Below are 144,179 nucleotides of genomic sequence, written 5' to 3'. Positions count from 1 at the left end.
GACTCCCAAAACTTATGTTTCCAGCTCAATCCTTTGTTTCTCTCTCTGTGTGTGTGTGTGTGTGTGTGTGATTTATCACAAAGAATTAGCTTATTTGATTAGGAGGGCTGTCTAAGCAAATCCAAAATCTGTAAGACAGAGAGTATCAGGAAGGGAAGATCTGGCAGGCTCAAACTTTGAACTTCACAGGTGCAGGCTGAAGCCATCATTTTTCTCTCTTTCTTTCTCTCTCTCTCTCCCTCAGGCCATCTGACAATAGGCCACTAATTGAATTATTCAGTGGACATTCCATGCTGGCATTTGGTATCTCTGGCATTTGGTATTGTCAAGCACTACAATAGCCTTCTCAAAAATTCTACTCAGACATTTCTCTCTTTTTTTTTAAGATTTATTTATTAATTTGAGAGAGCGTGCACACAGAGCAGAGGGGAGGGGCAGAGGCAAAGGGAAAGAGAGTCTTAAGCGGACTTGCCACTGATCACAGGGCCCATGGAAGGGATCAGTCTCACTACCCTGAGACCACAGCCCTAAGCCAAAATCAAGAGTCAGTTGCTTAACCAACTGCGCCACTCAGGCACCCCTCAAAGAAATTTGTAAGTCTATCTCCTTCACTTCCTTCCGATACACACATTTTAGTAAGGTAGCTTGCTCAATGAATGTGGCTATCCCCAGATAGAGATCATTTCCATTTTTTTTTCCACATATCATTTGAGTTGCATGGATACAGAGAACCAAAATTTGGATATAGAGCAAAATTTATCCTATTACAATTAATTTGCCTTTCTGGATCATTCGCATGGTAATTAAGTTTACTTGGCTCCAATTGCATAAGATATTGTTTTAAAGACAAATCCTTCTTGGGACACCTGGATGACTCAGTCAGTTAAGCACTGGACTCATGATTTCGACTCAGGTCGTGATCTCAAGGTCCTGCCTCGGCCTCTGGGCTAAGCAGGGAGTCTCCTTGGAATTCTCTCTCTCCTTCTCTCTCTGCCCCTTCCTGCTGTATCTCTCTCTCTCTCTCTCTCCCCCTAAAATAAATAAATAAATCTTTAAAAAAAATAAAATAAAGACAAATCCTTTTTTCTTTATAATCTGTGAGTTGTGGGATTTTTTTCCTTGTAAGTTTCTTCGAAGTCTTATCCTAAAATACTTTCTTGAGTTAAAAGAAGGAAAGAAAATCTCTTGAAATTTTTCTCTCTTGGACCACAATTAATTTATGATACAGGATGCTTAACAGACATCTCTAAGTAAAGATTTTTTTTTCTTTTAAGAAATAACTGACATGTATTATATCAGTTTCAGGTGCACCACATAATGATTTGACATTTGTATAAATTGCAAAATGATTACCTCATGAATTTAGTTAACATCCATCACCACACAAAGTCACAATTTTTTCCTGTGTTAAGAACTTTTAAGATCTACTCTCTTAGCAGTTTTCAAATATACAATACAATATGATTAACTATAGTCACCATGCTGTAGATTACATCCCCAGGACTTATTTCATATAAGGAAGTTTATACCTTTTTACCACATTTATCCACTTCACCCAGCCCTCAGCCTTCTCATATGTAAAGAGAGAGTCATAATATACACCCCATAGGGTCCTTAAGAGGTTTAAATGAGTATAATGCCTAGCATCTCATAGGTGCATAATAATGATACTGTCACTAATAAATGATTTCTACAAAATTTACAGATTTCTAAAACTTAATTTGGTTTTAAGTTCCAAATTAGGCTTCAGAAATCTTTGATGCACATGGAATTCTCTGGGAAAATTTTTAAAAATTGATTCCTGGGTTTCACCCTGGAGATCCTGATTTAGTCGGCAGCCTGGGCTTTTTTTTTTTTAACACACTTTTTGTACATGATTGTTCACAGTAGATCCCTTTGTAATTGTCCCAAAATGGAAACCAGCAAAATGTCCTGTAATGCATGAATGGTTAAACAAACTGTGATACCTCCATACCATGGAATACTGCTCTGCAATAAAAAGGAACAATCTATTGATACTGGCAACAACTTAGATGGATCTTAAGGGCATTATGCTGAGTGGGGCGGGGGGGGAAGTCAATCTGAAAAGGTTATAGGTACATGATTCTATTTGTATGACATTCTTAAAATGACAAAATTATAGAGATGGAGAACAGATGAATAGTTGCCAGGGGTTAGAGATGGGGTGGAAGAGGGAAGAGGGATGGGTATGGCTGTAAGGGGGTAACACAGGGATCTGTGTGGTGATGGAGCAGTTCTTCATCTTGATTGTGGTGTTGGTCACATGAATCTACATATGTTAAAACTGCATAGAACGGGGATGCCTGGGTGGCTCAGTCGGTTAAGCATCCAACTCTTGATTCACCTCAACTCATGATTTCAGGGTCATGAGATTGAGCCCCCAGCGGGTTCCTCTCTCAGCACAGAGTCTGCTTAAGATTCTCTCCCTCTCCCTCTGCCCCTCCCACCCGCCATGCACTAAAAAAAAAAAAAAAAAAATTACATAGAACCATATAGACTTGGGGCGCCTGGGTGGCTCAGTTGGTTAAGTGTCTGCCTTCGGCTTAGGTCATGATCCCAGAGTCCTGGGATCCAGCCCCACATCAGGGAGCCTGCTTCTCCCTCTCCCTCTGCCTGCCACTCCCCCTGCTTGTGCTCTCTCTCTCTCTGTCAAATAAATAAATAAATAAATAAATAAATAAATAAATAAAATCTTTAAAAAAGAACTATATAGACTCACACACACACACACACACACATAAATGAGTGCACAGAAAACTGGTAAAATCTGAATAAGGTCTGTGGATTGTACCAATGTCAGTTTCCTGGTTTTCATATTGTACCTAGTTATCTAAGATGGTACCATTGAGGGAAACAGGGGTTCTCTGTACTGTTTTTGCAATATCCTGTGAATCTATAACTATTTCAAGATAAAAAGGAATAAGAAAAACTATTGCTTCATGCAACAGTTTGGATAGGTCTCAAGGGTATTACAGAGTGAGAAAAGCCAATCTCAAAAGGCCACATACTGTATGATTCCATTTATACAACATTCTCAACCTGACCAAAATATAGAGCTGGAACACAGATTAGTTGCCAGAGGTAGCATGGTAAGTGGAGGAAAAGGGGGACATGTGATTAGTAAGGGATAGCATAAGGGAGATCTTTGTGGTTCTGGAATAGTTCCATATTTGTACTGCAGCGATGGTTACAAGAATCTCCACAGGTAACAAAATGGCATGGGACAACATAACACATTGTACCAATATGGATTTCCTGGCTTGGCTACTGTATACTAGCGTTACACAAAATGTAACCATTGGGGGAACCTAAGTGAGGGGTACAGGCCCTCTGTATTGTCTTTGCAGCTTCCTGTGAATCTATAGCTATTTCAAAATAAAAAGTTAAAAAAATAAGACCCCCAGGTGACCTATATGAACACAAATGTGTGAAAAACACTGACTCTGTTAACCCAGTCACAAATATTAAATGAGCAGGAATAGAATCATGATTTGTTCAGACCATTAGTTAACAACCTAGTTACCTAGGGAGTTAAAAACAAAACAAAACAAAACAAAAATAGCCCAGGCTAACTAAATCGGATTCTGACACAATTCTCAGATTCTAGTGCCTGAGATTCTGCATTTCTAACAAGATCTCGGCAATAGCAAGGAATAAGTTCTGTCAAGAAAGGAGCACCACTAGCCTAAGAAGATGTGGTACCACTTAAGCAGGTGCTTTGGTTATTATGTCCAAGAAAACTTGTCACTAATTTGTTCGTTTTCTTTTTTATCTCCTCACCAAAGTGGTAATAGCAACAGCTATTACTGGAAAGCATTATGAGACTTTAAGCTATTATGAAAATGAAATATATTTGCAAATACAAGAAATAAAATTTTTATTTACAAATATTTCCATAATCACCAACACTAAAATAGCCTTCACAGATGCAGAAGACAGCTGTAGAGAGAAAAGCATAAGTCATTCTTTAACAAGAGTTGGAAGAATCCTTTGTTCTCAATCAGCAAAACTATGAGAATAATGAGTCCAGAACTGCTAGAAGACATCCCTAGCTAGGATGTGTCTGCTAGTAGCCACACCTCTGTAGTCCCTCTAGTCCCCACTGAGCACCAATAACTCTGATCCACAGTGAGAGAAAATGAATGAGATGCACAGACTGCATCAGACCAGAGAGAGAGAGAGACAGGGACAGAGAGATTACTCTGTGGTTCCAGTTGTTTTCATCTATCTACCTTCCTTTCTCAGTTATTATGATTTTTTTACGTAAGTCCTCAATTATTTTCAATACTTATTTTTGTTTTAATTCTTGCGATTATTGGACTTGATTTTAATTTTGATTATTATCCAAGTGATAGATGTATATGTTCCTAAAAGATCAAATAGTACTTTAGATTTTAAAACAGAAAAATAGCAATCCCTGCTCCACCATGCCCCACTTCTAAGTCCCATTTCTTACTGCCTTTTCACTACTTGATCTATTTTTAACTCCCTATTTCTATATATTTATACTACCATCTTTGAATCAGTTTCAGAGGTTATTTATTAACTTTCTGTAATGGATGAGGACTCAGCACTCAAAAACTCATTTCACTATGCATAACTTTTACCTCTTTTTATCTTCTTGGAAGAATTACATCATTGTTAAAAAATTTCACTCTCCAGTGTTTACATTATTATGATTAAATAACATTCTCAGTTATTATATAACATACTGTGATAATATGCTGAGAAAAAAGTACCACGATTATATATGCATTCTTTGGGTTTAATTTAGAATAACAACCATTGATATTTGTTTAGGAATTTCTTATTTACCTATCATCAAATCTCAGAACTATGAAAACTCCTTCAATGTGTTCAAACATAAGAAATAATCTGCCAGTCCAATTTCATTTTTTTTATAATTCTGCATTTGTTTGTTTTTCTGATTTTACTTTTTTTTCTAATTTTAATTCCAGTATAATTAACATACAGTGTTATATTAGTTTCATGTGTATAAGTTATGGTGACTTTATTAAAATAATGTTTTACTTATCAAAGTAATATATGTATATATTTTTAAAAGTTAAATCATTTTATTAGGCTTCTAATATACAACTGCAGTCCCTTCCTCCACCCCTCTCCATACCCTTTTGTTTTTGTTTTTTAAAGATCTTAATTATTTGTCAGAGAGAGAAGAGAGAGCACAAGCTGGGGGAGTGGCAGGCAGAGGGAGAAGCAGGCTCCCGGCTGAGCAGGGATGCAGGGATGCTGGGCTCAATCCCTCTTCCTCTGCCTCTCCTCCCCTCCCCCCCACCGCCCCCGCTCTCTCTCGAATAAATAAATCTTAAAAAATAACAATTACTCTATTAGTTTATCTACTTACTTATTTTTAAATGTACTTTTGTCTCAAGCTCTGCACCTTCCTGCTCTAATCTGAGTTGTTTGTATTCTAGGCCTGCTATGCTATAGTGCTCTGGGAATTCTCTCTTCCATCACCCATCCCATCATCCCTCTCCTTTCTCTGATGTTGTGTTCCTGATTTATTGGAGCCCCCATATTCCACTTTTGATTCACTCCCTTGTTTTCATGGAGTACATCTCCAGAGCTTCCTGAAGAAGAGCACATTGGAGTAAAGATTCTGAAGTCTTGCTGGTCTTTTCTTGCTGGTCTTGCTGGTCTATTCTACCCTCACATTTGACTGGTAGCAATAGAATTCGAGATTGGATTTCATTTTTCCTTGGAATTTTGAAGGCACTCCCTTATCGTGGTGCTGCTTTCCTCTCCTTGGTTTCTGATCTCTTCCCCTGGCATCCCTAGAGTTTTAGAATCTTCTTTTTAGCCCTAATATTTTAAAATCTCACAATGCTTTGTCTTCATGTGGGATTTGTGTTGTTTTTGTTCATTCAGTTTGCTGGGCCGTCAGTGGACTCTTTCAATCTGGAGACTCGTGTACTTCTGAGAAATTTTCTGGTATTTTTTTCCTTGATTATTTCCTCTTCTCTTTTCTATGTTCTATCTTTTGGGAACTCCCTTGTTTGAAGATGGATTCTGTTAAAATGGGCCTATTTCCTTATATTTTCTCTCCTTATTTAGCTCTTTTTTCCCTACTTTGAGGAAGTCTATCTTCCAAAGCTTTTAATTGATTTTTAGCTTAGCTAATGTGTTTTTAATTTCCAAAAACCTTTCTTGAACACCAAATATTCATTTTTAGAGCACTCTTTTCTTATTGCATAGATTCAATAACATTTTCACCTTGGATTGTCTCTTTTCCTCTAGATTTTTTAAATGTTTGTTTCATTTTCTCTTTCATATTAAATACTTTTCTCAAACTTCTCATAGTCCTCAGGTTCTTTCCATGTTTAAGAGTAAGGCACCAAAAAAGCTAGTTAGAAGCTAAATGTGGGTTTCACTAAAGGGTGATCAGGCCGGGACCCAGCTATTGCCCTTGGGGCCCACTTTCCCTACAGCCAATATCTGTAAGCTTTTTCTTTGGATTAACTGGGTCCCCAAAAGAGGAATCCTCCCATTTGTAAGCCTAAAAATTAGTCTTATGACAGCTGAGTTGGGGCAGGAGACTAGAGTCTAGCTCTTAATTATGCAAACTTTCCCTCACTTCCCAGTAGAATCTCCCTTCCTTTTGCTATTTCTCATATTCCCAAATCCAGTCTAATTCAACCTCTCTACAGAGTAAAATCTCAGTCTTCTATTGGGGTAGTGAATTGGAGCCTGGTATGTAGGGACAAAGTTCTAGAGGCTTTTTTAATTTGTTCAGGCTGCTATAACAAACATAGCATAGACTGTTTTTTTTTAAGATTTTTATTTATTTATTTATTTGAGAGAAAGAGAGAGAGGGCACAAGCGGGGAGGAGGGGCAGAAGGAGAGGGAGAAGCAGACTCCCTGCTGAGCAGGGAGCCCCATGCAGGACTCGATCCCAGGACCTTGGGATCATGACCTGAGCTGAAGGCAGAAGCTCAACTGAGCCACCCAGGCGCCCAGACTGAGTGTTTTAAACAACAAATATTTACTTCTCATAGTTCTGGAACCTGGGAAGTCTAATACCAAGACATGGGCAGTTTTGGTGTCTGGTGAGGGCCTGCTTCCTGGTTCAGAGAAAGCTGTTTTCTCACTGTGTCCTCAAATGATGGAAGGGACAAAGGAGTTCTCTGTGGTCTCTTCTGTAAGGGCACTAATCCCAAACATGAGGGCTCCACCCTCATGACCTAATCACCTCCCAAAGGCCCCACCTACTAATAACATCATATTAGGGGTTAGGATATCAACATATGAATTTGGGGGCAGGGACAGTGGTAGACACAAATATTCAGTCCATAATAAAGCCTAACTTTTTTTTTGAGAGCGAGAGAGTGGGGGAAGGGGCAGATGGAGAAGGAGAGAGAATCTCAAGTGGGTTCCACGCCCAGTGTGGAGCCCAATGTGGGGCTCAATCTCACAACCCTGAGATCATGACCTGAGCTGAAGTCAAGAGTCAGACACTCTACTAACTGAGCCACCCAGGAGCATCCCCCCAACTGCTTCCTTATGTAGACTTTCATTTTCATATAGACTTTCTCAAGTGTTCAATCTCATTCATTCCTATGCCTGCTGTATCTAATTCAAGCCTTTCCAGGATACTGCTGTGAAAATTGGCTTGCTTCTTGGAGTTACACTTTTGTAGGCAGTTGGATTTGAGAAAAATGAAAATCAGCCCTGGTGGTATTCAGACTGTGATATTCCTAACAGAATATAAACAACATTTCCAATGGGCTGGACAAGAGCACATAAACAGTATTTCTATACAAAGCTATGCCACAGCTGCAAAAATGACTAACAATCTTTCTTGTGACTGCTGTTTTGCTACCAGTGCCCTGTCTGGTTTTATTCCTTCAGTTTCCTGAACAAAGATATCTAAGATATCCAATTGCTGAAATTCCCCTATTTCTCAACTATATCCCATCCTCTTTCCTAATCCCCCTTTAGAATCATGCAGCACAAACCAGCCCTCTAAGAATTCCTTCCCAGTTCTCCTGTACTGAGATGCTTCCAAGATTCCTCTGGTGTGTGTTCTCCCTTGTTGCAGAAAACTAAATAAACATAACTTTGTTTAACTCCAGGTATGTTGCTGGTGATTTCTGGTGAATGTTGACAGAACTCAGCTTTTTGTGGTCTGCCAAGTTAGCTAACCCTCAGGTATCTACTTTCCAGATTCTAAAATGTTGACCTCTCTCTGAGGTTGCCACAAGTTGTATTATTGCTTGCCCACTTATTGCCAACCAACACTATTGCTGAAGATGTTTCGAATTGGATTTCTATCACTTGTAACAGGTTCTTGACAGTATTAAAGGAGGAAAATATACTGAAACAGGAATCAGTGAATGAACAAATTTGACCTAGCATCTCCCACGCTGGGCATGTAAACCATGGCGTTGAGTCCTGACCATATGTGCATATCTTCAGACCCAGTCCTTCCACAAAGTGTTAGACCTGCCGACCAAACTCCAACTATATGTCTCATTGAGCCAGACCAAAACTTAATTCATTCTCTTTTGCCACCAGGCTTGCTCGCCTCCCCCTTGCTTATGCCATTTAATCTACCATTCCATCAGTTACACAAGGCAGTTACACTGGGAATTCTGTCTACACTGTTCCCTCTTCCTCACTTCTAAACATCCTATTGTCACCAAGTCCTGACAATTTTACCTCCTATACACATCTTGAATTTGTTCTGTTCCTCTGTCCCCAGTGCTCCTGCCCCGTTTCAAAGTCTTTATCATCTGTCACTTAGAACGATGCAATAGCTTCTAACTTTTCTCTCTATCTCTAGGGAAGCACCCCCTCTTCCATGCTGTTCTTGCTAAAATACAAACCTGATATATATGCTACCATTTATCAATATGTTCCTATTGGCTACAGCATAAAAACTTCTTGGTAAGACAAACAAAACCCTCCCATATCTGGTCCGTGTCCATCCAGTCTAAAAACACATCCACCTTCAAATTTAACCTTTTCTTCCAGAAATGCCAAAACATGTTTCTCATTTCCTTTGTATATGCATTCCCTCTGGCCAACAAATTCTCCCCTCTTTACCACAAGGCTGATTCCTGCTAATCTTCCAAGAAGCCCTTTCTACCCTATACTCCCCAGCCCAGAAAACATTTGTCTAGCCCCAAAGACTACCAGGTTTTCATGGGTAGGGGCTTGCTTTTATTCAACTTTGTATTCCCCAGTGAGTAGCATAAACACAGGCACTTAATATTCATTCTATAAATAATTGCTACCAGGTTAAAAGAGGATGTTATAACTGTATGATAGTTTATGTAAGCCTCATGGTAACCACAAAGGAAAAATTTGTCATAGATACACAAAAGACTGTGACAAGGAAGTAAAAGCATATTGCCACCAAAACTCATCAAATCACAAAGACAGACAGAAGAAAGGAAGCAATGAACAAAGGATCTACAAAACAACCAGAAAACAATTAACAAAATGGAAATAGCAAGTCCTTATCTTTCAGTAATTATTTTAGCATAAACAGATTAAATTCTCTAAAAAGACATAAAATGGATGAGTGGATTAAAAAAATTAGATCCAGAGGTGCCTGGGTGGCTTAGTCGGTTAAGTGTCTGCCTTTGGCTCAGGTCATGTTCTCAGGGTCCTGGGATCAAACCCTATATTTGGCTCCCTGCTCAGTGGGGAGTTTTCTTCTCCCTCCGCCTCTGCCCCTCCCTGCAGCCCCCGCTCATGCTCTGTCTCTCTCAAATAAATAAACTTTTAGAAAATAAAAAAAATTAGATCCAATGATATGCTGCCTACAAGAGATTCATTTTAGCTTTAAGGACATATGTAGGCTGAGAGTAAAGGGATGGAAAAAGATATTCCAAGCAAATATTAACCAAAGAAAGAAGGAACAGACTTCAGCTAAAATAGACCTTAAGTTAAAAATGGTCAAAAGAGACAAGATGGTCATTATAAATGATAAAGGGGTCAATTCCTGAAGAAGGTATAACAATTGTAAATATTCTTGCACCCAACATCAAAGCCCCTAAATATATAAAGCAAATACTAACTGAAAAAAAAATGAGAAATAAACAGCAATGCAGTAATAGATGGAACTTTAGCACCCCACTCTCAACAAAGGATAGATCATCATCCACAGAATCAAAAAGGAAACTGCAGATTTGAACAGCATCATATACCAAATGGACCTAGCAGACATATACAGAACATTCTTTCCAACAGCAGCAGGATACACATTCTTCCCAAGTACAGGACATTTTCTAGGATAGATCATATGTTAGGTCACAAAACAAGTCTCAACAAATACAAGAAGATAAAAATTATATGAAGTCTCTTTCCTTTTTCTTTTTTTTAAAGATTTTTTTTATTTATTTGACAGAGAGAGACACAGAGAGAGAGGGAGTGGGAGAGGGAGAAGCAGGAAACCTGATGCGTGGCTCGATCCCAGGACCCCGGGACCATGACCAGAGCTGAAGGCAGATGCTTAACGACTGAGCCACCCAGGTGCCCCTGAAGTCTCTTTTCTGACCACAATAGTATGAAACTAGAAATCAGTAAAGAGAAAAGTTGGGAAATTAACAAATATGTTGATATTAAACAACACATTCCTGAATAATCAATGGATCAAAGAAGAAACCAAAAGAGATCAAAAAATATCTTGAGACAAAAATGGAAACACAACATACCAAAAATTACAGGATGCCACAAAAGCAGGTCTAAGAGGAAAGTTTATAGCTATAAATGCCTACATTAAGGAAAAGAAAGATCTCAAACAACCTGACATTACACCTCAAGAAACTACAAAAAGAACAAACTAAGCCCAAAATTAGCAGAAGGAATGAAATAATAAATATTGGAGCAGAAATAAATGAAATAGAGAATAAGAAAATAATAGAAAAGATTAACAAGACTTAAGAGTTGGTTCTTTGAGGGCGCCTGGGTGGCTCAGATGGTTAAGCGTCTGCCTTCGGCTCAGGTCGTGATCCCAGGGTCCTGGGATCGAGTCCCACATCGGGCTCCCTGCTCCTTGGGAGCCTGCTTCTCCCTCTGCTTCTCTCTCTCTCACTCTGTCTCTCATGAATAAATAAATAAAATCTTAAAAAAAAAAAGAGTTGGTTCTTTGAAAAGATAAAATTGACATTTAGGGAGTGCCTGGGTGGCTCAGATGGTTAAGCATCTGCCTTCGGCTCAGGTCATGATCCCAGGGTCCTGGGATCAAGGCCCACGTCTGGTTCCTGGCTTGGCGGGGAGCCTGCTTCTCCCTCTCCCTCTGCCTCTCCCCCTGCTCATGCTCTTTCTCTCTCTGTATCTCTGTGTCTTGAATGAATAAATAAAATCTTTTTAAAAAATTGGCATTTAGCCAGACTATACACTAACAGTGAACAACCTGAAAAATAAAATAATCCCATCCACAATAGCATCAAAAATAATAAAATACTTAGTAATAAACTTAACCAAGGAGGTGAAAAATCTAAACACTGAAAACTATAAGGCATTGATGAAAAGAATCAAAGAAGATACAAATAAATGGAAAAATATCCCATGGTCATGAACTAGAAGAATGTTGTTAAAATGTCTATACTGCCAAAATCATCTATTGTGTCTATAGAGTCAATGCAATCCTTATGAAAATTCCAATGACTTTTTTTTTTTTTACAGAAGTAGAAAAAACAATCTTAAATTTGTATGGAACCATAGAAGACCTTGAATAGTCAAAGCAATCTTCAGAGAAAAGAACAAAGCTGGAGGCATTATGCTGATTTTAAACTATATTACAAAGCTATAGTAATCAAAACAGTTACTGGCATATAAAGAACTCATAAAACTCACCACCCAAAAAACAAATAATCCAATTAAAAAATGGGCAGAAGACATGAACAGACATTTCTCCAAAGAAAACAACCAGATGGCCAACAGACACATGAAAAGATGCTCAGCATCACTTATCATCAGGGAAATGCAAATCAAAACTACAATGAGATATCACCTCACACCTGTCAGAATGCCCAACACCAACAACCCAGGAAACAACAGGTATCAACAAGGATATGGAGAAAAAGGAACCTTCATGCACTATTGGTGGGAATGCAAACTGCTACAGCTACTGTGGAAAACAGTATGGAGATTCCTCAAAAAGTTAATAGTAGAACTACCTTGTGATCTAGCAGTTGCATACTAGATGTTTACCCAAAGAATATAAGAACAGTAATTCAAAGACTACATGCACCCCTATTTTTACAGCAACATTATTTACAATAACCAAGATATGGAAGCAGCCCAAATATCCATTGATTGATGAATGGATAAAGAAGATGTGGTATATTGGGCGCCTGGGTGGCTCAGTTGTTAAGCGTCTGCCTTCGGCTCAGGTCATGATCCCAGGGTCCTGGGATCGAGTCCCACATGGGGCTCCCTGCTCGGCAGGAAGCCTGCTTCTCCCTTTCTCACTCCCCCTGCTTGTGTTCCCTCTCTTGCTGTGTCTCTGTCAAATAAACAAATAAAATCTTTAAAAAAAAATGTGGTATATATATAGATGTGTGTTTATATATATGTGTGTGTGTGTATACACACACACACACACACACACACACACACACACACATATAATGGAGTATTATTCAGCCATGAAAAAGAATGAAACTTGCCTTAACAAGCTCTTTGATATTGTCTTAGCAATGATTTTTTTTATATGACACCAAAAGCTAAGCAATGAAAGCAAAAATAAACAACTGGGAATACATCAAACTAAAACATTTCTGCAGAGCAAAAGAAACAATGAAATGAAAAGGAAACGTAAGAAATATGAGAAAATCTTTGCAAACCCTTCTATCTTAAGGGTTAATATCCAAAATATATACAGAATTCATCTCAATAACAAAAAAAACAAATAATCTGATTTAAAAATGGGCAAAAGATGTGAATAGGCATTTTTCCAAAAAAAAAAAAGTTATACAATGGCCAACAGGTACATTAAAGGTGCTCGATATCACTAATCACCAGGGACATGTAAATCAAAACCACAAAGAGCTATAACCTTGCACATGTTAGAATAACTATTATCCAAAAAACATAACAAGGGCTACATGTATGTAGAAAAATGGGAACACTTGTACACTGCTCATGGGAATGTAAATTGGTGCAGCCACTACAGAAAACACTATGGAGGTTCCTCAAAAAGTTTAAAATAGAACTATCATTTCATCCAACAATTCCACTTCTGTGTATATATATCTGAAGGAAGTGAAATCACTATCTTGAAGAGATATTTGCACTACCATGTGCACTGCAGCATTATTTACAATAGCTAAGACATGGAAACAACTGAAGAGTCCATCCATGGATGATGAATAAAGAATTATTCAGCCATAAAAAAGAAGGAAATCCTGCTATTTGCAACAACAGGGATGAACTTTGAGTGTGTTATATGAAGTAAATTAAGTCAGACAGAGAAAGACAAATACTATATGATCTCACTTATATATGGAATCTAAAAAAACCAAACTCATAGACACAGAGAATAAACTGATGCTTTCAGGGACCAGTGGGGAAGTAGTGAGGGAAGTAGTGAAGTTGGTCAAAGGGTACAAACTTTCACTTATAAGATAAATAAGTTCCGGGGACCTAATGTTCAGCATGGTGACTACAGTTAACAATACTATATTGTAGGGCGCCTGGATGGCTCAGTTGGTTAAGCGATTGCCTTCGGCTCAGGTCATGATCCTGGAGTCCCGGGATCAAGTCCCACATTGGGCTCCCTGCTCAGCGGGGAGTCTACTTCTCCCTCTGACCCTCTTCCCTCTCGTCCTCTCTATCTCTCATTCTCTCTCTCTCAAATAAATAAATAAAATCTTAAAAAAAAACAATACTATATTGTATACTTGAAAGTCGCTAAAAGAGTAGATCTTAAAAATTCTCACTACACATGCAAAAAAAAAAGGTAACTATGTGAAGTGATAGATGTGTTAGCTGACTTTATTGTGGTGACCATTTTGTGATATATACATACAGCAAATCATCATCTTGTACACATTCAAGTTACACAATATTATATGTCAATTGTATCTCAATAAAGCTGGAAAAAAAAGATTTAAGAATGGATCAAGGTCTTTGGCAGAAAATAAAAATAATTTTGAATTTGCTCTCCCCACACAAATTTGGAAAGAAATGTCACTAAATAATGTTAGCAAAAGCTTATAAAAAAATCAAATAAATATTTTTGGCCATTTTACTTTCTCTTTCGTTTTCAACCTATACTTATGCCATTGAATTTGAAGTAAGTTTCTTATAAGCAGCATATCGTTGGATCAAATTTTATTTTATTTTAGTGTAGTTAACACACAATGTTACGTTAGTTTCAGGTGTACAACATAGTGATTCAACTTCTCTTTGCAGTGTGCTATGTTCACCATAAGTATAGCTCCCATCTGTCACCATGCAACACTATCACAGTACCACTCACTGTACTTCCTATGCTGTGCCTTTTAGTCCTGTGCCTTATTCACTCCATAACCAGAAGCCTGTATCTCCCACTCCCCTTCACCCATTTTGCCCATCGTCCCACTCCCCATGATCAAAAACAATTTGAAGCCATACTACCAGTCTTTTAATGATATTTCTATTTTTTTTAAACCACCCACATTTATTTTTTTCGGGAGTTTACATTTTGTTTTTATTTATTTTTTATTATTAACAGATAATGTATTATTTGTTTCAGAGGTACAGGTCTGTGATTCATCAGTCTTACACAATTCACAGTGCTCACCATAGCACATACACTCCCCAGTGTCCATCACCCAGCCACCCCATCCCTCCCACCCCCCCTCCACTCCAGCAACCCTCAGTTTGTTTCCTGAGATTAAGAGTCTCTTATGGTTTGTCTCCCTCTCTGGTTTCGTCTTGTTTCATTTTTCCCTCCCTTCCCCTATGATCCTCTGTCTTGTTTCTCAAATTCCACATATCAGTGAGATCATATGATAATTGTCTTTCTCTGATTGACTTAGTTTGGCATAACCCTCTAGTTCCAACCATTTTGTTGCAAATGGCAAGGTTGCATTTTTGATGGCTGCATAATATTCCTCTGTGTGTGTGTGTGTGTGTGTGTGTGTGTGTGTGTGTGTGTGTGTGTGTGTACCACATCTTCTTTATCCATTCATCTGTTGACGGACATCTAGGGTCTGTTTCCTCTGTTTCTCATTCCTGTGTTTCTCTTTTCCTACCTTCCTATGGATTATTTGGACACATAGAATTTCATCTTGATTTATTTGAAAATTTTTTTAGTATATTGCATTGTATGGTTTTCTTCGTGTTTGTGTATTAGAATATACATATGCAAATTACCATAGACTACTGGTATGAATGTTTTACCACTTTGAGGGAAACGTAGAAACCATATTTCATTCGGGTCCCTTTACCCTCTCCACTTTTTAAATATAGTAATCTTATGTATTTCCTTTACATACAATGCGTACCACATTAGATAATGTTATGATTTTTGCTTCAATAATCAAATATGACTTAAGAAACTCAGGAAAAAGCTAACACACACACACACACACACACACACAAATTTCGTGCATATGTGACTTCATAGTTGTGCTGGTATGTTTTAAGGGTAAATTTCTAGAAGTGGAACTCATCAATTGAATGGCAAATTTTTGTAATTTTGCTAATATTGTCCAGGTCTTCCCCCAGGTGTTGTATCATTTTGTATTCATGAAATTGCCTGTTTCCTTACAAACCTCTACAAAAGAGTTTACTTGCAAATGTTTGGATTTATGCCAATCTCACAGTGAGAAATGATAGCTCAAGGTAGTTTTAATTTGTATTTATATTGTTATGAATTAACTTGAGCATTTTTTTCATATGTTTAAAGGCCATTTCTATTTCTTTCTCTGTGAACCATTTTGTCTCCATTTTTTAAAAGCTTTCCTTGTTTCTCCTCACAACCACCTCTACCCACTTCTCATAGGCCAGATGTATTTTAATACTACCTCTGTCTTCAAGGAAGTCTGAAAAACACAGTTCAGCCTTACGTCAAGTCAGGATTTCATTCATAAGGGAGAAGGCAAGATAGGGAACTGAAAATCTCAGTCTCAATTTATCTTGATTTCCATTTAACCTTTCATTTTCAAAGGTCCTTACAGAGATAAAAATGAAGCAGCCAAAGAAGCAAGAAGTGTTAGTAGTGATAAGCTGGGAAAATGGGACTGAATTATGTATGTTGCACCCAATAATGTTTAGTTTCTCCTTGGAAAATGAGATTTCTGAATCTGCTTAATATCATGAAGCCAAATAAATTAATAAAAACAGAGTAATTTCCCTCTCTCCCAACACCTCCCTCACCACAAGGCTGGTTATTTTGTTTTGAAACTCTGCCTGCTTTTTGTAAACTGGTAAAGACTAAGAGCAGAAAAGATTCCTTAAAGTGCAAATTTTTGGAATTTTTTTGTAACAAATTTTGAATATATGAAAGTAAAAAACATAAATTCATCTTTCATAAATTAATGATATGAAACATGTGGGAAGGAAATTCTCTAGCTTAACTGAGACTAAAGAGACATGACAACTAGTTTTCATTAAGGACTTTGTCTGGATCTTGTTTTTGAACAAACCAACTGAAAAATGATATACAGTAGACAGAAATGTGTGTTTTTGATGATAGTGAGGAATTAATGTTCTTTCTTGTTAGGTGTGAAAATGACATCATGTTCGTGTAAGAAAATGTCCATATTCTATAGAGAATTATGTGGAAGTGAAATGACCTGTGATCTTCTTGAAATGCTCGAGACAAGAGAGAAAAGGATAAAAGGAATTAAGGGAGGGTGGGAGGGCAAAAGGAAAAAGAGAAAAGAGAAAGCAAGTAAAGTATGGCTTGATAATTATTGAAAATGGGATGCTGCGTATATGAGGGTTCATTTATTATTCTCTCTATGGTATGTTTAAAAAAGTTTATAAAAGCTATGAAAAATACCCAAAGAGCATGCAGAGTAAAAATGGAAAAATAAATTTAAGTGATATTCTCCTCCAAATAAACTACCCTTTAAATATACCAAACCTTATAATTTTTATGAGCAAATCAATGATATACATCCCTTTAAAAATTATGTTTTTAAGGTTTCAAGTTTTTAGTTAAATTCTAGTTATTTAACATACAGTGTAATATTAGCTTCAGGAGTAGAATTTAGTGAATCATCACTTACACATAACACCCAGTGCTCAACACAGCAAGTGCCTCCTTAATACCCATCACCCATTTTAACTCATCCCCCACCCACCCCCCTCCATCAACCCTCAGTTTGTTCTCTATAGATAAAAGTCTCTTATGGGGGCACCTGGGTGGCTCAGTCAGTTAAGTGTCTGCCTCTGGCTCAGGTCATGATCCCAGGGTCCTGGGATCGAGCCCCATGTCGGGCTCCTTGCTCAGCGGGGGGGCTTCCTTCTCTCTCTCCCTCTGCTGCTCCCCCGGCTTGTTCTCTCTCTCTGTCAAACAAATAAATAAAATCTTTTAAAAAAATTTAAAAAAGAGTCTCTTATGATTTGCCTCCCTCTCTTTCTTTCCTTTCCTCTATATTCATCTGTTTGTTTCTTGAATTCCATGTATGAGTGAAATCATATGGTATCTGTCTTTCTCTGACTTATTTCACTTAGCATAATACACTCTAGCTCCATCCATGTCATTGCAAATGGCCAGATTTCACTCTTTTATGGCCGAGTGTGTACATATACCATCTTTTCTTTATCCATTCATCAGTCAATGGACATTTGGGCTCTTTCCATAATTTGGCTATTGTAAATAATGCTGCTATAAACATCAGGGTGCATATATCCCTTTGAATCAGTATTTTTGTATCCTTTGGGTAAATACCTAGTAGTGCAATTGCTGGGTTGTAGGTCAGTTCTATTTTTAACTTTTTGAGGAATCTCCATACTGTTTTCCATAGTGGCTGCACCAGTTTGCATCCCCACTAAGAGTGTAAAAGGGTCCCCTTTCTCCACATTCTCCCAAGCATCTGTTGTTTCCTGTGTTGTAAATTTTATCCATTCTGACAGGTGTAAGGTGGTATCTCACTGTAGTTTTGATTTGTATTTCCCTGATGATGAGTGATGTTGGGCATTTTTTCATGTGTCTGTTAGCCATCTGTATGTCTTCTTTGGAAAAATGTCTATTCACGTCTTCTGCCCATTTCTTAACTGGATTACTTCTTTTTGGGGTGTTGAATGTGATAAGTTCTTTATGTGTTTTGGATACTAACCCTTAATCACACATGTCATTTGCAAATATCTTCTCCCATTCTGAAGGTTGCCTTTTGTTTTGTGGATTGTTTCCTTCACTGTGCAAAACTTTTTATTTTGATGATGTCCCAAGTTCATTTTTGCTTTTGTTTCCCTTGCCTCCAGAGACATGTCTAGTAAAAAGTTGCTACGGCTAAGGTCAAAGATGTTGCTGCCTGTGTTCTCCTCTAGGATTTTGATGGTTTCCTGTCTCACATTTAGGCCTTTCATCCATTTTGAATTTATTTTTGTGTATGGTATAAGAAAGTGGTCCAGTTTCATTCTTCTGCACGTGACTGTCCAGGTTTCCCAACACCATTTGTTAAAGAGACTTTTTCCCACTGGATATTCTTTCCTACCTTGTTAAAGATTAGTAAACTACACAGTTGTGGGTCCATTTCTGGGTTTTCTATGTTTTCCTTTCTGTTCCATTGATCTGTGCGTCTATTTTTGTGCACGTACCATACTGTCTTGATCACTACAGCTTTGTAACATAGCCTGAAGCCGGGAATCATGATGCCTCCAGCTTTGCTTTTCTTTTGCAAGATTGCTATTCAGAGTCTTTTGTGATTCCATACAAATTTTAGGATTGTTTGTTCTAGCTCTGTAAAAAATGCTGGTGGTATTTTGATAAGGATTGCATTAAATGTGTAGATTGCTTTGGGTAGTATAGACATTTTAACAATATTTGTTCTTCCAATCCATCAGCATGGAATGTTTTTCCATTTCTTTGTGTCATTTTCAATTTCTTTCCTAAGTGTTCTATAGTTTTCAGCATACAGATCTTTTATCTTTTTGGTTAGGTTTATTCCTAGGTATCTTATGGGTTTGGGTGCAATTGCAAATGGGATCATTCCTCGATTTCTCTTTCTGCTGCTTCATTATTGGTGTATAGAAATGCAACAGATGTCTGTACATTAATTTTGTATCCTGTGACTTTGGTGAATTCATGTATTAGTTCTAGCAATTTTTTGGTGGAGTCTTTCAGGTTTTCTACATAGAGTATCATGTTTGTGGATAGTGAAAGTTTGACTTCTTCCTTGCCAATTTGGATGCCTTTTATTTATTTCTGTTGTCTGATTGTTGAAGCTAGGACTTCCAGTACTATGTTAAATAATAGCGGTGAAGAGTGGACATCCCTTTTTTCTGACCATAGAGGAAAAGCTCTGTTTTTCCCCATTGAGGATGATATTAGCTTGGGTCTTTCGTATTTGGGTTACTAAGGTATGTTCCCTTTATCCCTACTTTGCTGAGGGTTTTTATCAAGAACAGATGCTGTACTTTGTCAAATGCTTTTTCTGCATCTATTGAGAGGATCATGTGGTTCTTACCCTTTATTTTATTAATGTGGTATATCACATTGCTTGATTTGTGAATATTGAGCCACACTTGCAGCCCAGGAATAAATCTCACTTAATTGTGGTGAATGATTCTTTTAATGTACTGTTGGATTTGATTTGCTAGTATTTTGTTGAGAATTTTTGCATCATGTTCATCAGGGATATTGGCCAATAATTCTTTTTAGTGAGGTCTTTATCTGGTTTTGGAATCGAGGTAATGCTGGCCTCGTAGAATGAGTTTGGAAGTTTTCCTTTCAGTTCTATTTTTTGGAACAGCTTGAAAAGAATGGGTATTTTCTCTTCTTTAAATGTTTGGTAGAATTCCCCTGGGAAGCCGTCGGCCTGGACTTTTGTTTGTTGGGAGATTTTTGATTACTGATTCAGTTTCTTTGCTGGTTTTCGGTCTGTTCAAATTTTCCTCCTGTTTCAGTTTTGGTAGTTTATATATTTCTAGGAATTTATTCATTTCTTCCAGATTGCCCAATCTATTGGCATATAATTTTTCATAATATTCTCTTATAATTGTTCATATTTCTGTGGTGGTGTGATTTCTCCTCTATTATTCATGATTTTATTTATTTGGATCCCTTCTCTTCACTTTTTGATAAGTCTGGCTAGGGGTTTATAAATTTTATTAATTCAAAGAACCAGCTCCTGGTTTCATTCATTTGTTCTACTGGGGGGTGGTGTATCTATATCATTTATTTCTGCTCTAGTCTTTATTATTTCCCTTCTCCAGCTGACTTCAGGCTTCATTTGTTGTTTTTCCAGCTCCTTCAGGTGTAAGATTAGGTTGTGCATTTGAGACTTTTCTTTCCTTTTAAGAAGGCCTGTACTGCTATATACTTCCCTCTTATGCCCACTTTTGCTGCATCCCAAAGGTTTTGAACTGTCATGTTTTCATTTTCATTTGCTTCTATGTATTTGTTTTATTTATTCTTTAATTTCCTGGTTAACCCATTCATTCTTTAGTAGGATGTTCTTTACCCTCCATGTATTTGTGGTCTTTCCAAATCTTTTCTTGTTGTTGACTTCAAGTTTCATAGTGTTGTGGTCAGAAAATATGAATGGTGTGATCTCAATCTTTTTGTATTTGTTGAGGCCTGATTTGTGACTCAGTATGTGATCTATTCTAGAGAATGTCCCATGTGTACTCAAAAAGAATGTGTACTCTGCTGCTTTAGGATGAAATATTCTGAATGTATCTGTTAAGTCCATCTGGTCCAGTGTGTCATTCAAAGCCATTGTTTCCTTGTCAATTTCCTGCTTAGATGATCTATTGATGTAAGTGGATTGTTAATGTCCCCTACTATCATTGTATTATTATCAATGAGTTTATGTTCATTATTAATTGTTTTATATATTTGGCTGCTCCCAAGTTGGGGGCATAAATATTTATAATTCTTAGATCTTCTTGTTGGATAGACCTCTTTACTATGATACAGTGCCCTTCTTCAACCCTTGTTACAATCCTTGGTTTAAAATCTAGTTTCGGGATGCCTGGGTGGCTCAGTTGGTTAAGCGTCTGCCTTTGGCTCAGGTCATGATCCCAGGGTCCTGGGATCGAGTCCCACATCCGGATCCCTTGCTCAGCGGGGAGCCTGCTTCTCCCTCTGCCTGCTGCTCCCCCTGCTTGTGCTCTCTCTCTCTCTCTCTCTGACAAATAAATAAAATCTTTAAAAAAAATAAAATCTAGTTTGTCTGATAGAAGTATGGCTACTCCAGCTTTCCTTTGATGTCCATTAGCATGACAAATCTTTCTCTATCCTCTCACTTTCAATCTGCAGGTGTCTTTAGGTCTGAAATGAGTCTCTTGTAGGCAGCATATAGATAGGTCTTTTTTTTTTTTTTTAATCCATTTGGATACCCTGTGTCTTTTGATTGGAGCATTATTCCATTTACATTCAGAGTGATAATTGATAGATATGAATTTAGTGTTAAAGTGTTACTTAAGTCACTGTTTCTGGAGATTTTCTCTGTTCCAGTCTAGTCTTTGCTGCTTTTGGTCTTTCTTTCCCACTCAAAGAGTCCCTTTAATATTTCTTGTAGGGTTGGTTTAGTGGTCACAAACTCCTTTAGTTTTTGTTTATTTGGGAAACTCTTTATTTCTCCTTCTATGCTGAATGACAGACAGCCTTGCAGGATAGAGTATTCTTGGTTGCAGATTTTTCCCACTCAGCATGTTGACTATATCATGCCACTATCTTCTGGCCTGCCAAGTTTCTGTGGGAAAATCTGCTGCTAACCTTAGTTGTCTTCCTTTGTTACTTAGGGATTTCTTCTCCCCTGCCAATTTTAGTATTTTTTCCTTAATTCTATATTTTGCAAATTTTACTACAATATATCTTGGTGTTGGCTTGCTTTTGTTCATTTTGATGGGAGTTCTCTGTGCCTCCTGGACTTGGAAGTCTGTTTCCTTCCCTAGATTAAGGACGTTTTTGACTATAATTTGCTCAAATAAACCTTCCGCCCCTCTCCCCTCTGCTCTTCTTCTGGGACCCCTATGATACAAATGTTATTATGCTTTATGGTGTCACTGAGTTCCCTAAGTCTACATTCATGATCCAGTATTTTTCTTTCCGTCTTCTTTTCAGCTCCATTATTTTCCATAATTTTATCTTCTATATCCCTTATTCATTCCTCCACTCCTTCCATCCTTGTGGTCATTACATTCAGTCAGTTTTGCATCTTGGTTATAGCATTTTTTATTTTGGCCTGATTACTTTTTAGGTCTTTTATCTCTGCAGTAAGGGACTCCCTGGTGTCTTCTATGCTTTTCTCAAGCTCAGCTAATATAGTTATGATTGTTAGTTTTAAGTTCTGGATTACACATATTACTTATATCTGTTTTTTGTTAGATCCTTGGCCATGACCTTTTCTTGTTCTTTTTTTTTTTAAGATTTTATTGAGTTATTTGAGAGAGAGAGATAAACAGCATGAGAGGGGAAAGGGTCAGAGGGAGAAGCAGGCTCCCTGCTGAGCCAGAAGCCCAATGTGGGACTCGATCCCAGGACAACGGGATCATGACCTGAGGCAAAGGCAATCACTTAACCAACTAAGCCACCCAGGTGCCCCTCTTGTTCTTTCTTTTAGGATGAATTCCTCCACCTTAGCATTTTGTCTAGGTCTCTGTCTTCTGTGTATTAGGAAAGCCTGTTATGTTTCTTGCTCCTGAGAGTAATGGCTTTATTAAGAAGAAGTCATATACTGTCCAGGGCCTCCCCTTCAGGAAGTGTCTCTGGTATATGCTGTGTGCACTCTGCCTCTGTGTTTTGGCTGCTCTATCCCTCAGGTCAGTCTGCTGTGAGTTTCTCCTTGCCTGCAGTGGGGAGTGTTTGGACCTTGTCCACTGTGTGGTGAGTTTTAACTAGGTGTGCCCTGACCTGCTTGTCAAAAGAGGCCTGATCCTATTTCCACTAGTTGAAGCTTTGCAGCGCTCTATGATCAGTAGACTTGGAGCATGAGGGGAGCTTGTGCTGGTCTTCTGGGGGAAGGGGCCCACTGCTGCTCTGGCTCTCAGGCACACTTGTGCTACTAAAAAAGAACCTGCAGAGCACAGAAGGGTGGAGCTCAGTGTAAGCAGCTCAGGCCCCTACTGTGAACACTGTACTCTAGCTGAAGTCTGTCTGTGCTGATGGGTGGGGGAGAAAAATGGCACCAGTCTTCTCCCTCCTCCCTAGAGAGGGGAATTCATGCCCACTCTCTGGGAAGCGCTCACAGAAGAGCAAACAATCACTCCTGATTTGTCCCAGGCATCCCTCACATCCCTGCCTTCACCCTGTGTCCAGGCCATCTGCCCACCTGGCAGTGCAGTGCCCCTGTGTTTTATCTCAGGCATGCCAGCTGAGTTTCAAAACTCCAAACATCAGGGGTGTGCTGTGGACCTGTCCTGGTCCTCTGGTGGAGGGTCTCCCCACACTCTGGCTGGTGCTGGTTTGTCCCAGAAGAGCAGTTGCACCAACATGCAGGAGCTTATAGTCTAGAGTAAAGTGCCTAAGTCCAGGTTAGCTGTCCTCAGCAGGAGTCTCTGCCCCTGTGCCTAAGGGGCAGGGGAGCACAATGGTGCCTGCCAGCTCTTTTGTCTCTGAGAAGCAATGCCACCTCTCCTCGATGCACTCCAAGGGGTAACCATCTCTCTCAGTGTGCCCCCGGGGATCCTCAGATTATGGCTGTCTGCTCCCAGGCCCCTGCCCTCCTTCTCCACAGGAGCACTGCACTGCCCGACAAGCTCAACACCAGCCATGGCATGGACTTCTAAAACTCCAGTCTTTGAGCTCCACTAGTTGTTAAAATTCACGATAATCAGCCCTTCTCGTTTTCCCAGTCCATGGCTTTGGGAAAGCACTTTCCTTGTGCGATCCCCTGTATACTCTCCCCCCACCCCGGCTTTCTCTCCTCTCTCCATGATCAGGGCTCCCTCCCTTCTGTAGCACCCTCAAACCTTTTCTACCCCAAATCATGTCTCCACACCTCCTACCTTCCACAATGTGGTCTCTTCTCTCCCTCTAGTTGTGCAATTTGTTCTGTTTAGTTCTCAGATTGATTTCTTGGATATTCAGAATGATCTGATATTTATCTAGGTGTGTTTGAGGGAGGAGGCAAGCACAGGGTCCTCCTACTATACTCTGCCATCTTAACTCGTCTCCTAAAAATTCTTAAACAAAGGGATTTTACATCTGCAAAAGGCAGAAAAATCAAGACCTGCACTCGTTATGATGTTCCTCCTTAAATCTTTTTTCTTTTCTTAATGGCTTTAGTATGTTTCTTGTTCATGTCAGGTTGCTATGGATGCTGACAGTTCTCCACACAGAGAAGGGAGGGCTAGAGAAGCAAGAGCTGGAAATGAAATGCCTCCACCTAGAAGTCACACATGACACTTGTACAGGCATTTTCATGGCCCACACAAGTCATGTGACTCTACCTGACTTCAAACAGGACAGGGAGTATAATCCTCTGTATGCCTGAAAGCAGAGCACCAGAAATTGGATATTGTGCAACAGCAGTAATGCCTTCCACAAACCTAAACAACCAATTCGTTTTCTTCCTAGGAATAACAAATATACCTATTTACTGGGGAAATGCTTCCTTTTCATCATCTATTAATCTCAATCTCCCTTGACACGGCTCAGCCTTCAGATCTTTGCAGGTATATATGTCTAAGTCTAAATCTATCAAACAGATACAACACTTGACCTTCATTCAAAATAAAACCAGTACTCTAGAAAATAAAAAGTGTCATATATGTAGAAATTACTATTAATATTCTAATAAGGAAGTCGTTAGATTTTATTCATTCATTCGTTTATTCAGTTAAAGAAAAAATAAATAGCGATTGAAAATTCAGCACTGAGTGAAGAAGTTTGATAGCCAAGCAGGGAACTTGATCCAGAATAGAGTCTAGGTAGACTCTAAGTGATAAGGGTCAAGGAAGGGAAAATGGAGTAAGTCTTTAAAAGCCAAAAGACTCTGTTCCATTTTAAGGAATCATTGTCTGAGTGGGCTGACTAGCTGGCGAGATCTAGATTTGCTGGCTTTGAAAGCACAGGGCTGGCTGCTTGGAGGACCTCTGCTGTCTGAGTGGTTCATAATTATGGAGTGCAGGTGTCTCTGTTGGGGATGTGAGGTCTCTGACTCAAGGCTATGGCATGCGGCTGCCTCATGTCTGACTCAGTAGTATTTCACTCAGTCGGGTCTGCACTAGTGTTAGCAAGTTAGTGGCCAGGACAGAGTTTACCAATTCATTCAACAAGTTAAATACCTAGACTCTTTACCTGCCCCATCCTCCTTAGACCAAGCTAGGCCACCTGTCATGTGCTCCCATAACACTCTGTATTTACTTTATAAAAGTTTGGTCATTACATTCTAATGCTGTTTAATTGGCTATTTTTCCCACTCTATTATAAGGAGCAGCAAGGCAGGGCTATATCTATCTTGATCACACTGTATCCCCAGTACCCAGTATAGTACTGGACCCAAGGTACATATGCAGTGAATATTTTATTTTTTTGTTCCCCCTCCCCATACACAGTGATTTTTTTTTTTTTGAGAGAGAGAGAGAGAGAGAGCAGGGGAGAGGGTCAGAGAGAGAGGGAGAAAGAATCTCAAGCAGACTCCGGGCTGAGCCCCGAGCCCCATGCGGGGCTTGATCTCATGACCCTGAGATCTACAACCCGCACCGAAACCAAGAGTCCGCGCTGAAACCAAGAGTCAGTTGCTTAACCGGCTGCACCATCTAGGCACCCCCGCAGTGAATATTTTATTTAAAAAATTAATGAGAGTCTATACAAGACACTGCTGAGCAGGGACAAGACACTGCTAAGCAGGGAGATGGAGCAGACTGGAATATAATAAAACCACAATTCAAAGTCTGTAAAGAAACAATATAATAAACAGGGGTGAAGACAATTTTTGTGAGGAGGTGAAGCTTATGCAAACTGGGGGAATTAAATTGTTAAGAAAAAGAATATAGAATATAAATACAAAATTTTATTTAAATACAAAATTATACAAAAATATCAAATTATAAATACCTCATCTTGGAAGAGGTTCATAAAATTGAGGGGACTTGAAACTTAAGCTTTGTTTCCTTCACAGTAAATGTATCTCTGGTGATAGGTGGACCAATGTCCTAAATACTGTGGAGTCTCTGAAGAGTGATCAGAGATCTCTGCTGGGGATAATCAAAGATTTCACAGAAGAGAGAAATTGTGAGCTTGATCTTACAGACAGAAGCAAGGTAAAGACATTGCAGGTGGAAAAAACACGCTGAAACACACAGGTGAGAAAGACCTAGAGCCTATCTGTGGAATAGTGAGAAGCACTACTGGCCAGTGTAGGTTTGGGTGGGGAAAGCCTTAGGATAGTGACTTTCAAAGTGTGATCCTGGGCCAACAACATCAGCATCACTCAGCTCCAGCTCAGATTTACCCATTTAGAAACTGGAGCTAGTGCACAGAAATCTATAGTTTGACAAGACCTGTTGGTGATTCTGATGCAGTTAAAGTTTGAAAACCAATGCCTTAAGAAGTTAATTGAGCATCAGATGAAGCTATCCTTACAAATTTAATTTCAGGCTATTATACAAGATGGAGAGAAATGAGAAAAAAAGGATTACAACCGAAAGAGAATGAGTTCTATTCATCTCACACCCCAAAATAAATTACAGATAAGCTAAAAAGTTAAAGTGAAAAATGCAACCAGATATTGGGTAGAAGAAAAGATTAATTTCACAATTTAAAACATTTGTACCATTAATAAAATTGAAAAATAAACAACAAACTAGAAAGAAATATATGCGACATATATCTCAGGTAAAAAGCTAAAAATTTTAACTTTCCTTTAAAAAGATAAAGAGCCCATAGAAAAGTGGACAAAAGACATAAACTGAAAATTCTCAAGAGAAATACAAGTGGCCAGTAAACACATGAGAAAATATTCAAGTTCACAAAAAACAAATACAAATGAAGATGGAATACTATGTTTTATTTACCAAATTAACAGAGCATTTTTTTAAAGATAGAAACAACTTATTCATCCACTATTTAACTGTATGGTTGGTCATTTATAGTGGAATTCCAAGGTGCCATTAACATTAATAGCATAAGGTATATTCATGCTATATTAAATGCGGGGGGGGGGGGAAGCTGCTACAGAATAACATAACACTAGCCAAACTTTTAAAACCAATTCTAAATGGATATAGATTTTTAAAAAATAATGTACAGCCCTTGAGCAAAATGTTACCATTGGTTAGCTCTAGGTTGTAGGATTATGATAACTTTTTCTTTTGCAATTCATACATTGTGTGATAAAGATGTATCCCTTTTCTAATCAGGAAAAAATTGAGCTATACTACAAGTGTGATAAAAAGTTGGAGAAAATGATGAAGATTTAATACCCCTTCGGTCAAAATTATATTAGAAGACAGCAAACTCTACAACGCGGTACTCTTTTGAGATTTCAGGGTTTCATCCCCGGAGCCACTATCCTCCGTTAAGAGAAAGGAAAGGAAAAGGGGGACGCAAAAATGAAACTGGAAAACTTACTCCAGCTAATCAAAGAACGTCAAGTAGCCTCTGATTTGTGATTATGCTAAAGGACATGTCAACATTGTGATGCTCTTCGTATTTACTTCTCTGGGTAAGGGAAAATAGTGTGGGTTTGTTTAAGTAATGTGCTGGGCTGGCGCGGGGGGGGGGTTGTTTGCTCTCACTACATAATGTTTTGAAATAAAACTTCAGCCTAGAATGTAAAGATTTTGTTTGGCACAAGGCTACGCATGAGCAAAACAGTAACTTAAAATGGTCCCATACCACCCCCTTGTGGCTTCCACTGAGTCACATTGGGAAACAGCCCAACCAGCCGAGAGGACGGAATCATGCCTACCGTTTTCATCAATGGACACGTGTTTGTTGAAAACACGTGTCCATTCTCTATTCGGTAGCAGGTGCTAACTATACTAGGATTAAAATATACCACTAAATCTCTTCGTACTTTATTCAGGCCATGCCAGCATTCGTAAACATTCACTTATTTGGGCTGAGTACACACATAGAAGTTGAGGTCATTAAAAACAGCATCGCAAACGGGTGTCTCTTTAAGCTTTATCTTCTGGCATAAAGGTGAAGGAATGGGAGTAAGGTCTGCGATTATTACTCTTCAGCGTTTGGTTGGTTGGGTAGCATGTGGTAATCAGAAAAAGCACAGTGGATGTGGATGAAAACACATGGACTGCAGCCCTAACTATCCAAGTGACCTTGAGCACGTGATAATCCACATGGGCCCCATTCATCTATTTAACAATTACTTGAACCCGGGTGCTGAGGTTACAAAAATTAGTATGACCTAGTCTTTTAGACCCTCGCTTTTCTAATTTGTAAATTGGGACTGACAACTTCAATTTACTATCAAAAATTAAACATATACTACCCTTGTACAGAGATGTACATTTTTGAAACGTGTTCACAGATTTATTTATGCTTGTTCAATTTAATCCTCTCCACATCTGCTCATAGGAGCTCTAAATCCTTACAGGAATTAAATAATCTAATCCAATACCCTGTAATTTTACATTCAGTCCACCGGGATTTCTTGAATCAAGGAATCCGGCTGAAGCTTAATACCGACTCGCGATCTTCAAGATTCTCACCCTCCTGTCCTGTGAACAGCATCGCAGACCTGCGCAGTTCTTTGGTGGGGCCTCGGTAAAACCCTGACACGGCCGTCGCCCTTTACGTCCCCAGCAAGCAGCGGCCACTCTGGGGGTTGAAATGCCATTTGCCATGCCTAACTCGTGCAAGACGACTCTTGCACGCCCCCTGGAGGAGCCGGGTGGGAAAGGGGCCGGCTAGCAGCTGGCTGCGCTTCTCCCACTTCTCCGGAGGCGGGAGGAAGGGCCGGGAGCCCGCAGGGGCGGGGGAGGGGAGAAGTTCCCTCGGCGGCCATGCGGGGAGCAATTCTAAGGAGTAGAATCACCCGCTCGGCTCTGGAGAAGCCTTACCCAGCCCGGAAGAAGCCTGCGGCGGCACAGAGGTGCCGGCAGGAGGCGCGGGCCGCCGGGCCACCCCCGGGGCCAAAGGCCGGTGGTCCCTCCCAGGTCCGGTGTGCGGCGTGGTCGCGCCGCCGGATCCCCTGTCGCCCCTCACTCCCCCCGCCCCCGGCACTCTCACCTCGTCACCTCCCCGCCCAGTCGGCGGGTCCCTGAGGTGCGCGACGCAGGCGCGGAGCGAGGCGGTGAGTGCGGCTGCCGAGCCTGGGCCTGCGGCCTGGCAGGCAGGGCGTGAGGCGCGCGGGAGGGAGAAGGGCCGGCCCCGGGGGAGCGCCCGGAGCGCGAGGGCCACAGCGGCGCCGCCCGCCGGCAGGGCCGCGCGGCCGCTCCGCCAGCACTCGGGCGCCTCGGCTGTCCCCGCCTCGGAGCTGTGCCTGGGCTGGCCGGGCGGGCCCCGGGGTCCGGGTGAGTGTGAGGGAGGAGCGGGCCGGTGGCGTGCGGACGCAGCCTCCCACGGGAGAGGGCAGGGAAGACCCGACGGCCTCCTTTAAAATGAAACCCTGCCTCTGTTTTATGGCGGGATAGCGGCCCCTCCCCCATCCCGGAGGCAGTTCCACCCCTTGCGGAGGACGTCTCGGGCCCCTGCTGCTGTTTTCCTTATGGCGCCTTTGGGGTCGGAGTTTGGGCGTCCCCGCAGGTCCCCTGGCCCTGTTGGGCCCGGCGCCTGGCGCGGGCGTGGAGGCTGCTGGGTCCAGGGGTCTCCTGCGCGGCCCCTCTGACCGGCGTGTCCGGTGGCGGCTGGGCTCTCGACGCCCGTCGGTGCCAGGCCGGCCCCCGGCGGTGCGGAGCGGCTTTGGAACCCCCTGGCAGCGCATCCCTTGTTCGCCCGCGAGCCACCGCCGCAGAAAGCAGGCGTCCGTCCTGGCGCTCTCGTCTCCGGCCAGTGGCCTGGGCCCCTCCTTAGGGTGCTCATATGCCCCTTTTGGTTTTTCTTTTTCAGTACAACCTAGGGACGCGAGTAATATGAAGCAGTTTATCTCTTTGCAAAGAGGTAAAAATTTGTACTTGAGCAAAGACTGACACTCAAGTTGGACGTACCGTGGGTTCTAGTTCAAAAACTCTCCTGAAACGTTTTTTTTGTGTTTCAATTCTTTTAAATAAGTCTGGAGAGTATTATACTTATTTGAAATGAGTGAAAAAGAACTTGCTTTTAAAACCTTATTGTAAAAATGGAGCTTTTGATTATACTTGCCTTATTTTTATACCAGTTAGACAATATTTATATTACATGAAAGGCCTTAGATGTTGATCTATTTGATATAGGTACTGATTGCCTGTTATATGGCATTTTGTACAGACATTCTTGTTGAAAAAAATGACAGGTGGAAAGATGCTGATATGTATTTTGTAAGTTGCTTTTTAAAAAAATTTTAATGTTTCATGTGGCATGATGTCATTTTTGTAAATGTAAAATATATATGTATACCTTAGCATAGGAGAATGTCTAGATGTCTATATACCAAAATGTTAACAGCGGTTTTTCTGGGTGAATAGATTCAAGGTGATTTAATTAATTTTTAAATTAATTTCTAACCTTTTTTCTAATTTTCCTGCAGTGATATGTATTACGTTGGTAGTTTGTTAAGTGGGGAAGAGGGAGTGAATGATAAGGTGCATGTGATTCAGAATCGTCCCCATGAGAGGAAAACTAGTTAGCAATGTTCATATGACATCTTTGAGTAAAAAGCCAGACTTCATCAGGGCAGTTATGTATACAAAAAGCACATAAGAATATTTGCTGAAATGAAGGATGGTTGGCATTTCTGGTCTTGAGTAGTAAGCATTTTAGCATCATGCTGAAAGGGTGTCTGATAAATGTTTGGATATTGTTCATCTCTAAGTAGGAGTCAGACCTTTCCTGATCAAGGTGATCTATTCCTTTCACCTGACAGTCTGAATCCAGGCCAGCTTGCAATGTTAATTTTAATGCCATGTACGGTTTCCTTTCCTTACTTTTTGATTCTTCAAGTTGGAAAGAATTTAAAGTATATTCTGAAATAGCAAGAGGCTACTTTAATGTTTGGCTGATAGTTTCCATTGTTCTCCCTGATAGTTTTAGAACGTTTAAAACATGAAGTGTAGTGCTCTGGGCTGTATAAGTTCTGGAAGTGTACAGAAGAGGTATTAGGAATAAGTCTTGAGATTTTAGCTTATTACATAATAAGAAATTTTTTATTTTTGAGTGCACTTGCTTGGGAAGGGTTCAAGGAATGCTATTTGTGTTAGGTAAGGCATTATATAGATACTATTTCTATAAATCTCATTGCTGTTGGTTTCTTTGGATGATTCCCTTCCGTTCCTCCCATTTGGTGACTAAGAACTGGAAGATGTAACTTGCTGGTAATAGTGAATAGCAATGAAAATTACACAGAGTTAGTTAGTTGTTCAAAACTCAAGAGTCAGAAGACACGATTTTTCAGCTCTGGTTCTGCCACTTAGTTGAGTTGACTTTCACTGAATGCTTCCTCATCAGTAAAATTGGAGTGAGTTTGGTGGTATCCCCTCTATGTACCTCACAGGACTGTTGTGAAATAAAATAAGAGGAAAATGCTCAATAAACTAAAAAGCACTATCTTACTACTGGATAATCACATCACCTGTAGTGCTAATTTATATGTCCAGAACTTAGTGAAGCAGCAAAGACAGTGTGTGCACCTCAGGTGCCTTACCATTAGAAACAAGATGATCTCAGTAATGATACCAAGTTCTACCTGCTATGTATATCACTTTGACAAAAAAGAAAAGTAGCATAGAAAGCTCGTGGAGAAAATGTCCGTTTCTTTTTCTGACTTGCCCACTTCTGCAATGAAAGAACACTAACCTGGGACGCCTGGGTGGCTCAGTTGGTTAAGCAACTGCCTTCAGCCCGGGTCATGATCCCAGGGTCCTGGGATCGATTCCCAGATCGGTCTCCTTGCTCAGCAGGGAGCTTGCTTCTCCCTCTCTCTCCCTCTGCTTGTGCTCTCTCTGTCAAATAAATAAAAAATCTTTATTAAAAAAAAAAAGAACACTAACCTGAAATGAAAGAGGTGATTCTGATTCTGACACTAATCTGTTACTTCAATTGGGGTGATCACTTTATCTCCCTATTTGTTTCCAAAGCATGTGCTTTAAAATCAGATCTTTATTCAAATTCCAACTCTACCACTTATTAAGAATTGCCTTGACTTAATTTTACTATGCCTCAGTTTCCTCATCAATAACAAGGGGTAAATAATCATTTTGAGAGAGTGTTGTATATTTTTCATCTTACAGGATTAAATAAGATAAAGCATGTGTACAGCCTGGCACATGATTGGTGTTCAGTAAATGGTCATTGTCCTTTATATTGTTAAATAATCTATAAGGACTTAAACAGTTTGAAGTCTGATTTGGTTTGCTTTCATTGTATTTGTTTTCATTATGGCTGAATAAGATTTATATTCCTGTTTCGGTGTTAAAATATACCCGTAGCTTTAGAAGGTAAATTCATTTCAAAGAAATGACACATGCATATACGTATTTATATGTGTATGTATACGTGTATATTATATGTATATTATGTATATATACATATATAAATGTGTATACATATAAATATACATATATACATAAAATGTAAATTATATACATATAACATACACATAAATGTGTTATACATATATAAAGAAATGACATATATATGTATTTTTGTATGTATATATATATCAGTTTTTAGTATTTAATACAGTGTATTCAAAGGATTATTTATACTTGAATTAATTCCATATAACTTTGCAGTTAATTAAAGATCTGGTGCCATTGTATTCTTGAGTCTCAGAAGTGAACTACATTTTTGCTTATATGACTTCTGTTGTGTTTTTTCCTACAGGCATTTTTTTACCATCTGTGAAAACTTCCCTGTAATTCATTTCTCCTCACTACAGTATTAAGAATTATACCAAGTAAGTGGAATGTGGTAAAACCAATTAGTCAATTTTATAAGTTGATGGGAATTTAATCATTTAATGATTAAACAAAAGTTGCTACCTGTTTTGTTCTAAATAGAATGTTGAATGTGATCTTGTAAGTAAGAAAAGGATTTTTTCTTGAAAATTATATTCTGAGCTTCTATGTGATGAGTATATTTTTTGGAAGTCAGGATCAATATAGAGTTGTGTAAATATTTTTTTAAGGGAATATATCCACCTTTAGCTTGAAAACTGTACCAAAATATTCCCAGTTGTAAGAAATGTACCTGTCTTAGGGCACCTGGGTGGCTCAGTCAGTTAAGCGGCTGCCTTCCACTCAGGTCATGATCCCAGGGTCCTGGGATCAAGTCCTGCATCGGGCTCCATGCTCAGCAGGGAGCCTGCTTCTCCCTCTCCCTCTACTTGCCTGTCTGCCTACTTGTGCTCTCTCTCTGTCAAATAAATAAATACAGTCTTTAAAAAAAAAAGAAAAAGAAATGTACCTGTCTTATTATTAATATGGTACCATAACAATTTTTTTAATAAAAAGTAATTTAAGAGTATGGTTTATTGTAATTATACCGTTCTCAAAATTACATCAACATGTGAAATGGACTTCTCAACATCACCAAGAAAAAAAAAACAGTTATTGGTGTCCTGCCTTTAAATTTGATCAGAAAAATAAATCCAAATATAAATGGAAGCATTGTTTTTTGGGTTTTTTTGTTGTTTTTTTAAAAGATTTTTTTTATTTATTCATTTGAGAGAGAGAGAGAGAGAGCATGAGCAGGGGGAGGTGCGGAGGGAGAGGAAGCAGGCTCTCAGCTGAGCAGGGAGCCGGATGCGGGACTCGATCCCACGACCCTGGGATCATGACCTGAGCTAAAGGCAACCGCTTAACTGACTGAGCCACCCAGGCGCCCCAAATGGAAGCATTGTTTAACACTTCTCTTACAAAGTAGATTTTCAAGTGGCGCACACATTTCTTATTACCAGTAAGTTCTTTGGTTAGAAGGAATTTTTATAAAATATTGACAATCTTTATTTGTGATATTTTTGTTAAATTTTTCCATTTTTAGATTGAAAAGATATGAATGAATATCCTAAAAAAAGAAAAAGGAAGACATTACACCCTTCTCGTTACTCAGGTCAGTGGATTATTTTAAAGTTGGGCCCTGGATTAAGTCCCATGCAATTGTATTCTTATCCATTTTCTCATAAATGATCAGATAACAGTTAAATATCTGGGTCAATTTTTAGGTAAGAGAAAACTTTAAGTTCTCTGAATATATATTCCTCATTGTCTACCATGTGCTAGGCACACATCAGAAGTTTACGGACATTATTTAATACTTACAACTTAAAGGTTGAAAGATATTTAAAATTAGATATCCAAGGTTGCATGCTTATACAGCATAATTGAGATTTGCTTGTCTGATTCTCAAGCTTGTCCTTAAGGCACAACATTAACCTTGGTGGAAGATATTTGGATCATTGGGAAAAAATTTTTTATCCTATACATTATTTTCAGAAATGTAAACTTTATTTTGATTGTGTTATTTTAGGTCCTTTGGTTGAGGTTGGCTCTGCTATCCTGGCAATAAGAGAGGTCTTAAGAGGACTCATGTGGAATTTAAGAAACAAAACAGAGGAGCATAGGGGACAGGAGGGAAAAATAAAACAAGATGAAATCAGAGAAAGACAAACCATAAGAGACTCTTAATCATAGGAAACAAACAGGGTTGCTGGAGGGGAGGGAGGGTGGGAGACGGGTGACTGGGTGATGGACATTAAGGAGGGCACATGATATAATGAGCACTGGGTGTTATATAAGACTGAAGAATCCCTGAACTCTACCTCTGAAACTAATAATATATTATTTGTTAATTAATTGAATTTAAGTTAAAACAATAATAAAGTATATATTGGTGCAAAAAAAAGGTCTGTGTGGCCACCTGTAACTAATCTCACATATCTATATTTGAGACAGTCTCTGGCATAGCTGCTAGCCCACCCAAGCTACACATTCTTCATATCTGAGGAAATTAAGCCTGATTTACTGCCCCTTATCCCCTCCCAGACAAGACTTGAAATGACTATTCAGAAGCCCTAATTGGTTCTCAGACCATTTCCCCTATGCCTTGTGCTTTCTCTTCACTACATGGCAGATCTTCTTGGTAGTTAATGCCTTGTGCTTTCTCTTCACTACATGGCAGATCTTCTTGGTAGTTAATTCATTGTTTTTTGTATTAATAGATTTATCACATATTTATAATTTGTGGAATTCTGACAGTAAGGCAGATCTATCTTTGTGCACTTCAAGTGTTGTAAATCATGTAATTTGTGGTTCTTTCAAAGCTCAGTGTATTAGATATGAAATATAGAAGTTTTCAGAATTGAAGGAAATATTAATACTTTTTTACAAATATGATTATATATGTTGGATAAAGGGATGACTGTTATTAAATGTATGTATGCTTGAAATTTTTAAAATTTTGCTCTTATGTTCAGATTCCTCTGGAATAAGCAGAATTGCAGATGGATTCAATGGAATTTTTTCTGATCATTGTTATAGTGTTTGTTCTATGAGACAACCAGACTTAAAATATTTTGACAACAAAGGTATATATCGTATTTTCCAAAATATCCTTTAAGTTGTTTTTGATGTATTTTTATTTCTTACTTGAAAATGTGAGTGAAAGTTATGACTTCTAAATGGGCAAGTATTCGATTTGTTTAAATGTAAGGAAATAAGGTTTTTTGTAAGAAAGCAAGTATGAATTTTTAATTTTTAACATTATTTCAGACCTATAAATAAAAAGCACACTCTCCTAAGTCCATTTTAGGTGGCAAGGAATTGGTAGAAAATCAGGACTGACCCAGAGTTGGGAGCATTTATGATGAAAGGTTAAGATAGTGTTGAACACAGTTCTTCCACTCAGCTGTAGTCTAGAGGGCTAACGGAAGGAAGAAACAGAGGGTGAAGGATTTGGTGTTTTTCAGTCTTGCATCTTTTATTGAGTCTTTTCGAGAGCATTGGGTAAATGATAAAAATTTGCATTTGCTCTCTTTCTTTGCAACCATCAAAACTGCCAATTTCCTTGAGCTCCTATCAGAGGCACAGAAACATAATTTTTTTTAAAAAGCATAAGGAGTTGGAGACATTTTTATGAACTCATGTTTTGCTTAATAGAGACACAGATGGTTACATACAGAGATATTTATAGATATGTGTGTGTATATGTAGCAGTGTACAAACGTTTTTACTCTGTTAGCTGAGAGGGCCTAAAAGAAATGACGCCCCAGTAGAAGTCAGCCCAGATTTTGGTTTCTAAAACCATTCTCCAACAAAAAGAACTAGCACTTGGAGAAATGGCTCATTCTAGTTCTGAGGCGGGAAATACGTAAGATGAGCCTGGAGCATTTTGTAGTGCCAGAAAATAAGGAAATACTCAACACACGCACACAATACAGGTACTTCAAAGGAACACAGGAGCCGACTAAAAAAGCTCCCAGTAGCCAAAGCTGAAACAATTTGAGGAAAAAAAAAGAATTATAACCCAAAATAGAAAATATTCCTGAGTCCATACTGATGTGATTGAATGAATAAATAAATTAGAAAGAAACTGTATAGAAGAATTCCATATTATTTATGTGGAGGCTCCTCCCTCAAGGAGGTGGAACATAACTTTCCACTCCTTAAATGAGGACTACATACAGGGACTTTGTTCCAAAGCATAAAGTATGGAAAGTAAAAGCGTGACTTTACAACAGAGAAACCTGATTAATACTACTTCAACCAGGTGATCACAGTCAACATCTACAGTAATAAATCATGTTCATACTATGTACCCTTGATGTGATGTGCCTCTCTAGTCTACCTCTAATAACCCATAATCCCAGTCTAATCATGGGGTATCCTACAAAATACCTGACCTCTACTCCTCAAAACTGTCATGGTCATCAAAAACGAAGTCTGAGAAACTGCCACAGCTAACAGTATCCTAGAGAGAGATGACAGCTAAATGTGATGTGGAATCTTAGGATCTTGAAACAGAAAAAGGACATTAGGTAAAAACTAAGGAAATCTGCTTAAGTATGGACTTTAGTTAATACCATCTTACCGGTATTGGTGATTAATTGGAACAAATGTATCATATTAAGAGCATGGGGATACTGACATGTAATGTAATGTAAGAGAATGGAGAAACTGAGAAACTGAATGCAGGATATAGGAATTCTTTGTACTGTCTTCTCAGATTTTTTCTGAGAACTTCTAAAAAATAAAGTCTAAAACAACAGTGACATGATGTTGAAGCCCAGTTTTTTCTGCTGACCTGTATTTTAGTTTCCCCATGCTAACTTTAAAACATTGGGTCTGGGCTGAGGGAATAAAGTTTATTCAAACTTCATTAAACTGAAAATTCCTAAGTAACTTTAAAAAGTATATTCTGTCTAGTCCAAATGGGGCACAGATGCAAAAGCAGTTGCTTGTTTGGACAGGTTTTTTTTGGTGTCTGTTGGATAACATCTCTTTTCCTGGCTAAATCTAAGTCCTTTAGCTCCTGTTGGAATTCAAAATTATATTTAAAATGTTTAGTGCTTTGTTTAATAATAATTAATATTTAATGCTTTGATATAAATAATAAGTATTTTTCCAAATCTCTTTTTACAGATGATGATTCTGATACAGAGACATCAAATGACTTGCCAAAATTTACAGATGGAATCAAGGCCAGAAATAGAAATCAGAACTACCTGGTTCCCAGTCCTGTACTTAGAATTCTAGACCATACTGCCTTTTCTACAGGTTAGGGAAACCAGATGATAGCATTTGCTTAGTTTATATAGATTAATGAAAAAATTAGGGATAAAATAAATTTTTTGCCAATTACTTATTCAGTAAGTCTTATTTAATGATAATAGACATATTATATTTTTCAGAAAAATCTGCTGATATTGAAATTTGTGATGAAGAATGTGACTCACCTGAGTCAGTCAACCAACAAACTCAAGAGGAGAGTCCTATAGAAGTTCACACTGCTGAAGATGTTCCAATTGCTGCAGAAGTGCATGCAATTTCTGAAGATTATGATATAGAGACAGAAAACAATTCCTCAGAAAGTCTCCAAGACCAAACTGATGAGGAGCCACCAGCTAAACTGTGCAAAATTCTTGACAAGAGCCAAGCTTTGAATGTGACTGCCCAACAGAAGTGGCCTTTACTGAGAGCCAATAGCAGTGGCCTCTATAAGTGTGAACTTTGTGAGTTCAACAGCAAATATTTTTCTGATTTAAAGCAGCATATGATCCTGAAGCATAAGCGTACTGATTCAAATGTGTGTCGAGTATGCAAGGAAAGTTTCTCTACCAACATGCTTTTGATCGAACATGCCAAACTGCATGAAGAGGATCCCTACATTTGTAAATATTGTGATTATAAAACAGTGATTTTTGAGAACCTCAGTCAGCACATTGCAGACACCCATTTTAGTGACCACCTCTATTGGTGTGAGCAGTGCGATGTACAGTTCTCCTCAAGCAGTGAACTCTACCTACATTTCCAGGAGCACAGCTGTGATGAACAGTACTTGTGTCAGTTTTGTGAACATGAAACAAATGATCCAGAAGACTTGCATAGCCATGTGGTAAATGAACATGCATGTAAATTAATTGAGTTAAGTGATAAGTATAACAATGGAGAACATGGACAGTACAGCCTCTTAAGCAAAATTACCTTTGACAAATGTAAAAACTTCTTTGTATGTCAAGTATGTGGTTTTCGGAGTAGACTTCATACAAATGTTAACAGGCATGTTGCTATTGAACATACTAAAATTTTTCCTCACGTTTGTGATGACTGTGGGAAAGGCTTTTCAAGTATGCTAGAATATTGCAAACATTTAAATTCACATTTATCTGAAGGGATCTATTTATGTCAATACTGTGAATATTCAACAGGACAAATTGAAGATCTTAAAATTCATCTAGATTTCAAGCATTCAGCTGACTTACCTCATAAATGTAGTGACTGCTTGATGAGGTTTGGAAATGAGAGAGAATTAATAAGTCATCTTCCAGTCCATGAGACAACTTGATTATTTTCTTTAACTGCCGTAATGTTAATGTAAAATAATAAATTTGACTTTTTTGGAGATGTGAAAATGGATGATTTTAAACATAACTTATGAGAATTGCTTTTAACAAGTAAGATTTTTTTAATTGTCCAATTTTCTTGGCATTGCTACATTTTTCAGTAAATAATGGTATCCTAAATGTGGTATTTTCAGTGCATGGTTGTTTTAACCACTCTTAGTATCTGTCGTCTTGTTTCTTACATAAGCTCTGATTTCATGAATTGATGAGAAACAGATGTACTAAAGAAACTAGACCACAGTTTTCCTTCCGTAACCATGGGTGCTATTAAATTTTTTAAACTCAAGACGAACTCAGTTTTTCAGGTATGAAGTCATTAAAGTACTGCATTATCAGAACTTAAATGCAATGTACCATACAATTAAGTCCACTGATAGTCCCATTAATAAGACCCCAGACCCTCCCAGATAATCCCCATCAGGAATTATCCCCAAGACTCAGTGGACTCTTCATCTGTGTAATTCTTTTAACAACACTAGGAGGCAAGTGTTACAGTAGGAAGGGAAGATCCAGTTTTGTTGGCAGTCTTTTTTTTTTTAATTCTCATTCAATTTTAGCCCCTATCTCTGAGTTAAATGATTTAAGATGGGAGTGAGGAGGAACTGGTAAGGGATTAGACAATAAAACCAGTTGTAACATTTCATAGCTCAACCCTTTCACAATTCATTTTCAGTTATGCGACAGCAAAGTAAGCCCAAGATGCTGATGTCAAATCATTTATTGACTGCGAAAACCCACTGAGGTATTAATCTAGAATTAGGAAGATGTGGAAGATAAGGGGTTCTGGCTTTCTTGTTGGCTTATAGATGGCCGTTTTCATTCACATGGTGTTCTGTTTGTATGCAAGTCTATTTCTCAAACTTCCCTTTTTTATAAGGTCACCAGTCATACCAGATTAGGGTTAACCCTGATGACCTTATTTTAACCTAGTAAAGATCCTGTCCCCAGACACGGTCATATTTTGAGGTACTGGGGCTCAGGACTTGAACATTTGAATTGGGAGATGGGAGACAGGGACATAACTACAATTCAATAGCAGCTTCTTGAATAGCAGTGTCACAAAGATATGATTTGGTCTATCAATGAACTCCAATAAACACTGTTGCTAACAAACGGCAGTGTTCAGGAATATTGCTATAGTTGAAGAGATCAATTTATGATCTATGGTTTTCCCACTACAAGAACCATGGAAATTTAATCTATCTTGAGAATGGTGGCAGCAACAAGTTTTTTCAAAGCCAATCATTTTTAACTCTACTATTGTCAGATATGCATAATTGTATTCCTAGAAATTCATCAGGGCTACCTGATAGAAATGTTTCTGAGAAAACTTAATATCAGAGTGGTTTAAACTGGACTAGAATCTTAGAAACCATCTGGTCTAAACCCTCTAGTTCTCTTAAGTTTCTTATAGAAATAGGCCAAGGTCACAAAACCAGTTGTAGCAGACAGGAGTGGGATCCAAGTTATTTGGCTTCCAGTCTAATAATGTTTCCGTTACACCATGTTGCATTAAAATATAAGCTTTGTCCTTGGGGTGTTTTTCGTGACTACTTAACCTAGCTGTTCTGCTACCTTCTTGGTAATTCTGTTTTTATGCCTTTTTTATATACATACACCTTCAAGAATTTTATTTTTAGGAAACAAACTAATGCCTTGGTAGGTTTTTTTCAATTTTGTATTTTATTGCTTTACATTTGATCACATTAGTAATCAAATTAATTTTAAGGAAACCTCAAGAGATATTAATCCAAGTTTTAGAACCAAATTCTAATTCTAATTCTAATTTTGTGCTTTTTGATGAATCTGCATCTTGAGGCCGCATCCCACTGACAGTTTGTCCAGTAAAACCTTTTTGCTTTGACTCAGCTTTCAAATAAGTCAATGACACCATAATTGGCTTGGGTAGCTGGTTTATATTTTTAGCTTATTAAAGAACTTCTTCAGAAAAACAACCCTAACTAAAAAGATTTTTCTAACTACTTCTGGGTTTTTCCCCCTCAAAAACATTTCCCCCACAAACATTTCCACTGAACTCTTGTGATTTGAAGCACAGTTCAAGTCTGAGAATACATAACTGATAGTGATGTTTATTAGCACCACCGTAGAATTCTTGGCAGTAGTATTCGGTCATTTTTTTTTCTTGCTTTTTTAATCTTCACCTTGCAATGAGTTATTACTTATGAAATTCCAAATTCCCCTGTACTCCAATATTTGAAAACGACTGTGCACTACTCAAAAGCCTCTCTTCCTGCTTGTAAATTTGCCAGTTTTACCATTTTAAATCACCTCTCTTAGATTTCCTGAATGTGTGTCATCACACACTAACCAGTTTCTCCATTTCACATGGTCCACAGCCTGTTAGGTAATTGCTGAGTTGTTAGCAGGTGTAGTATATGTAGGGCTTTTGTTTTGTTTTTTTTTTTTCAATAGACTAACACTATTCCTAATTTTTAAATCTGACTTGGAAAGCATTGTATTACTTAATTTCTGACACTTTACCATTAACCTTACTTTTGTTTGTTTTGTCAGTATTACTACCTTTTGCAAGACGTTTAATATGTTTCCCAAAGGACTATGATTCATTTTTAATGGAATTTTAATGCCTAAAAAGCACTATGACTTACACAAATTTGAAATAGCTAATAAAAATCAAATGGCCACAATCCTCTTGGGAAGCAGATTAGTTTGCCAAAAAATCAATACTCGTTAAGAATTTAAGTGAAAACAAATAGTTAGACCAAACATCCCAATGGAGAAGCCAATTTGGTTGGTCAGGTTTACCCTATAATTAACACAGTCTCATTCCTATAAATTAAGATGAAATTTGGGGATATATATATTAGTTTGCCTGTAACTTTCAGTTCTGATGACTGAAGATAGAGTACAAGCATTTTTGTTCAAGGCATTTAGGTTATGGAATTACATATACTCCTAATATTGGTTTAGCTTTCCATAAATTAATCTTTTAAGACAACATTCAAATCTAAGAGAAAGAAATGGGTACATTTATGTTGTAAAATACAAATTCACAAAGCTAAAAGTTGTCATGTAATTTACATATTTATATGAAGTTATATGTTCAATTTGTAAGTTTAAAAACTAAAAATTTTAAGACTGCATTGTTTGAAGCCTACTTCATACTAGCCATTGAAAGTAATTTTCTGGATAAAGACTTCCTGTATTAAAGCATCAGTCATCACAACTTCCTTAAGTTCATTCTCCTTAGTAATCTTGGTGTTAAACTGGTAACTACCCAAACCCAAAATCTCATTTGTGAAAAGTAATTTTTTCATTCTAAAAAGAAACAATTTTGGAGGGCAGCTGCCTCAGTCAGTAGAGCATGAGACTCTTGATCTCAGGGTTGTGAGTTCAAGCCTCATGTTGGGTGTAGGGATTACTTAAAATCCTTTAAAAAAATGAAAATAAAAAAATTTTCTCACATTGCTACATAGGAATATTATCTACTAGTAGTATTCCCACATTTAAGAAGGATGATTATTTAGACAATTTTTTTTTCAAGATTTTATTTATTTATTTGAGAGGGAGAGAGAATGAGAGATAGAAAGCACGAGAGGGAAGAGGGTCAGAGGGAGAAGCAGACTCCCTGCTGAGCAGGAAGCCCGATGCGGGACTCGATCCCGGGACTCCAGGATCATGACCCGAGCCGAAGGCCGTCGCTTAACCAACTGAGCCACCCAGGCGCCCTAGAGAGTTTTTTAAAGGAATTTTTATCAAAACCTTTAAAAGTGTGTTATTTTTGGTCTTAAAAAGGCAAGTGAATATAACCTGAATAGTCTTTTTCTTGCTAAAAATATTGAGCTAAATGACTTATGCCCTGAGAAATTTAATGAAAAGTATGTTTTGAATAAAAACTCAAAGTTTTCTAGTTTTTAACCCTACCCGGGTAGTGTCCACTACCAAAAAACATTATAGTTGCCTTTCTTTTTAGAATAACCTGAGGGGGTGCCTGGGCGGTTCAGTTGGTTAAGTGACTGCCTTCGGCTCAGGTCATGATCCTGGCCAGAGTCCTGGAATCGAGTCCCGCATCAGGCTCCCTGCTGAGCAAGGAGTCTGCTTCTCCCTCTGACCCTCCCCCCCCATGTACTCTCTCTATCTCATTCTCTCTCTCAAATAAATAAATAAAATATTTTAAAAAATAGAATAACCTGAGAGCAGGAATTGGAATCATACCCATCAAATGTAATTTCTGGTGGGTAATTTTTTTTCTTTATTTAATCCTCTATGTAAAGGCCATTCACCATTCTGTTCTGAATTTGAATTGACTGAAGTTTGAGAATATTAGATTCTCTTTTCCTGCCTACCCTGTTCATTTTATTTAGGGTTACCTCTTCTTTTAATGGCATTATTCATATTTCTAAAACATATTCCTCAAACAAGATCTGTGGTTGATTACCTACATCTTCGCAACTCTTCCGTAACCTCTTTTGAGTCCCCAGAAAGTTTCATAAGATTAGTTTTCCCAATTAGCAGGGTGAGAGTAAATTTGTTTTCTTTAATTCTTCTATACTCCAAACTGTTAAAATAACTTACTTCGCTCACACCATATACCACATCACTGGTTTCTGTACCCTGTAAATATTTTACATATTCCTATCTAACAGCAGTTGGCCGTGCTGAATTTATAAATTACACTGTATCTATCTTGGATTTTAAGAAGGAGAATATCATGGCACAGATCTTAATAAATACTACTTTATGGCCACAAGATTATGGTTATGTTCCTTATGGCACTGATTCAGTGTTCTTTACTGAATAATTAAAATACTGAGGTATAGGAACTAACCTAGAATGACGAAATGTTTGTCTGGGAGGGACCTCAGAGGTCATCTAATCCAGACTCATAAAGTGTACAACATATAAAAATAATTGTATGTGGTACAAGTTTTATTTTCGTGGTTATAAATTATATGTTAATCACATCAAATCTGATTCATGAGTATTTTTACTTAGGACAAAACTCATTTTTTTAAGAAAAAATTGATTTTTTTTTTTAAGATTTTATTTCTTTATTTGAGAGGGAGAGAATGAGAGATGGAGGGCACGAGAGGGAAGAGGGTCGGAGGGAGAAGCAGACTCCCCGCCGAGCAGGGAGCCTGATGCGGGCCTCGATCCCGGGGCTCCAGGATCACGACCTGAGCAGAAGGCAGTCGCTCAACCAACTGAGCCACCCAGGCGCCAAGAAAAAATTGATTTGAAGAAAAATATGAAGTAAATAATGATACATAGACATGGAAGAAGTTGGGTAGGTGATACATGAAAGATTAAAATTGGAGAATACAAAATTCTGACCTAAGCTTGTTTATAGCTTAGAAAAATGGTTGATATCATTAGTCAAATGCTTTTTTTTTTAAGATTTTATTTATTTTAGAGACGGAGAGTGTGAGGCAGGAGGAGGACCAGAGGCAGAGAAGAGGGAGATAATCTCCAGAAGACTCCATGTTGAGTGCAGAGCCTGAGGCAGGGCTCAAACCCATGACCCTGAGACCGTGACCTGAGCTAAAACCAAGAGTCAGACGCTTAACTGACCGAGCCACCCAGATGCCCCAGTCAAATGCTTTTTAAGCTAGAATAAATGGAACTTCTAATTTCCCCATCACTCTTCAAAAAATTTTCTTTAGATTTCTTTAGATTCTAAAGTTAAGATGTGCCCTATTTTTTTTTCACAGAATGTTATACTAGACACCTGAAGAGAGAAAATGACAGATTAGAGAGTACTGGACCAAAACATGAGTGATTTTTAATCCATTTGCTAACTCTAAATCATATGACTATAACCATGAACAGTGGACATAATGTTACTAAATTTTTCTCAAATAGTCCATGGAGTCTCTTCAATTCCTTAAAAACTTCTATTTCACTACTCTTCAATTTAACAAATAACTATGGAATATCTATTATCAAGCCATGTGCTCAGTGATATGAGGATAAAATACTATGGTTCTTTTCCTCAAAGAGATTTACCATATAATGCAGGAAACTCATTTCTCACATTTCTGAAGTCAATTCAGTTACATATCAAACTGAGTGACTTTTGCATTTCTAAGTATTTGTTTTATGTACAAGGCTACCAGAACATTCTTGTATGTGTTGAGGTGTTTTGGGTTTGTTTTGGTTTTCTTTGGGGGTGTGTGGGTGGGTTGAGTTACATATACACATAGTATACTCGTGATTAAATACTTCCAAAATATTATCCAGAATGGCTAAAGTTTATATTCCCACTAGCAAATCGTATTTCCCTACATCCTCACCAAAAATTAGTATCATACCACTTTGTAATTTTCTGTAAATCTGGGGGTCATAAAGTAGTACATTATTATTGTTTCAATTTGCATTATCAGATTACTAACAAGATTGAAAATATATTAATATACTTATGGGATATTTTGGTTTCTTATTTTGTGAACTGCCTCTCCTGGTTGACTTCGAAAGTTCTTAATTTTAAATATCAGGGACGCCTGGGTAGCTCAGTGGGTTAAGCGTCTGCCTTCGGCTCAGGTCATGATCCCAGGGTCCTGGGATCGAGTCTCACATAGGGCTCCTTGCTGAGCAAAGAGCCTGTTTCTCCCCCTGCCTGCCTCTGTCTCTCTCTCTCTCCGATAAATAAATAAAAATCTTAAAATAAAATAAAAATAAAACTGTGAATATATGTTATACGTAGTGTTTAAAAAAATAAAAAAATAAATTTTAAATATCAGTCCTTTGTTTCCTATATACGCTGCAAAAAAAAAATCCCAGATTGTTATCTGTTACTAATGTCTTTTGTTGAACAGAAATCTTTGTTTTTTTTAAGATTTTATTTATTTATTTATTTGACAGAGAGAGGGAGACACAGAGGGAGAGGGAACACAAGCAGGGGGAGTGGGAGAGGGAGAAGCAGGCTTCCCGCCGAGCAGAGAGCCCAATGCGGGGCTTGATCCCAGGACCCTGGGATCATGACCTGAGGGGAAGGCAGACACTTAACGACTGAACCACCCAGGCGCCCCGAACAGAAATCTTTAACGTAGATAGATCCATTACATTTTCCCTTTACAAGTTGCTTTCTACATCTTGTTTACAGAATCCTCTTTAACCCCAATGTCATAAAGTTATTTTCCTACATTTTCTCCTAATAGTTTTCTGGTTATACCTTGCATGTCCAGGTCTGAGTTTCTTTGTGTGTTGATATGATCAAGTTGTTTTGTTGTTGTTGTTGTTGTTTTATTCAAATGAGCCAATTTCCCTAATATTATTTGTTAATTAATGCATCTTCCCTCAGTGTCCATACCAGTTTTATCATAGATCAACTGCCCATGGGCATAACTGGCGTATAGGTCTGTGTCTGTACTCATTATATTCCTCTGTTCTAGCAACAGCACTCCAGGCTTCAATAGTTACAGTATGCTTAAAATATTAGGGCTTTGCCATGTGTATTAATAGAGGGTAGTGTGAATTTATTCCCTCTACTCTTTGGGAGAACTGTACAAGTTGTTGGTGGACTTTTTCTTCTTCCATGTAAATTTAGGATTAGTTCCAATTCCATCTGTAATTGCATTAAAATTTTAAATCATTTTAGAGGGAATTAACATCTTTACAACATTAAAATCTTTCCTTTTGTAAATATCATATATTTCTCCATTTACTCAAGTCTCTTTTCAATGTTCTTTTACATTTTTTCATGAAGGTCATATGTAGTTTTTGTTAAGTCAATGCCTAGATTCTTTACAGTTTAGATTTCTTTAACATGCTTATTTTCTAATGGGTTATTACAGGTACATAAGAAGGCTTCTGGTTTTATTTTTTTAAAGATTTTATTTATTTATTTGAGAGAGAGAGAATGAGAGATAGCACGAGAGGGAAGAGGGTCAGAGGGAGAAGCAGACTCCCTGCTGAGCAGGGAGCCCGATGTGGGACTCGATTCCGGGACTCCAGGATCATGACCTGAGCCGAAGGCAGTCGCTTAACCAACTGAGCCACCCAGGGGCCCAAGGCTTCTGGTTTTAAACACTGATTTTGGGGGCGCCTAGGTGGCTCAGTCGTTAGGCGTCTGCTTTTGGCTCAGGTCATGATCCTGGGGTCCTGGAATTGAGCCCCGCATCAGGCTCCCTGCTCAGGAGGAAGCCTGCTTCTCCCTCACCCGCTCCCCCTGCTTGTGTTCCCCTCTCTCGCTGTGTCTCTCTCTGTCAAATAAATAAATAAAATTTTTAAAATATATATATATAAACATTGATTTTGTATATAGACACCTTTTCAGGTTCTAGTCTTCTTAGTTCTAATAGCCATCTTTGCTCAATTTTTAATGTAAATAATCATATAATCTGCTCTGAATGACATAAACTTAAGGAATTAAATGTCCTTAATAGTTTTTTTTTCTTATCACAGAATTTGGTTGTAATTTCCACTCTTATTACTAATAAGCACCATTATTAATGAGCAGAACTAACAATAGCAGGCATTCCTTTTTTTGCTTCTGGTCTTAGATATAAGACTCCTAAAGTTTCCCTAGTAAGTTTACTTACTGTAGGTTTTGGTAGGTAGTCTTTATTAGGTTTCTTAGTTTTCTAAGAACTTTTATTTTAAATAGGTATTAAACTTAAGCAATGACTTTTTCTGCACCTATTAAGATAAATATATGGGATTTCTCTTTAGTCTACTAATATAATAAATTACACTGGTTGATTTTCAGATGTTGAATTATCTTTGTATTTCCAGGAAGACCCTGTTTGGACAAAAACTTTTTTCGAATACAATGTTGGATTCAGTCAGCTAATATTTCATAGAGAATGTTTAGCTCTACATTCATAAATGTAATTTTTCTTACTTGTACCTCCTATCCAGTGTGGTATCAAGGTTATTCTACTCTAGTGAGTTGGGTGTTTCCTCTCTTGTTCCGTTCTCAGCAAAAACCTGTATGAGATAAGATTAATCGCTTTTTAAAGGATTTGGTAAAAAGTCACCTCTAAAATCATCTAGGCCCCGCTTTTAAATTGGCAATTGCCATTTCAGTTTTTTGAGTGATTATTAACTTATTCAATTTTTCTTAAGATAATTTTGGTATTTGATGGCTTCCCAGAAATTTTACACTTAAGTTTTCAAATTTATTGGCTTTACGGTATATATCTAGAGTTATTTTCCCCTTGATTTGTATCTTCCTTGTTTTTGACATTCTTGAACAGATTTGGCAGTGGTATGTCAAATTTATAAGTTTTTTGAATAATTACATTTCAGTTTTTGTTAATCTGGATTTGTTTTAGTCTTTATATTTTAATTATTTTCTTCTTTACGTTTACTCTGCTGGTTTTTGCCTATGAAGTCTGTTCCATTAAAAGAAAAAAATGGAGGGCGCCTGGGTGGCTCAGTCGTTAAGCATCTGCCTTAGGCTCAGGTCATGATCCCAGGGTCCTGGGATCGAGTCTCACGTCGAGTCCCACGTCGAGTCCCACGTCGAGTCCCACGTCGAGTCCCACGTCGGGCTCCCTGCTCGGTGGGAAGCCTGCTTCTCCCTCTCCCACTCCCCCTGCTCGTGTTCCTGCTCTCGCTGTCTCTCTCTGTCAAATAAATAAATAAAATCTTTAAAAATAAATAAATAAATAAAAGAAAAAATGGATTAAATTATGTATTACTTATTATATTAAAACGTGTTATGTGATTTGTAACTCATTTTTACTTTAAAATACAATAATTATATAAACATGTAATTATTACTTACAGAACTAACAAAGGGACACCGTCATGATTTTAAAAATTCAAACAATATGAATAAAGCAAAAGTTCCTTTTGAGATTCCCTATGCTCAAAACTGATTTGAATAGTTAAGGGTGTCACATAGCTTTTAAGTGGCATAGTTTAGATTTGAACTGAGGTCTTCAGATTTTGAGTTCCACACTTTTACATTAAAAGATTTCTTCTTCAATCTGTGTATTTGTTGAATGAACATATGAATAGATCTTAAAGGTGAATGCTTTCAACCTCCACGTGCTGGTTGATGTTTGAAATTCGCCCTTAAAATTTCATTCCTCTTTGGGCGCCTGGGTGGCTCAGATGGTTAAGCATCTGCCTTCGGCTCAGGTCATGATCCCAGGGTCCTGGGATCGAGTCCCGCATCGGGCTCCCTGCTCCTTGGGAGCCTGCTTCTCCCTCTGCCTCTCTATCTCTCTCTCTCTCTCTGTCTCTCATGAATAAATAAATAAAATCTTTAAAAAAAAATTTCATTCCTCTTTGTTTAATGCCTTAACAACATTGTAAATTATACTGCTTATCAGTCAGAATTGTTAGTAGACATGTATATATTTTATTAAAAATTAAAAATAAAAACTATGTTTATATTTTTCTCATTATAGGAATACATGCTTAATATAGAAAATGTGAAAAGAGAACTACAAAGGAAAAAAATCACATGTAATATCATCATCCAGAAATAAAATATATGTGTTGCACGATTTACAAAAATATTTTTATATACTGGTGAATATATCTGTGTCAAGTATTTTTCTAAAACAAACTTTAATGACTACATCATATTCCATACTGTCCACATACCATAATTTATTCAACCCATCTCCTTTGGGGGAACACTTGGATTGTTTACAATTTTTCATGGTTTTAGATAATATTTTACTAAATATTTATTTGTATTTTTAAATATATTTATAATATTTGGTTATATATTTATAGCCAAGTGTCTGTCCACTTGTTTATTTTCCTAGAATTGCTGCGTCAAAAGGTCTTCACATTATAAATTTTGAATAATAGTCCATAACAATGTGATAGTTTAATACTCAGTTATTCAATCAAATACTAATCTATGTGTTTCTGGGAAAGTATTAGTGATTAATATTTACAAGCAGTTGACTTTATGTAAAGAAAATTATTTTGGGATGATGTGGGTAGGCTTGATCCAACCAGTTAAAAGGCTTTAAGACGAGAATAGAGGTTTTCCTAAAAAGGAATGGTGCCTGTGGACTGCAGTATCAGGTCCTACCCAAGGATTTCCATTCTGCTCCTTTAAGAGCCACTGAATTTGCCTCTCAATAAAAAAAAAAAGAAAGGAAGAAGAATTTCCATTCTGCCCTTATTGACAGCTTGCCCTAGAAATTTTGGATTTGCCTAGCCAGCCCTCACCATCACAGAAGACAATTCTTTGTGATAAATTTCTTGCCCTCTGAATCCTGACTGATACACACTGTAACTCTCCCACCGGCATAGTAAGGGACTGCCCGTGGTCATTTACATTGTAATGTTAAGTTTTCTTACATAAACAGATCTTTATCTATCGTAGATCTTTTTTTTAAAATAAGATTTTATTTATTTATTTGAGAGAGGGAGTGAGTGAAAGACCACATGAGCAGGGGGGAGGGGTAGAGGGAGAAGCAGACTCCCTGCTGAGCAGGGAGCCCAACAAAGGGCTGGATCTCAGGACCCTGGGATCATGAACTGAACTGAAGGCAGACACTTAACCAACTGAGCCACCCAGGCGCCCTGAAATAGATCTTTATTGGAAAACAAATTCTGATAGAAGTACAATATCAGGATTCCTAGCTGAATGATTAGCATACTGCTCGTGTGTGTTTGTTTATGGTGTGGAGAGAGGTTGGTGAAACAAGATAAGGGATTAAAAAAGCTTAGAACACTGAAGTCAAATGATTCAAGTTTATTTCTCAATTATGCCTAGGGCTTTAGTATATTACTGATATTAAAAGCCATTTTTATTTTTTTTTAAAGATTTTATTTATTCATTTGAGAGAGAGAATGAGAGAGACAGAGAGCGCACATGAGAGGAGGAAGGGTTAGAGGGAGAAGCAGACTCCCTGCTGAGCAGGGAGCCCGAAGCGGGACTTGATCCTGGAACTCCAGGATCATGACCTGAGCCGAAGGCAGTCGCTCAACCAACTGAGCCACCCAGGCGCCCCTTAAAAGCCATTTTTAAATTAAATGCCTCTAATTCCAGCCAATGGGCTGGCCCTTTAATAAACGTTGTGTGGACTCTTGGTAGAATCAAGTACCTACAGGGCAACCAAAGTGACCTTTTAAAATGTAAATCATATCAGTCCCCAAGTTTAAAACAGCTAGCCATTGCACTTACAATAAAATCCAAACTTTTTTTTTAAAGATTTTTTATTTATTTATTTGACAGAGAGATAGAAGCACTAGTAGGCAGAAAGGCACGCAGAGGGAGAAGCAGGCAGAGGGAGAAGCAGGCTCCCTGCTGAGCTGGGAGCCCAATGGGGACTCGATCCCAGGACGCTGGGATCATGACCTGAGACGAAGGCAGACGCTTAACGACTGAGCCACCCAGGCACCCAAAATCCAAACTTCTGATCTTGGCCTATATGATTCTACGGCTACCTACCTCTCTAAACTTCCCACATTTTTTTCTCCCTCCCTGCATCCTAGATACATTGGCCTTTTCTTTTTCACCCACTATACCACTCTCCTTCCTATGGGCATTTGGACTTCCTATTCCCACTGTTTGGAGGCACTCTTCCTCTAATATTCCAAGGATTGGCTTCCTGGGAAAAATCAAGGAAATACTATCTCCCCAGAAAGGATCACCCTATGTGGCTCAGTTTTTCTAATTTTTCTTCCGATAGTCTATACCATTGTCATTTTTTTTTTTTTTGGAGTAGGAAGCATATCTGAAATGATCTCATTTATTTCATTTTTTAATTGAAATTCACTTATTCCAATAGAACATTAATATTTCTTTACCCAGTTCTAACTACATACCCAGCAATGTTATTAGCACTTTACATGCTATCGACCCAGTTAATTTTCACAAGCTACAAGGTAGGTATTATTAGTACTCCAGTTTTATAGATGAAGTGCCTGAGGCTCAGAAAGATGAAGTGACTTCACTTGCAAAACTGCATCTCACTTACTAGCTCTGGAAAGAAACCTCCAGACCAACTGTTAAGCCAGGTATAGACCAGGAGCAGCCCCTCTCCAAGGATGTTAGAAATGCACACTCTCAGGCCTCATGTCTGACCCAATAAATTAGAATGTGCAGTTTAACAAGATCACAGGTGATTAAGTATAAAATTTGAAAAACACTCAACAATATATCAATTTCCTGTCTCACCTCTAAAGTAATTCCACACACACACACACACACACACACACACACACACACACACACAGTACTGGAGCGGGGCAAAAGGTTTTCCACACACACACACACACACACACACACACACAGTACTGGAGCGGGTCAAAAGGTTTTACACACACACACACACACACACACACACAGTACTGGAGCGGGTCAAAAGGTTTTCCTTTATTGGCGCTGCTGCGGCAAGCAGAACTCCCTTTTGTGTGGCAGCCCTAACCCCACCTCATCCCCGTTCAACCCACCTCATTTTTAGATCTCCCCCACTAAAGTGGAAGCTAGCTATGCCTAAACTAAGCAGAGCTTTGGAGACTTTGATGGGAGAAGAGACGGGAAGCCGACACTCGGGGAGAACGGAAAACCGTTCGGGTAGCATTCCCCAGCCACAACAAGCCCAGCCTTCTGCCCTTAAGAAAAATGGCTGTCGGCGTAGCTCCACTTCCGGCCACGGAGCCAAACAAAATCGGGGCCGAGAAGAAACCGGAAGTGGCCGCCCTTTTGGCACTCCTCCCACCTCCTCTCTTTTTCCCAGCCTCTCCCGGGAGGATGAGGAGGCCTGGGGGCTGAGGCTGGTCTGCGGTTGCCGGGTGACAAGTTGGAGCCGGGACAGTGTGAGTGCTCGCTGCCTCGGCCGCCGGCCCGTTCACTTCGCTCAGGGTGACCTTCGTGCGGCCAGGGACAGGGGGCGGGGAGTCGTGCGCCGGAGCTCTGTGACGAGGCGCCGCCGCGGGTCTGCGGGAAAGGAGCTAGCGAGCGGATTTGCGAGCGGGGCCCTCGGCCGGGTCGAGCCCGCGGAGCCCGCGAGGCCGGAGCCTGGAGCCCGGGGCCTGGGGAGCCGGGGCTGGCGCTCGCGGGTCGGTGGTGAGGTCCGGTCCCTAGCTCTGCGGGCGGGGCTCCAGCGCCGGGTGTGGAAGGCCTTTCCCCAAGGTAGGTGTTCACACCCGGTTGACCCGGGTCGTTGCCCTCACCCCGCTTTTCCCACGCAGCTCCTTCACTAAGTCATTTCCTGACCCTCTGGAAGGCTCGGCCTTTTTTTGTGGCCACTCTGCTCCATTCCACACGCATACATACCAGGAGTAGACTGGCGCGTAATCGTTTTTGTTTGGTGTCTTTTTCATGAGAAGTTGCCAGAAAAGAAAATTTGTTATAACTTCCATTCTTTGAAGTTCTTGGTACTTTGGCTGGAACGTTAATGCTCGCTTTAATCCTTGCCTGCTTATTTGTTGTGATGAGAACAAATTTTTTTTTAAACGTCGGAATTACATTATCATATTGGAATTTTGTTTCCTCACTCTGGTTATCCACCTCCACCCCCTAGAGCTCCAGGTTGAGAAACTTGTTTGCGAACTTGCTTTATCTCACTAACCCTGTCCATAAGAGTCACGTGCAGTCAGTTTTCCACAATTAGTTTCATCTTCACCAAAGGGAAATAAGGTAGAAATTGCAACCAAGATTTTGGCCAATAGAGTTAGTTATTTTAATGGACTGTCACTGAAAAGTAGTCTTTAATTGCTTGTCTAAAACATTTCTAAAAAATTATCCAAAAGTATTTTAACAGTTTATTTCACTGGGGAGTTAATGTGGTAGGGTGGTGTCATTAATCTGCATGTCTCTATCATATAGTTTAACTTGTGCTTTTCTTTTTTCTTTTTAAAGATTGATTTATTTTAGAGCGAGACACAGGGAGAGAGTGGGGGAGGGGGAAAAGGCCGGGAGAGAATCTTAAGCAGAAAGCAAACCCGCCCCCCCACCCAGCATGGAGGTTGACGTGGGGCTGGATCTCAGGACCCTGAGATCACAACCTGAGTGGAAACGAAGAGTTGGATGCCCACCCAGGCACCCCTGATTTGTACTTTTCTAACTTTAATTTTCTTCCCCCAGTAACATAATGGCAGAAACTGCTTCTCCACTGAAGCACTTTGTGCTGGCCAAGAGGGCAATTACTGCAATCTTTGACCAGTTACTGGAGTTTGTTACTGAAGGATCCCATTTTGTTGAAGGTTAGTTTCTCTAAGTTTTTAAAATAATATGGTTGAAAGTATATGCAGGTACTTTATCCTTTTACCCTTAGTTACTGAACACCTATACGAGGCATTGCTCTGTATTCTTGGAGAGATGCCCTAACAAATAAAACCCTTTTCTGCCCTCCAAAGGAAGAAGATTAAGTGGTATTGATAACCTAAGATATAAGTGGTTGTATGTATGATACCACTAAGCCCTTTATTATATTAATAATGCATTTAATCCTCATATCAACGCTGGGACAGATTTTAATTGCAATTATTATATTTTATTATTTTTTAAAGATTTTATTTATTTATTTGTCAGAGAGAGAGAGGGCACAAACAGGGGGAACTGCAGGCAGAGGGAGAAGCAGGCTCCCTGCTGAGCAGGGAGCCCAATGTGGGACTCTGTCCCAGGACCCTGGGATCATGACCTGAGCCACGGGCAGACGTTTAACCGACTGAGCCACCCAGGCGCCCCTAATTGCAATTTTAAGAGATGAAGAAACCAAGGCACAGAAAATTTAAGCAACTTGCCCAAGATCACCTAGCTAGTAAATGCCCAGACTAAAAATCAGGCAGCCCACATTTAAGCCATATACTTATCTCTTCCCCAACTCGGCTGTCAGCCTAGATCTCAGACATATCTTTTCAGATGAGGCTGGAATGTGGTGGGGGAAAAGGTCAAAGAAGTTTTCTTAAAGTGAGTGTAACTGTTCAAACAAGGTTGGTGAGGAATGTCTTACTGGGGAATAGTGCTTTGGAGGCAACTGTTGAAATCTTTTCTGGTTCTTAAGATTACTTTTTTTTTTTTTTTTGACAAGGGTACAATGAAAAGCGAGGGATTCTATATACTTCACTGACATTGGGGAAACATTTGGTAGGTTGGTAGAGTCAAACTTTTTTGAGGATAGCCCCTGTAATTTTTAATCGTTTTGATATTTTGGGGGCGGGATTCTTAGGACCTGTTGCAACAAGGCATTCACCTTTTATCAGATATTCAGATACTGTAGCATTTTTACTTTTCAAAATGGCCATGTTAATACAGAGCAAAGCCAAAATAGGCAAAATGTGTGCAGATCTTACGTATTCCCTTGTATAATTAACCCAGTATTCATTTTTGTCACTTTTTCTAACACCATTTCAATTTTGTAGCAACATACAGGAATCCAGAACTTGATCAAATAGCTACTGAGGATGATCTGATAGAAATACAGGGTTATAGAAACAAGCTTTCCATCATTGGTGAGGTGCTGTCCCGGAGACATATGAAAGTGGCATTTTTTGGCAGGTAATCCTTTATTGTTTCTCTCAAGGGTAGTTTCCAGAAATCAGCTTTTCTAAGTCATATCTCCAACTTTGTTTCTGATATTTCAGCAAGTGATATTCCTCCCCCTTTGCCCCACAAAGAGTTTCTCCCTTTGCTAAATGCTAAAGCTATTAGCATGAGAAAGCATTTGTTCATTTTAGCTCTTGGTATAAAATGAAACTTTCTAAAGGTCAGTCGTATTTTTACTTTTTAAGGATGCCAATGTCTAAGAATTAGCTTCTTAGCCAGTCCAAAGAATAGAAATACAGATAAATGATATGCATAACTTTTTTTTTTTAAGATTTTATTTATTTGACAGAGACACAGCAAGAGAGGGAACACAAGCAGGGGGAGTGGGTGAGGGAGAAGCAGGCCTCCTGCCGAGCAGGGAGCCCGATGCGGGGCTCGATCCCAGGACCCTGGGACCATGACCCGAGCTGAAGGCAGACGCCTAACGACTGAGCCACCCAGGCGCCCCATGATATGCATAACTTTTGACTTTCTAAAGTTTCTCTTTATTATCAAGTGTGCCTTCCAAAAGGATTCTCAGCTTCACGCTTCCCAGAGGGAGAATAGGAAACGCCATTTGTTAACATAACTATCTGGAGTGAGAGCCATCTCTGACACAGCTCATGTTCATTTAAGAATCATTTGTTAAGGGCGCCTGGGTGGCTCAGTCGTTAAACGTCTGCCTTCGGCTCGGGTCATGATCCCAGGGTCCTGGGATCGAGCCTCGCATCGGGCTCCCTGCTCAGCAGGAAGCCTGCTTCTCCCTCTCCCACTCCCCCTGCTTGTGTTCCTGCTCTCTCTGTGTCTCTCTGCCAAATAAATAAATAAAATCTTTAAAAAAAATAAAGAATCATTTGTTAACTTCCTGTGTACTGTGCACTCTGTTAAGCACTAGGGATGCAAAGACAGATGAGTAGGCCCATATAATGTGCTGAGTATCAACAGAAACATTTACTCACTAACTTCTAAGCCTATCTTAGGGCTTTTTTAGCACTTGTGATTTCCTATACTTAGAATTCCCTTTGCCTTGTTTTATCTATGTCTGGTTCTTTCTCACTCTTCAGATCTCATCCTAAATGTTACAACCTCAGAAGCCTTCCCTGACCGTTCTAAAGTATTCCTTCTCATTTATTCTCTTCTAAAGTGCCCTGTTTATGCCCTTTAAACCTTTTCCACAAAGCTGTGCTGGGTTTTTGTGTGTGTTTTTTTGTGTTTGTTTGTTTGTTTTTGTCTGCTTCTCCTGCTTGACCTTACTCTCAGGGCCTTACAGAGTGTAGTATGAGGTACTACATAAATAGGCCCTAACTCAGATTAGGGTGGGGTGGGAATGGGAAGGAAGAGGCCTCCTGGTGAGGTGATGACTTGTCTATTTGAGAAGGAGAAACAGGTAATAGCTTTGGATGTGAAAAAGATCCAGCCCACATTTAAGGAGATGGGGACTTTAGACCACAGCTTGTGATGGGAAGAATTTGGGGTTGTGATTTCAGATTGTCACAAGAAGCAAGAAAGATAAAGGCAAGGATAGCTATATGGGAAAGGTGGGATTTGTGTTCTTCTGTTTTTCTGATATGTACATTCCTAATATCTGTGTAGATCAGGTTGGCAACTTTTTTGTAAAATATGCAATCTGATGAAATTTCTACAAAGTTTGAATTCTAAAAAGGTTGGCCTTAGACCCAATGAAAGAATAAAGATTTTACTGTTATGTTTTATTTTCATGATTTTATATATTCTTCAGGACAAGCAGTGGGAAGAGCTCTGTTATCAATGCAATGTTGTGGGATAAAGTCCTCCCTAGTGGGATTGGCCATACAACCAATTGCTTCCTGAGTGTTGAAGGAACTGATGGAGATAAAGCCTATCTTATGACAGAAGGATCAGATGAAAAAAAGAGTGTGAAGGTATAATATTTGACTATTAGCAACAAAATGTACCTGAAATAATGTCCTTGTTCTTTAAAAAAAAAAAAAAGATGTCTACATTGCTGGAGATAGAAGAACTGTTAATGTTTCTATTTGTAGCTTTAAAGCCATCACTAATATTTTGAATTCTCTAAAATTTTTTTGCCTCAGAGCTAAATCATTAGAAGAATATATCTTACAGCATACCTTGTTAGAAGAATAAAACTTGTCCTTAAAATAAATTAGTTAAGAGTTTATTATATTTTAAAATAATGTTCCCAGTGAAAACAACATTATTGAAGTGTGTTGTTGCTGTTTAATCTCAAATCTAATTTCATCTTTTGAAAGAAAACTTTGTTTAAAAATTGGGCTCTGGAATGTTTTTGATGCATATCTGTGCCTTTTGAAACTTTTATCTTTGGAGCGTTTATGAGCACATTCATGAATAAATGTATAATAGTTCTATCAGATAAGGGCCAATGGCAGTTCCCTACCCTTCATAAATTTCTTAAGGAACCCAGTGCCACTAGGTTCCTTTAGCCAAAAGAAGGGAAAAAAGTGTTTCTCAGTATCATCACTTTCTCTTAAGTCTTCCCTCCCCCCCACTTTCTCTTAAGATCTCTCCCACAAATGCAGTAGTTTAATGTTTAAAATCCATGCCATACTAGTGTTTGCAAAACTGAGTTGAATTCACTGGTCTAGTTAATTGTTCTGTGAGTTTGCTGTTTGATTTAGCTCAGGTAACTCAATCTGTGTAATACCCTCCAGATTAGCTACGAGGAATAAAGGAGGTGATGTTTAAGAAAATATTTTCAAACTTTTAACCCATACAAATGAAGGAATCACTTATTTCTTAATCAGGATTTTTACCAAATCAGAATTCAAACTGGCTTTATATCCTTAAAGTAAAATATATATATTTTCAAGTAATCGTCTCCTTTTTCTTGGTCTTTGCTCTCTACTTCCAATCCACTTCCTTCATGCTCTCTTGCTCCTCTCCCCTACTCCAAAATTTAAATTTGTTTACCTCAAGTGTGGCCTGCTTTAAGGTACAGACTTTGAGTCTTGTGCTGTAGTAGTTTACTTAGTAAAAGAAATGCAATATTAACAGCTAATAAGCTTACTAAGTACCAGGCAGTATTCTGAGTACCTGCAGTAACTCAAACTTCACCACAACTCTGTTAGGTGCTTTTATTATCTTAATTTTATAGACCAGGCATCAAGATTTTAGTACAAGTTTATAATTCTATCAAAAAGTTTATGAAAGCAAGCAAAAATAAAACCTAGCTAACATTGTCACTATGGAGATTCACCTCAACCCTGATCAGGACTATTGTGCCAATTTGAAAATAGATGTTTCCCTTTAAAAATGGATACCCCTACAGTTCATTTGTATGTGTGCTGGTGTCCTTTCTTTGAATATTAACTTTATATTAAGCCCTTTGTATCTATTGTATATTTAACACATACATGAACGGTATTAAAGTAACACATTAATAAATTAGCATATGTCAGAAATCATCTTGAGAAATAGAAATATTTTAGTGAATTCAGATGGAAAGAGAAGGCATAGTCATTGATGTCAAGCAGGCTTATGTGAGTAAATAACTGCTGAGAAAAATCCTTTATTAAAAGAATATGTCTTGAGAGCTTCTCTTGTATTGTTTTAGTCTTATTACTCTGGTGTTTTTAAACCTATCTTAATAATGTTTCTTCTATTTTCACCCCTTACTACTGAGCAGTACATTTTAGAAGAGACAGAAAATACAAATGGGCAAAAAGAAACTCCAAAACTCACATGCTTCCTAAAGCCAGTGGAAACTTCCCTGTGGTATAGAGTTAAATATGTGTTTGTATTTTGTAAACAAAATGGTTTCATCTGTGCTATTTTGACTTGCCTTTTTTCTCTTAATATATTGTAAATTTGTTTTCGTACATATAATATCAATTTCAGGTGTTACATAGGATTCCATTGCCAGAATTCACCTATTGGGCATTTAGAGTGTTACCAGCTCTGCTTATTTTTGCAGAGTGGATGAGTAGACTTTTAAGGATATCTCCCCCATCCCCTTGGTAATTCTAAAACTCAGTTTCTCAAGATTGCTGAGATGGTTTTATTTCAGATTAAAGTTCTGTTTTTGTATATGTTTTGCAAAAATAAATATACCAAATCATAGTGTTTCTAATTTTTGTTGAGTTTTATTACAAGCAGAGTTTTGTTTTTTCTTTCCCTTCCACTTCAGACAGTTAATCAGCTGGCCCATGCCCTTCATATGGACAAAGACTTGAAAGCTGGCTGTCTTGTACATGTATTTTGGCCAAAGGCAAAATGTGCTCTCTTGAGAGATGACCTGGTTTTAGTGGACAGGTAAAATTACATATGAACTGCATTTTCTCCTTGTAAAAGTTTATTTAATAGAATAGTATTGCTTGCACTGTGAATTGTGTAAGACTGATGAATCACAGACCTGTATCTCTGAAACAATACATTATATGTTAATAAAAAAATAAAAAAAAATAGCATTGCTTGCTTTAGCATATAATACATAAAAATTTAAATGTTTAGTTTTTGCTTTATTCTCATTTGTTAGATTGTTAAGGAGCAGATAAGGTGTTGGTTTATGTTTTTTACTGGTTACATAAAGTGCCAGTTTCTTAGTCTAATTCTATTAGAAGAAATTTCAAGGATAGCCACTTTTTTTCCCTAGATTGTAGTTGGGTAAGTAGCTGGGCCTTAGAGATTATCTAATTCTAGATAACTAGGTAGGTAACTCTGATTAGGTAAATTTTTTTAACTAGTAATACTTTTTTTTTTTTTTTTTAAAGAATTGAGAGAACAAACCCATGCAGTGGGGGGGGGGGGGCGGTGGCAGAGAGAGCATCTCAAGCACACTTGGCACTGAGTTTGGAGTCTGATACGTGGCTTGGTCTCCCCACCCTGAGATCTCAACCTGAGTTGAAACCAAGAGTCCAACGCTTGACTGACTGAGCCATCCAGGCACCCTAGTAATAAATTTATGCTTGAGACCCGTTTCCCAAAATAACTTACTAGAGAGTTTACATAGCTTTTCATTGTTCAAGAATTAATTGAATACTTCTGGAATTTTGTTTTGACTCTTCTGATGAGTCTTCATTTATTATGTGTTCTTTGACTACATTGGTGCTAAGTAAAATGATAATGCACATCTGCTAAGCAATGTCCTTAACTAAAAAAGGTAGTTAAATGATTTTTCAAAATTTTGGTATGCTCTTTTGTTTTCTTCGGTTAAAATTTCAGTGTTGTATGGAAACCATCTTGGTTTTGGTGATGGGCTTTTAATTTTGCTTTATTTCATGGCCAGACTATGTCCATGACCCCAGCCTCTCATCTTGCCACATTGTCACATGGTACATCAAGCCAGTGTGTAGATAGTTGCACTATAATTTTTATAGTATAGATAGTATATTAAACTTAGGTCTTAGCAGAGGGTGTTTTATTTATGCTAATGAGCACGTAAATATTTTCTGAGCTGTACTGGACACAGCTGCTTGCACCTTTGATTTTGGTTACATATTAGCCTCTTTGTTTTTTGGTTTTGTTTTATTAGTACTTTTCATCCATCCAAAGCATAAGGATTTAAAAGATTAAAATATTGACCATGTTACTTACTTTGTCAAAAATCACAAGGTTATTTATTTTATTTTATTTTTTTTAAGATTTTTATTTAGTTATTTGACAGAGAAAGACACAGCAAGAGAGGGAACACAAGCAGGGGGAGTGGGAAGAGAAGCAGGCTTCCTGCCGAGCAGGGAGCCTGATGCGGGGCTCGATCCCAGGACCCTGGGATTATGACCTGAGCCAAAGGCAGACGCTTAATGACTGAGCCACCAGACGCCCCTATTTGTTTTTATTTTAAAGATTTTATTTATTAGAGCACAAGCCGGGGGGGGGGGGGCGGAGGGCCGGAGGGAGAGGGAAAAGCAGGCTTCCCACTGAGCAGGGATCTGATGACATGGGGCTTCATCCCAGGACCCTGGGATCATGACCTGAGCTGAAGGCAGACCTTAACTGACTGAGCCACACAGGCGCCCAAGTTTATTTCTTTTTAGTAAATAAACTTTTTTTTTTTTTTAAGCATTTGTTACATTGTCAATTGGATAGGCTCTGGGATTTGTCAGCAGAATAAATATTGAAGTTTATAAAACAGACTCAGCTTGCCACAAGTGCTCTCTTATAGGTAAAAAAGTAAATCTCTTAGGCTTTGTGCTGAAAACTGGTAGAAATCCTGTCCTTTAGACTTCAATTTATAAAAGTTTAAAAAAATGTCTTTCTATAATCAAATTTTCTTTTTAAAAAATATTATAAAATACAGTATTATCTTGCTCCCATTAGTCCAGGTACAGATGTCACTACAGAGCTGGATAGCTGGATTGATAAGTTCTGCTTAGATGCTGATGTCTTCGTTTTGGTTGCAAACTCTGAATCAACACTAATGAACACGGTAGGATTTAATCACATTACTATGTTTGAGTGGTAGGAAATGAGATAGTGTCTATTCTGAAAAGTGAGGGAAATCCAAATCATGGATCAGAAAGAATCAAGGGTGAAAAAAGGAGTTTGTATTTCCATGGGACCAGAAAAGCTGATGCTGGTTTTCTTGAGTGTTTCCATTGGGAATCTAGGGTTTGATGGCTCTAGCTTCTAGTGAATCTTTAAGTTCAAGGTGTGATACGTGTGTGGTGTTGACATTGATTGTGGTTATTTGCCAGTTTCAGAAGGAATGGGCACCAGAATTGTTAGGGTGATGATTTAAGTCTTTTGAATAAAGTTTAATACTCCCACCTCACACCCTCATCCCAGTCCTCACATCGGGCAGGCAAGGCTTTTCATACTTCTAGTCACCCTTTCCCAGCTTTACGTGTATACACTTCAGGTTCCAGCTTACCTGTGTACGTTCTACGCCGCTGTCAAACCTCATAGATAAGATTATTTATCCAGGATGTCTAGAGCCAGACTCATCCCAGATAAACTCCAGAGTTTATAGATATCTAATGTCCAAAACTGTGGTATGATTTTTTAAAACTGTTATTCCTCAAAAGCATATTAGTGGCCAAACACCATTATACCTAGATGTTACCAGCAAAGACCTCTGTTTTGCCACTGTTACTTGTTTTTGTATAACCTGATCTATATCACGTGGACCAGGCTGCTGTGACAACATGGACGGTTGTTTATAATCCAGTGATATGAGAAACTGATAAATGTTTAAAATCTTTGTTAGAACAACCTCATTATTTGGATATTGATAAACAAGTTTTGATGTACATTCTGACTTCTATGTCTTTGTTTATGCTATTCTTTGCCCATATTTCTTCCCCCACTCCCAGCTTATTTTTCAGAAAGCCATTATCAGTACTTTTAAGCACATCTTTACCACCATTCCCTTCTTTATGGAATTTTTCCTAATTCCAACTAGATATGGTGTCTCTTTGCTTTGAATAAGCATAGCATGTGTTTATAGCATTTAAGGCACATAACCTTTCTTTCTCTATTGCTTATTATGATGTACATAGGTCTTACATTGTTATTAATTTACTTAGTCTAAATCTTTGGAAAGATTTGAGGTAGCTTTTTGAAAATATGGACTATAATATCCAGCAATATCTGTTGTGTTCTGCACAATAGTAGAGACATAAATATTTGTTAAATTGAATTCAGAAAAGACTCATGGCAGGAGCAGGAAAATCTTCACTTTTGCCTTCTTATAATTTAATTTTCTCATCTTTGAGAAGTGTAATCTTCAGTGCTTTGGGATCCTTTATCAATCAGTATTAATCACTGTTGTCTAAATGGTTCAGACTTTTAGATTAGAGCTTCAACTATAAATGTAAATATAAAATAGCTGTTAAAAGTGAACATACTCTGGGGTATTTGATGTTTTTTAGGAAAAACAGTTTTTTCACAAAGTAAATGAGCGACTTTCCAAGCCTAATATTTTCATTTTGAATAATCGTTGGGATGCCTCTGCATCAGAGCCAGAATATATGGAAGACGTAAGTTATTTTTTCTTTTAAGTTGTGAAATATAGTCATGTACATTGTTATCTGAGAAAACAGTATACCTTATAGAAGAGAACATTCTAAGTAGCTGTTCTATTACTTGAGAAAAGGCTTATGTGATAGAGACCAGAATATTAAGCTACTTTGGAGGAAAATTGTTATAGAAGTACTATATAATCATTTTAGATATTGAAACTCTGTTTTGTTAATAGTTTTTTATTGAAGTATAACATAACAGAAAAGTGTGCAGATCCTAAGTGTCCAGCTCAGTGAATTTTACAAATTGAACACACCTGTGTCAGGATCCAGCTCAAGAAGCAGAATATTCCCAGCACCCTCTTCCAATCTCTGTCCTCCCTCACAAGAATGAGCACTTACCATGACTTCTAACACCTTTGATTAATTGTTTTGGTTGTTCAACTTTATGTAGTGGAATCATACAGTATCTACTTCTGTGTCACGTTTCTTTTTCTCAGCATTACATTTGTGATATGCATCCATACTCTCGTGCAGAGCTGAAGTGCATTGTCATTACTGTATAATATTTCAGCCTTTGAATAACTACATTTGATTTATTCATTCTGCTAGTGATGGGCATTTGGGTAAATTTCCTATATTTAGCTGTTAGTAGTGCTGCTGTACATATTCTTACATATGTCTCTTTGATGCACATAGTATATATTTCTGTTGGGTATATCCAGTGGTTCTCAACCTGAGGGGTTGGGCAGTTTTGATCTCCAGGGAATATTTGGCCATGTCTGAAGATATTTTTGGTAGTCACAGCTCTGGAGTATGCTACTGGCATCTGTTGGGTAGAGGCTAAGAGCTGTTAAAAGTCTCAGAACAGCCCTCCCAACCAAAGATTTATCTGACTCAAAATGTCAGTACTGCAGAGATCAGTAATCTGTGAGTATATATCTAGGAGTAGGATTGCTGGATTATAGGTAGAGAATATGCTGTTTCAGTAAACACAGCCCAAGAGTTTTCTAAAGTGCTTGTACCAGTTTATACTCCCAAGCAGATTAAGAGTTCCAAGTGATTTATATATCCTTACCAACACTTGGATTTTGGTTGTTTTAAATTTTAGTCATGCTGGTGGTTTTAGAAACTTTTTTTTTTTTAAGATTTTATTTATTTGTCAGAGAGAGAGGGAGAGCGAGAGCAAACACAAGCAGAGGGAGTGACAGGCAGAGGGAGAAGCAGGCTCCTGCTGAGCAGGGAGCCCGATGTGGGACTTGATCCCAAGGATTCTGGGAACATGATCTGAGCCGAAGGCAGAAGCTTAACCATCTGAGCCACCCAGGCGTCCCTAGCAATTTCTTTTTAAAAAGAATAGAGTAGGGCACCTGGGTGCCTCAGTCGGTTAAGTGTATGCCTTCGGCTCAGGTCATGATCCCAGGGTCCTGGGATCGAGCCCCGCATCGGGCTCCATGCTCCGTGGGAAGCCTGCTTCTCCCTCTCCCATTCCCCCTGCTTGTATTCCCTCTCTCGCTGTCTCTCTCTCTCTCTCTGTCAAATAAATAAATAAATAAATCTTTTAAAAAAAAATTGAGAAGAATAGAGTATCTGGAATTTGGTCTGTGATCTATAAAAAATATTTAATTTGCCTGATAATTTCTTTTTCTGATTTTGATCATAGATTGTGTTTCTTTACAAAAAAAAATCAAAATTTACACTGTCCTATCACTGTTTACATGTTATTTGCATTCATTCTTCCCCCCATCCCCAAAATTGGAATTTTGTTTAATATGAAGTTTTATATCCTGAAGTCTTAAGATAGAGATCTGTTATCGTAGCCACAATCCTAGAGGCTAGTACTAAACCCTAACTAGTTTCACCCTTCGTCCTATTTTTTTTTTAATTTTTATATTTTTAAAGTTTGAAGTAATCTCTACACCCTACATGGGGCTCAAACTCACAACCCCAAGATTGAGTCATATACTGTACTGACTGAGCCAGCCAGGTGCCCCTCTTAGTTCTGATTTTAATACCTAAGTGTTAATCTTAAACCTAACATTGCAACCCTAATCCCTAGCTAATGCATTCTCCCCAACTTTAATTCTCAGTGCTTTAAGAAAAATAGACTATTTATGTTCTGATTTCACAATAAAAATAGCTTCATTGTAGCAAATTAATTGTAGCACTTATTTTCTGATATCAAAGATATTAATAGCTTCATTGTAAGAAAATTTGGAAAATAAGCATAAGAAATAAAAATGCCACCTGGTTTGTGGTTGTTGCCTGCATGCCACCTGTTAATTTTCACAGATACATATACACATTTTTTTTTGTAGTATAGTCATGTATGTCAATAACACAGAAATAAGAACCTTTTCCAAAGGCAGTAAGTACTAATATTTGTCTACAATATGTTGGAAAATGGCTGCAGAGTATGTGGTGGCCCATCAGAATTTTAAATGGTCAAAGAAGGATCATTACTTTAAGAGAAAGTATTCTATTTATTAGAATTTTTGGATTTGTTAAGTAATATGGGAGCTATTACTTATTATAATATCACTATAAATGGAGTTTAGTATAGGCCGATGGCTGTCAGTTACATTTGTTTAATTACTAGAATTATTTCAGTACCCTGTTTTCTCTAGGTACGCAGACAGCACATGGAAAGATGTCTACATTTCTTGGTGGAGGAGCTTAAAGTTGTGGATCCTTTAGAGGCACAGAATCGTATTTTCTTTGTTTCTGCAAAGGAAGTTCTTAGTGCTAGAAAGCACAAAGCACAGGGGATGCCAGAAGGTGGTATGTATTATTATAGATTGTCTTTTGAAATACAAGTATAGTTATAGAAATAACATGCTGGAAATCTTACCTTGCTGTATTCTAGGTTTTAAACTCTTCATGTAAATATTATAGGTGGGGCACTTGCTGAAGGATTCCAGGCAAGATTACAGGAGTTTCAGAATTTTGAACAAATCTTCGAGGTAGGAATTTTGTGAATGTATTCACTAATAGAAAACCCTAACACTGGTTGGAGAATGATCATAATCTTCTGTTTTCACTATTTATCTTTGTCAAATAACCTTTGCTTGCTGTTATTTAGTATAGTTACTGCTACAGCAAGTGAAGCAAGTTTGAAGAAAGGAAGTCCCTGCAAAATGGATGATCCGTAAGAATTGAGAATTAAAGATTGTAATTTCTTATTTTTTCTTATGTAGTTGTATTTAAATGGGAAACTTTTTCTGATATTGCATGTGTTGTGCAATGAGTGAAATTCTCTTTATTCAGTAATTTGAGGCAATATTAAATGTAATTGCTGTTGGAATGGGTAATGGAGCAAAGTGAAGATTATCTTTTTTTTGTACCATACTGTTGATAGATAAAGAATATAGTTAATGTCATTTGACAGAAGTTTATTACATTTTAAACTGTTGTCACCTGTTTATTCTCCACATTTTAGGTCAAATGTCCTAAATGAAAGAATACAAAAATAATTATGATATAGGGTATCCTATAGTTTAGGAATCTGGTAGGAACTACTGGCGCACATGAATAGCTAATGTATTTGCAGCATTGGGAAGGAAGGACACTTCCTTGTATTTTGGTGTAGGCATTTTATTCAGAGACATTAAAACATCCTACATTTGAGTGAAGAGTTCTTTAGATGTTAATTTCCAAACTTATTTAGCCCTATTTAATCTAGCTCTACTTAGATTTATATCCCCTTTTCACCCATGAATGAACACGAAAACTTCAGAACTTAAAAAAACTTCTTTCTGTAATTATTCTTCCTTTAAGTCGTAACAGCTTTAATAGTAAGGACATGAATGTTGAATGTACTTGGCAGAATTTTTTGAATTAAATATTTGCTATCTCCCATCTTTAATTTGGTGAGTTGGAGATAGACTATTATGTAGATGAAAACAAAGTATTTAAAGAAGGAAAGCCCACTAGTGGCTATCTTGGTAAGATCTCTCTAAAGTCAGAGGCCCCTGGGATATTAGCATATGTTGTCCCAAGCTAAACCATAGATTACATGACGTCCCAGTCACTCAGAGATCATTGTTTATATTCTTTCCTTTTTGCTTTCACAAGATTCAGTGCTCTCCTTACTCTTTCTCAATTATTTCATCCATGGGGAAAATATTGGGGAGAGGATGTATTGTTCTGTCTCCCTTTGTCTTATTTATTGACCTTTTCTTTCTTTCCTTCTTTCTTTGTGTGTTAGATATTTGCCATTGATTTCTCCTACCAAATCATATTGTTCTCTTAATGCATTTATAACCTCTTTCATATTGGTTCCTGCTACCCAGACAGAATATCTCCTTGAAGAAGTGGGAATGAGAAGAGCAAAAGCTGTGCTGTAGAGCACTGGTTCCTAAACCTTGACTGATCATAAGAATCACATGAGGTGCTTTAGAGAACTGCAGACTCCTGAATTATCCCAGAGACCGATCGAGTGGGGCTGGGATGGACCTAGGAATCCGCATATATTCAAAGCTCCCCAAGTGATGGCAATAATCAGGCAGACCTAGGAATTACCGTTTTTTAATGTTTTTAGAAGAAACTTGGCAGTTTTTTATTGTAATAGTTCATTTGGGAATCTAAAAATTATGTATGGAAAAAACTATGTGCAAGAGCTTTTACATAAAGTGGAGAATGTCGACCTTAGAGTTTGAAATATTTGTTCAGTTAAAAGTATGATAGATTTAATATGAGAATCAGCTAGAAATTATTCGAACTTACCTAAAGAAATAATCAGATGGGCGAAAAGTCTTGTCTTGGTAGCCAAAGCATTTTTTGATGATTACATTGACAACTCTTCAACTTTTTTTCCAGAGTAAAATGTGTTACTTCTTAAATCAATTTTGGTAATTTAAGATTTCATATAAATTGGGATATTTTAAGAATTTATAATTAAGTAGGATAAAATTGTTCTGTATTCTTTCTCATTTCTATATAGACATACGTACATATTTGTGAACACGTGTATATATGCTAACCTTAATTGGATTTGCCAGTGATTTAGTTACTCTGCTTTATCCTCCAAAGACCTAGTTCCAGCCTTTGGTTTATTTTTCCATTCATAAATAGCATTTTTTGGTTTTTATTCATTAAATTCTATGTTAATCTTTAAACATAGTTTCTTCTGCCTTTTTTATACCTCTTTTTAAGTGGAATTGTCTTTTGCTTTTTATTCTTTAGGAAAGAATTTAAGTCTGTGAATTTGTGATGTAACTTTGGACATATACTGTAGGTTTTGGTATCCAGTTTAGTTTTCATTATCTTTAATAGTTTTTAATTGTAGTTGTTGGCATTTTCTATTCAATACAGGAGTTGTTAAGAATCCGATGTTTTTGGGGCACCTGGGTGGCTCAGCTGGCTAAGCGGCTGCCTTTGGCTCAGGTCATGATCCCAGGGTGCTGGAATCGAGCCCCGCGTCGGGCTCCCTGCTCAGCAAGAACCTGCTTCTCCCTCTCCCTCTGCCTGCCTCTCTGCCTACTTGTGCTCTCTCTCTCTCTGTCAAATAAATAAAAAAATCTTAAAAAGTAAAAAAAGTAAAAAAAATCAGATGTTTTGATTCTTTTCATCCAACTTTTGGTTATTTATTTCTTGGTTTCTTTGCATTGTGATCACAGAATGTGTCCTTATATACATTTTCTCTTTGTTTTTAGAATTCACTTTTTTTTTGGAGTCTTAGAAAATAATTTTTATGAAAAGAAAGTACCAAGTTTATCATTTTTAGCGGTCTGATCTTTGCCATAGACTTTTTGGGTTTCATTTGGTTCTTATGAGCAAAACACTACAGGAACATTTGGAGTACCAAGTTTAAATAATGCTTGAAAATTAAATCTGTTAAAATCAATCAAGAAAATCAGTATTAATTCTGTCAATATGTTTCTCACTGTTTTAAACCTGTGTTTGAACAAGTGTGTATTCTAAAGATAATTTAGAAATCTAAATATCTTTGCTCAAATATTTGGCCATTAACTGTTCTTAATTTGATTATAAGATGGAAAACAGGTACAAAATAATTCTACTCTAAAATGTCAGTGAATTTGTTGTAAAGGACATTCTGGGACAACTGGTGAAATTTGAAAATGGACTGTGTGTTAGGTTAATAGTACTGCCCCAGTGAATGCAGTAATTGTTTCTTGGTTGTATAGGAAAATGATCCCATTCCTAGGGACACGTTAATATATTTAGTAGTAAAGTTGCGGTGGCTGCAAAGAACTATCAAATTGTTCAGCAGGAAAAAATATCTATAAAAGTATATGTGTATCTCTCTATATAGATATATCTGTATGGAGAGGGAAAAGGAAAGGAAAACAAATTAGAAAGGTATATCGTATATTAGTATTTTTTCTTGCACTGCCCTGTCAATTTAAAATCTTTAAAAATACTAAGTTGAGAGTGATGAATAGCATGTTATTGGATGTTTGGGGTCTGTTAAGAGGATTTGACAATGTCATTTTATGTCTTAATTATACATAAATATTAATATCTACAAATCTATAATTAACAGCTGACTTCTTTAGATATTATTAGAAAGTTAGAAAACTGTCTTCACTGAGATGTGATTATTGTTCTGGCTCTAAATCCTTAATAAGTTTTAAGATAGTCTATAGGATAATCGGACAAGATGGCATTTAAAATGGTTTGGTGTAGTTTTTTAACCTTCTCCTTGGAAAATTAGAGTTCCTGATAAAGTAAGTCTGGAAACTGCTGCTCACTATGTATGTTCTCTGTGGGGATTCATAAGCATATTAGTGTAGTGAGGGTTCTGAGAAAAAATTCAATTTAAAAAAACCTGTATTTAAATTAACATTTCCCACAACTCAGAATAGAGTTATTTCTTTTGCAGGTTGACTTGGTATTTTTGTGATCAGTGGGAACATCAGTGTGGGATACTTCCTAAGTAGAAGAAGATTGCTTATTCTCTTTATATTTATTCATGACATGATTGTATATTTTTAAATAAGGAATGACTTTTATATTGCCTAATAACTTTTGAAAATATTTTCTTTCTGGTCTAGCTCTAATACTGTGCTGTTATCTATAAATTTTGGGTCTTCATTGCTGATACCTAGATCTGCTTCATCGAGGAACATAGAATTTCTTTTAACCTTTTTTTCTTTTAAATTTTCATGGTTTTATTATCATTTTTATGGAGGTTAATTTGTCAGTTTATGAGATATAGTTAAAGAAAATCAAAGCTTTTGTTTTGGTTGTTAAAAATAAGCAGCTTATACTTTTAGGGCGCCTGGGTGGCTCAGTTGGTTAAGCGACTGCCTTCGGCTCAGGTCATGATCCTGGAGTCCCGGGATCGAGTCCCACATCGGGCTCCCTACTCAGCAGGGAGTCTGCTTCTCCCTCTGACCCTCTTCCCTCTCGTGCTCTCTGTCTTTCATTCTCTCTCAAATAAATAAATAAAATCTTTAAAAAAATGATTTAAAAAAATAAGCAGCTTATACTTTTAACTGTTTAATATTGTGTAGTTATCGGTTGTTTTTCTGTAGGCACAAATAGAACGGGGAATACAGTAACTTCCTACAACTAATCTCTTCAGGATTAGTGATGTTGAGTGATGTATAAATAAGTTTAACCATGAACAAAGTTAGGCTATACAGTGAAAGAAAGTAATGGGCTGGAGTTAAGGCTTTATAAATTGTTAAATAAATGAATTACCCTCATGTGTCCTATAGCTAAGGAAGTGAATCTGTTTTATTTTTCATACCTCAAAGTACTGAAGAGGACAGCTAAAATGTCAAAAGAAATTTTAAAAGTTTTTTCTGTCTTATAGTGAATTGAATAGGTAATCATTTTAGAGATGTGAAGGCTCTAGGTTATAAATAGTATATTGAATGAATGTAACGTACTAATGATTTTATAACAAATACTATAGTATTAAGTGAATACTTTAAAGCTTGAAAGCCATTTATTGTGGCAAAGGATAGTTACCACAATTTATACTGGTTACAGTAAAAAAGAGGTTCAAGAAGATAAATTCATGGAAATCATGGAGAGTTGGGGTATATCCCTAATTTTTAAAAATTCATCACGGGGCGCCTGGGTGGCTGAGATGGTTAAGCATCTGCCTTCGGCTCAGGTCATGATCCCGGGGTCCTGGGATCGAGCCCCACATCGGGCTCCTGGCTCAGTGGGGAGCCTGCTGCTTCTCCTGCCTCTGCCTCTCTCCCTGCTCATGCTCTCTCTCTGTATCCCTGTGTCTCAAATGAATAAATAAAATCTTTAAAAAAAATAATAAAAATTAATCACAGTGAATAGATGTGGCTTCCTACCAAACACCTATTGTAGTTATTGCTGCTTTGACCCAGACAAGCATTTCTTGATCGAAGACCAGATGGCCCTCTTTTAGATGTTATGTCAGTGCAGAATTTAACTTTCTATGAAGTAAGAATGAAAGGACAGTTTTAACGTAATAATTTTGTGAGCTTTCAATGATGAATTCACAGTAAATATTTTAAATAACAAGTAGTATGCACATGTATTGAAATTGAAACAAATTTTATAGTATAAATGTATCCATTACTATATGTGATGCATTCTAATATATTCTATTTAAAAAAAAAAACAAAACGTTGTGAAACCTGATTTGTATAGCTGTGAATGGTTTATGAGCTATAATTAGCTTGAAGGTGAAACAAATGAGATAGGGCATCATTCGAACTGTATGCACGCTATAGATAGCAAGGACGATTGCAGGATTATCTTTGAAATAGCTGTAGATATTTTTCTAAACAAAATATCCTATGGGTTGTTGCTAAGAGTATTTTTCAAGTTGTTCAGATATTAATGACTTTATGTGAATCCTGTCAACTAATTTCTTAAATTGTGGAATTCTAATTCATAAGTCAGTTAACTTTATTAGGTATTGTAAGCATGAGAAAAATCAAGACAGACTAAGAGTAGATTAAAGGCAATCCCGATAAAATTGGTAATTTTAATGGAGAAAGCTTTAACATTGACAATAGTACCCTGCTTATTCATTCATTTATTTTTAAAAATATAGTCAAAAAACCATTGCACATTACTGTGTAAAATTACACAAAGATATGAACTTGCTGTTAATGCCCTTTTTACTTTTGATTTCTTGTAGGTTTTTTAACCTTTGTTATTTTAAGTTCTGTTTATCGTGCATTTATTTTCTGCTCTTATTTATGTTTTGGTTATCATTACAAACAGCAAGTTTTTGTGTTTAAATTCCTGAAAATCTTGGGATGGAATTACAGTAATGTGTTATGGCTTGGGCCCTCGCAGGAGTGTATCTCGCAGTCAGCAGTGAAAACAAAGTTTGAACAGCACACTATCAGAGCTAAACAGATACTAGATACTGTGAAAAACATAATGGATTCAGTAAACGTGGCAGCAGCAGAGAAAAGGTATGAATTCATTTTATTGCAAAATAAAAATGTCAGTTCGTGTCAGTATAAATTCCTTAGACTAAGGTCTTAAATTGTTATATTTTAAATACGCACTAAAGTCAACAACCTGCTTGCATGTTTTTAAATGAATATTTGAAATTATAAATATTCTGCAACCTTAAATACATCATTTACATTTCCCGGAACTCAGTATTCTCATGAGCTATGATTTTAACATGCTTCATAGTTTTAAAATATCTTTAAAGCAGTGGAAGGACTATCTCTTCAAGTGGAATTTTTTGAAGTCCATAAAGGAGGTGGCCCTCTTTTTTGTTACATTCAACCTATGACCCATTTTTCATATATTTACACATTGATACCTTGAAATCTCTTTTGATGCCAGTTGTGGGTTTTTATCAACTGGTAAGCAAACAAGGTGATACTACCTGCCAGCCAGAAAGTCAATTTGGTAAAGCACTACCCTATATGTCATTGTACTGCGCTGTTACTCCATTTATTACCTTATAAAGATGAAAGTAAATACATGAAATTGCTAACATTGAATAAAAGGGTAGTCTCACACACTTGGTGCACTTAAAGTTGTGGATATTATTAGATGTGACACACGTAATGATGTTAAGCCTTAATTGAACTATTAGTGGGCTTAAGCCAATCAAGGGAAAGATACAAAGCATGAGAGATTGAGGACATTAAATTGGGAATTTTAAATGCATTTGCTCTTACAGGGAACAAATACATCTAAATCTATTGCCTAATTTTGACACTTTTGCTGGAATGCATCATGTATAAAATTAGAGAATTTGTAATATGTAAAACAGATCAATCTGATCTCAGGCCCTGTGCACTGTTTCTGTATGAGATTGTGTTGTCATTTATACCTCTTCCAGCTCAGTTGCTTTATCATAGTAGTCGAAGTGAGTAATTTGGTCCACTGGTTGACCTTAATATTACTGATTTGAAAAATACAGGACATTGAACTAAACATAGCACAAAGAAGATGTGACTTGATGGTTTGTATAATCATGTCTTGGGAACTCTCTTAGCTAAAGATAATTTAAAAGAATCTCAGGTCTTTGTTTTCCTGTATCCTGTAGTGGTTGACAAATTTTCTGTAAAAGCTAGATGGTAAATACTTTAGGTTCTGTGGGTTGTACTTTCTCTTTTGCAACTACTCTGTTTTAGGGCAAAGACAGCCAGCCATAGAGATGATAGGCGTATGAATGGTCATGGAAACTAACAAAAAATAACAGCTGGCTGGATTTGGCTTTCAGGATGCCATTTGCTGACCCCTGTTTATTAAATGAAGTCAATATTTTATTGTGACTGTTCGTATCTGTGTTTGGAGAATCCTTATTCTTTGTGGGATTCAAATGCCACATGCGCAGAGAGACAAAGTTTATATAGTCATCTAGGACATATTTTATAAATGAAATATTATTTGAATCCTTTTAGATGTTGAAATACAAGATTCATTTTCCCCCTGCGTATCATGCTAATAGCTGGTTCATTACATAAGTGAATGCCCTAGCTTAATTGCTTTGGGACTTTAATGTATCCTGAGAATTAATTACTCTGCATACTACAATAGGGTTTATTCAATGGAAGAGAGGGAAGATCAAATTGATAGACTGGACTTTATCCGAAACCAGATGAACCTTTTAACACTGGATGTTAAGAAAAAAATCAGGGCTGTTACAGAAGAGGTGGCAAACAAGGTGGGTTGGTGACTTTATGATTAAAATCTCTGGGAATGGAGAGACTGGCTCAGTAGAGCATGCCACTCTTGATCTTGGGGTTGTAAGTTCAAGCCCTATATTGGGTGTAGGATTACTTAAAAATAAAATCTTTAAATAAATTAAATTTCTGGAAATGAAAATATTTTTGATAATCCTAAAAATGTTATCCCTGTTACCCTCAAGGCACATTTTGTTAAGTTTTTTACAATTTGGTTGAGTAGGTGATAATCATGTTTAATTTTTTTAACTTCATATTTTTAGGTTTCTTGTGCAATGACAGATGAAATTTGTCGACTGTCTGTTTTGGTTGATGAATTTTGTTCTGAGTTTCATCCTACTCCAAGTGTATTGAAAGTATATAAAAATGTAAGTTAAATTGTTAAAGAGAGTGACTCAGTTTTTCTCACCTTATTCTACATTTTTATTTAGTGGATTAGCCATTTTAGTGTCTTCATGGCAATCAATACATGATTGAACTCTTATATCTCCTGTGCACTCTTGTAATAAATGTAAACTATCTTGTATATAAAGTACACAACAACGTTATCCTCTTAGAATAAGATCATTTACCATAATTTTTAAGCTTTCGTAAAATTTGTACATGTTCTAGAGAAAAAATAATGGGCCCATGTACCATGTTAACAGGAGTTAAATAAGCACATTGAAGATGGTATGGGAAGAAATTTGGCTGATCGGTGCACCAATGAAGTCAATGCTTCAATGCTTCAGTCCCAGCAGGAGATTATTGGTAATGTTTATGTCTACAAGTTCATGTGTGGTGGTTTTATTTATTTCATTGGGAAAGGATTTATTTTCCTTTAGGTGTTTTATAAAATGTATAACATTATTTACTGTTGTTTCTTAAATATCATAATTTTGTTTTGTCTAGAAAATTTGAAGCCATTACTTCCAACTGGTATACAAAATAAACTTCATACACTGATTCCTTGCAAGAAATTTGATCTCAGCTATGACCTAAATTGCCACAAGTTATGTTCAGATTTTCAAGAGGATATTGTATTTCGTTTTTCCCTGGGCTGGTCTTCCCTTGTGCATCGTTTCTTGGGCCCAGTGAATGCTCAGAGGGTGCTACTAGGATTATCAGAACCCATCTTCCAGGTATCTTTTTTTTTTTTTTTGAGTAAGCTTTTTATTTTGTTATTGCTCCTACTACACAATTATGTATCTTTGATTCTACCAGTTGAGGTTCTTTTTTATTTTGCTTATGTGATTTCTCTAATAGACCTAGTTGTGTCCAATTTGCATATTTATAAGCTAATATCTATCACATAGAACCATTTCTGAATTAGGTATACAATGCAAAGGGAAAGGCAGTTCCAGCGTTTTCATTCAGTACTGTTGGAGGTTGCTGTACATTCATTTTGAAATGGTTTTTTTTCCTTAAAAGTTTTTGTTTTCAAATAGAATTGAAGTTTTGACTTCAACTAAATTAGAGTAAATGCAAACATTTAGAAAAAACTTGAATTTATCAATTCAGTACTTTTTCAGAAAATCTATGGAGTTGTAAAAACATCACCACAATCCAGTTTTAGAACCTGTCACCCCAGGGCACCTGGGTGGCTCAGTCGTTAAGCGTCTGCCTTCGGCTCAGGTCATGATCCCAGGGTCCTCGGATCTAGTCCCACATCGGGCTCCCTGCTTGGTGGGAAGTCTGTTTCTCCCACTCCCCCTACTTGCATTCCCTCTCTCGCTGTCTCTCTCTCTCTCTCTGTCGAAAAAGAAAAATAAAATCTTAAAAAAAAAAAAGAACCTGTCACCCCAAAGTGGTACCTACCCTTGTGCCCATTTGCAGGTAATCATCATTCCCACCTCCAGTCCTATTGCTGCTAGTCCGCTTCCTGTAACTATCATATTTTGCCCTTTCTGGACATTTCCTATAAATGGAATAATAAAAAATATGGCCATCTGTGACTGGGGCATCTTTCATTTAGCATAGTATTTTCAAGGTTCATCACCATGGTACATGAATGTTGTAGCATATATCAGTACTCCATTTTTTATAGGTGAATAATATTCCATTACAGATATCACACATTTTATTCAGTTGATGGACCCTTGAGTTGTTTGTACTTTTTGAATAATGCTGCTATGAACACTCATGTACTGTTTTTATGTGGACATCTGTTTTCATTTCTCTTGAGTATATACCTAGGAATGAAATTGCTGGGCCATGTGGTAACTCCATGTTTAACTTTCTGAGGAACTGCCAAACTTTTCCAAAGCAGCTATACCATTTTACATTCTCACCAGCAGTATATTAAGGTTCTGTTTCTCAACATTCTCATCAATAGACTTGTTACTGTCTTTTTTATTTAGTGGATGTGAAGGGATATCTCATATAGTTTCAGTTTGTGTTTCCCTAACGACTAATGATTTTGAACATCTTTTCATGTGCTTGTATTGGCCATTCTTACATCTTGTGAAATGTCTATTCGGGATCATTTGCCCATTTTTAATTGTATTATTTGGCTTCTTATTGTAGGAGTTCTTTATATATTCTCTAGATACAAGTCCTTTGTCAGATACATGATTTCCAGGTCTGTTTTTCTAGTCTGTGGCTTTTAATTTTTACATAGTGTATTTTGAAGTGTAGAAGATTTTAATTTCTAAGTAATTTAAAAAAATACATTTTTTTAAGGTTGTGTCTTTGGTGTGAGAATTTTAAAATACAGCTTTAATTCCTCTTGAGAGTTGAGGGCCTACTGTTATAGGTAGAATCATATAGTATGAAAATTCATAATATCTTTGGTTCAGTATTGATCATAGAAAATAATTTTCAGACCATTTTTATTTTCTTCATATATTTATGGTAAACTTATTATTGGAGTCATTCTCTTTATAGATTTACTACTGTAATTATACAAGAAATACAATAAAACTTTGTAAATGTAACTATTCCATTTGTAGTTGTTTAGTTGTAATAATCCTTTTTTCCTCAACCTTATCAGCTCCCCAGATCTTTAGCCTCTACTCCCACTGCTCCAACCAATCCAGCAACGCCAGACAGTGCATCACAGGAAGAACTCATGGTTACCTTAATAACAGGATTGGCTTCTCTCACATCTAGAACTTCTATGGGCATCATCATTGTTGGAGGAGTGGTAAGAAGTCCATTTTAGTATAATTAAAATTGGAATTTTTGCAAAGCTGTCTGCTAGATCACAAAAAGAAAGGTATATTTACTTTTATTTCCAGGATATTCAATAAAATGACATGAAAAGTTGTTGGTTAAAATTAGTGAATAAAGATGAGTTTCACAGGTCTAATCTTAAGTTTTTAAAAATACAAATTTATTTATTTTAAAATTGAAATATAACAACATAACATTGTATTCTAGGCATATAAGATAATGATTTGATATACATATAGTGCAGAGTGATTACCACAGTATACATTTTTAACAAATACTTTCTCCTCTACTTTTTTGTTTTTATTATGCACTACATTAATACACTGCATAACCTTCTAGAAGGGGTAGATGAGTATGACTGTTATTTTTCATCAATCAGGAAAATGCTTCCTTAATCGATATTCTCCAAACCGTTTGACACATAGTAACGATTAACTCCAGAGACCCACCTATCTCTTTGCATCAAACTCCACTGATATGGGTAATAGGCAACCCTTTTTTCTTCGCCCCCGTTACTGAACCTGTGGTTGTGCGCTGTGCCTGTGCCGGGGATGACCAAGCACACGGCCATGACGCCGATCCCGGGCAGGATCTCGAACCACATCACAGCACGGTTGCCAGAGCCCAACAAATATTTCTTTAGGGAAAAAAAATACCACCAACTATCTAGTCCTTAAAACAGTTGCTTCCTGTTTTCACTTCACAGCACATAAAGATACGATATGGAGTAACAAGAATGATTCAGATCCCTTATGAATACCAAAGGGATCTGCCTTAAAGTATTAAAGATTATTTTTTAGTAGTTCTTTTTAACTGTTAAAGTTTTTTTTTCACATCATTAACAACATAGGCCTTAACTTGTTTTAGTTTTTAAAATCTCTGACCTAAAAAAAATACACATCCCTTTTTGAGATACATTATATCAACTTAGCAAATGTCTGGTACCTTGTAAAAGTTCTTGCCTGATGGTTATGTACTGCTCCTTTTTCATCTTGATTGATTTCCACTTCAGATTTTCTCACAGAGAAGGAAATACAGTTTTTTAAAATATGGATTTGAGTCAAAGATCTGTAGGGAGCTGAAGAGTTTGTTAAAATGCCTTAACGTACAATCTCCCTAGTGGTGCTAGTCTTTCTGTAAGTAACCTGTGAATTTATCCTACAGATTTGGAAAACTGTAGGGTGGAAACTCATATCTGTTTCATTAAGTATGTATGGAGCTTTGTATCTTTACGAGAGGCTGACGTGGACCACGCGTGCCAAGGAGAGAGCCTTTAAAGAGCAGTTTGTGAACTATGCAACTGAAAAACTGCAGATGATTGTTAGCTTCACCAGTGCAAACTGTAGCCATCAAGTACAACAGTAAGTTGAAAGATGTGTCTTTGTTTTTTGTTTTTAAGGATTATTGATGTATGACGTGTAAACAAGAATGCATAAACAAGAGTATAGCTCAAAAGAATTATCACAGTGTGAACACATTTTGTAATCACCATCAAGGTGAAAAAACAGAATGATATCAAACAAGTGGGCTCAAAAATGTGTGATGGTAAATGTAATTTATTTTTACTGTCACAGCCCAGATTTACAAGTTTAAATTTTGTTGTTGTTTGAGAGAGAAAGCTTGCGAGCAGGAGCCAGGGGTGGGGCAGAGGAAGAGGGAGAAGCAGACTCCCCACTGAGCAGGGAGCCCGACACGGGTCTCAATCCACGGGGCTCAATCCACGGGGCTCAATCCCGGGACCCTGGGATCATGACCTGAGCCACCCAGGTGCCCCATCGGATTTACAAGTTAAAAGGCATAATTCTTTTAGAACTCAAGAGAATTTTATAATGTACTGGGGTCTGTTAGTTTCTTTTATATATCTTAAAATTTGTTTCATTGATTTAATAAAAATATATAGAACTCCAGTTAAGTCAATGCATAATACTCTGTATTTGGATGCTACTGAGAGCTGAATTAAAATGTTTTCTGAGCTGAAGATGATTGTGATTTAATGGAAGAAATACCATGTACATAGTTACAATAAAAGTTGAAAAGGGTTAAGTAATGTAAGTGGTAAGTAAGCCTCATAATATGAGGCTCTAGAATTTTATTTTTTTATTATTTTTTTTTAAAGATTTTATTTATTTATTTGACAGAGAGAGACACAGCAAGAGAGGGAACACAAGCAGGGGGAGTGGGAGAGGGAGAAGCAGGCTTCCCGCTGAGCAGGGAGCCCGATGCGGGGCTCGATCCCCCGACTCTGGGATCATGACCTGAGCCGAAGGCAGACGCTTAACAACTGAGCCACCCAGGTGCCCTGAGGCTCTAGAATTTTAAATCATAAAGGATAGTGGGTCAAAAAAGATTTCCCACAAGGAAGAGTAGCCTAATGAGTTTTAAATGTGTGGAATAGGAAGATGTAGGCAGAGGAAACACCCCAAACCAAAATAAAGTAGTGGGGAGAGAAATGTGTTCGGAAACATGAGAAAATTTCAGTGTGGTAGATGTGTATATGAGGGGGTACATTTGAAAATAAGGCTAGTATTAGGACAGGAGCTTGGATATTTGGGAGTCCTGGGAGTGATGTCTTTGACATTTAGCTCTACAACAAATAACTGCAGTGGTGTGGTGTATTGAATGGTTTAGGCTAAGGAGACAAGAATTGCAGGGAGATTAAACTTTCAGACACAAGATCAAAGCCTGTACTAACATAGTTAGAGCTACAGAGAATGGAAACAATGAGGGCACAGGTTGGAGGATATTTGCCAAATATTTATTGAGCTCCTGTCTTACACAGTAGGTTTTATTTATATTAAGGAAGATCTTTTCTCTAGCGGAGGTACCTAGACCTCCAAAAGAAATTAGCTGAGGTTACATATGTAAAAACAAAGTTAATGAAGCTTTTCATTCACTTGATCATTTGTTAATTGCCTAGCGTGTGCTAAACTATGCTAGAGGTGGTTGTAGGAAAATAGATAACTAGATCTCTTTCTTAGAAGACTTTACATCCACATGGAGGCAGCCATGAATAATTAGTATTAAAATAATACTAGCTAAATGTTGATTTAATGAAATATGAAAATAATGAAAGATACTTAATTTGTCTAGTATTGATATACGGTGGAATGGGTTGAGAATGGAGAGGAAAAAAGACCATGGGAAATATGAATATACACAGGAGAATAGTTGCAGAGAAAAATAAGTCAGTTAATCACATTCCAGAGGTACACACATACTAGGCATGCTCCCAGTTGCAAAAATAACATGTTTGCTAAGGCTACCATATTAACTGGCACACAAATTAAATATAACACTTTGGTTGTAGAAACATGGTTCAGTATTGCTATGATTTAAAGTATTTTTTTGTCTAAGTCACATAAGCTCATGAAATTTTCTTGCTTGTTCTCAGTAATTGTTATTTCTATAGACAAGGGACGAGTGAGGCTTATTGTGCTTCTGAAGAAATACACCCATCTCATGCCTTTTTATAGCTTATTTATACTCACAACCATATATTAGAGGTTGATACTGCCTGTTGAGCATTTGTCTTGAGGCCAGATGAAATTAAGCCTCATAACATTCTTTTTTTTTTTTTTTAAAGTTTCCAGTTTTCTTTTTTTTTTAAAGATTTTATTTATTTATTTGAGAGAGAGAATGAGATAGAGATGGAGAGCACGTGACAGGGGGGAGGGTCAGAGAGAGAAGCAGACTCCCTGCCGAGCAGGGAGCCTGATGCGGGACTCGCTCCCGGGACTCCAGGATCATGACCTGAGCCGAAGGCAGTCGCTTAACCAACTGAGCCACCCAGGCGCCCCAAGCCTCATAACATTCTTAACAGTGTTCTTTGATATCTTATGTTTTAGGTATATTGTAAACTTGCAGTCTTTCTATATAAGCTTTAAATTAAAGCTTTATTCATTTTACTTATTTTTTAAGATTTTATTTATTTATTTGGCGGAGAGATAGAGAGAACAAGTAGGCAGAGAGGCAGGCAGAGGGAGAGGGAGAAGCAGGCTCCCCGCCGAGCAGGAAGCCCGATGTGGGGCTCGACCCCAGGACCCTGGGACCATGACCTGAGCCGAAGGCAGCCGTTTAACGACTGAGCCACCCAGGCGCCCCAAAAGCTTCATTCATTTTAAAAGACATTCATGACTGCTGAAAAAATCATTTTTTATTTTAAGGGAAATGGCAACCACTTTTGCTCGCCTGTGCCAACAAGTTGATATTACACAAAGACATCTGGAAGAAGAAATTGCTAGATTATCCAAAGAAATAGATCAGCTGGAGAAAATACAAAACAATTCAAAGTTCTTAAGGTATTTGAACCTTTTTTCCCGATAATATGAACATTTATTGGTCTAATTACCTGAATAATGTAAAATTACTAGTGAATTTGTATTAAAACTTTCTACATTGGCTTAAATTATTTTCCATATTCCATATGTTTTCCATTTTCAGTGAAACCTAATTTCAACAAGAAAAAGCAAATCTAAAAAGATTAAAAGGAATTTTTTAGATCTTTATCTAAAACTTGAAGCCATACTAGTCCCTGTTCAGAGCAGAAGTTTTGTAATTAAAAGTGCAAGGGTTTTTTTGATTTGTTTTAAGATTTATTTTAGAGAGTGGGTGCGTGCTTGCACATTTGTACCACCTGTGTGAGTTGTGGGGCGGGGCGGAGAGAAAGAATCTTCAAGCAGACTCTCTGCTGAGCCAGGAGCCTGATGCGGGGCTCAGTCCCAGGACCCATGAGCTCATGACCTGAGCCAAAACCAAGAGCTGGACACTCAACTGACCGAGCCACCCAGGCGCCCCCAAAATGCGAGTTTTTAGTCCTGTGTATTCAAGACCCTTAACTTCCATTTTCATTGGGGTACTGTTGGGTGTGCTTAAATTTGAAGCAACAAAAGTAAACAAGATATCCTAATATGTGCAGTTCTTATCATGGATTCTGTGGGGTCTGATTAAAGTGTGCCTTCAGGGACCTGAGCAGGAGTGTCACCATGAGGTGACTACTTTTTGGTAGTTCCTAACTTTCAGCTTTTATCCATTAGCTGGCTCACCAAGTATCAGTAAGCATCAGTTAATTCCTGCTGCCATTTACCAGGGCGTGTGCTACATACAGTTGCGCATGTAAGAGCAGCTTGCAGTGTCTCCAAATTGAGCTAAATTTTGGGACATACATCTAAAACACGTGCAGTCGAGTCTATCCACGGTGTCTTAATCTGATCCGCAACGGTGTCTTAATCTGATCCGCAATGAAATTGTCATCGCTCAATTTCATAATCTCTGGAAAAGACAACTGCCTGTCACTTAGACCCCAACCTCCTTATACATACAAACACACCCAAGTGAATTTCATTATTCCGTTTCGCCTGTTTTAAGCTAGATCATCTCAAGTACAGTCTTTCAAATTTAGTATAATTTTTTTTTTACTTAGGTAAGTTTTTTTTAGTAGTATTTCATCTTGTTACAGTAAAATGTAAATGATACTATTGGCACTTACTGTAGCTTTTTGATTTTGACAGGACTGACTCGGGTAAGTATGAATAGTTTTGATCTGCTAATCCTTTTCCTAACAGGAAAGTTTAAAATAACAAATACCATAATGTTTAGAATCTCCATTGTTACTAGATTAGGCTTAGCGATTCAGATAAAACTTACCTCATGCTTCAGGAGAGTTGCCTGAAGAAACATACAGTGGAGTCCATCTGTACATTAACTCATATGACCTTGACCATATGCTCCCAGCAACAGTGCAAGACCAAGAGAAAAGAGAGCAGCTCATTCAAGTATGTCCGTGCCCTGGCATAGTATGAGAATGGGAGACACAATCTGTGTTCCTCTGTCAATGTTAGTTCCTATTTTCCTCTTGTTAGGGTATTTGGCTGCATCAGGTATGATTCTAGTATTAAAAAAACTTTTGGTATACCATGGTCCTTTGACATCTGACAGCTACTTTATGTATACAGAAAATCAGTTATTCTAGACTATGTGCTTAACTTTAAGGGAATTCAAGGACAGTTATGACTGTGACTTAGAATATAATTCCCATGTAAGGTAACAGGACTCCGTTATCTCTTACGCTTTTCATTCTTAAGTTTTTGGTTTTTACCTCAGTGTACCTTTTTAAAGTTCTGGACATTGGATTCTGTGTTTACAGCAAAGCTATAATAGCATATATACATACTCTTAAAAGGTTGATAATAGTTTAATCTGAGTTCAGATAAATGTAGCAGCACCTGACTAGTGGTTTTTTTAAGATTGGATGGAATGCATTTTTTTTCTCATTGGCTTTTATGATAATTAGATTGGTGTTTTATTCATTTTTTTAAATTAGAAATAAAGCTGTTCAACTTGAAAATGAGCTGGAGAATTTTACTAAGCAGTTTCTACATTCAAGCAAAGAAGAATAATCTTAACAGATTGCTTTGGTGATCATCATAGGAGAAAATGGAACTTGGAAGACTGGGACAGTTGTTTATGGAATGACCTTAAATATGAATTATACTAACTGTACCTAAATTGCAAATCCTTGTGTAGATTCTGGTAATGATCTATCTCAGGGTGTTTGCATTTCTGAAGAGTGTTATGATGTTTTAGTTTTAATTTTGGGTACAGAAAAGGCTAAATTGTGTTAAAAATAATGAATTAGTTAAAAGCAACAACCAACTATGTGACCCCTGAGGGGTGGGGCCTTGTTCTTAATTAGGGCTCTCTTTGTTTTTGATTCTGAAAAACTCTGCTTCCTGGCATCCAGGAGTTAGAGAATGCTTTCATCTTTTCTCAAAACTAATTTTTGATGCCTACCTTAATGGGAATAGTCATTTGTTTTTTGTTTTATAAACTGTATTGCTCTGTCAAGGAGGAGTGTGGAATGTTCTTGAGTATATCGTTTATGCAAGTTACAATCACTTTTGCCATCCTGGCAGGTATGTAAACCACTAATATTACTGTTTTTACTCCCTCTTTTTTCCCCATTAAAACTGATGTAAAATAGTATAAAGGTTTATGATAAAGTCTCATAAGAGTATCTGGGTCTGAATAAATAGTTTCTAAAGAAACATTTTCCGCTTCAACTAGGATTATGGCAAGGAAACCTTTCTATCTCAGTTTTGGGAATACTTTGATAAAAATAGCCAAAGATACGGGAGCTCTGAATTTTCAGTGGTTATGGTCATGTACAAATGTTACTCTTCAGAAGGTATTCGCCAAGGATACTGCTGGACTGTCCCCTTGGGGGGCCTTTATTTTTATTGTATGAATTTGCCAGGGCACTGTTAATACTATCTTAATTTTTAACAATGAAATGTTCATGAGTTCAAGTACTGTGTCTGTTTCTGTGTAAAAATTAATAGAAACTTATTTGGAAACATAAAAAATGGCATTCTAGGGCTTTGCTACGCAAAATGTAGTCTGAGGATCATCAAAGCAGCAGCATCTAGATGCTTGTTAGATGCATGACGACAGTGCATTTGGCCAGGAATGGTTTCTGCTTCTCCACAGAGCAATAAGATGTTAGGCTCTTTTATATCCATAATACTCAGTATTTCCTTTCTTGTGCCTTTAAGGCTCCTGGATGCTCCTCAGTCTTTTCATAGCAGGTGCAGCACTATTTTCCAGGATGTTTTAAGGAGAAAATTACATTACTTATGTCACAGAAGCCTTTCAAAAATATATTTTTATGTAGATCAGATACTAGGATGCAGTATTAAAATCCAAATACTAGTTTATAGCTTTTGTTGCTGCTTTATAACCAAAAAATAGTACAAGCTACCAACAAATGGAATTAGGTAGCAACTGCCACATGAAAAACTGATGTCTAAAACTGGGTACAGTGAATTTAGGTTACAAGTTTAAGACCTTAATCTTTATGTGAAAGTACTTGAACTTTTTGAAATAGCATAGTGGTTTGGTATCACCTCCTTAGTAGTAGTACAGTGGCTGTCAAAGTTTGGTCCCTGGATTAACTGTACATCACTTGTGAACTTCTGAGAAGTGCATACTGCAGGGTCTCCCCCTGACCTACTGAATCCAGTAGTGTTGCAGCCTGTGTTAACAAGCTGTCCAGGTGATCCTGAGGCACACTCAAGTTTGAGAACTACTGGAGTAGTGGTTCTGGTATAGTGAAGCTACAGTAAGCAGTTTGAATGCAGTTCCACCTGATCAAGTTTGAAAATGCATGAATGTTGGAAATGTGACACTAAAATAATGAAACCCACCCTTTATGCCTGGAGATCTTTGCACCTCTGACTAAGCCCATGAATTATACAGGAATTATGTAATTCACAGCTGTAGTTCCAAGTTGTTGCAAATACTTGATGGTTTACTGTATATGTTTGCAGGATTATTTATAACTTTGTATAACCGTAAACTTTATACAGAACTACATTTTTATAAGTATGCACGGTGAAAATAAAACTTGTTTGCCTGATAGTTGATAAATGTAGCGTTTATACTGGCAGTGAGTTTTAATCTTCATGTTTGCAGTAGGCATGTACAGTTTCTTGGGTAGACTGGCTCATGCACCTGGCCAAGTAAGGAAGTTCCCTCATTCATTCTCCAAGGATGTGGTACTGAAAGCAGTAACTAACTCTGTAGCCTTTTAACAGTAGGTAGCATTCATAGTGGTAAGGAGTGTAGGTTAAGGAAAGGAAAAAGGCTTGGAGTTTACTTCTGAGGCTTAATTTTTAGTGTGATTAAGATTTTATTTATTCATTTCGGGGGGGAGGAAGTAGAGGGAGAGGAAGCAGCAGGCTCCTCACTGAGCAGGGAGTCTGAGCAATGCGGGACTCAATCCCAGAACCCTGGGATCATGATCTGAGCTGAAAGCAGATGCTTAACCAACTGAGCCATCCAGGCGCCCATTTTTAGTGTGATTTTTAAAATTAAAACACACTACATGAAATCTGGTTAAAAGCACTTTATTGATTACAATATCAATTCACAGCAACATTTCACAGAGCTACTGTACAAATAAAGGAATGAATCACTGTGCAAGAAAGATCCAATACTATTAAATCATGGTACAAGTCCATAGTTTGGCTTAAAGCTTTTATGAGCTTTAATCTACGTTCATCTTGCCCATAGTCCTACTACTGACATTCAAAGTCAATTGGCTACAAGTTTGTAGAAACCACTGTAGGTGAAGAAAAACAATTTTAATCAGCTTTAAAAACCCACTTCTGTGTGGATGGCTTTGGATAAGAATATGCGAATCCAAGTGTTCAGATGCTTTGAAAACAATAGAGCACCATTGTGTAAAAGACAAAAGGCTTGAAATATCTACCAAGTATCACTGAAGTTCAATTAAAAAATAAATACTATATGATGTAAGATTTTGTCGGGAACACTTAACACCAGCTGAAACACATAACCAGGTTTTTCATGATGCTGCATTATAACTATTTTATAGGATCAGTAATTGGATTTAAGAAAAAAGACTTAGGAAATTTTATCAACATGCAAACAAATCTGCTAAATACAAGGTGTACCATCAATCTGTGACTAATAAACTTTTAAAAGATGCACTGCTAGCTTAGACATTCAACTACAAACCATTTTAATGAGTACCTATTGTAACCAGTTTTTAGATATACCACAGAATTTAAGGCAACTCAAAATGAGCAGGAGGAAAAACGAGTAAATACAAAACATAATACACCTAAACTTAATCTAATTTAAAATACCTTTTTTTTTTTCATTGTGCTACTCTTTCTCACAAGGTGGTCTAACCTTGAGGGTGTTTTAAAAAATTCTAAAAGTGTAAAATTTTGCTTTCCACAATGGCAAAAGGGAAATTTGAAGCTGAACTTAGTACTTGATTTAAAAGCAAAAATTTTTAAGCATGACTTATACCCTAAAGATTCTAGAGAGAATATTGTGAAAATGATAGACCCATTTAGAAGAAGGCCCATTTAGAAGATTGTTTAATCAGTTTCTTTAAGTTTAAACATCAACAGGTAAGCCACAAGTATTCACTTGCCTTGTAATTTAAAATGTGAAACATTCAACAGTAACCAAAGCATAAATTTCCCTGAATGTTTTCACTTTTAAAAAGGTTAGAATTATTAAGTCTAAAACCTCAAGACTGTTGGAAAAGGTCAGTTATAGTGTTGGCACAGTATATTTTAGCAATAAAAATTTCATTGTCACCTGGAGAAGGCAAGATCCATTTCTCTTTAAAATTGCTTAACACGTTCCAGAAGCACCTACATCCATATGTCTAGGATACCAGTTTACTATCATCATGCAGTATCAGAGTTCAGCTGAGTCTACATTAAAATAAGGAGAATGGCCTATTAGACTCTTAAATTGAAATACTAAACCCAAATTTTTGCCTCTGTGAAGATGAACTCAGTGTGGTGCATGGGACCATGGGATCCCAACTAGAAAAATCTGAGCGAGGGAGGGACCTTGGATATTCAGTTTAAACCTCTAATACAGCTGCCAAAAATGAGGCCTGCCTGCCCATCAAGGTGGAGAGGTCTTTGCTATCAGCTTTTGGGACGTCTGCTGATTCACAGGGCAATCACTATCACTCTTTTTGGAAAAGAATACGTTCTCTTAAACTATTCTTGCCAGATCTGAAAAAGCCACTCTTTAGGAAGTGATTAATGAATCTATAAACATGCTGAGGCATATTATGTTTAATGTTTCTTATAAGGTAAAAGAAAACACGCACCAGATAAATGCAACAATCCTGATGCGAATTCTTTAAAACTGTATAGTAGTACTATATTACTCTTAATGGTTACAAGTCTTATGCACAACACTTAAGACTATCAGCTGAACTCAAACTGCAAGTAAATAAATATATTTAGCAATTGGAACCTATATTACTAGAGAGCAAAGGTTTAGATAGTAAGTAAATGTGGTAATGAGGTCACCATTTGGTCATATGTATATAGCCACAACAGTGGTTGGGTCTTAGTTGCCTAGTACACATTTAACTATGGGAACTGCTTTTAAGCTTATCTACAAAGACTAACTCATTCTATCAACATGCTTAAGACCACAGATTTCTTGTAGTCTGTGCCTCTCTGAAAAAATTATCTTGTTATTAGAATAACTTTCAAAGAGGAAGAGAAACTCTCATATATACATTATGTGGCTATTTTGCACATGGCAGAAGTGCTTTCTTGAACAGGGTTTTGGAATGAATTGCTGAACTACATGGCAAACCCACACCTTGGGAAATGATTATGTTCCTTTAAAATATTCTTGTCTTACCTCAAAGAGCTATTCTTTATGAAATGACAGTCCACAAACATTAACTGCAAAAAAAGTTCATAGAAATCTTGTGTGTGTTTATAAATACACATTCATGCCTGCCATCTACAATAGTTTATTTTTGGTCCTATATCTTAATCTTTACCCATTTTCTTTTATTATCAGCTATCTTAAAACTGATACAGACTTCATTATAGTTGATGCACTTACTTAGCACATTCACAATATAAAAATGAAAATTCACAAGTAAAATTTGGGGAGTATTTAGATTAGGGTTACATGTGATCATTAAGTTGAGACCTATCTCAATAGTAATGGACATGGTTCACTAAATTACAAAAATAATGCACTTCTATATATGAGAATAGTCCATGACTTCACCATCAAGCAAGACTAAATCTACTGTCAATTATTTAGCTTTAGTTATAGGGGAAAAGTATCTTTGTTTAAATTGGGGGGGCATTCTAGTAATAGACACATTATGTCATTGACAAACAGGAATTGCTTAGTACTTTCCTCTGACTCCTTTAAAGACTGCTCTTGGAATTTTTCTTTTGGCTGTAAAGTGGAGTCACTTGGATCTAAGCATTCTTTTTGGCGAAATCACTTAGAAACCATTATTTTGTGCCAAGAGAAGAATTACAGAAGAGCAAAAAGTCTGAATATTTCCTTTTTTAAATTTAAGTCACAGATAATATAAAATCTTAATTAATATAAACTATTTGAACATAAATTCATAAAGCTACCTTGCTACACAATTATAACTAATCAAGTCTAGTGACTGGTTAGATATTAACACTTTTTTTTCAACAACATAATGCCATCACATATTTCCCATCTACATGTATATCAACGGAGAACACGCGAAAATTCTTCAGATCCAAGGACAATCCAAACGTTAATCTGAAATAATGAGTGTGCCCTACAAACTAAGCTCTAGAATATGAAATCACTAGGAAAGCCCAACTATTTAGAGGGCTACTCAAAGTGTCATTTGATCAGAACCAGATTTTTCAAATGTCAAGAACCGTTTTTAGGTAATTACTGCTATTAATATGAGTTTACGTATGTCTAAAATTTCAGAATGAAATCTCGATTCCCTGGCCTTCAGATTATCTCCCCCTCCAAGGACTGAAAATGAGCGCTTAAATTCATAGGATGGCAAAGGATGCACCAGAAACCACTGATATTCAACAGGGACTGCCCTCAGAGGTACCTAGGCCTGTGAGCATTCTTAAATTAAGCAACCAGGAGCTCTTTTAGATTAAAAAGGAAGGTCAGAAATCAAGGAGACCTTCCTCAAACATAAGTACACATACATATGGGATCACTTCCATCTATTACTGTGCCTACTTCCTCCATTACAAAACTCAAAAATGTATTATGTATAAAGTTAAAAATGTAGGTCTTAAAAAATGCAAACACAATCAAACATGATAAACGGCTATAATGTGTACATTCTGTCCTACACAAAATAATTTGAGTACAAGCAAAAATTCATCAAGGTTAAATTAGCTCAACTCAAGTTAATGCACTGGTCCTTTTGATCTCAGCAAGCACCCTTGCCTTTTTTTTTTCCCCCACTTGTTTTGTAGTTTACTGAAATCTTTTTGTATATAATAATCTCAATAGAAAAATCTTCACTTGCAAATATAAGGTAGAATTTTCTTCTCACAGCGATAGGCTGTAGCACTGATTTCTCCAGATCGCAATGGAGAACAGAAAACCTGTACGCACTATTAATTCCAGATTCTGAGAAAACTGTCCCAGGAGCCTGTTGCTACAGCCATGCCATCATCTGTTACACCTAAACAGCTGACACGGTTATCATGACCAGCAAGAACACCTGAAAAACAAAAATTCAGTAAAAAGTTAACAACAGGCAACCTTCAGAATTAAACAAGTATATGCATAAAAGATCTAGAAGGGTATTTAAAACCTAAACAGGGAGCCTGGGCGCCAGGGGTAAGCTAGATATGTGAGCAAAATACAATTCTTTGCATTACATGAATTTTTGACACGTACATCGGCCTTATGCTTATCACTTTTGAAATATTTTATAGTCATGCTTGGTTATATCTAGGGAAAGAGATGTATACTTTATTCTGCATCTCTAATTAAAGTTCATGATCTGACAGACGTTGCCACTGCTGTTTTCAAAACGAAATTTCAAATGCAGTTCAGTGAAGCAGTCTTTCACCACAGTAACAGTAAGGATGTTAAGAATGAAGTTGCCTGACATCACCACTTCCAAAAATATCAAATTAGTTTATGTACTTTGTTCTGTTAAACAGCTAACACTGCAATGTTTTGATTATAACTTTGGTTATAACCAACTCATCTAGTTTTAGTTTTGTATGTTAAAGTTAAATTCATTTGATATTCAGATCACCACACGGGGTAAAATGAATATTCCCAAATAACTGCAAGGAAAATGAGAAATGTGAAGATCGGTAAGAAAAACTGGAATATATCAAATTCAAGAATTTTTTTCTTTAATAAACTGTGTTTGAGTTTGCAATATCTCTAGATAATGAAGCAAAATCATTTTCACCCAACTTCAGGAACATAATCTTGTCTCAATATTCTCTGTAGTACATCCGGCACAGCAATGTTTGGCAATGGGCAAATGTACAATTACAGGTTGAAATAACAAAAAATGAGCACTGTGACTAAATACTCCTAGTCACATTGGAAAGGAAAATGAATTAGCAACTCACAAGTCGCCATTCAATTTTACTGTGAACGTATCCAGTTGAGCCAACTTGAAAACAGGCAGCTGTACGCAAAGCAAAACTAACTCAAGCATATGCTAAGTTATGGAAAACACACACATTCTAATTTTGTTATGGATACTAATTGATTCAATCCAGGCAAAACACCTAATATCTCTTTAAATAAAAGTCCTAATTGTGTAAACACTGACTGACATTCTCAATAAAATCCACTCTACATGGGAAACATTAGAAGATAGGAAGGATGTGGCTGTGGTGGGAGGAGAGATGTTAAAGCTGAACCCTTGGGGGCGCCTGGGTGGCTCAGTTGGTTAAGCGACTGCCTTCAGCTCAGGTCATGATCCTGGAGTCCCGGGATCGAGTCCCACATCGGGCTCCCTGCTCAGCAGGGAGTCTGCTTCTCCCTCTGACCCTCCCCCCCTCATGTGCTCTCGCTCTCTCTCTCTCTCTCTCTCTCTCTCTCTCTCGCTCTCCCAAATAAATCAATCTTTAATAAAAAAAAAGCTGAACCCTCAACAGAGAACACCAAGAAGTTAAAAAAAAAAAATCAATGACTCATTTGAATTGTTGTTTTAAAACTTCCAGACATGTCTTTTGAGGGTCCAGCTTTAACACCACTCTCCCACTGCTCCCCATTGTGGATACTAATAAACCACGTTGGGAGCGCGCATGCGTGCACACGCACACAAATCAAGTAATAACGAGAGGCATGTTACTTAAAGATCTGGAAGTAAATACTTAGGAGCTACCTTTGGGAACAGGATATAGGGGCTGTGGCCAGAGGACTGCTGTTTTGGTAACAAGCCATGTAGCTGTGTGATTCCATATGCATAATATTGATTCTAAAAAATACTTAAAAATCACTCTGTGGAAGCTATTATTCTTGACAGTCTCCAGGGTGACCTGCTACACTCGCTAGTCTTCTGGCAGCTATGGGGGACAGCTCAGGGCTGAGGGGAAAGGGGGCTGTGTCCTGTCCCAGACAGGATCCACTCCGAAGGAAGAGGATTCACAGCCGTTACAGTGCTTCCTGTCAGGTCAGAAGAAACTCCACGCTGAATTAGACTCACTATTCATCTTTAGAGCAAAACTTACCAAACAAGAAGATATTCTAGAACCGGATGTCACTGCTCTTTACAAGATGGGAACATCACTATGGACCACGGATGAGAACTGCCAGCGTGCCCTTCCCCGCGGCTGTGAGGCGTCCAGGGAAGCTGCCCGTGTTTCCTGACAAAATCCAAACCTACCGTGACTTCTTTACCAACCTGCACGATCTCCTTTTAGCGTGTCCCACACATTACAGTTGAAGTCATCATAACCAGCTAACAGGAGGCGCCCGCTTTTTGAGAAAGCCACGGAAGTGATCCCACAGATGATGTTGTCGTGCGAGTACAGCAGTAACTCCTGGTCTGCGCGGAGGTCGAAGAGCCGGCAGGTGGCGTCATCAGAGCCCGTGGCAAAGGCATAGCCACTTGGGAAAAACTAAAAGCAAAGGAACACACATTTATTCCACAGAAGTCTACAAAATCCACGTGAGGCAGTGTGATAAGACTCTGGGTGAGACAGACCTAGATTTGAACTCCAACCTGGCTTCTTCCCAGGTGAGAAACGTTGAGCCCCGAAAATTCTTCAACACTTTGGGCCTGAGTTTCAGAGTGTTGGTGAGGATGGAATGATCTAACATGCAAGGTCTATGATTCAGCACAGAGCAAGTACTCACTAATCCTGGCTCTCTTCCTCCATTCGGCTTATTAAAAGATTCGAATCAAACATTACTGTTTACAGAATTTATATATGTGTTGTTTTAAACATGCCAAAATCCCATCATGAGAAATAAATAGGAAAGATTTGACAGAAGAGAATACAAATCATCCCAGTTAGGCTAGGTATAAAGTCAAGCTAGGAGTAAACTATGCATTATTAGTTTGTGAATCCCCTTTTCTCAGAACCTAGCACTACTCAACATTTTTTTTTTTAAACACAGACTTTTTTTTTTCATGTATCTTTTGGTCATCTGTATTACTTTTCTGAACTGATTCTTCACGACCTTTGCTTATTTTCTACTATGCTGTTAGTACTTGATTTGTAGGAATAACATGAATACAAACTTTATTTTTTTACAGATTTTAGTTTATAGTTTTTTATTTATTTATTTTTCTTAAAGATTGTTTGTTCATTTATTTGACAGAGAGTGGGAGACACAGGGAGAGAGGGAACACAAGCAGTGGGAGTGGGAGAGGGAGAAGCAGGCTTCCCGCCGAGCAGGGAGCCCGATGCGGGGCTCGATACCAAGGCCCTGGGATCATGACCTGAGCCGAAGGCAGACGCTTAACGACTGAGCCACCCAGGCGCCCCTATAGTTTTTTTTTTTAAAACTATAAAGCAATATTTCATTTTTATGTAATCAAATTTATCTTTCCATTTGAGATTTCTTCCATTGTTTTTATGAGTAAAGTCCTTTCTGAACAGGCTTATTAGCTGATGTTCAATTATATCTTTTTCTATTTTTTTTTTAAGATTTTATTTATTTGAGAGAGAGAGCACGAGCGCAAACACGAGTTGAGGGGAGGGGCTGAGGGAGAAGCAGACCCCCCGCTGAGCAGGGAGCCCGATGGGACTCAGATGGGACTCAATCCCCGGACCCCAGGATCATGACCTGAGCAAAAGGCAGACACTCAACCGACTGAGACACCCAGGTACCCCTCTTTTTCCAATTTTTTTTAAAGTAATTTCATTTTTTCACATCTTTTTATCTATCCAGGATTTATTTGATATACAGCATTCACTATAAGGATCTAACTTAATTTTCCTAATAGTCAAGTCATTGTCCCAGCTGTTGATTAAATAATCATTTTACTGATTTTGTTACATCTTTAATTCACTGAAGTAATATACACAAAAATTTTAAAGTTTTGTCTATCCTTTCTTGTACCTGTACCACACTTTGTAAAAATCCTAATGATAGTAAATTTTTCTATCTGGCATGGCAAAATACTCATGGTACTCTGATTCCAATCAGTCTGTTTTCTCCTCCCCCCACCCACTTCAATTTCACAGACATTTGATCAAGTTTCTTTTCTCCATATCCCTGACTCATCTCCAAAAAAAAAAAAAAAAAATCCACTTGGGTTCTTTTGAGGGAGAGGGAGAGAATCCCGGCAGACTCTCCCTGGACGTAGGGCTCCATCTCATGACCCTGAGATCATAACCTCAGCTGAAACCAAGAGTTGGACACAACGGATTGCACCACCCAGCCACTGCCCCCCCATGTGCGTTTTATTTCAAATTTGTATTAAGCCTAAAAATTAGTTTGAGGGATAAATGATTAGCTTATAATATGCAGTCTTCTCATTCAGGAAGACAGTATTTTTTAAAAGATTTTATTTATTTTTTAATTTAGAGAAAACGAGTGCAAGAGTTGGTGCGGGGAGGGAGGGAATCTTAAGCAGGCTCTGAGGTGGGGTTCCATCTCATGACCCAAGCTGAAATCAAGAGCTGACGCTTACCTGACTAAGCCACCCAGGCACCCCAGGATTATTTTTAAGTCATCTCTATACCCAACAAAGGGCTTGAACTCACAAGCCCGAGATCAAGAGTCACATGCTCCACTGACTGAGCCAGCCAGGTGCCCCAGGAATATTGATTAAAAAAAAGGAATGTTTCCACAAAATAAAGATTCTACACATTTCTTGCTAAATGTATGCCTCTTTAGGATTTTCTTCCTTTCTGTTTTCTACCTGGTTATTATTGGGGTTTGTATATAAGACAGTTACTGACTTTAAAAAAATAGTTTCTGTCGCCCAGAAAATACACCAAACTCTCTGTGATATCTAGATAGCCAGACTCTATCACCTGCAAATAATGATATTTTTTCTACTTTCTAATTCAGCTTTTATTTCAGTTTTGGGTCCAACTACACCAGCTGGAAGTTTCCGAACAATTGAAACAATGGTGATGGTATTATTGTACTGTTACTTAATACAATGAGAATGCCTCCAGGGTTTTCACTGTTAAGAAGCACCCCCACACACTCAGGATGATGGTGGAGGACGGCAGTGCTAACAGGGTAACAGGTTCTCAGAAATCCAAGTACTTTTTATTTTAATGATTTTAGGATGGTTCAAGCCTGGTCCCAGTGGAGATGGTTTTTCCACATCAAAAACAAGGAACTGCTTTTCCTTTTCAAATTCCCAAAAGGCTAAGGAACCTCTAGCCATCATCTCCTCTATCTACCAAGGATCCAATCATTAGTCCTCCCAGGCCACAGTGAAGTTTAGAAAGAAGGCCCTCTAGCAAGCGAAAAGGCTTCACCAGACCCTTACTGCTGCTCCCTAGAGGCTATGATTTTGACCACTTTCTTCCACTATAACAGCCAGCAAGATACTCTACATTGTTCCTTTGCAGGAAGTCCAACAACACCATTTACATACATTTAACAGCAGGTTAAACCTGTTCTCTACCATGGACAGATGAAACAAGAGCTATACTCAGTAAAGGCCAGCTAGTGCAGAACACCCAATCACAAAGCTCACCCCTTTTGGCTCAGTGTATGGGGGCACAGCTTGCCAACAGTCTATGTTCAAGACAGGATGACCAGACATCCCGTTTTGTACAGGACCGTCCCCATTTAGCCTTTCTCCTGGGCAAAATTGGTAACAGCATTCTTTTACACTCAAAATTACACATTTCCTAGTTTGGATGATACATGATCACTTTACCAATACAATGAACTAGTTTTAATTTCCTGGGCGCTTAGGATGGCCCTAAGAGCTAGAGGGACTACTTTATAAAGTCTGCCAGATGCATTTAAAAAAAAGTGTGTGTGATGTTGGCTGTTCATTTATGTTGGGTTTGTTTGTTTTTTAAGATTTTATTTATTTGACAGAGAGAGAGAGAGAGAGAGAGAGAGAGAGAGAGCAGGAACACAAGCAGGGGGAGTGGGAAAGGGAGAAGCAGGCTTCCTGCCGAGCAGGGAGCCTATGCGGGGCTCGATCCCAGGACCCTGGGATCATGACCTGAGCCGAAGGCAGACGCTTAACAACTGAGCCACCCAGGCACCCCTGTTTGTTTTTAATGATAGAGAAGAGCTTTCTAGTACTGAGTTTTTTGTTTTTTTTAAAAATGGATGTTTGCTTTCTATCAGATACCTTTTGGTATCCAAAATACTGACAAAATGATTTGGTAAATTTTATCAATAGATTTCCTAATATTAAGTCATTCTTACATTCTTAGAATTTTTACTTGATTTTTTTTTTTTTACCTTGACACACTGTTGGATTTGATTTGCTATATTTTTCCTAAGATGCTTTTATCTAGTTTTAAGGGAGACCCTTTTCTCGTGTTGTGATATAAGGGTTATGCTAGTTTGACACAATGAACTGGGAAACTTTTAGTCTCTTTCTGTGTTCAGGAACAGTTTTAATAGTGCTGAAACTGTTCCTTCAAAGTATGGATTATTTGCCAATAAACTACATGGGTCTGAACATTTTAATAAAAAGTAGTTTTAAACTATCAAGTTTTCATTTATTGAGTCAATTTTGGAAAACTGACTTAGAATTACCATAAGTTAAATATTTTATGATTTTTAAAATCTTTAAAAAATAAAATATTTTATATGTAATATAACCTTTACTATTCTTAATTTTATGTATCTGCAATATTTATCCTTAAGTTTACCAGAGATTTAGGGAGTCAAATCTTAAAGAGTATTTGAACTTTTTAATTTTCTAATAGTTTTCTAGAAATTATAAAATTTTCTAAATATTTGTTCATTCAACAAGTATTCACTAAGCACCTACTGTATCATGCACAGTTCTAAATGCTGGTCTGGTGATAAATGGAAGTCAACAAAACTGACAAAAATCTTTGTCTCCATGGAGCTTACATTCTTGTGAAGCAGACCATAAACATGAAAAGCAAATACAAAATAAGCATGTTAGATCATGGTAATATTAAGGAGGGGAAAAAAAAAGGCCAGGAAAAGAGCAAGGGCGCATGGGCAAAAGCTTAGAGTGTCCAGGGAAGACACTACTGAGAAGTAGTATTTACTGAAGAATCCTCCCCGACCCCCACCCTGCAGGAGGTGAAGTGATGAGATTCTGTTGGGAAGATCAGAGACACAGGGGTAGAAAACGTGCCAGGGGCGGGGGGCAGCGGTGGCAAGGAGCCCAGTGTGACTGAGGCAGAGGGACGACTGGGCAGTTCAGACAGAGAGGGAAGCAGTGTAGCTCATGGGTGACCACAGGTCCACAATCCCTAAGAGGCTGATATGAACCCCTCAGGATGGTTGTTTTTCAGAACTTAAGAGTTTTTCGGATTTTAGAAGAGGAATATGCTGTGTATTAAGAACAACTCCACTGGGCCCGAAGTAGCATGCTGTAATGAACACAACAGTGTGTCCAGTGACAGATACAGTCATCCTAAGTGGGGTAAGTAAAGACTATAAACTGCTCCTTGTTGCTCTGGTCAGGTTCTGCCACACAGTAAGTCTGCACTAAACCGAGCGGAGGAAACGTTTTTCACAACTCTGGACATCAGACTTGCTGCTCAAGGCTGGACGGACCACAGCGAAGGGGCAGAGGGTAGATGGTGGAAGACCTGCTGGTTCAGGTAGAGGTTCTCAGTTCAATCTGCATTTTTTCCTTTTCTCCTTAACCAGCTCCTTTCCCTCCCTCTCCTAGTGTGAACTGTTTTTCCGAAGTCCTGAGCTATTCACTTCAGATTATTTCTTTAGTGGCCTACTATGCGATTGGGTCTTATGTTTAAGAACATCTGCCTAGTGTAGGGTGCAAGGTTTACTCAGTCAACATTATTAAACTACATTATTCAAATCCTTCATCCTTTTTCTTGTCTATCTAGGATATCAGGATCCCAAGGTTGTATATGAAAGTCTCCTACACAATGGTGTTTTGGATTCATTTCTCCTTGCATTTCTAATGGCTTTGGCTTTCTTCGCATTTCAATGTGACAGCTTCACCACGGACCATTTCTTGTTAAGATAAAACGTCTCGTCTTATAGTTTGTATTTCAATTTTACTTTGTATAATAGAAATATAGTAATATTACTACAGATTTATTTTAGTTTATCATTTGCCCACTCTTTCATTTTTACCGTGAGCTTTCCTGGGCCATTTTGTTTTAGATGTAGCTCTTGAAACAACATAGAGTTTGACTTACAATGTACCTTTTAATAGTGGCAACCATTTACGTGTATTGCCTTGAGTTATTATATGTGGTCTTCATTTCTTATCCTAGGTTATATTTACTGGAATTTTTCTCCCGTATCATAAAATAAGGCCTCTGATACTTAAAATTCCTGGGTCACAGTATTTCTCCCTCAACACTCAGCAGATATTGTTCAAAAGCCTTCCAGCCCTGTCTATTATGGAAAAGTGTGAGGCTAGCCTTTTTTTTTTTTTCCATCTTTTGTATCCAGGTAATCTACTTTTTCATTTTGAATATTTCTAGAATTTTTCTGTCCTTATGTTTTGGTATCGTAATTTTGTCCTTATGTTTTGATATCTTAAGTCTATGTTGGTCTTTTTAAATGACTTTCAAATACTGGGCAAGCCCCTTTAAATAGTTAACTTTTTAAAAATGAGCAGAAGAAAGAATTATACTTCTGCTTTCAGCCCAAATGGAGTTAACAGTGATTACATTTACCCTCATGCTGAAAAAAATAAAATAAATAAATAAAATTGACAAAATATATGAAACCTGGTTCTAAAGACACTGGCTATCAGTCAACAAAGGAGAGTGGTCCCTGAGAGAGAGGACACACATGAGGTAAGCCCCGTAACTGCCCCAACTTCCTGCCTGGAGAAAGTTTACAGGTCATGGTGCTGGGAAGGGGATCCCAAATGGAGCCCACTGGTGTCCCAGAGTTCAGGAGACAGAGCTGGAAATCCAGGGAGTCCAAGGCAGCTAGAGTTCACAGGGCAGAAACCAGAGAGGAAAACCTCTCTTCTCCTGACAGAAAGCCAGGAGATGCTAAGGGGCCCCTCAAGTATTCAGCTGAGTACTGATCACAGGTATGTGAGGAAACTACTGAAGCAGAGGAGACACCCATAAAGATAACAGGAAACAAGCCAATGCTCACCCAGGCCCAGGAATAATGTCTGTCCCTCCTAGAAAGAGGGAAAACCTCACAATTCACTGGGAAGAGAAATCATAAAGTTTTCCCCTCACTGGTGGGACAAACTTAAGCATACACAAAGTGTTGCTCTGGTCCCACCTAACAAAACTGAAATGTAAGACCCGAAAGGATCAAATTATTTCCAAATAACTATTCCCTAGGACAAAGCTAAATAGTATTTATATAAATACAAAATTATCCAGCACCCAACAAGGTAAAATTTACAATGTCTGGCATCACATCTAATGAAAATCAAACATGCAAAAGTGAGAAAATATGACCCGTAATTAGGAGGGAAAAAAATAATCATTCCGCTGACACAAACCCCAAAAATATCAGATGACAGAATTAACAGACAAGGACAAAAGCAATGTCTGAGATTAAAAAGGACACTGTATGGGTTTAATGGCAAATGAGACATTGCAGAAGAAGTGTACTGAGCTGGAAGACACAGCAACAGCAACTATCCAGAGTGAAATACAGCAAGGAACAAGACTGCAAAATAAAATGAACACAGTATGAGTGAACTGCGGGAACACTTCAGGTGTCTTAATATATGTGTATTTGGAGTCCCCAGAGGAGAAGAGACAGAAATATACTTTAATGATAATGGCTGAAAAGTTTCCAAATTTGATGAATAATCCACAGATCCAGACACAAGAAATATGAAGAAAATTATATAAAGACATATCATAATCAAGTTGCTTAAAAACAAAGAGAAAGGGCGCCTGGGTGGCTCAGTCAGTTCAGCCATTAACTCTTGGTTTCAGCTCAGGTCATGGTCTTGGGGTTGTGGGATCAAGGCCTGCATCAGGCTCTGCGCCCAGTGCAGAGTCACCTTGAGATTCTCTCTCCCCCCTCTCCCTGTGCCCCTTTACCATGCCCCAGCTCAACTTGTTCTCTCTCTGAAATAAATGGATAAAATCTTTAAGGAAAAAAAAATGTATATATTAAAAGCAGCCAGAGAAAAACAAAGGACACACTGTGTAGAGACCAAATATAAGCATGATAGCACATCTCACATCAGTACCAACATAAACCAAAAGACAGTGGAATAACATCTTCAGACTATCAACAGAAGGGGGAAAAAAAAGTGAAAATATTTTTCAAAAATGAAAGCAAAATAAAAAATATTTTAGATATACAAAAGCTGACTGACTTAACAGATTTACACTGTAAGAAACATTAAAGGAAGCCTTTCAAGAAGAAAAACAGATGAAAACCTGAATCCATAAACAAAAGAATGAGGAGCACAGAAAATGGTAACTATGTTAATAAACGTAAAGACTGTTAAATCTCCCTAAAGGAGCATCAGCTCTTGAAAGCGACAATAATATCAATGTACTGCTGGGTTTAAGACCTCTAAAAGTAAAATCTACGACAACAACTGCACAAAGGCTGGGAGCGAAGAAGTGGGAGAACCCAGGTAAAAGGTGCTTATCTATGTGTAAAAGTGGTATAAGAGCACTTAAGGGTAGACTGCCATCAATAGAAATGTATACCACAGATTTTCTCAGCAACTACAACCAAAACCACAAAAACCAAAAACCAACAAAAATATTGCTAAAAAGCCAAGAAAGGAAATTTAGAAATTCAAAAATTTTTAAAACTCAAAAGAAGGGAGAAAAAGAACAAAGAATAGACAGGACAAAAGGCAAAGAGCAAGATGGCGGATTTAAACCTAATCATGTCAATACAAGAAACACATAAAATGTAAATGGTCTAAACAATAAAAGGCAGAAATAGGATTTTTTTTTTTTTTAAAGATTTGAGCATGTGAGAAAGCATGAGCAGGGGAGGGGAAGGGGCAGAGGGAGAGGGAGAAGCAGATTCCCCACTGAGCAGGGAGCCCGACGCAGGACTCGATCCCGGGACCCTGGGATCATGACCTGAGCCGAAGGCAGACGCTTACCGACTGAGCCACCCAGGAGCCCCAAAATAGGACTCTTTAGACCCAACTATTGCCCTATAAGAAAATCACTTTGAATATAAAAATACAAATAGCAAGTAAAAGCAAGGCAAAAGATACGCCCATGCTAAGACTAATCAAGAGAAAGCTGGGGTAGTTCTATTAATATCAGACAAAAATTTCAGAGTAAATAATATTACCAGGGATAAAGGACATTTCATAATGATAAAGAAATCAACTGACCAGAAGAACACAATAATCCTAAAGGTTTATGCTTTGAAATACTCACTGAAGCAAAAACTAATAAAATGCAAAGAAAAATGGACAAATACATGATTAGAGATTTCAATAGCCCTCTCTCAATAATAAATAGAAAGAACTGACAAGTATCAGTAAGGACACATAAGACCTGAATAATACTATTAACCAACTTGAGATAATTATTATCTGTGGAACTCTCCACCCAGTAACGGAATAGAGATTCTTTTCAAGTGCAGAACAATGACCAGGTCAGACTGTATTCTAGACCATAAAACAAGTCTCAAGAAGTTTAGAATCCTATAAATTATGCAAAGTGTTTTCTTGGACCATAATGCAATTAAAAACTAACAAAAATAAAGATACCTAGAAATCTCCAAATATTTGAAAACTATGTAACATACTTCTAAAAAACTCATGGGTCAAAGAGGTCAAAATTATAAAGAATTTTTAACTAAGTGAAAATGAAAACACAGCACATCCAAATCTGTGGAATGCACCAAAAGCAATGTTTAGAAATTTACCACTTTAAGCTTCAATATTAAGAAAGAAAAAAAAGTTTCAAATCAATGGTATCAACTTCTACATTACACACCTAGAAAAAGAAAATGAAACCCAACTACACAGCAAAGAAATAATCAGAAAAATTAAAAAAGCAGAAAAATAGAGCAAACTGTTCAAACCAAAAGATGGTTCTTTGAGAAGATAAAGAAAACAGATAAACCTCTACCAAATGTATTCATTTGCTAGGGCAGCTGTGTAACAAAGCGCCACAACCTGGGTGGCTTCACAGCAGAAATTTAAGGTCTCACAGTCCGTGTCTAAGGGCCGTAGACGGCAGTCTTTTCCCTGTCAGTCTTCACACTGTTTACCTTCTCTGCTTGTTGGTCTGGAGCTTTCCCCTTTTTCTAAGGATACCGCTTATCTCAGATTAAATGACCTCCAATCCAGTATGACTCAGCTAATCATATCTGCAACAACCCTATTTTTCAAATAAGGTCACATCCTGAGGTAGTGGGGGTTAGGACTCAATGGATAAATGGATAACCTCAACAGGCCTATATCCAAATAAGACATTAAATTTGTAGTTAAATCTCTTCTCACAAAGAAAATTCTCCTAGGGAACTTTCACAGGGAAATTAAACCAAACATTTAAAGAAGAAATAAGACCAATTCTACACAATCTGTCCCAGACAACTGAAGTGGAGGGAATGGTCCCCAACTCTGCCTACAAGGCCAGCATTAGTCTCATACCAAACCAGAAAAAACATTTGAAGAAAGGGAAAATAGAACTTTTATGAATATGGCTGTAAAACTTTATAAAAACTTTTATAAATCAAATGCATTAATATATTAAAAAAGTTATGCATGATGACCAAGTGTGGTTTGTCCCAGAATTACAGGGTTGGGTTAATATTTGGGGGGTGGGGGTGAATCAGCGTGAATTCACCATTTAACAGACTGAAAAAACAAAAACCACACGATCATCTCAACAGATAAAGACAAAGCATTTACTAAACTCCATTCATCCCTGACAAAATCTAAGCAAATTAGGAAAAGAGAATACCATCAACCTGATAGAGGTGACAGGATGAGAGATGGAGAAGACTAGGTTTACCTGCTCTAAAATTCTATTTTTCTAACCAGGTTGGCCTACTAATAGAGGGTGGGGGTAACAAAGCATTTACTTTCTCAGATGTTCAACAAAATTATAAAAAATGGCTTTCAATATTTCCCCAAATACATCTTCTTACAAAATTAGGAGTGTCTTATACACATAAGCATTTGTATTCACAGTACTTCTGGAAATCCTAGTCATTTCCACACAGTTTAGCATTTGACCTACACACAGGACAATAATAACCACATATGACTACTTCATTTTCATATACAAGAATACTTACCTGGCTTAATCTATTTGTGGTTACCTCTCTGGAGTTTTTGTTGTTAAAATCATGTTATAGATTTCAACAGTTTATAGGCACAATGCATTTCTTTAGAAATGCTATTTACTTACACTGACAGCATTAATATCTGACACATGTCCAGTGAAAGACTGTCTGCACATTCCATCTCGAATATCCCACAATTTTGAAGAGGCATCACAAGCACCAGAAACAAAAGTCCTCATGTCAGGACTCAGAGAAAGACTCATCACATCTCCAGAATGCCCAGTGAATGTGGTGGTCTGCTGGGCAGTTTCGATGTCCCACAAAGCGCTATGATTAAACATAAATTAAAATAATGACTCTTAGATCTTTCCTTATGTTAGTTCCCGCTACCACCCTCAACCCCCAAATCAGTGTTCTCCTGCGCCACACTTACCAAGTTGTGTCTCCTGAGCTTGTAACAATTTGGCTGTCATCTAAAAATCGACAGCAGGACAAGTAGCCTGCAGCAGAGAGAGCAATACATCTCAGGTTATCGCTGACGGAGTGACTCAGTTACCATGTGAAGTAGTAACACATTCTTTTTAAAACCCAATACGTGGGCAACAAATGTTTGTTAGTATAATCTATAGTTCTACTTTTAGTTACCTCAAGTTCCATGCTGTCTGCAACTCAATTTTATCAACAAACTCTCAAGTATTTACTATGTCGATGGCGCGCCTTGTTGGACACTCTGAAAATGACAAACTTAGGACAGTCCCTTCTGCCTACTATGATTACCAAAGACAGAGAAATTCCTTTACACAAATCTCTATCATCTATGGAAGACTAAGTTAGGTACACTGGGAAATCCTTTAATATTACTGTGAGAAATTACGACAACCTCAGTGAAGGCTTCATGGAAAAGGGTCACCTGAATGAGAATTCACCAGTGTTTCCAAATATGGAATTGGCAGGAAAATGATATTAGAGATTTTTGTAAAAAGCATCATCAGATAGTACTACCAAGAATTCAGAGAGGCAGAAGCCTGATGAGTGGCAATAAATTCCTTATTAATACTGCAAACCAAATGCTATAGTACGGTGTACACTCTATGGTGTGCATACTGGCAAATCAAGCAATGCACTACCACATCCATGAAGTATTTTTCACTGTGTATCTAATACACACTTTCAATTACATAACTAAGTACAGATGCCAAAATCCCTTAACTGTTATATGGTTGCAGAGAAAAGAGAAAATTCTATTTGCTCCCCCCCACTGTAGGCTCCCAACACAGGGCTTGAACTCACGACCCTGAGATCATGACCTGAGCCGAAATCAAGAGTCACTTAACTGACTGACCACCCAAGTGCCCCTGTATTTGCTTTTTCTTTTCTTTTACTGTTTGAATATTTTACAATCAATCTGTCATTTTTATAAAATTGACTGTTTTTGAAAGAAAAATAAAATTACAGTCATCATTTGTAGAACTATAAACTCGGTCCTTTGCTGATTTATACTCCTTTCTCCTCTCACTTGATTAACACTCCATCTTCAGCAGCTGACCACAGTTTGTCACTAGTTCTCGTTGTTCGGCTCCCTTAGGAATCCTCATATTTGGTAGGAAAGGACACTATTTAGTGGAGCTCACCTGTGTGACCCGGTAACTCTCGGCTCACTCTCACGTTCCCCTCTCTGGTTTTTAAGTTATATATAGAGCAGATGTTGTCCAGCCCTCCACACGCGACATAATTACCAGAGGGAGCGTAGGCACAGGTCATCACCCAGGAAGACCTCAAAGGAATAGCATGCATCTGTACAACAAATGTAACACACAAAAGCTATTACTAAGATTACAGAAACAGTCCATTTTTGAAACCGATGTACAATGAAGCAAATATTACTAAAAATTAAATGCATCTAACTAAAAATAAGCCAAATTAAAAATGCAATGGTTTAAGAGAACAATGAAAAATAAAATACTAATACAGAAAAAGTAATAGGCATGTTAGCATTTATCACCAATTCATTCGGATTTAAGTGTTCTTTTTCAGAAATTATTTTAAGAGGACGTAGAATGTTTCAATGCTAATATACCCATTCAAAATATGAAGTGCAAAATGTTAAAGAATTGAATAAAATTCTTTGTTTTCACAGTAACAGTCAAAAGAGGAATTTCCTCCAATATAACACTGAACAATGCAAGTATCAGAGCCAATTAAAATGGTTCTTCCATAAAAATTTAAAAAATAAATGGTTCTCCCATAGGGGCGCCTGGGTGTCTCAGTCGGTTAAGCATCTGCCTTTGGCTCAGGTCATGATCCCAGGGTCCTGGGCTCGAGCCCCACATGGGGCTCCCTGCTCAGCGGGGAGTCTGCTTCTCCCTCTCCCCTCTGCCTCTCCGCCTGGCTTGTGCACTCTCTCTCTCTCTCTCAAATAAATAAATCTTAAAAGAGAGAGAGAGATGGCACTGTGTCCTAATAGTAGGATATATACTCTGCACCCAAATTTAAAAAATGTCAATTGTTTGTACTGATCTGCCCACACCACTCTGGTGCCTTATTACCCAATACCAATCATTTCAAGTAGGCGGCAAAATTTAAGGTATACGGGAATAAGCAAGGCTAAACGGTGATTACTATTATGCTCTCACTTAAACCTAAAATATTTTAAAAACTATTTTTGTTCTAGGAAAATATAGTTGAAAGACATGCTGGGTGGGCCAATTAATATAGAAAAACTGTTATAAATCTGTCTTAGCTAGCTTTAAAATCTCAACCAGGCTGAAGTTATTATTTACTTCACAAAACAGGACTTTTAAATCTTTAATAAAAATAGTGATAGAAGTACACACAGAATCTAAAAGGTATTTCATGTGTGTAAGTTTTCTTGAAGCTTTTCTGCTACCACTCAACCCCTTTACATCAAGGATTCCTTCCAGTGGACACATTAGGAGGACCCACTGGGTTCTGCCAAGAGATGGGAAAAAGTTGTAATTTGCCTCCAAGCTACTGCATCTTCTGAGCAATCCAGAAACACCAATCAATGGCTAGAGTGGACCCAAGGAAAGCCTCACACTAGCATTCTGGCTTACCCACAACTAGAAATAAAAATCTCAGGGTCGCTGCCCATTAGGAAATGGGTAAGTTAAAAAAAAAAAAAATCATTTATAGGGGCACCTGGCTGGCTCAGTCAGAAGAGCGTTGTGACTCCTGATCTCAAGGTCGTGAGTTTGAGCCCCATGTTGAATCTAGAGATTACTTAAATAAATAAAGCTTTAAAAAAAATAAATCATCCATATGTAAAACTGATGTACATCCTTTTCTAATATTAAAATACAAAGTAGGAGAATCAAGTAAAATACACTGAATGATAGTCTTACCACTGTCCTTGGGAACATAAAAGGGCTTAATATTAAAAGCAAAACCCCAAAGAGAGGATCTAGATTAAAATAAATGGAATAAATTTATCTTTGAAGGAAATTAAAGTTTGAAGTAATTGAATAAAGGAAAGAACTGTTGGACACCAGAACAAATAAAAGGTTAAAGAAAATGACTAAGAAATCCTACCTTATTTGTTGTATAGCTATCCCAAATAATTAATTTTCCATCTTGGGAAGCACTGACTAGTAGCCTAGAGGAACAAACACAAAAATAATTTGACACTTAGAGGAAAAAGTAGTTTAAGTTAGTCATGCATTGCATTACTGTAGGGCAGTTCAGAAAAAAATATTATTCTAATTAAAAACTTGATACCAGGAAATATATTCCCAACTTAAAAAAATAAAATTTATTTTGCATGCCAAAAGTTTTCAATAGGACATAGATTTTAGCAAAATTTAAACATTTTGGGGTGCCTGAGTGGCTCAGTCGGTTAAGCGTCTGCCTTCGGCTCAGGTCATGTTCCCAGGGTCCTGGGATCGAGCCCTGCATCGGGCTCCCTGCTCAGCGGGAAGCCTGCTTCTCCCTCTCCCACCCCTCCTGCTTGTGTTCCCTCTCTCACTGTCTCTCTCTCTGTCAAATAAATAAATAAAATCTTAAAAAAAAAATTTAAACATTTTACTAAAAATGCCTCTGGTTAAAATTCAAAAAAATGATGCAACTTTTTATGGTGACAACATTCTAGTTCTTATTCAAGATTCTGGTAGTAGCTGAGTGGTTCATTATTTACTGACTTAAATTTAATGACATATAAGCCTAACAACCATTATTTCACTCCACCTAATAATGTTAACTGAGAGCCTGTGAAGGCAAGGCAGCGTTATGGGTATGATGCAGGATGTGCCTCCTGCCTTTTGAGGCCTCTACCATCTGGCAGAGAGAAGGTATTTACACACGTTTACAATAAATTAAGTAAAAAATGGTTAGAGGGGTGGTATAAAATCAATGCTATAGGAAAGTAAAAGGGGGACAAATACCTCTGCTTGTTGAGTCTTGTGAAAAAGAATGCATACTGAAAAACGGAATTCTGTAAGCTAAAGGTAGAAGTCTCTATGCTGTGAGGAGGGTATGTTCATTGACAAGAGGAGGAAAAATACAGCAAGTGTTTCAGGAATTGTGAATTTTCCAGTTGCACAGAGGGTGTGAGAAATGGGCATTACAGCTGAGAAAAGTGGACAGGGCTGGAACAGCAGAACTTTGTCTGCTGGCTAAATATGAACTCTTAACTATTAGTTACTGAACTTTTTTGTTTTGCTTTGGACATTTTCATTAGAGTATAAAATTCAAAAGATACCAAAAAAAGCTACCCTACCCAGTGAGGGGGGAAGTCACCTTCCTAATCCCTGTCACCAAGGCACCTGGATCCCTTCCCTACAGGTAAATAACATTAGTGGACTTTATGTAGCGGCTGCCAGAAATTTTTTATGAAAGGGAAGTTAACAGTAGGATACGGGGCAGAACCTGAATTTTTTTTTTTTTTTTTTAAGTAAGCTCCATGCCCACCTTGAACTCTCAACCCTGAGATCAAGACCTGAGGTGAGATCAAGAGTTGGACGCTTAACCAACTGAGCCACCCAGGCGCCCCAAAATTAAATTCTTTAAAAATCAATTGGCGGGGAGCCTGGGTGGCTCAGTCGGTAGTTAAGTGATTGCCTTCACTCAGGTCATGATCCCAGGGTCCTGGGATGGAGCCATGCCTTGGGCTCCCTGCTCAGTGTGGAGTCTGCTTGAGATTCTCTCTCCTCTCTCCTCCTTTCTCCTGCCCCTCTCTCTCCCCATCTCTTTAAAAAAAGGGGGGGGGGCAGGTACAAACCTTGAATCATATCCCCAGTGCATAGCATAGATCTTAGCTAGGTGACCCCTCAACGTACGTCTCGTTCGCATTTGTATTCGGCCCACAGAATCCATATTTGATGTGATCTTTAGAAAACACCAAGAATGTTATTTTTTACATCTTAGACATAGCTCAGACAATAAAGTAGAAATAATAGGCATAAGACAAATTTATAGCAATAATTCCAGAGCCATTATATGATCAGTAAGTTGAAGAAAAAGTATGACTTAAAATGATCCTATTTGCACATCTTCCAGTGTTAAGAATAGATATATCTCCCAACTTTAGTTAAAAAAAAAAAAAAGCCACAAATAAAAATCAAATAGATGATCAAAGAGTAAAACACATATAATTTTAACTGTCAATAAGAAAGCAAGCTTTAGTAAAGTATTTCCTTAATAAAAATTACCAATATTAAACTAACGAAACCTTCCTGAGTTGATGTAAGGGAAAAAAAGTATAATAGCGCATATCAAAAATAATCAGAAGTTACCTAAAAAAATACATATGAATCTATGTATTTTTAGAGTGTTTGTTTTTCCACAGGCTTCTATTTTAACAAGTATGCTTTAAAAAGCACATGTACATTATTTGACAAATTACAGATTACAGTTTTTAATAAAAATACAGATCTCACTTTTTTCACTTAAATACAATAAAAACCATATGAATGTCATTTGCAACCGTATCAAGCTCTTTCATGTGAATTACTAAAATGGAGGGAAAAAAAAAACAATTTTACCTGAATAAGCGTTGCATCATTACATGCTTTCCTAGCATCCTAAAGAAAGAGGATTATAATACATTTAAACATGGAAATCTCTGGATAGGACTTAAAATACTATTTTCATTGAAAATGTAGACTGACAAATACACCTTTCACTGTACCACATATTCTTTATTTAAAATTCAGTGGTTACTATCTTCACAACTTTGTGCAACCACCACTAATTCCAGAACATTTACCATTAAAAAAAAAGAAGAAACAAAGAAACAAAAAAAATCCCTATACCTCCCAATTCACTCATTCCCTGGTAATCACTAGTTTACTTTCTATCTCTATAGATTTGCCCATTCTGGACATTTCCTACAAATGGAATCCTGTAATATGACCTTTTGTGTCTGGTTTCTTTCACTTAATGTAGGTTTTCAGGGCCCATCCATGTTGTAGCAAATGTCAGTACTCCATTTCTTTTTATGGCTGAGTAATAGTCTGCTGTAGGGATGGATCACACTGTTTATCCATTAACTGATGGACATTTAAGTTCTTTCCACTTTTTGGCTTTTGTGAATAATGAGGCTGTGAACATTCATGCACAAGTTGCGTATACGTGTTTTCAGTTCTCCCGTGTATATACCTAGGAGTGGAGGAGGATGTGGTAACTCTACGATTCACTCTTTAATCAAGTGTCAAATAGTTTTCTTCACAGCAGCTGCACCATTTTACATTCCCACCAGGAACGTACTATGAGCTTTCCAATTTCATCACGTCTCACCCACAGTTGTCCTTTGTATTATTATTATTATTGGTCATTTTCATGGTTGTAAAGTGGTATCTCACTGTTGTTTTGATTTGCATTTTCCTAATGATTAGCGATGGGGAGCATCTTTTTCATCTATCTGTACATGTGCTTACTGGCCATCTGTAGATCTTCTTTGGAGAAATGTCTATTCAAATTCTTTGCCCATTTTTAAATTGCATTATTGTTGAACTGTAAGAGCTCTTTATATATTCTGGACACTAGATCCTTATCAGATGTATGATTTGCAAATATTTTCTCCCATTCTGTAGGCTGTCTTTTCATTTTCTTGACTAGCGTCCTTACAGAAGTTTTTACTTCTGTTGCTTGGGTTTTCAGTGTCATATTAAACTGCTGCTGAATCCAAGCTCACAAAGATTAACAGCTTATGTTTAGTTCTAAAATTTTTACTTTTTTTTTAAAGATTTTATTTATTTGAGAGAGAAAGAGACAGCACGAGTGGGAGGGGCAGAGAGAGAGAGAATCTCAAGCAGACTCCGCAGACTCCACCCTGAGCAAGGAGCCTGATGTGGGGCTCCATCCCAGAACCCTGAGATCATGACCCGAGCCAAAACCAGGAGTTGGATGCTTAACTGACTGTGCCACCCAGGCGCCCCTAAATTTTTACTTTTAGCATTTATATTTAGGTACTATTTTCAGTTAATTTTTATAAATGGTATGAGGTAGGAGTCCAAATTCATCCTTTTGCATGTGGATATCCAGTTGTCCAAGCACCATCTGTTGAAAAGACTGTTCTTTCCCTCTCAAATGGTCTTGTTATCCTCGTTGAAAAAAAAAAAATCAATCAGCCTTAGATACATGGGTTCATTTAGGGACTCTCAATTCTATTCCATTGTGCAAATATACTTCTGGTTTATGATTAAAAGATTTTAAATTGCATCCCCATGAGTAAAAATGAACTAGGTTGATTTAATAAGCCCATAGTCTTCAGAGTTATATTTGTTACTAAGCTTCAGCCAAAAGCTTCAGAGTTCCCTTTTGGTTTGTTCTGGCATCTAGAAGTTGAGGTGATAGGAAGGGTTAGCATACTCAGGTCATTTCAGAAATATTTTTATAAATGTATAAGCACTTCTTTAAAATGCTTAGTATCTGTATACAGTGTACTTGCAATCAGAAATAAAATATTTTAGATCCAATGAGGAAAAGATAGGATACATCAGGAAAACAATTTATGTAATAGGTAACAGTGCTGAGTCACATCTATACATTAATAGCAAGGTCCTTACATGTAAGCAGGTGTTTATGTTTAAGCATTACAGGATGGCCTTTCAAAGAGACCTTAAATTTTTCCACAAGCTGAAGGGAATTATCAAAAGAAGATAATAGTGAAACAGAAATCGACAGAACAAAATAACATTTCATAAGCAACAAGAGGTTTTAAACTGGGGTTCCCAATAAATTGAGAGGATTCACATAACATGGGAAAATCAAAAGCACAGTTCTTCCTACTAGGCTTGAAACAATTTTTCCCCCTCTCAAAAATCAGTCAGTCCCTCTCTTCAACTCTTTTTCCCCACTGCGCTTCGCATACTCCTGCTGCAACGAGGAAGCACAAGGTTGTTGAATAAACGCCCCAGTGGCCCAAATGGACAACTTGTCCCGTCAGCCGAGGGAAAAATGCCTGCCTCCGCCTGCGGCAAAGACTACATGGAATACACCCTCTTTTTTAGCTGCCCTTTCAACCTATTTATAACACTTACAATATTTCTATGTAAGGCTGTTCATAAGTAGTTACACAAACATGATTTGATTCTCTCATTCTTAGTCAAACGGTGGGCTGAGAGACCTCATTTGGCAAGGAATAATTTGGTCCAGTTTCCTACAACGAAAAGAATTTCCAAAAACGACAGCGATGGCCTGACCCGCATTCTAAAAACAGGGTTTTCTGATGTTAAGCTTTGTGAAAGTGAACTATCATTGTTTAGGTCATCTTTCTTGATTCAGTTATTCAATTAAAAAAAAAACACAACCCACAATCTGTGTCAGGTTCTGTTCTGGGCACAGCAGTTATCGCAGCAAACCAGAAAGGCCAGCCCTCGGAGGGCTTGTAATATTAACAGTACAATTACACTGTAAGTGAAAACTACTGAACAGTGCAAAGCGGTAAAAATTAAAACGCTAGAATATAAGCATTCTACAAATAGCAGTTACTTGCAAATCATGAAAAGATTCTATTCACATGGAGAAGAATTTACTCGTATGAACACTCATCCATTATAAAACAACATAAAATTATTCCCAATTAAAGGCTGAAGTCCATATTGTCCACCATAATCTAGACATCTTTGTGCAAGAGAAAAGTGGTATTTTTCACTCCAAATAACAATTACGAAAGAAAAGTCTGTTTCCTCTACTTGTTTTTTTAATTTAAAATAATATTTAAAAATACTGCGTAAGATTCCATACATTTCTATTATGTCAGGTGTTGACACACAGTGAAGTATACAGTTAGATTATATTTTAGAAGTGAGGGGGAAAGCGAGGAAGGGTCTTTAAATATAGCATGACATGATTAAACTGAGAAATAAAGTACATGGCACCTTATATACATGTGGTTACTTGCAATCATGGGAGAGGAACGTGAGCACCTGCACCCATGCAATTTTGTTTGGGATGCTGGTGAGCTATGAAGAATGATTAGGACACAGAATTTTCCATCCAAGTACAAGTAGCAGAGGCAAATGTGCACAAGGAACCACAACACAAGGCCAGCTGTGATCAACCCTGTAACACAAATCCCAAAGTGATGTATGAGTAAGGAGCTACCATTTACTGGTAAGTCCTATGCACATCATTTCACGTGATCTTCACAAACCTACATAGTGGGCACTGGTATTCTCACTTTACAGGAAAGATATCAAGAATCACAGAAGTTAAACTTGCTCATGGCCACAGAATAATAAAAGCTGAAGCCCATGCACTTTCCACCATGCCATGCTGCCTGCCTTCCAATAAAAGGAGAATAAATCCAAGTACAGGACTCTGGTGAGGCTTTTCAGAGGACTGGGACTCAATGAAGAGGAGTCTTGGGACAAACAGTGGAGCCACGGTAGTATAATCCTAGGCAAAGGAAACCATCTGTAAAAGGGCGATGAAGGGCGATGACCTAAACAACGCACGGTCAGGGAACAGCCACCAGACTACAACACAGGCTGCAGGGCTGGGAGGGCACGGGATATGGTGTCAAAATATACCTGGCCGGAGGGGCGCCTGGGTGGCTCAGTCAGGTGAGCATCTGCCTTTGGCTCAGGCCAAGATCTCAGGGTCCTGGGATGGAGCCCTGAGTCCAGCTCCCTGCTTGGTGGGTCTGCTTCTCCCTCTCCCTCTGCCTCTCCCCATAGCTTGTGTGCACACACATGCTCTCTCTCTCTCACATAAATAAATAAAATAAAATCTTTAAAATATATATATACATATACCTGGCCTGAATCCTGGAGCTACCACTTTGTAGTTACGTTACCTTGTCAAGTTATTTCATCTAAGGATCAGTTTCCTCATCTGTGAAACAAAGCAACACCATCTACCTCACAGGGTTGCTCAAAGGATTAATGAGATTAGTATGGGACCTTGTGTTTGGCCAATCATTCCAGGCAAGGACACCACAAGGAAATTACAGACCAGTATCCCTGATGAACACAGATGTAAAAATCCTCAGCAAGCTGGCAGCAAAACAAATTCAATGATACATTAAAACAATCACACCAGAATCAAGTGAGACTTATTTCAGGGATGCAAGGATGGCTCAACATCACAAATCAATGATACAGGACATTAACAAAATGAAAAATAAAAACTGTATGCTCATCTCAAAAGATGCAGAAAGGCATTTGACAAAATTCAACATCCATTTATGAGAAAAACTCTCAAAAAAGTGGGTATAGAGAAAGTGTACCTCAACATAATAAAGGTCCTATATGACAAGCCCACAGCTAACATCACACTCAACAATGAAAAGCTGAAAGCTTATCCTCTAACATTAGGAACAAGACAAGGATGCCCACTCTCCCCACTTTAATTCAACATGTTACTGGAAGTCCTCACCAGAGCAACTAGGCAAGAAAAAGAATAAAGGCATCCAAATTGGAAAGAAAGAAATAAAGCTATTAGCTGGTGACATATTATATACAGGAAATCCTAAAGACTCCACAAAGAAAACCATTAGAAATAAATTCAGTAAACCTGCAAGATATCCAAAATACATACAAGATACACAAAAATCTATCATTTCTATACACTAAAAACTATCAGAAAGAAATCAAGGAAACAATCCTATTTACAAGTGCATCAAAAAGAATAAAACATCTAGGGATAAATTTAACCAAGGAGGTGAAAGACCTGTATACTGAAAACTATTAAGACACAGATGAAAGAAACTGAAGACACAAATCAACAGAAAGCTATTCTATGCTCATGGATTGGAAGAATACTGTTAAAATGTCCATACTACCCAAAGCAAGCTACAGATGCAATGCAATCCCTACCAAAATTCAAATGGCATTTTTCACAAAAATACAATTTTACATCCTAAAATCTGTATGAAACTGCAAAAGATCCTGAGTAGCCAAAGAAATTTTGAGACAAAAGAACAAAACGGGAGGCGTCATGCTCTCCGATCTCAAACTCCATTACAAAGTCACACAGTAATCAAACAGTATGGTATTAGCATAAAAATGGACATATGGATCAATGGAACAGAGAGCCCAGAAACACACCTATGCACGTATGGTCAATTAACTTGGGGGGAAAGACTCTCTTTAATAAATGGTGTTGGGAGAACTAGACAGCCACAAGCAAAAGAATGAGACTGTACCACTATCTTACACCATACACAAAAATAAACTCAAGATGGACTAAACACTTGAATTTTAACATCTGAAACCATAACACTCCTAGAAGAAAACATAGGTGGTACCTACACATGCACAGGAATATTATTCAGCCATAAAAAGAAAATGAGATCTTGCCATTTCCAACAACATGGGTGGATCCTGTGAGCATTAAGTGAAAAAAGTCAAACACCATATGATCTCATTTATATGCAATCCAAAAAAAATAAATATCCAAGTTTATATATACAGAGAACACTTTTTAAATGACACGGTCATGTGACCATGTGCTCAGCCAGTCAGTCCATCCTGTTCAGCTTCTGGGGCAAGTGACACAAAGCAGAGGTGGCAGAGAATCCATTCTGGTGTTGGCAACAACATCTACTTCAGAGATTATTCTGTGAAGCCTTCCCTCATCATCCCAGGCAAAATAAATCCCTCCTTTGTTTTGACAGCTTTGTCAGACACCTAAACTACCAAACTCAAGAGTTCTTATTCACATCTAAATCATCCACTTCCTTGAATTCCTGGCAGTGAGATTTGGTTAGGATTTCAAGCCAATCGGAATCAACGTTTTCTTGGTGAGTGCTCTTCAGCCATCCTTTGTTCTTTCCGCTCCTTTCCTCTCTTTTCTTGTAATTTCCTTGTAGAGATCCTGTGCTCAATCCTTTCTTCTCATTCTTCACTCATCAAATCAGAGGAGTTCTTCTGAAACAGTTCTTGCAGAAGGTTCATGGGTGGGGCTGAGGGGGGAGCCGGCAGTGTTCCGAGCCATTAGGGATTCTTCTGGCTTTGTGCTCAAGTTCTTCATGTGTATCCCTTACTGTTTCACAACCCTTGCTTTCTCTGCAGTAAGTAGGCAGAGCCAGGCTACAATTCAGTCTCTTTCCTCTACCCTGCTCACCAAGTGGCTTCCTAAACATGAAGGGATAAAGACATGCCATCTTTTAGCTCTATCTTCCTTGATAGTCCCCTGCTCATCTGTTTCCACTGTTCCAGAGGATTACTGCTGTTTTTGCTGAGGGAGTACTACACACTTTGCAGAAACCCTCCCTCTGAGCCTTCCCACACCCTGATGCATCACTGTTTGATTCTTAGAGTGAAGTTCTAAATGTCTTTTAATTTTGTTGTCAGACGGAACTTGTTATTTAAGTTCTTTGCTGTTTTGAGTTGATTTCCAACAGTAAAAGAGGACACATTATTATGCCACTAATAATTTTTAATGTTTTTCTGCAATCTAATATTTTAGAGATTCAGATTTTTCTAGTGTATTACAACGTGATAACATCTGCCTCATCATATTGCACCAAAAACCAAACTACGATTCCAGGTGTGTGACTAAGAGAATTATGTTTGTCTTGCAGCAGGAATTACATATAGAATATTAACTTCTTAGGGACACAGAGGTCATAAGTCCACACAGATATTTGTCAGGAATGATTTTTAGAGAGTACTTTAGAGGTATGATAAAAACAAATTGACCACTTCAAGACTGATACATTTAATATATGTAGACTGATCCAATAATGAACACATCTTATTCATTGCTGGTACTAAATAAAAATGTTAAAATTCCAAAATGAGAAACTTTGTTCTTACCTGGATCTGATTCCGAAGTTGTTCAGCTTCCTGCCTCAACTGCTCCAGTTCACTCATCCTTTCACTTGTTTGCCTCAGAAATTAGCAAGTGAAAGCAACTGTCAAAAAAAACCAAACACCAGAGCGAGCTGGATTCAGTTCCCATTTACATATTAATCTACTTTCTAAACTACTGACATATAACTTCTTTTTGATCCTTCTGAAACTCAAGTGAGCTAGCAATTCCAAGTTCCAGAAACAACCGACTTAGTAAATATAGATCTAGATTACTCACTAACAGGATCTGATGGAGAAGGTGATCAGAGGATGGAAGAGAAATCCTGAGTTGTAATATTCAAGACTAAATTACAGACCGTTAGTACTAGAATACAGCCCAGTGGGAAATACTTGACAAAACTGCAGAGAGCAGCCATATCTATTTATCCCCATTTAGATGTCTAATGGGCACCACAGAGTTCACACATCAAAACTGAACCCCACTCCACCCCCAGATCTTCCCTGTCTCAGTAAATGGAAATTCAGTCCTGTCAACCCTTTAAGCTGAACACCTGGGAGTCATCCTTATTTCTTTCACACCCTACATGTAATCCATCAGCAAAGCCTGCCAGTTCTTCCGAAAAATATCTAGATCTGACCAACCCCGATAATCCCACCCTGCCTACCTTGGTCTAAGCCACCACCATCTCTCACCTGGTCTCCTTTCTACTGCCCTCCACCACGCCCCAGTCTATCCTAAATATGGCAACTGAGTCATCCTTTGTTAAAACACCAGTCTTTTTTTTTTTTTTTTTTTTTAAGATTTTATTTATTTGACAGAGAGAGACACAGCGAGAGAGGGAACACAAGCAGGGGGAGTGGGAGAGGGAGAAGCAGGCTTCCTGCTGAGCAGGGAGCCCAATGTGGGGCTCGATCCCAGGACCCTGGGATCATGACCTGACCAAAGGCAGACGCTTAACAACTGAGCCACCCAGGCGCCCCAAAACACCAGTTTTTCTTCTCCTTTAAATCCTACAAGGTTTTCCACTCCTATTCAGAGGAAAACCTAACTCTACCTTGACCTACGGAGCCTTACCCAATCTCTTACACATAACTCTCTGACCTTGTCGATCACACTGTCCATCTCACTCTGCTCCACCCACTCCAAAGACTTCTTGATGTCCTTTGAACACACTAAGTAGGGTCTAGTCTCAATGTCTTTATACTTGCTCTTCCCTCCGCCCGAAATGCTCCTACCCCTGATATTTTCATTGCTTGCTGACTTGTTCAAATGCTACCTCCTCAGAGGGACCTTTGCTGACAGCCCATATGCACCCGCCTTACCCTGTAAGGCCACTTGATGACTCAACACCATCTAGCATGTATTTGCTTATTTGTTGTTTGCTTCCTCCTGGTAGAATGTAAGCTCCTTGATTGGGACTTTGTTTGCTTTTGTTTTTTTGCTACATCCCTAGCGCCTAAGACACTTCTCCAGTAAATAAACTAACCTGAAATAGCTTAATAAATAAAGTAAAAAAAAATTTTTAAAGGATTTAGGATGAATCACAGAACCCAAAGGCAGGAATAGTACAACCTCAGGAAGAAACTGAAACTGAAAACTGATAGTATTCTTTCTCTACCTGTCCCGTTTTTCTCTTCCTATTTGTTTTTCTTCTTTCTACAAAATAACTTTTTCTGCTTCTCCAAGCACAAGACCCAGTTTGTATTTACTCAGGTCAAAATTAGAGACCCAAATGACCACCCCATCTCCAAATTCCCATGAGAGAGACTCTGATTCCCATAAGGGAAAATCTGGGGGCGCCTGGGTGGCTCAGTCGTTAAATGTCTGCCTTCTGCTCGGGTCATGATCCCAGGGTCTTGGGATCGACCCCTGCATCGGGCTCCCTGCTCTGCGGGAAGTCGGCTTCTCCCTCTCCCACTCCCCCTGCTCATGTTCCCTCTCTTGCTGTCTATCAAAAAATAAATAAAATCTTTAGAAAAAAAGAAAATCTGTTTCTGGTGTCATCCTGCATTCACTTCAACCTGTAGTACAAGTATCTGTTTATTAGGGTTAACTTTATTTTGTCAAAATAACAAGTTAATCTATTAGGATTGCTTGGAATAGCATTTTTTAAACTGTAAGTAAGAACTGACACCCTTCTAATATTCCATGTCCAATTTACTACTATAATATAGCTCTCCGTTTATCTAAATTTCCAGCAAATTTTTGATCATTGTAAGGCTTAACCATTTCTTGAAGTTCTGTTTAACAATTTAGTATGTTCCTCAGAGAGTACCACGCTGGTTAGATTACAGCCAATCTGGAAGATCATTCTGCCTAACTGAAGATAAATGGCATTCAGGTTCTCTACATTCACAACCTTAATTACCCTTGCTGGACCATACCGAGGTCCAGCCTAATCCTAAAAACTGGTTCTGATGCTTCTTTATTTTCTGAGTTCCAAAAAACTCCTGGGCATGTGAAGCTGATGTAAAGGTCTTACTGAGTTGCTAATGTACCTAATAAGGAGTATTAAGGGGCCATCACAGGTCTCATCAGTTCCAGGGTGTTCAAAACCACCACTTACTCACCCACTACTGCCTTCCCACCCCAATAGCCACCCACATACAACTGACTAAAGTGGAGCTTATCTGCAACGGTAAGCAGAAAGAGTTAGGGGTCCCCGAAGAAAGGCCAATAGACCTAGCTTTCTTGAGAAGTCATTTCGGGCCCCCAGACATCTTGGGAAAGAATGGGAGAACAAACAGCCACTATCAGGCCAGGAGACTGACCTGACCCACACTCTTGAGTTATCCCTGCAGGATCTAAATCCCTCTGAGCACTCAGATACCAGTCCCACCCAAGCCACAGAACTGATGATCTGGCCTCTGCTTTTGCAGCTCCCTGGGCTTTGACCTGGACTCTGTCACCTTAGGACGAGTTCTGCCCCACCGCCCAAGGCCTTTCATGACTGAGCTTCAAAGGTCCCCGACTTTGTCCTTCCGGGAGACACTGCTTTCCGGTGGGGGGTACCCACGGTTCTCCTTTACTTACTGCAAGTAAAACCCTTCCTTTTCCTTTTCTTTGGCTTGGTTGTGTCTTTTGGCTCAACTCTCACCAAGAGGCAAATTCAGTTTCAGGTAACACGGCTAGCAAGAGCTACTCAGGATATACTAAGATCTGTACCAAATGGACATTTTCCAGCATGGGTGCCGAAACGGATGGAGTACCATGAACAGAAACGGCACACAGAAAGCAGTTCCCTCACCACCACCACTGGATGGGTTACTTTTGGGAGAGGCCATGGGTCCTGAACACCCCTATACACTTTTCCTGGGCCTGCCAAAATATAAGGCCCTCATCACGCTCACCTGGGCCGTTCCTCAGGGTTGTATTTGGAGCAAGCAAATGGCAATGTCTCCCCGCCAAGACAGAGCAAAGCTTGCTTCCACTTACTATAAAAGTGGTACATTCCCCAAGCTGTTTCTGGGCTGTGACACAAATCCAATGTATGTGTGGCATCTATCTAGGCCCACCTGTGTTAACCCCATAGGAATTGAGGAACATGGGGGAATCAACAAACCAACACCAGGATAGGCTATTTGCTGGGCTGACCAAGGAGTCTCACGTCATCTGCTAGCGTCCATGAAACAGTAACAGGCTAATTTACTAGCTAGTAAGTAATTAAAATCCCAGACACTTTGAAGTCCTTGAAGGAGAAGGTTCATAAGAGAGATGAGGAGTTCAATGTGAAATATCATGAGTTTGTGGTACCTCTCCTCTTTTTTATGGAGATATAATGACCTATAACATTGTGTAAGTTATTGTATAAGTTTTAGTTATAGGATGTGATTTGGAAATTTATATATTGCAATATGATTACCAAAGAGTTAACTATCCCATCACACAATTACCATCTCTTCTTGGTAGAGAGAACATTTAAGATCCAGTCTTTTAGCAACTTAGAGGCACACACTACAGTGTGCTTGACTATAAGCACTACGAGGTGCAGATCTCTAGAATTCATTCATCCTCTAGCTGCAAGCTGCACCTCCCTTCTTAAACAGGTTAGATTCCAGGTCCAGCACTTCACCCACAATTTTGCCAGCACCCTAGTTTCCCAGCCCTTTTATGTTGTCACACTCAACAAACAAAAGCCACAACCTTGTATGAATCCAACTACCTACCTTTTGGCCAAGTACTCAAGTGGACCAAACACTGATCAAAAAAGTCAAACAGGGCATATTAGTTATACTACAAATTCATTTCACCCATCTCAACTGAGCCCTCAAAACCACCCGGCAACCCTACACAGCTTTTTACTCATCACTTCCACTCTTACTATCAACTGTCAGTTCTTTGAACTCTTAAGTTTCTGACCTTTCACAACCCCTCTTACAGATGACCTTGCCTTCTATATCACAGAGAAAGCAGAAGCCATCAGATAGGAACTCTTTCAATTTTCTACCACTATATATAAAACTATACAAACATAACCGACTCATCACATTCTCCTTTCCCTCTATTCAAAACAGAGGAAGTGACTTTTCTGTCATTTGGTCCAATTCCTCCACTTACGATTTAAATCCCATCTACCGTCTTTTCAGTAATCTTACACTTCTAATTATCTCTTCTAGAACATTCAAGCTCTCATTTTTCCTTCGTTGTTTTAGTCTTTTAGGAAAAATTTCAAACAGAAATGTAGAGAAATCAGTATAATGGACACCCATAATATCCACCATGTGATTTACAAATTGTTATTGTTGTATTTGCTTGTTTTTGCTCAAGTATTTTTTTTTAAAAAGATTTTATTTGAGAGAGTACGAGCACGAGCAGGGGGGAGGGGCAGAGGAGAGAGGGAGAAGCAGGGAACCCAACAATCCAGGGCTCCATCCCAGGACCCTGAGATCCTGACCTGAAGGCAGACGCTTAACCGTCTGAGCCACCCAGGAGCCCCCATTTGCTTAAGTATTTTATTTTATTTTATTTAAGATTTTATTTATTTGACAGAGACACAGTGAGAGAGGGAACATAAACAGGGGGATTGGGAGAAGGAGAAGCAGGCTTCCTGCAGAGCAGGGAGCCTGATGTGGGGCTCTATCTCAGGAGCCTGGGACCATGACCTGAGCCGAAGGCAGACGCTTAACAACTGAGCCACCCAGGCGCCCCCTGAAGTATTTTAAAGTCAATCACAGACATCAAGACATTCCACTCTGAAATATGTCAGCACACATCTCCAAAAGTATTAAGACACTTATCTTTTAAACCATAATAGCATTAATAAATCTACCAAAATTAACAGTAATTATTCAAGAGCTAATACACCTAGTCCATTTTCAAATTTCCCCAATTACTCTACCAATGTCTTTTTACATCTGATTTATTCAAATTAGGATCCAATTACAGACTACATAATACACTTGGTTATGTCTCCTAAGTCTCTCCATCTAGAAGTATCCACAGCCTGCTTTATACCCCTAGAATACTGACCTACTGGACAGAATGAGCCACTTGTCCTACATTCTGTTTACTTCCTTATGGTATCGTTTAACTTGTTTATCCACTACACTGCCAATAAACCGTAAGTTAGATCTACAGGTTAGATGATATTCAAGTTCAATGTGTGTAGCAGGAATACTTGTAGATAACACGGCAGCCTTAGCAGTGTAATAAATCAGAACAAACTTAATCTCTGTTTATGCGCTATTTGTAAAGCTAAGGTTGGTCAGGGTATTCAGGTGTTAACGGACTGTAAAGTTGTAAATCCTCATTTTCATCTAGCAAACCACCTTTCACTTTCAACTGGATTCTATCAGGGTTAAACATGCCGACACACACACACACACACACACACACACACACACACACACACACACACCCTTGATTCCACATTTCTCTATCATGGACCCTCCTTTTTCTATCCTTCATTATGACCTCTCAAACAGGGCTGCCTATACATGACCGCATTTCTTCCCATGGAATTCTGAATCCCCAAGCCTCACTCCTGTCCAGCCACCATCAGCTAAGCTGAAGCAGGCACCATGGAAAAGGAAGGGCTGTCAGAAGGCATGGCTCTGAGAAAGGTTTCTAGCGGCAAAACCAGAGCCCTTGTGATGCTTGTACCAAAGGAAAGGTAGAATAGGCCACCCCAAATACGGCTTAAGAATGTGGCATAGGATTATTCAGAGAAACAGGAGAGACTGAAAACAAGAGAAGTTTACCTCTGAAATGGAAATTTACACTTACAAAGAAAATCCATTCTAGGAAGGAAAGGACTCTAAATCACCAGAGAATCTTTTTTTTAAAGATTTTAATTATTTATTTGAGAGATAGAGAGCACGTGAGGGAAGAGGGTCAGAGGGAGAAGAAGACTCCCTGCTGAGCAGGGAGCCCGATGCGGTACTCGATCCCGGGACTCAAAGATCATGACCTGAGCGGAAGGCAGTCGCTTAACCAACTGAGCCACCCAGGCGCCCTAAATCACCAGAGAATCTTAACCAATGGAGAATGTAGTGATTTAAATCTGCACAACAAACCTTACCTTTGTTTACCCTCGCCTTTCCTGATAACCTCCCAGGACTGGCCCCTCCCCAACCCACCCCTGTTCCCAGAGGCACACTTTCTTCTTTCTTTAGAAGAGTTTTTTTTAAGCTGGTGCCTTGGGGTACACCTCAGGGGTTACACATTTTCCCCCCTGGGAATCTCTCACGTGTACCTGAGGAATACATACATGTTCACAAATTTGTTTCTCTATCTTTTATTGCAGGGGGTCTCCGCCAAGAACTCACAAGAGTGAAGGGAAAAATCACCTTTCCTCCCCTACAGAGACAACCGCAAACTTTCTCTGCATGCCTGAAAAGAAATGTTAAAGCTGGGGGCGCCTATCTGTCAAATAAAATCTTTAAAAAAAATAGCATAATTGACGCCTCTTTGCCTTCAGCTTTGAGGCTGTTCACTATGTCTGAGTCCTCGAAGTCCTACTCCATTTTCTGTTAGGCCTATGACCAGTGTAGATGGAAACCTTAATTTCTGCCTATCATTGCTTCCTTTTTTGGTCATTAATTCAGGTAGTCTGATCAGTGAGAGAGTATGTTTTGGTTTACTCTCTTCTCAGGTTGGGTTCTTAATTATCTTAAACTTGAAGGAAGATTTGGAGTTAATTTATGCAGCAGTTCACCTGGCTGTCCCCAGTGGAGAATTTCTTTAGTGGTGGGTGCCTATCTTACTCGTTTTCTTTCTCCTGCCATTACTTGTCATATGTTCCCTCCCCCCCCACACACATTGAATTCACAGAGTTTTATGAACTATTTTGCCATTTCCCCTGTTTTTGTTCTTTATTAACTGCCTATGTAAAGGACCTGCAGGAGGGCAAGTCGTTGGAACTTTGTTGCTCTAGTCCAATACGTGCCCCAGAGGCCCTCACTCCTCTGAATTGGAGCATGCTTTAGATCTATGGTTCGAGGGAGCGACTTACTAAACTGTACCTCATGCAACAATATCATTCTCAAGAATTCAGAGCTTTCATTACCATATTACTCCATAGACCATGTCAGTCCATAGACTGGTCACTTTTTTAGATCCTCCTTTAGACCTTCAAAACACAATTTATTAGGATTTATCTTACTAGGTTTCACCTGGGGGTATCTTGTGGCTTCATTTTACCCTAGTCAACCTCTAGGCTTGTACGGAAGTCATTTATAGTTTAGTCTATGCTAGAGTGCTCCTTGTTGCAATCCAGCAATTGTCAGGTGGGAAGAAAAGAGCAACAGAAAGTGTGTAATCAAAATATTCTTTCTCCTTAGTAACAGAACCAGTAAGTTTTCCTTAAAGAGTCAAAAACTAGTTCCTCCTTTCAGCAGTAGATAATGGAAGGTGGGGGAAAGCAGCTTTAACATTTATTTTTCTTTTTTTTTAAAGATTTTATTTATTTATTTGACAGACACAGCGAGAGAGGGAACACAAGCAGGGGGAGTGGGAGAGGGAGAGAAGCAGGCTTCCTGCGGGGCAGGGAGCCCGATGCGGGGCTCAATCCCAGGACCCTGGGATCATGACCTGAGCCGAAGGCAGACGCTTTACCATCTGAGCCACCCAGGCTCCCCTCCCACCTTTTTTTAAGAGCTTCCAACATATGGGAGCGGAATTAACCTCAAGGTGTACTAAATAGCCCAATGGTCTGCTGCACTCCCCCAACACAACTGTTGACAATGATTCTTACAAGTATCCCTCTATACAAGAAGTCTAAGAAGAGAAAAAGTCAGCTAGAAGGGCTAGCTAGCAGCTTCAGGTGTGCAAGGACAGTGTATTCCTGAGAAGAGTTTCTCTTCTATGCGGGGGAAGGGGAACCAAGCCACAGATTGGGAAAAGGTTGTTACAAGCTAAAATTAAGATAAAGGATTAGTATCTAGAGTGTAAAAGCAATTCCTCCAAACTAATAAAGACCAATGATCTAACTGAAAAATGTGCAAGGATATAAGTCAGCAAACCACAGCAGGAAAAACTGTGGAAGCCAATATACAAATGTAAAGATATCCAACCTCAGTAATCAGAGCAATGCAAACAATTTCATATCTATCAGATTGATCAAATTGTATCTCAACCAAGAATTAACAAGGTTGGGGTGCCTGGCTGGCTCAGCTGGGGTAAAACGTGTGACTCGATCTCGAGGTCACGAGTTCAAGCCCCACACTGGGTGTAGAGATTACTGAAATTTAAAAAGGGAAAAAAAAAAGAATTGGCAAGGTTGAAGGAAAATGGTAACTCATTCTGGTAGGAAAGCTCTTGGAAAGCAACTTGGCCAATATCTAACGAAGGTGATGATACCTCTATCTTTCAATAGGACAATTCCATTTCTGGGGGCACCTGGTTGGCTCAGTTGGTAGGACATGCCACTCTTGATCTCAGAGTCGTGAGTTCAAGTTCCACTTGGGGTGTATAGATTACTTAAAATTTTTTTTAAAGTTTATTAAAAAAAATTTTAATTCCATTTCTGGGTATATAAGTCCTAAAGGAAACTCAAGCACTCATGTGCTCGAGTTGGGTTCATATAGTACTACTTGTAAGAGCAAGAAACTAAAAACACTAATTGCCCACCAACAGGAGAATGGATAATTGTAGTGTTTTCATGTTGAATTATTATATCACAATGAAAACAAATGAACTACAGGTATAGACAATGTAGATTAATATGAACAATACCGGGGGTGGTGGAGCAAGCTCCAGAAAACACATACCACATAATACTCTTTTTATAAAATTCAAAAACAACTAAGACTATTTAGGAATGCACACATATGTAATAAAATGTTTTTGAAGGGAATGATAAAACAGTACAAGGAAGAAGCACACAAGTACAACAGCTGCAAGTAATTGTTAATTTTCGAATTCCTGAGTTGGGTATTTGCTTTACAGGTGTTTAGGTTACCAATAAGCAAATATAAATATATAAAAGTGAGTCATATGTGGATCCACAATAAATATATTTATAGTTAATCTGACTCTTGCACTAAATTAAACAAGGAGACCATTAGACAGAGGTGGTTCTAATATCTTAGCAAACTATGTAAGCAAACCCAAACCTAAGCCTGTAAAACCCAAGGACAACCAATCACAGCCAACTAGGTTTTCCAAATAAGGCAACCACACAGTTAATAGCTAATCAGATAATTTCCTTGCTTTGCTTCCTTCTCTATGAAAATCTTGCCCCTATGTATACCCAATCCAAATCGATTTTTGCTATAAAACAACTTAAAATGTTTAATACGGGGGCACCTGGGTGGCTCAGTCGTTAAGCGTCTGCCTTCGGCTCAGGTCATGATCCCAGGGTCCTGGAATCGAGCCCCGCATCGGGCTCCCGGCTCGGCGGGAAGCCTGCTTCTCCCTCTCGCACTCCCCCTGCTTGTGTTCCCTCTCTCGCTGTGTCTCTGTCAAATAAATAAATAAAATCTTTAAAAAAATATATTTAATATGCCTCAGTTTATCTCTTAACATACCTGAAGTCCACTGGGAACCATAAAATAAGTAGAATGAGATAAAAATGAAGACAAAAAGAAACTGAGGCTCAGACAGGTTAAATGACTTGCCTGAGATTAGAAGCACAGTTGGGAACTGAATCCCAGCGTGTGTGTAACTCTGGAACCCAGGAGGTCTCCACCCTGCCACACTGCCTTTTTTCAAAAGGCAGCTCGTTAGACTTCTCGGCTGAATCTGACTAATGATATTCCCTCCATATTCCCTTTACTACACTACTATGGCTTTCATGACTCCAACTTCCTAGATCCTCCTTGTACTTCACTACTGTTTCTGGGTTTGTTTGTGTTTTTTGCGTCTCCCCCCACCCCCATTCCCAGGATCCGTCTTCAGCCAGCTAGTTAAGAAACTTTCCTCCTGGGAGAAGGGAAAGATAAAGGAATAGGAGATACATATGAGCCATCTCTACATTCCATTACAAAAAAAACAAAACAAAACAAAACCCACAACCACCACAGGGCTGCCTGGCCGGCTCAGTTGGCGGACTGTGCGACTCTTGATCTTAGGGTCATGAGTTCAAGCCCCACGTTGGGTGTATAGACAGCTTAAAAATCTTAAAAAAATTTTTAATTATACAAAAAACACAACTAAGAACAAAACACACAAACAAAAAACATCAGAAGGGTACAGTGTAATTGTCAAGAAATTTCACCAATGGTGATTTTTACTCTAGGTCAAACTGGAGCTATTCATGACAATCTCTGAAGTGGTACTGAAATTGTAGATGAAAGCAATTTTAAACTAATAATTTAATAGAAATTAGTTTAATATCAGCACAGTGTTTTTCAGTTACCTTAAGTTCTTTTTCAACATGAATAATTCAACATAATCGAAATTACTCTATTATATAATGAAAGCATTGTAAGTTGAGAAGAAAGCAGCATATTAGTTATTTTTTAAAAGTTCAGCTGTGCCAGTTACACATATAAAAAAACCAATGAGCCACTGTATCCACACCAATTAAAAAAATAATACAGTTGCATAATTCAGCCCTCTCTCTCCAAAGCAAGGCATTATGTAGCCTGTACAATTATAGTGCTGTTAGTGAACAGCCATTTTCATCTATATGCGACAAGGACAAGGAAATATGAATATTTCTCAGCTACTAATAATTTTCATACTGATCATGAAAGCTCGCAAAGCATGAAAGAATATTTTAAGTTGTAAATTCAGGCATAAAACTACTTTCGCTTACTAAGTCTATTCATCAGAAAAATTCAAGTTTGTTATTATAATCCCTGATGTTCTGTTTCTCTTTGCAATGTGTTAATTCCTATACTTTGTAAAATTAAAAAAAAAACTGCAAACCCATAATGAATTAGATATTTAAAGTTTTTATGATCATTCTTAGCATGGAATTTAAAAGCACACTTGCCTATCCACCCCAAGTATTCCAGATACAGATATTCCCATGGGGCTTTCACAAGACGTTAGCTAAAAATCTAGGGCTGCAGGGGGCCGATGGATAAGACAGAAAAACAGAAGTTAGAGCTGCTGAAACTGGAGCATCGGCATTCAGGGTTTTTTTTTTTCTTATTATTTCTCATCCCATTGAACACTTAAATGTCCCCAAAGCAAAAATTTCTGCCTCTTGTGAACTGCAGGCAGTCTGTGTTGTCTGTGTTCCAGAAAATAAATAAGGTGCTATTCTTCAGTCTGTTTCCCTTCACCCAACAGGTATGTTGTGGCATGGTTCATTACTTTTTTTTTAGATTTTATTTATTTATTTGACAAAGACACAGAGAGAGAGGGAACACGAGCAGGGGGAGTGGGAGAGGGAGTAGCAGGCTTCACTCGGGGCTCGATCCCAGGACCCTGGGATCATGACCTGAGACGAAGGCAGAACTTACCGACTGAGCCACCCAGGCACCGTGGCATAGTGCATTCTTTCACCATTTACCGAATGCCTATCATGTGCTAAGTCCTGAGGCTACACATGAATACGACAGGCCCAGCTCCCCCAGGAGTTCATAGTTCAGTAGGAAAACAGACATTTAAGGGCATACTCACATAGGTCCATAATCCCATTATCCGAAGCCCTAGCACCAGGTGTGGCTCAGATTTGGGAAGTTTTCAGATTTTATAAAGGTGTGGACCCTGGGGCATCACCCCATATAATCAAGGAGTATTTCTGTAGCAAAACATAAGCACATTCACCACTAGGTGGGGAAAAACAGACTAGCAGGTTTCATGTTAGATCAGGCCAGGATGTGGCATGAAATGAGTCCAAATCACATAACGTTTTGCCACTAAGTGATATATGAAAAAAACCTGCCATTTTCATAGCATTTTGGATCTCCAATTTGTGGATAAGAGATTATTGACCTGCAATGCCTAAGAGGAAGATAACGTGGCACAAAGTCAGGACAAGCCCAGAACTGAGGCATTAGTAGGAGTTAGCCAACCAGGAGACAGCATTCATTGAGCACTTTTGTGCCATGCACTATTCAAAACTCTCCACAGTAACTCATTTAATGGCCTCAAATCAACCTCAGAAGGGAGGGGCTGGGGAGCCTGGGTGGCTCAGCTGGTTAAGTGACTGCCTTCGGCTCAGGTCATGATCCTGGAGTCCCAGGATCAAGTCCCACATTGGGCTCCCTGCTCAGCAGGGAGTCTGCTTCTCCCTCTGACCCTCCCTCCTCTCATTCTCAAGCTCATTCTCTCTCTCAAATAAATTTTTTAAAAAGAAAAAGGGGGGCTAATATCATCCCCATCCCCATCCCACAGAGGATGAAACTACAAGTTATGGAGGTTACTGTGCTTACCTGAGTTCATATAACCTAATAGCTTGCTGGCTCACTGGAAGTATCCTTACTGTGTGATCCCAGAAATTGCTCATCTGCTCTGACTCTCAATTCCCTCATCAGTAGAGTGGAGATACCCCATGGGATTGGTTGGGGAATTAAACATACACATTTCACAAAATGTTCTTGGAACTTTAAGTGAGGGCTAATTTGGCCCAACAAGGGAAATATACAAAGACACTACAACCAGAAACACTACTCAGGCCATTATCTGTATCTGGATCAGTAGATATAATGCAAAATACTTTAAACAAAAAAGAAAAATACAATTATTACCAGAAAGAAACTTTTTCATGGCCTCAGCATCCCAGTTATGCTGCCCTATAACCCCTTTATTCTCTCCGTAATTCCTTGAGAAGCGCTGAAGATCCCTCCCTGGGAACTCTGGAGACCTGTTTGCAGGTCCTATTATATACACCAGGACTCTCTAGTGAGTGGGGAGGAGAGAAGAGAGATTCAAAAGGGGAAAGAGGGTAGGAGAAAATATCCAATTATGTGAAGACCTTTCTCAAACTATACCCACCTCGTGAAGACAGCAGTACCTGGCCCACCCCCACTCCAATGCCTTGACTCCTAGATTGAAGCACTGTTAATTACTGTTATACCCTTCAGGTGTGTAAGGGAAGAAGCATGGCTGATAACCACCGATTCAACTAAACAACCTCATCAGTGGTTCTCAACGTGTGGGGACCACCACCAGCAGCAGCAGCATCACTGAGGAACTTGCTAGAAACACACACTTTTAGGCCCTTTCCCAGGTCTAAACAACAAACTCAGGGTGGAGCCCAGCGATCAGTGCTTAACATACACCCTGATTCTGGTGCCTCCTACAGTCTGAGAAACACAGGTCTAAACTCGTTTACATAGGAAACAAATCTAAAACCATTTGATTGAGGGAAGGTTCAAGAATGTGTGTTTATTTAGGGGCAGGCGCCTGGGGGGCTCAGTCGGTTAAGCATCCAACTCTTGATTTTGGCTCAGGTCATGATCTTGGGGTTGTGGGATCGGGGCTCTGTGCTCAGCACGGAGTCTGCTTGAGGGTCTCTCCCTCTGCCTCTGCCCCTCCCCCCACTCTCTCTAAAATAAATAAATGAATCTTAAAAAAAAATTCTGGGGCACCTGGTGGCTCAGCTGGTTGAGCATCTGCCTTGGGCTCAGGTCATGATCCCAGGGTCCTGGGATCGAGCCCCGCATCGGGCTCCTTGCTCAGTGGGAAGCCTGCTTCTCCCTCTCCCACTCCCCCTGCTTGGGTTCCCTCTCTCACGCTCTCTCTCAAATAAAATCTTAAAAAAAAGTTCCTAAAAAAACCTAAATGGCATTTATATTATCTTCCTGGTCAAACAAAACATCTAAATACTTTAAAAAAATAAAGATAGTACTTGGAATACATGATTATAGAAAAAAATCATTCCCATTTTTATCAGTTTAAATAGGGCAGAATTATTTCCCACATCTGAATTGTGAAAATTTTTTGAATTTTTTCTTGAAGAATGCCTTCAGAATGGGAAGAGAGGAAAAAAAAAAGACTCTCCCCATATAAATTTCCTATTTCTCAAACATTCACAACTTAAAAATGTTTTTACAAAGAAATCATTAACAATTTCTTGACATATTTCAGGTGGTATCTTCCCTTTCCTCAAGGGAACAATGCATCTGGCAAAAACTTGAATTTTTTTGGCAGCCAGCACCTTCTTTAAAATAATCTGTATTTGGTCTTGCTTTTATTCTTTAAGAATATAAGAATGAAATAAACTCAAGAGTTGAAAGGGTAGCTTAGGAACCAGCTATCTTCTATCAGGAAATACCCAGGACACCTGAAAAGAGAGATACTTAAGGTTTTTAATTAAAGCTTAAACGCATTAATCTTTGCTAAAGTAGTGAAGTGTGTGAGAAAATAGCTGCCAATAGTGTTTCATGTATCTCTGGAATTAAGAAAGGGACTTTAGATTCTCAACTGCCAAAAGTAGCTCTTAATACATTTCTTTAAAAAAAAAAATCTTGTGATTTAGTTTTCTTAACAAGTCACAACATGATCAGTCCACACAGTCAGAAATCAACCAACAAGAAAACAAGCTCTTTATCCAGGTATCATAAACAGATCCACTGGGGGTGAATGCTTTGGATAAGAATTAGGGGGTCTCGGGGCGCCTGGGTGGCTCAGTTGGTAAGCATCTGCCTTCGGCTCAGATCATGATCCCAGGGTCTGAGATCTAGCCCCGCATCGGGCTCCCTGCTCGGCGGGAAGCCTGCTTCTCCCTCTCCCACTCCCCCTGCTTATGTTCCCTCTCTCGCTGTGTCTGTCTCTGTCAAATACATAAAAATCTTTAAAGAAAAAAAAGACTTAGGGGGTCTCTCATTGAACAGGATTTGTCATCTTGGCAGAAATCTAAACTGAGGTGGTAAATTCCACGGCCCAATAAAATGTCATGCATAAAAGTAAAAAAAATGGACAGGTTTTCATGGAATTAAAAGCAAATGGATTTTGTTGTTTCATTCCAACACATTTTTACATTTGCGTGTTATAAACAGAACATGTGTGACAACTGTAGTGTTTTAAACTATTTGCCATTTATAAAAGCTGAGCGTTTCATCATAAATTCTTTAGGTTTAATTTTTAAATTATGAATTACAAAAGTATCCTTTAAATCAAGGAAAAGAAGGGAAGACCTCTTTGAGGCAAAGGTAGTAAGAAAACCTAAAATTATAGTAATATCAGGTACTACATAAAAACCTGATGCACAGTGCATCTTTTAAATGTAGAGTGCACGTGTCTCCATTCTTTTAGTGTATCCTGCCTACAGAAGAAATGAACACTATCCCGACCTACTGTCAATCCAAATCGTCATGTGATTCATTCTTCCACTCAACAAATGTGTTTAACACCCACCCTGCACTAGGCACCCACACACACCGACCCACCCCAACCAGAAAAGTTCATCTTCTCACGAGAAACTAATAATAATTATATCAGGATGGAAGGGCTGCAATAGAGCACATATTTAAAATGTTATGTCACCAAAACCAAATGTTTCATGAGAATATGACTGAACTTACCATACTAAGGATTTCCCTTAAACTGAAACTGTTTCTAGTATGCTTATATTTTTAGCTGCACTACCTCTTAAAGCAACACGTTCTATGAATTCACTGGCAGCTATATAAAATGGCAGGGAATTTCCTTTTAGTTAGTCCTAAAACTACCTTCTCTAAGTTGAGAAGCCTCTAATTTTAGTATTTCTAAGGCTCTGTGACTCAGACATTAGGAAAATGAATTATGAGTATGTAAATTACAAATCAACCTTCTCAGACTGTATTTTCTCAGATGACTTCACTCAAGTATTATTACCTCTTGGATTTTTTTTGATAGGACCATGTATGGTTCACCTCTGTATCACTAAGTCACAGTCTTAGGTCACTTCAAAGTCACATAATTTGTTTTTTTAACCAAAAACAATACCTTAAATTTACCAGAATTGATTACATATTACTCTTGATTATATCTAAAAAATATTTAAATGAAGCCCACCGCTAAAGGATGAAAATATGACAACAGTGACCATCAGAATTTCAGCCAACAAATGTTTGTAAGTGCCCATCCAATAAATGTTTGTAAGTTTATAAATGTTTATAAGGCGTCATGATCTAGCCTATTTGCTAATTTGGCTTCACAGGACAAAATGTGACATGCAATTAACATATTCACAGAAAGGCAGCTAGCTACAACTCCATGTGTTCACAGCTTTAATAAAAGTAAAATATCTTTTTTTTAAAAGTAAAATTATCTTAAAGTTACCAATAGTAACTAGAAATACAGTACATCACTCGGTGTCTTTCAGTACAGATCTCATTCTTTCTAACATAAAGCCATTAATACTGAGGCAGAAGGTAAAACTTTGGAGGTTTTACTAATTAAAAAGCAAATGCACCTATGTGATATTGGTATGAGATGAACAGATAGCCACCAATGCTACTCCAGGATCACACTTTATTTACCAAAATATCATACGATTGCTTTCTTGGGTTTAGACTAACAGCTAATAACCCACACTAGCTATCTGTGATTCCACTCCATGCTCAACTCCCTCCCCACCACTAAGGTTCTCAAAAGCCATCAGTCCAAGGGGTCTTCTCTCTCCCAGGTGGCTTGAACTGTGTTTTAGCAGCACTCACCCTTACATACACCAATATTGCTCTTCAGCATTGCTGAAGAAACATACATTACACTCCTGATGCTTCACTAGCCCTTCATGATGTGTGAGACCACATCATCTCTAAAAAGTTTGGGAAGATGTTTCCTCACTGAAAATTAGCACATAGCCATGCGTGAAATTTACATAGCAACATTTCTCTCCTTCTTTATACCCTAAGTCACAGAGGAGTATTTCTGTATGTGTTTTTAAGTATTTTTCCCCCAAAAGCTTCCCTAGTGGCACATAAATAATGAAATAATGAAATCCCTTGATAAGTTTTAAGTCCCATAAACGTTAACATATAGGGGTGCCTGGGTGGCTCAGTCATTAAGCATCTGCCTTTGGCTCAGGTCATGATCCCAGGGTCCTGGGATCTAGCCCCGCATCGGGCTCCCTGCTCAGCGGGAAGCCTGCTTCTCCCTCTCCCACTCCCCCTGCTTGTGTTCTCTCTCTCGCTGTGTCTCTCTGTCAAAGAAATAAAATCTTTAAAAACAATAAAAAAGTTAACATATAACCATGAAAACTAATATCTAAGTTAAAAAAAATTTTTTTATTAAGTAGGCTACTGCTTAATTTTTTTTTTTAAGATTTTATTTATAGGGGCGCCTGAGTGGCTCAGTCGGTTAAGCGACTGCCTTCGGCTCAGGTCATGATCCTGGAGTCCTCGACTCCCGCATCGGGGTCCCTGCTCGGCAGGGAGTCTGCTTCTCCCTCTGACCCTCCCCCCTCTCATGCACGCTCTCTGTCTCTCATTCTCTCTCTCAAATAAATAAAATCTTAAAAAAAAAAAGATTTTATTTATGTATTTGACAGAGTGACAAATTTGACACAGTGAGAGAGGGAACACAAGCAGGGGGAGTGGGAGAGGGAGAAGCAGGCTTCTAGCAGAGCAGGGAGCCCAATGCGGGGCTCAATCCCAGGACCCTAGGATCATGACCTGAGCCGAAGGCAGACGCTTAACCGGCTGAGCCACCAGCCCCCCTAAGTTTAAAAAAATTTTTAAATACCAACTGCTTTGGTTTTTATATCATGTGACAAGACCACATTTTTCTTTTTTTCTTAAATGTTTGTATTTAAGTAATCTCTACACCCAACGTGGGGCTCAAACCCACGACCCCAAGATCAAGAGTCTCATGTTCTTCCGACCAAGCCAACCAGATGCCCTAAAACCACATTTTTCAAAAAGTTTATTCCTACTCCCACAACAGCTTCCCCAGAGACCCATTTCATAAGTAATGCACATAATGAAGATCCCTTGTTGACAAATTTCAATTGCCTTAAATAATTAGCTGTCCTCCATTTTTCTAATAAGTACATAATTTAATTTACAGAAGTCTAGAAAATAAAAAAATGTTCAAATTATTTCCTTATAAAAACATGGTCACTATAAGCCTTGTTAACTATCCTAAATACAATGTATAATCTATGTTGCATGCCAGTTAGACAACAAAGTCTCATTCAGCTTAAGGTGTTATTACTGGGTTTTTAATTTTACATTACTAAATAGTTAAAGCCCAAATTTCACTCTTTAAACAATTCCATGGTAAGGGTGTGTAGGTGGGGAACTCATAAACACTGAAGGGGAAAAGAAAAATGAGTCAGCCATTGCTACATGTTACCGTAACAAAAATATCAAAAATCCCTCCACACAAACCCAGGGACCATCGTCCTCACCTTTGACTATTCCAAAGCAGTGTTCTCTCTCTACAGTACAGATTCTACCAATTTCTCCATAGCTAAAAATGTATTACAAGTTAGAAGATGAAGAAGAAACAGTAAGACTTCTAAAAACATAGTATTTTTGCATAAATAAGAATGAACATTTAAGGACTGTCACTCTTCAGTTGTTTATATAACAAAAAAATTACAAACATAAATCAACAGGAGAGCAAATATGGTAAATCCATACAATGAAATACTACATAACTGTTAGGATGAGAACCTCAGAGCTCTAAATACTTGCAAAGATGTCAGCACTGACACCCCCCAAGCAAATGCTCCCTTTTGGGGTTCCAACTGTAAGGTAAGCATTTTGGTGGGAGTATGCCCTTACCCAGCAAGGTATATACTAAGCTTCCTTGGTAATAACCAAACAACGCAGGAAACAACCCTGCTAAAGCCAAAACTGGGTAGGAGAAGAGGGGATATTTAAGCTATGTACTGCCTTCAATATTAAAGATGGACATTAAGAGAAACTTTAAATTTATGTTACTTTAGCAAGTCAGCAGTATGAGAGTGTTAAAATCATTTAATGTGATTGCTACTGCAAAACAAATTAAATAAGATATAACTTTGAGGGGCGCCTGGGTGGCTCAGTTGGTTAAGCGACTGCCTTCGGCTCAGGTCATGATCCTGGAGTCCGGGATCGAGTCCCACATCGGGCTCCCTGCTCAGCGGGGAGTCAGCTTCTCCCTCTGCCTCTGCCCCTCCCCCTGCTTGTGTTCTGTCTCTCTCTCTCTCAAATAAATAAATAAAATCTTTAAAAAATATTTTAAAAGAAAGAAGTATATTTAAGCAGGAATTATTTTAAATAGTCAAAACATTTTGGAGCTAGTTTTTTTTTTTTACATCCTAAACCAGATCTCTCTTTAAATAGTGTCCTTTTTCTTGTCATTCTTTCCAATATTAATATGGTTAATTTAGAGGCTTACCAAAACTTAAAATTTTTTAATCTTTGTAATTTAAAAATTATCCAGTTTGTGGTCAAGATTTTTCCCTTTTTGTTTCTTCCTAGTGATGTACTGTACTTGTCTGGCTGCTTATCAGGATTATATCCACCAGAGGGCAGACAAAAGCAAGATGAAGCTGGGAAACAAAATTAACAACTTGTTAGCTTCCAGAGAAGCTTTAGCAGTTATCACCAAGAAACTTTACATTATACGATTCTCTGAGACAATCTTCTCCATTTGAAACAGTATTAGTTAAAATACAGCAAAAAAGCTGGAATATATTAATTCATGCATTTACTCATTCATTCAACAAATATCTGAGTTCCGACCACGTGCCAGACACATTCCAGGCTCTAGGGATTCAGCAGTAAACAAAACAAACAAAAGGCACTGTTGTCATGGAGCTTTATTCTATATCTGTCTAGGAGACAGATAATAAAGCACATAAATAAACAACAATTTCAAGTACAGATAAGTACTATGCAGGAGAAAAAAACCTGCAAGAAGTCAGCGACAAGGCAGGCTATTTTTAAATAAATTAATCTGTAAAGCCTGAATGAAATGATCGAATGAGTCATGCCTTAAATGGGAGAAGAGCATTCCAGGAAGAATAAACAGTAAATGCAAAGGTCCTGAGGCAGAAACTAACCTGGCAAGCTGAATCAACAGAGAGGATTGTGAGGCTGGAGGGGAGTGAGCAAAGCAGAAAAGATTACAGGGGGTGGGCAGGAGACCAACCATGTAATCATGTCGGCCTCCTCACCACAGTAAAAACTTAAGATTTTATCTCATAGTAATGGGTTCTGCTGCCTGAGATTGGAAGCTGAAAGACCAGTTAGGAGCTACTGCTGCAGTCCAGGCCCCGGAAGATGGTGGTTTGACACAAGGGTAGTGGCAGCAAAAACAATAAAAAATAGCCAAATTTGAAATAATAATAATAAGTTAGAACCCATCAGAGTTGCCAATGGGGGAATAGATGTAGGATGAGTGAAACAGGAGAATTAAAGATTATTCTTAGAATTGTTAGCCTAAGCAACTGGGTGGATGATAACACCATTTTCTGAGGAGAGTAAGAAGCTGTCGCCAGTGGAGCAGGATGAAAATCAAAGTCCATGTTCCAGAAGCCAAGGGAAAATTGCTTCAGCAGGAAGGAGTTCTCCATTACCCATGTGAAAGGTGGCCGAGAGATCTAACGTGGCAAGACCGATGTCACTGGTGACCCTGAGAAGAATGGTTTTTTCACAGCACAGGAAGGATAAAGTCACTCTGGAGTGGATTTAGAAGAGGGGAGCCAGGGAGCTGAGGGGTAGATACAGCCTACATGGAATCCTTCAAAGATTTTTTGTTGCTGTTTTTGGACACAAAGTAGCTTTATTATTTTTTGAAGTTTTATTTTTAACATTTCATTTTTTTTAAAGTTCAAACAAAGCTGAAAAAGGTAGTATGGTGAGTAAGTACTCTTAGACCTTTCACTTAGGTTCACTAATTGTTAATATTTGCCATGTTTGCTTTATCATTCTCTCTTCATATGTAATAATTATTGCTTGTCCATTTTGAGATTAAATTGAAGATATTTTGACCATTTACTTCTAATAAATCACTGTGTATCTTCTAAGAACAAGGACATTGTCTTACATAACCACAGTACAATGACCAAATTCAGGAAACTTAATATTGATGCAATACTATTTTTTTTAAAGATTTTATTTATTTGACAGAGAGAGATACAGCGAGAGAAGGAACACAAGCAGGGGGAGTGGGAGAGGGAGAAGCAGACTTCCCGCTGAGCAGGGAGCCCGATGCGAGGCTCGATTCCAGGACCCTGGGACCATGACCTGAGCCGAAGGCAGATGCTTAACGACTGAGCCACCGAGGTGCCCTGCAATACTATTATTTAATATTCAGTACTTACTCAAATTCTGCCAATGTCCTGATGTCAGTTAGATTTTCCAATCCAAGATCCAATCTAGGATTATGCATTGCACTTTGTCAGGTCTCTTAAACTACCTTCCTTTATTTATTTATTTTTCGCATTCTTTCCTTTTTTTTTAAGATTTTATTTATTTGAGCAAAAGAGCGCACACACAAGAAAGAGAGAGCGCGCGGGTGCACAAGCAGGGGTAGAGGAGAGGGAGAAGATTCCCTGCTGAGCCGGGAGCTCGACGGGACTCAATCCCAGGACCCTGGGATCATGACCTGAGCTGAAGGCAGATGCTAAACCGACTGAGCCACCCAAATGCCCCACACATCCTTTAATCTAGAACACTTCCTTTGCCTTTGTCTTTCATGACATTAGCATGTTGGAAAAGTCTGTAGAACGACCCTCAATGAAGGTCCCTCAATTGTTTCCTCTATGTAGATTTTGGTTATGCATTTTAGAAAAACCACAGAAAAGTAATGATGTCCCTAGTTCAAGCACATCAAGAGGAACCTGTTTTGTTGTTGTTTTTAAGATTTTATTTGTCAGAGAGAGAGCGCGTGCGCACAAGCAGGGGGAGCAACAGAGGCAGAGGGAGAAGGAGGCTCCCGGCTGAGCAGGGATCCCTGCCTGATGCGGGGCTGGATCCCAGGACCCTGGGATCACAACCTGAGCTGAAGGCAGACACTTAACTGAGCCACCCAGGCACCCCAAGAGGAACCTGTTTATCCCGCTAATAGAGATGTTAACTTTCATCACTTGATTGAGATGGTGTCTTCCTGATTTCTGCACTGTGAAGTATTCATTTTCCCCTCGGTCATTAATCTCTGGAGAGACCACTGGAAACCATATTAGTACCCTTTTCCCCATCCAATTTTCTCCATTAGTGACACTCATGTGAATCAACATGACCATGATGGTGGTAAACCAGTCACTCTTCTAATTCTATTGCTCTTTCTACATTTTTACTGGCAGTCAAGTGAAAATGCTTTCTCCTTTTCCTTTATTTATTATAAACTTGTGGATTCTTATTTTATTCAATGGGTTATAATCTGTTACTATCATTATTCATTTTCAGGCTCAAATTTTCCCAGATTTGGCTGTTCAAGCTAGTTCCTATGTCCTTTTGATGTGCTACCACCATTTGGGGGAATACTTCCTAAACTTGTGTTCTAGGTTCTTCTACTTTCCCTGCCCCAGCCCTAAAATCAGCCATTTAAATATGGGCACTACTTGTGCTCACTGCTACTAGGGTGTCATTGCTTCTAGACCTTTCCATCAGACAGAGCTAGGAAATATGTAACTCTAAATCCAATCCAACACCAAAGAGTGCTTCACTGCCTTCTTCCATTTCATATCTTTATTTCCCTTCTCCCACAGTGAAAACCCTACCTCAAAATATATCAATGAATTTGGGATGCCTGGGTGCCTCAGTCGGTTAAGTGTCTGGCTTCAGCTCAGGTCATGATCTCAGGGTCCTGGGATCGAGCCCCACATCAGGCTCCTTGCTCAGCGGAGAGCCTGCTTCTCCTCCCTCTGCCTGCCTCTCCCCCTGCTTGTGCTCTCTCTGTAAAATAAATAAAATCTCTTTAAAAAAATCTATGAATTTACTCATTTGCTCATTTCTATGATACATACAAAATAGTCCAAGACTTGCTATATCTCTACCACTATAAAAAACCAGTTTACTACTCAGGACTCAAGATTTTTTTTTTTTTTTTTGGCAGTCCTTTCTATCTTTAGATTAAAGGTAGATAGTCAAAATGGTGTGTTAAAAACTTACCTGGATTTTTCTTTTCTTCAGAGAATTCATGTTATTCATTGAAATATAGTTGGTTCCTTTGTTCCTATTTGTATTAAATTTTGGAGGAGTTTTCTTTCAAACTTGTTAATTTTATTTTTGAACATATAAAACATAAACAAGTTTCCAAAACTATACAAAAAGATAAAATCACAGCAGTGCTGTTCCCTCCATTATGCCTTCTACTCAGTTCCTACCCACCACCCCCTATAGGTAACTAATTACTTTCTGGTTATCCTCTCCTGTATTTATTTTTATTCTCTCAAAAAAATTACATTTTCTAAAAAAAAAAAAAAAATGATGCTTTCTCAATGTGGAGCCAGAGACACGGGGCAGAATAATAGGTCAAGAAAAGAATTTTAAGATGGGAGACACAGGAGCGCCTGGGTGGCTCATCCCATCTGCCTTCGGCTCAGGTCAGGGTCCTGGGATCGAGCCCGAATTGTCCTCCCTGCTCAGCAGGGAGCCTGCTTCTCCCTCTCCCTCTACCTGCCATTCCCCCTGCTTGTGTGCTCTCTCTCCCTAATAAATAAATAAAATCTTTAAAAGAAATATCTTCTGGTTTAATTTGAGGAATATCAGAGGGTTCCCATATTTCAAAAGAGACTGTCATACTGTTTATAACCGTCCAAAATAGTTGTATCTATGGCTCTAGAAAACCCACATTAAAATGGGGTTATTATTTTGGAAGGATAATCAAGTTTTCATTACCTATTAATGTCAACAGGAGAAAATCTGCCCTTGCAAGAGGGAGGTCTTGAACTTTGAGTGAGCCAGACACTGAACCAGGAACAGAGAGGTGAGAGAATGGTTGACATGAGGATCTGCACAATAACACAGACGGGTAGTAACAACCATGCTGGAAAAACAAATCCACATCTCTGGCATGTCTTGGAAAATTTACAAATATGCTAACGAGTAACTGAGGGTCATTCCTCATGTCCTGGCACGAAGTCAATGTGGCACAGAGGAAAGAACGTGGACTTCAGATTCAGAGAGGTCTGGCCTTGAATCCCAGTTGAGTGACTAAACAGCTACATGACCACAGGCAAGTTATTTTAGATTTCAGGGGCATAGTTTCCTTACCTGTAGAACTGGAGAATGCCTCCTTTGCCAAGTTCATGTCAGATATAAACAGAATAATGTATAGCATCACCCCTGGCCCAGAACAAATGTCTAATAATTAGTCCCTACAACAAATCCAGGTTAAACCAGTCAGCAAGGTAAAGAAACTATTAACAAAGTGTACTTTAGTAACATGCCTGAAAAACTCGAGAAATCACACCATCTCAGGCAGTACTTGGTAAGGGCAGAAAAATGTCCGATACTTTGTTCCAATTCTCAATTTTCAAAATGTCCCAGAATCTATTTTTAAAGTGTAAAAATATGTGCCGACATACTAAAGGGCCAATGACTTAAAAGAAACAATTCTGGGGAGATGTTATCAAATGGTACAAACTTCCAGTTATAAGAGTACGCTCTGGGAATATAAGGTACAGCATGGTTACTACTGTTAACAACACTGTATTCTGTACTTGAAAGTTGCTAAACACAGCCACAGGCACACACAGGTGATGAATGTGTTAACCAATCTTACTATGGTGATCATTTTGCAATATATATGAATATAAAGTCATCACGTTGTTTACTTTAAACTTATACCATGTTATATGTCAACTGTATCTCAATAAAGCTGGAAAAAATAATACAAGAAGCAATTCTACAGGTTAACAAAGACCAATGACTCAGAATAACCCCCTAAACAATGCTTATGGCTCACAGAGATGAACCTGAATGTATTGCAAACCACGGTAACCAATTTTATAATTTAATAAATGTGTATACACAAGATAGTTAACCACGTTCAATAAAATATTTTAAAAGCTTCTATTTCAGTTTCAAATTCATCTACAAACAAAAATGCAACACGGAAAATCTTAAAATGATCTTTAGCCAAATACTGAAATATACAATAAACTTTCAGAGCCGCCAAAAGCTCCACACTAAAGAGTCTTAAAATGTACAATGGCAAAGAGACTCAAAGCATACAATTTTATGTATCCAAACCGTCCTTTTCCTCCACGACTAGAAAAGACTTCCCTTTCATCTTAAATAAGCAGTGTGTGCTCTGTGTTCTAGAAGATGTACTCAAAGGTCACAAGCTCAGTTTGCAACACTAAGAAGGAACGATAATAAAGCGTTCTGATCAACAATTAAATTTCAAATGTCTTAAGAAAACTTCCCAGCAGGGTGCTAATCTACACGCCGAGCTATTCTGCCAGTGGCCGAAAGAGAAAAAGATGTATCCACATCCTCTACCAAAAGAGAAGGGGAAGGAATGGGAGAAAAGGGAAGACAGACACCGAGAGACAGAGAGAGCGAGATGCAAAATAACAAAGCATCGTTTCTATAAACAAATGAAAGTCTGTTTTTAAAGTTTTGGAAATTCAGTCTTCCCTTACCGTATAGCAATAAATATCAAAGTAGAAGGCAATCATTTGTGTTCTGAAGCAGAAAAAGAATGTGGAGAGAAAAGGAAAACATTTTATCATGTACAGAATTTACAAGAATTCATATTCCATTACCCCGCGCCCCAATACTGGACATATCATTTCCAAAACAAATTTAACACGAAACCACTAGTCTCATTTTTAGCACTCAGCGGAAAACTTTTATGAGCTACCCAATAACCCTTCTGGGCAGTCCCGAATAACCGCTATTTTCAGGGCAACCACGAGCTCGCGCTGAGTCGCCCGGCGAGGCCTCGGGGCGTAGGGACCGACCTGGGGGGTCTGGAGGCCGAGAGACTATAGGCCGCCCCCTCGCTTCCCAGAGCAAGCGGTCCAGCGAACCGCCCAGGAAGTGCCCGAGGCGGCGGCCGAGGGGCTGGCCCCCGCGCGGGAGCACAGCTCGACCAAGGCGCGCCCGTCCCGTCCCTGCCGGGCAGGCTCCGCCGCCCAGAGCGCCCGACCCGACCAGCCCCACGCCACCACCGGGCGGGGTTCCGCGGGGGCGGCCCCGAGGCACCCCACGCCCCCTGCGGGAAGCCCGGGATCCCCCCGGGGGGCGCTCAGACGATCCGCGGCGCGTGCGATCACCGCCTACCTGGAGGGAGCTCGGGTCCGCGTCGACCGGCCGCTGCCTGAGTCCGCGGGGAGCTCAGCAGCCCCTCGAGCGCGGAGCCGGCGTGCAGAGCACAGCGCACAGCCGAGACCAGCGCCGCTGAGATCCGCCGGCCACACCCAGTCCCGCGCCGCCCAGCAGCCAACTCCGCGGCGCGCCGGGCCCGGGGCGGGGACGTGGCTCAAGGCGCGAGGCGCGAGGCACGAGGCGCGCGGGCCCGCTGGGGACGCGCCGCGGGCACGCGCGCGCCCTGGAGCGCGCGTCGCCGGGGCGGGGGCCGGGGGGCGAAGGCAGCGGGCACAGCGCTCAGCTTCTGCTTCCTATTTTCTCTCTCGTTTCCTGCTAGAAGAAGAAAAACATTAATTCCCAGGCAGTTTCGTTTTCTTGTCCTTGTGGCGCCTGGACGCCGGAGCACACTTCTGAGTTGCGC

The 144,179-nt window shown here is 38.4% G+C and overlaps 3 protein-coding genes and 1 pseudogene across 9 annotated transcripts; 2 read left to right on the top strand and 2 right to left on the bottom strand.

The window, feature by feature from the left end:
• The first annotated feature begins 29,066 nt into the window (after positions 1 to 29,066).
• ZNF639 (zinc finger protein 639) lies at positions 29,067 to 42,288 on the top strand. 3 transcript variants are annotated; one of them, XM_028101181.2, is made up of 6 exons: positions 29,067 to 29,361; positions 33,027 to 33,099; positions 34,185 to 34,253; positions 35,617 to 35,727; positions 37,781 to 37,915; positions 38,050 to 42,288. In XM_028101181.2, the coding sequence occupies exons 3-6, from the start codon at positions 34,196 to 34,198 to the stop codon at positions 39,201 to 39,203; spliced, it is 1,458 nt and encodes a 485-aa protein (XP_027956982.1). In that variant the 5' UTR covers positions 29,067 to 29,361; positions 33,027 to 33,099; positions 34,185 to 34,195; the 3' UTR covers positions 39,204 to 42,288. The 3 variants fall into 3 exon arrangements, with proteins under 3 accessions (XP_027956982.1, XP_027956984.1, XP_027956983.1); XM_028101182.2 differs by lacking the exon at positions 29,067 to 29,361 and adding an exon at positions 29,485 to 29,581; XM_028101183.2 differs by lacking the exon at positions 37,781 to 37,915.
• Positions 42,289 to 52,870: 10,582 nt separating this feature from the next.
• MFN1 (mitofusin 1) lies at positions 52,871 to 85,183 on the top strand. 3 transcript variants are annotated; one of them, XM_028100978.2, is made up of 18 exons: positions 52,871 to 52,980; positions 54,251 to 54,369; positions 55,528 to 55,663; positions 57,429 to 57,591; positions 59,835 to 59,959; positions 61,964 to 62,072; positions 63,517 to 63,624; positions 66,234 to 66,387; positions 66,502 to 66,569; positions 72,868 to 72,989; positions 74,581 to 74,707; positions 74,990 to 75,094; positions 75,374 to 75,476; positions 75,618 to 75,847; positions 77,698 to 77,850; positions 79,044 to 79,240; positions 82,043 to 82,177; positions 84,199 to 85,183. In XM_028100978.2, exons 2-18 carry the CDS (start codon positions 54,258 to 54,260, stop codon positions 84,272 to 84,274), a joined length of 2,223 nt encoding a protein of 740 aa, XP_027956779.1. In that variant the 5' UTR covers positions 52,871 to 52,980; positions 54,251 to 54,257; the 3' UTR covers positions 84,275 to 85,183. The 3 variants fall into 3 exon arrangements, with proteins under 3 accessions (XP_027956779.1, XP_027956780.1, XP_027956781.1); XM_028100979.2 differs by having other exon boundaries at positions 52,871 to 53,296; XM_028100980.2 differs by lacking the exons at positions 52,871 to 52,980; positions 55,528 to 55,663 and having other exon boundaries at positions 54,284 to 54,369.
• LOC114207009 (NADH dehydrogenase [ubiquinone] 1 alpha subcomplex subunit 1 pseudogene) lies at positions 78,271 to 78,483 on the bottom strand (annotated as a pseudogene).
• A 1,583-nt stretch (positions 85,184 to 86,766) lies between the features above and the next one.
• On the bottom strand, positions 86,767 to 143,872 carry GNB4 (G protein subunit beta 4). Of its 3 annotated transcripts, none has more exons than XM_028100945.2 (11): positions 143,732 to 143,872; positions 143,089 to 143,131; positions 117,242 to 117,339; positions 110,018 to 110,056; positions 109,255 to 109,361; positions 107,571 to 107,634; positions 105,653 to 105,815; positions 104,455 to 104,521; positions 104,147 to 104,348; positions 93,094 to 93,310; positions 86,767 to 90,936 (listed from the first exon to the last, which is right to left on the bottom strand). In XM_028100945.2, the coding sequence occupies exons 3-11, from the start codon at positions 117,296 to 117,298 to the stop codon at positions 90,830 to 90,832; spliced, it is 1,023 nt and encodes a 340-aa protein (XP_027956746.1). In that variant the 5' UTR covers positions 117,299 to 117,339; positions 143,089 to 143,131; positions 143,732 to 143,872; the 3' UTR covers positions 86,767 to 90,829. The 3 variants fall into 3 exon arrangements, with proteins under 3 accessions (XP_027956746.1, XP_087881501.1, XP_027956745.1); XM_088025375.1 differs by lacking the exon at positions 143,089 to 143,131 and adding an exon at positions 126,987 to 127,138; XM_028100944.2 differs by lacking the exon at positions 143,089 to 143,131.
• Positions 143,873 to 144,179: the final 307 nt, after the last annotated feature.

This window comes from Eumetopias jubatus, unplaced genomic scaffold, assembly GCF_037043125.1.
Source record: "Eumetopias jubatus isolate StellerSeaLion01/CBP00866 unplaced genomic scaffold, mEumJub1_p1.0 scaffold_1, whole genome shotgun sequence".
NCBI classification, from domain to species: domain Eukaryota; kingdom Metazoa; phylum Chordata; class Mammalia; order Carnivora; family Otariidae; genus Eumetopias; species Eumetopias jubatus.
Note: the sequence above shows the minus strand (reverse complement) of the source record. Positions and strands in the feature narration are given on the sequence as shown.

Bases quoted from the DNA above. Each gene is read 5' to 3' on its own strand.
- ZNF639 (XM_028101181.2), top strand. From the start codon at position 34,196: ATGAATGAATATCCTAAAAAAAGAAAAAGGAAGACATTACACCCTTCT. The intron at 35,728-37,780 runs GTATATATCGTA...CTCTTTTTACAG, and splicing joins AAAATATTTTGACAACAAAG to ATGATGATTCTGATACAGAG. The intron at 37,916-38,049 runs GTTAGGGAAACC...TATATTTTTCAG, and splicing joins CCATACTGCCTTTTCTACAG to AAAAATCTGCTGATATTGAA.
- MFN1 (XM_028100978.2), top strand. From the start codon at position 54,258: ATGGCAGAAACTGCTTCTCCACTGAAGCACTTTGTGCTGGCCAAGAGG. The intron at 77,851-79,043 runs GTAAGAAGTCCA...TTTATCCTACAG, and splicing joins TCATCATTGTTGGAGGAGTG to ATTTGGAAAACTGTAGGGTG. The intron at 79,241-82,042 runs GTAAGTTGAAAG...TTTTATTTTAAG, and splicing joins TGTAGCCATCAAGTACAACA to GGAAATGGCAACCACTTTTG.
- GNB4 (XM_028100945.2), bottom strand. From the start codon at position 117,298: ATGAGTGAACTGGAGCAGTTGAGGCAGGAAGCTGAACAACTTCGGAAT. The intron at 109,362-110,017 runs GTAAAATTGTTT...TGTTTTCTAAAG, and splicing joins ATGATGCAACGCTTATTCAG to ATCACATCAAATATGGATTC. The intron at 90,937-93,093 runs GTTGGTAAAGAA...TTTGTTTTTCAG, and splicing joins GCTAAAAGGAGATCGTGCAG to GTGTTCTTGCTGGTCATGAT.